Source organism: Buteo buteo, chromosome 3 (genome assembly GCF_964188355.1).
Source record: "Buteo buteo chromosome 3, bButBut1.hap1.1, whole genome shotgun sequence".
In the NCBI taxonomy this organism is placed as follows: domain Eukaryota; kingdom Metazoa; phylum Chordata; class Aves; order Accipitriformes; family Accipitridae; genus Buteo; species Buteo buteo.
This window is the reverse complement of record NC_134173.1, coordinates 59,293,476-59,437,654: the sequence shown is the minus strand read 5'-3', so window position 1 is coordinate 59,437,654 and position 144,179 is coordinate 59,293,476. Positions and strand designations below refer to the sequence as shown.

The 144,179-nt window shown below is 41.6% G+C and overlaps 2 protein-coding genes across 4 annotated transcripts; one reads left to right on the top strand and one right to left on the bottom strand.

The window, feature by feature from the left end:
• Positions 1 to 74,827: 74,827 nt before the first annotated feature.
• Positions 74,828 to 119,535, top strand: SYBU (syntabulin). 2 transcript variants are annotated; one of them, XM_075024383.1, is made up of 7 exons: positions 74,828 to 74,949; positions 75,132 to 75,318; positions 90,460 to 90,657; positions 112,273 to 112,375; positions 114,793 to 114,996; positions 115,947 to 116,096; positions 117,320 to 119,535. In XM_075024383.1, exons 1-7 carry the CDS (start codon positions 74,923 to 74,925, stop codon positions 118,431 to 118,433), a joined length of 1,983 nt encoding a protein of 660 aa, XP_074880484.1. In that variant the 5' UTR covers positions 74,828 to 74,922; the 3' UTR covers positions 118,434 to 119,535. The 2 variants fall into 2 exon arrangements, with proteins under 2 accessions (XP_074880484.1, XP_074880485.1); XM_075024384.1 differs by lacking the exons at positions 74,828 to 74,949; positions 75,132 to 75,318; positions 90,460 to 90,657 and adding an exon at positions 110,193 to 110,464 and having other exon boundaries at positions 117,320 to 119,532.
• Positions 119,536 to 124,240: 4,705 nt separating this feature from the next.
• Positions 124,241 to 143,795, bottom strand: EBAG9 (estrogen receptor binding site associated antigen 9). Of its 2 annotated transcripts, XM_075023831.1 has the most exons (8): positions 143,610 to 143,795; positions 137,129 to 137,304; positions 136,108 to 136,205; positions 132,681 to 132,759; positions 132,316 to 132,474; positions 130,143 to 130,250; positions 129,151 to 129,242; positions 124,241 to 124,776 (listed from the first exon to the last, which is right to left on the bottom strand). In XM_075023831.1, the coding sequence occupies exons 3-8, from the start codon at positions 136,188 to 136,190 to the stop codon at positions 124,656 to 124,658; spliced, it is 642 nt and encodes a 213-aa protein (XP_074879932.1). In that variant the 5' UTR covers positions 136,191 to 136,205; positions 137,129 to 137,304; positions 143,610 to 143,795; the 3' UTR covers positions 124,241 to 124,655. The 2 variants fall into 2 exon arrangements, with proteins under 2 accessions (XP_074879932.1, XP_074879931.1); XM_075023830.1 differs by lacking the exon at positions 137,129 to 137,304.
• Between the last annotated feature and the right edge of the window lie 384 nt (positions 143,796 to 144,179).

The window sequence follows — 144,179 nt, the reverse complement described above, 5'->3', positions numbered from 1 at the left end:
TGGCTAAAGTCACACGAGTGAGACTAAGGAAACAAAACAAGCCTAGAAAACAGAGATGCAAAAGAACACCTAAGTCCTCCACTCCATTCACAGAAAATATGCTTCTTTCCCCAGTTCTTTGGTCAGTCTAACCAATAAGATTCAAGGGATAGGAAAGAATTAGTAAGACACAAAAACTAGTTTTGATCTTTTAATTTCCTCTTCAGTGTAGTTAATTATAAGTTTAAGCTAAAATCCCAAAACACTTGCACACTTAGTGAACTTTGCATGTGAAAAGTAGCAGAGTTGGTTGGGAATTTTCCAATAAAGTCACTTCAATATGCAAAAAATGACAGGTCTTCAAAGCACTTCTCAGAAATAATTTCTACAGACTTTTATGACAGACCCTGCCAGCTCACCTGGAGGGGTCCATGGCTTCTCGAATACACAACACTGAGGAGACTCTGCAATACCTGCTGCATCATGAGGTGGATCCCAGGTCCCTGTTGCAAAGACTGCCTGATGGAAAGCACGACACACATGAGCACACACTTGGAGCTGGGCCTCCAGGGCTTGTAAACTCCCTGCTGCATCACAGAGTACTTAACAGTTTGTCCCTCCTCCAGGAAAACTGAAGAACTGACTTACTCTCCCACTATTGTCTGCCTTAAAAGTCAAACTGTTTTGCCTTTTTTTTTTTTTTTCCCCTAAAACTAGAAAGAATTCCTGCTACAGGAATTTTCTAAATTACAATCACTTTCTCTGAATGGCAACAAAATCTTTCAGCAGACTTTACAGAATGGAAATTGCCAGGATAGCCACCTCTAAGATGTAGTATCGCTATTCATGGCAGGACTAATAAGGGCTGTAACAGGATTTAACAGTAGAATAGTTTTCCTTAGGTCTAGATCCTCCCTTGTAAGGAAGGAGAGTGGGCAGTGTTTGATGTCGCTCCACATGAATGCTCCTTCGTTGTCCTGTCCTTGGCCAAGGTGACCACAGGTATCTCATTATCCCATCAGTTATCCTGTGAGCTCTTGCCATCTCCCTCCTCCTACCATGATATTCCATCTCCTGGTGTCAGTGTCTTTTGGTGTGTTTGCCTTGCCCAGAAAGCCCCTTTTCCTCTCCCAGTAGGCAGAGGTCCTCCATTTTCCACAGCCACACCAGAACATCAATTTCCTTACAGGCTTTAAGCCTGGGAATTTGGCCTTATTGTTGCTTTTGGTGCCCTTAACCTCCCCTACTGCCACTTGTGGCATGAAAAATAAAAACAGGCATCAAAAGGTGAGATAACAGAGTCCCCATCAGGCTGGGAGGAAGAGGAGCTCCTCCCCTCGGCATGCAAAGACCCCCTCCATGGCAACGTCCCTTCTCGTTTAGGCATCTGGGCTCAGGCAGCTGCCTAAAGAGCATGTAAAGCCCAGCAAAAGGGATGGACACCTCTGGGTTGTATTAGGGAGCATGTATACCACCCTTTTTAAAGAGATAGATAAACAACCCTTTGATTAAATTTACACTGCTAAGAGGCTAGATGATACTTTTATATTGCAGTATATATTTGCCTGAGAGCTGAGAAGTGAAATTAAACTATCTATCATATAAAACAGGAAAGAGCCATTTATAGTTTCTTGAAATACACAAAGTAGTATAAGCTCTAAAAGTTCTTTTTGAGAGTAACTCTTAATACCATTTCAAAAAAAGCACTCAAATCAGAATGTCATTTCTTTGATACATATAGATTGATTACCCAAAAACAAATGAACACAGAGAACACTAAATAATATATTGTGGCATAAATAATTGAAATAGGGCAGGAATTCATGTGGCTTTCTAAAATACATTTGGTTCAGCTGACTCAATAAAATATGATTTTATAAAGACTGTCTTGGAAGTACTCTAGGAAGAAAAAGAGAATTAGTTTGAGCAGCAGAGCACAACAGACTTGCACGTGGGAGTACAATAGACGATGTCCTTGGCACCAGCCCTTGTCTTACTGTATCATTGCCTCCCCTTCTGTTTTCTACTACTCCCATTTCTAGTTTCTTCCATTTTCACCCTTTTCCTTTACTGGTTACCTGTTACCTGGTGGTTTTCATATCATCAGCAGATCTCTTACCTTCCTAAGCTTATTCTGTTACAGAGGGAAATCTAGAATTTAATTTTCCCCAGGAGTCACATTTATCTTTTCTTTCTAGACATACATCTTTCTTCTTTCACAGATGGCAAAAGCTGTTTGAACTGAGCTCATGACTGACAGTGTCTCTGGATAAGGAGTTTTAACTACACACTAATTCAGATGAGGACAAACTTTTGTAATAATTGATAAATGCAAATGTTTAAGCAAGATAACTATTTTATCTTGCAGTTAGTGGGAGTGTAAATAGTGTTTAGAGAAACATTAGAAGTTAAGAATTAACTTGTTGGTTGTTATTTTATCCAGATTGTCTTGATCTACAGGGTCTGGAAATGGGTTGCTTAGAAATATACTACTTCAGTTTTCCTAAGAGCTTTTGGATAAAAGATTACGGTTTTGAGTAGTATATCAACAACTTTGTGCCTGCACCAACCAAAACTAGTAAGTAAGCATCTAAGTACACAGCAAACTATTCTGAATGAAAGTTTTTCCCAGTGAAAAGTGATGTTATTTTGGAAAAGATAGTCTGTGCCATAATCTTCTGTTGAAGAAGCTTCTTTTGCCCCACGAAAATTTGGATTTAAATAGAAGATGGCAAAGAGCACACAGGTCACTGGATGCATTCCTCATAGTTACCAGTTGCCACACCACCACACACGTTTTCTCTCACTTCCCTTATTGTAATTCCAGCAGTCCTCTTTGGTCCCACGCATATATTTCACTAGTGTCTTGTCACTAGTAGTTTCTAAACTGCTGCTTTTATTAGTGCAAGAAGCACTTCTAGGTGCTCATACTCAATCCTCTACATTGCTAAATTGTTAAAAAGATCCTTGGCACAGGTTTAGTGCAGCCAGACTAGCACTCTCCCATAAAGTTCCCTCATGTGTCTAGAGATTAAGGACAATCGTCAGGTTTTTTAGCATTTTGCAGCATTTTAGAGTGAAAATATGTTCAACAGTAAGAATACCAGCCACTTTATACCAGCTGACATCAGTGCCAGAGAGCATCCGTGGTACTTTTAATGTACTGGTACTAAGAAATCCTCATGCTAAACTGAAATTTCAGTTGGTGCCAGTGGCTGACTAGCACTGAACTACTTAGGGTCCCACTGTAGACAAGGAAGACTGATAGGCATCTGTAAAGGCTAACCACCCCATCTTTCCTACACACTCACCTTAGGAAACTATGAACTTAACTTTAGAAGTGCCTAATCTCTTTCAATTGACAACTGGGTAGATGACTAATTGCATATATCTAATGAACAAATCCTGCCCTTCAGTGGTACACAGAATATCTACTCTATGTGCCTTGTAAAACTGACTTGCAGACTTGATTTTCAAAATCCCAGACTTCCAGAGACATTTAAAGTTTGCCTTTTAATTTGTGTTTGAATTCATGCCTGATCTATGTATTAAAGAAGGCAAATGCTTAGTGACAAAACTGAATCACCTAGCTACTTTGGCATATGTCTAGCTTTAGGCACAGAAATACTTCCTTAGATTTCTTCATGAAGGTTAACTCATCAAAATGCCTGTGAAAATGACTAAACTTAAACTTGCAGAAGTTTAAAATAAGACACAAGCCAAAGGAGTTATTCAAATATTTAAAGTGAAATGCCAGAAGCTGGACTCACAGACATCTGATTTAACTCCTGCCTAGGTAATAAACTCTCCACAGCATGTCTGAAAATGTTCTTTCTGTCAGACAATAGGTGTGCAAAAGAGAGCGATCGCAGGTTTGGGTACCTGGGTGATGGTAGATGGGCTATTGCATGCTCAAGTGAATGGTCACATGCAAAGCAAGCCTTGGATAACACAGAAATATGATGGGTTTAAAACCGTAAATTTAGTAGTTCATGAATCATTTTGAGGGGCCCAGTGAAATCTTTAGAGTTCTTCTGTTCATACTTCCAGGTGTTTTTCCTGGAATAGCAGCAGCTAAATTTAATTGAAGTAGAGCTGTTCAGGTACTCACCTCTCTTCTGAAGCAGGTGCAAAAGGGAAAAAAACCACACCATGGTGGATTTTTTTATATCAAGTTATTTGAAATACTAATACTAATCTCTAGAAAAGGGATAGCACAGTTAGAGATAGGAAATGGTAAAATGTATAGGTATTGCGTTATTACAAAAGCTGCTATTGTAGTACCCTAAAGTAGTACAAGCTAGATACAGAAAAACAGGTTTAGGTACCTTAATGGCTCCATCACGTGGAGCTCATACTCATTCCAGGTATCACATGTGCTGTTTTGTTAGTCTGCTTTATTTAGTCTCGCAATAAATCGTTGCATCCCATATGGCTGGAATAATCTAAAGTCTTACATGTTAATATTGTCTGTCCACCTGCAATTATTGGTGTAACACTACAAATTTGAAACAGTTCTAACTGCTAAGAATAAGTCATCAACATTTTTTATTTCTAGACATTAAATCTTGCCTCCCCATTCTCCAGGAATGCAATGAAGTGATTCATGCCAATAAAACGAGTAGGGGACACCCTGAGAGCCTAAAATCAGTTAATCTGTGTTTTAAAAATATATTGGACTGAGAGCAAGGAAGAAGATATTCTGCTTTTTGCTAAGCAAGTGCTTGCACTTTATTTGGCATTGTGAGAGGGCTGCAAAAAAGTAAAAAAGATTCAGGGTGTAAAAATTTATTTCTAATTTTCAAATCAAGTTTGATAGGACTCGGTTAATGCGGTTTCAAAGTTTCCAAGAAAAAAAAAGTTACACATGTACCTAAAACATTAAAAATGCTCAGAGAATCACATCTATACTGGTTTATCCAGTGCTGCCATCCACTGAATTGCAAGAAATTCAAATTTGTTAATTTTCACTATTTATGAGAATTTCTTCCCTCAAAAAGTTAAAAACCTTAAATTCTTAAACCGTCTTACCAATTTTATTTTCAGAAAATAAAAATTGCTATATCAAAGAGAACATTTGGTGGCATGAATGTTTGATTAGAAGCCTTTGAATGTTACCCTCGAAGATGGAGACTCTCAACAACAGTCATAAAATATACATCAAGAGACTTGAAAGATATAAAATGTATTCTCAGTACTTGGGACCAAATGAAAAAATCATGGCTTTACATTCCATCCAGCCACCAGTAAGTGGCACAGGGAGGTAGCCATGTATGGGTGAAGACAAAGGGAATGGGAAAGGATGGGGGAAAGTATAAGGAGAGGAAGAGCAGAGAAGGGGATGCAGATGAGAAATGGTAGAATCTTCCTTAGGGAAGACTTCCTGAAATCCTAATTTTTTTCTCTCTATCCTTATAGAAAAAAGACCGAGCTCACTACTTCTCCTGAACCAGCATTACTGTCCTTTTTGTAAAAACTGTTGTAGTTAAATATTATTTATCTAGAGTAGTCTTTGCTAGTCAGAAGCAACTGTTTTACAATGCCCTAAGAAAGCATGTGTGGGAACACAGTGCGCATTTCCACAGTCCTCAAGTCAGAGTGCTCCCATGAGCAGTGTTCTTTTTAGCTGGGAAATTCACTTGTGTAAATGGATAGTGCTTTAGGTATGCCAAAAGTAAATGGAAAGACCTTTAAATTTTCAGAGACTCCATTCTGTATTGCTCATAAATTATCATACTTATTCCTGTGAATCAAAATGAACTCTTCAGGAATGCTAATGATGAAATTTTTAAATGGTAGTCAGCAACCTAGCTTCCTTGAAGTCCCAGCATGAAGGACACAGGAAAATTATTAAAGCCAGTTGACCAAATATTCCAAGTTGTCCCTGTAACATTTGCTTTCTGAACTGGGTTGATGCTCTTTTCTATGGAGTTTTATTTATAATTCAATTGTTATTGGCTTATCTCTTTGTTCATTTATTTTCATTACTTCTTGTGCATTTGAAATACAAAAAGTACTCTTACAGAAAACAGTGCAAAGAGTGATGCTACTTGCTTGCCTGTAAATGCACACCTATTAGTCCTGTAAATGTTAAGGATCATGTCTAAGAATACAAACAAAATTTGTCCTTTCAAACCCATGTGTGTGAGCTCTCAGAATCTTTAGGCACAATGGATGGGACTTATCTGCTTTCAGCTGCTTGAGGGTTACAAATAGTCTGAGTTAATTGTTCACATTCTTTAAATAACCAAAGAAAAGAGAGAAAATCTTAGGTCAGGATGAACAACCCTCTGTAGCCTGAGAAGTGCCTCTCAAAAAATTACATAGAAGACCTAGGTGATTAAAATTGATACCTAGCTTTATTAATTTCAGTAGGCATTTTTAAAACAACCACTTGTTAAAAATTAGTCTTGCAGAACCCTTGTCACAGTTTAAACACCTGAGTTCAGAATAAATACCTAAAACCTCATTAATTATAGTTTTCCGTAGATAGTGGAACTATAAACAGTACTCAGTTTAGGATTTTCTGTGCATGTATGTGTTTTCTTTTCATTCTTGATCACCAAATAAAGACTGAACTAATAAACTCTGAAATAAATTACAGTTTTGCTACTGATTGGAAGGCTCAGGCTCATGGTGCATTATCTGCATACTTGAGAAGAGTTGAAATACTAAATAATACTTCTTAAAATATTTGTCTTGGTTTAAAAAAAAATCATCAGTGCACTACCTGAAGATGCTCAAGTCAGCTCATTTTGTTTCATGAAAACAGGTTCTTCTTTATTTTTATGTTCTAGATTTGATCTGAAACAGAAATAACTAGTTACCTTGAAAACAGAGGAACAACATTTTCATATTCCAGATTCCCACCTTAATCCCATCCTGCAATGTAAATAAAAAGCATCAAATTCTGAAAATAGATAATCAGCTCCCAAATGCAGTATCTGCTCTTCAGGCATCTTTGGTAGAGGAATTATTCAGCTTGATCTCACAGAACACCCTTGGAAAAATGTAAGGGTGATGGGACAAGCCACTAACTACTTGATCAGTATCAGTTATTTTTAGACAGCATGTGACAGTTATCAAGGCTTTTAGAGGGCATTCATGTTTCTTACTGTAGAATTGCAGCAGTGGAACAAGCACCAACCTATCCCTAGTGACATTAACACACAAAAATGTTTTAATAAAAGCAGCTTAGAGCTGTGATTTTGTTGCAGACCAATGCTCTGTGTCATATGAACTTGTAATTTTGGATTGAGTGCTAGGAAACCTGTAGATGAGTTTCCTGTATCATCAAATCTCAGTTTATAGGGGCACTTTAAGAAAAGTTACTCCCTTCCCTTGCTCCTGAGCTGGTTTAGTAACTAGAAATTAAAAAATACAAAAAGAAAATCAGACAGGACAGTTCCTATGTGCTTCCCACCTTAACTCCATTCTCTATAATGAAATTAGCTCAAGATTTTTTAAGATATCAAATCAAGACAAACATCAGATATTTCTAGTCACCTACAGTCTGTGGTTGCTTAACTAGGTGACCTCCAAACCTACCAAGAAATTAGCTTTCCAGTCTTCCAGTAATTATTTGGGTATTTGATCTCATTCATGAAGACATGACTTCATTCATAGATTGTCAGTCACCTGCAGGGGATACAAAAAGAACAGAAAATCTCAGTCTTGCCATGAAATGTTGAATGACTCTGCATACTTACAAAACAATGTCAGTATAACTTTACCATAGAGTTAGCTGAGAATATTTCTGTTGATTTATGAACTAGTTCACTGAAAAAAAAAGTACTTTCTACATTATATACGCTTTGACACCAACAAGGAACCCTCTGTTTTCAACACCTCTGCTGAGTCTTGATATTCTCTGTACAGGCACTACTGCTTTGCAGACAGACCTTATCAGACATATTTTCAGGCAGGGAATGCCAGTCAAGACCAGTTCAGCACTTGCTGAGTGCAGTGACCCTGGTTATCTACCACAGTTTGCAGCCCTGCAGAGCAATTTGCCTCCTTACTGATTAGGAAGTGGATTTGGCCATAGGAGGCAGCTGATAATAAAATGCATCCCATCAACAGTGTCTACATAACAGGGGCATCTCATGGAGCAAAGCACAATATGACACTTCCTGTGTGCACCACCTGGCCAGATGTTACTTCACAAATCTTTCTAACCCAAAGAAAATTGATGACTGTGATGGGAGTGAGGGATGCCATCTCCCCCATGTCTAGCACAGCTTTCTTCCTCAGACTCCTTGGCATCCTCACGTTCACTGTCCACCTTATCAAATTAGGGGTGAGTTCACACTCCTACCAATAACCATTAGTTTCTTCCCAGTCTGAATGTCCCCTTCCAGCAGGCATTCCAATCTGCGAGTATAATCAGCAGTTTCCTCATGATCCTAGATATTATGTGAAGCAGGCTGCTGTTCACTGGAGGATTTCCTAGCAATGTGAACAGTTCAGCCTGTGCTAAGTTCACCTCCACCTCTGCCATCTGCCGTGGTCTGTGGTCCGTGAGGAGCAGGAGAGTGAGTTGTGCCATAAGTCTGGGTGCAGCTGTGCCATCACAGTGCAATCACAGCAGATGTGGATCCAGGCTGCTGATGCTGTGCTTGCTCAGGTGGGAGATGAAAAGGACACATCACTCCCTCTGTGCTGAAATGCAGAAGGCAGCCTGCCTTTCTCTGATATTAAATATTTAATGTGTCTGGTTCCTGAGTGGTGGCAGGTTTGGGAAACATTGTCCACCCCTGCACATCACTTTGGCCTTCAGAGAACTGCCCCAAACACCCCAAAGTCCAAACCAGCTGGTGTTCCTCAGTCCCTAGACCAGAAAAGGACTGGGTGGACATATGCAGTCTGCTATACATGGCAGCATGATTTAGGCATTACTGAGGCATCCTACTAGTCTTAAAATGCACATTTGAACCATGATTGTGTAACTATGAGTAGATTGGCTCATATTTGTCCTGTCAATTGATTTGGCATTGCACAGATCTGGGGTTAATGGTGGTCAAATGATGTCAAACTAGAAGACTTGCAATAAAGCATCACTGAAAGGAACAATATGTGTTCACAGCTGACCTTCAGATGAACTTCCTCTTCTGCCATTATTCCCTTGGTTCTGCCACAGCAATCACTTGACAGAAATGTTACCAGGGAAAAAAAGTCTTGCAATCAATACCAGAGAAAACAAATAATATTATAATTATCCATGGATTGCTCTGAACACATGCAAAGTTGAATGAAAAATCCTAAAAGAGGCAGGCTTTTTTTCCCTGGTTGATGAAAAATTAAGTTTTAGAAAGAATTCAGTTTGCAGTTGGTAATTTTCACTTTCTTACACACTGTTTTTTTCATGTATAATTTTGAGTGACTGACAATAACTCATTCATGCCTACGAATCATATCCTGTGTTCTTTTCTATAACTGCAATAGGCAACAGTCTGCTATTTGTCGTGTTAATCTCAGAGGGAAGTCATTTACTGTATGGGCTAGTTGGTTAATTAGGCTGGAAACATTACTCATCTAACCTTAGCAAATGTGAAGTAGATTTTGGATGTGAAAAATATAACAATAATATTTTACTGTTGTATAGTTCTGTGCATCCATAGTTCTCAAAAAAGGAATAATGTTCATTCAATAATATTCCATTTTCTTAATAGTGTGCCTTGGAGCTCACACTTTCTGTGAAAGAGCACTGGGATTCCTTATTCAGGTAGGGCCTTTGTTCTATGCTGACAGAAAACAAAATCTCCTGCCTTGCAAGGAGAAGGACTCACTGTAATACTACCAAGCCTTACATGAACCATCCAGCACAGACTTCAGACAATGTCCCTTAACCTGAAGCATTAATTGCAGGACTCCTGTCATTCTGTCATTAAATCACATTCTAGGGTAAAACATAAATTAAGGGAATATTTTTTCATCATACAGGAACTAGGATGGTATCCAAGTTGGAAATGTGGAGGAATTTTATACTGCAAATTCATACTCACACATTGGGTTTTTATTTTTTTGTGTGTTGCTGTTGTTTATTTGAAATCATTCTTTTATAAACTAATTTACACTTTTAGCCTAATTTCCTTTATAGCTTAGGTCTAATAAGACCTTTGCTTCAGACATGTACAGAAGAAACCCCAAAAATATTGCTATTGTTGGATTGTATCTCTGTCAGCTTGCTTGGTTGGCTGGGCTTTTCTCAGTAGTTATCTCCTTTCTTTGTATATGGTCTGTGTGGATATTTGGACTTCCCAGACATTAAATCTGTATTTTTATGGGTCCACTAAAAAGACCAGGGCACAAGTTCTTGCATAAGCACAGAGTTCATCCATAATAACAGCACCATCCCTGGCATGTTTTTTCTATCCCCTTAGAACTCACCCAGACAACACCTGGGGTGGCTTAGGAGTTTGTAGAAGCCAGAAACCATTCACAGAAGACACCAAGGACCAGCTAGCCTGTTCTGGAGGGAGAAGGAATTTGGCTATATGGACATAAACTATGTGATCCTACTTGCTATGAGAAGCAGAGAATGACATTGTCCCTCTGGTTTCATTAGTATACACATTGCATAAGTGTCAGAGTCCTTCCTCATTGCCTGACTGGATTTAAGCTTGTACCACTTCCTCTAAACTCTATTTTTTTCTCTGAAGTCTGTTAGTTAACTTATGCTTATTAGTTAATGCATGCTTCTTTTTCATTTTGCTACTGTCTCTTGTGTCAAAGAGGAGCTTTTGTTAAAATCTCTGATTAGATGTATACACGTAGATGACACATCCAGGCTCATCCAGGCTGTACATTAAACAGTATGAATATTGTCATCCAAGTCATTAATCATTGAACTAACAAAGGAACTTCTATAAGAAAAGGTAAATGCCATCAGTTGCCATAACAATTTGTCTTCACTCAAAATGTCTATAGGTGCATCTTAGTATGCTTGCAGTATTACTTTTAATGAATAAGAATAGTGCCTCAATTTTTGCTCTACTTTCAGGTTAATTAAGCCTAACCTTGATCTCTCCAGCTACTTATTATTTTCCCCAGCATCCATGTGGGCAAGTAGTTTACAGCTGTCACTGCAACCTTTTCTAATAGAATCACAGATAGAATCAGAGAATCATTTAGGCTGGAAAAGAACTTTAAGATCATTGAGTCCAACCGTTAACCTAGCACTGCCAAGTCCACCACTAAACCATGTCCCTAAGCACCACATCTACATGTCTTTCAAATACCTCCAGGGATGGTGACTACACCACTTCCCTGGGCAGCCTGTTCCAATGCTTGACAACCCTTTTGGTGAAAAAAATTTTCATGATATCCAATCTAAACCTACCCTGGCACAACTTGAGGCAGTTTCCTCTTGTCCTCTTGCTCGTTACCTGGGAGAAGAGACTGACACCCACCTCACTACAACCACCGTTCGGATAGGTGTAGGGAGCGATAAGGTCTCCCCTCAGCCTCCTTTCCTCCAGACTAAACAACCCCAGTTCCCTCAGTCACTCCTCATCAGACGTCTGCTCTAGACCCTTCACCAGCTCCGCTGCCCTTCTTTGGACATGGTCCAGCACCTCAATGACTTCCTTGTAGCGAGGGGCCCAAAACTGAACACAGTATTTGAGGTGCGGCCTCACCAGTGCTGAGTGCAGGGGGATGATCAATTCCCTGCTCCTGCTGGCCACACTATTTCTGATACAAGCCAGGATGCCGTTGGCCTTCTTGGCCACCTGGGCACACTAGCAGCTCATATTCAGCCGGCTGTCAACCAACAGCCCCAGGTCCTTTTCCACCACTCAGCTCTCCAGCCACTCTTCCCCAAGCCTGTAGCATTGCATGGGGTTGTTGTGATCCAAGTGCAGGACCTGGCACTTGGCCTTGTTGAACCTCATACAATTGACCTCAGCCCATCGATCCAGCCTGTCCAGAACCCTCTGTAGAGCCTTCCTACCCTCAAGCAGATCAACCCTCCCTCCCAACTTGGTGTCATCTGCAAACTTATTGAGGGTGCACTTGATCTCCTCGTCCAGATCATTGATGAAGATATTAAACAGAACTGGCCCCAGTACTGAGCTCTGAGGAACACTTGTGACCAGCTGCCAAACGGGTATAACTCCATTCACCACCACTCTCTGGGCTCGGCCATCCAGCCAGTTTTTTACCCAGTGAAGAGTACACCTGTCCAAGCCATGAGCCGCCAGTTTCTCCCACAGAAATGCTGTGGGAAATGCTGTCAAAGGCTTTACTAAAGTCCAGGTAGACAACATCCACAGCCTTTCCCTCATTCAATAAGCAGGTCACCTTGTTATAGAAGGAGATGAGGTTAGTCAAGCAGGACCTGCCTTTCATGAACCCATGCTGACTGGGCCTGATTACCTGGTTGTCCTGTACATGTTCTGTGATGGCACTCAAGATGATCTGCTCCAAAACCTTCCTTGGCACCAAGGTCAGACTGACAGGCCTGTAGTTCCCCGGATCCTCCTTCCGGCCCTTCTGGTATTTGGACATCACATTTGCTAACGTCCAGTCAACTGGGACCTCCCCCGTTAGCCAGGACTGCTGGTAAATGATGGAAAGTGGCTTGGTGAGCACTTGCGACAGCTTCCTCAGTACTCGTGGGTAGATCCCATCCAGCCCCATAGACTTGTGCGTGTCTAAGTGGTGTAGCAGGTCACTAACCATTTCCCCTTAGATTATGGGGGCTTTGTTCTGCTCCCTATCCCTGTCTTCCAGCTCAGGGGGCTGGGTACCCAGAGAACGACTGGTCTTACTGTTAAAGACTGAGGCAAAGAAGGCATTAAGTACCTCAGCCTTTTCCTCAGCCTTTGTCACTGTGTTTCCCTTCCGCATCCAATAAAGGATGGAGATTCTCCTCAGCCCTCCTTTTGTTGCTAATTTATAGGAACATTTTTTATTGTCTTTTAGAGCAGTAGCCAGATTAAGTTCTAGTTGGGTTTTTACCATTCTAATTTTCTCCCCGCATAACCTCATGACATCCTTGTAGCCCTCCTGAGTTGCCTGCCCCTTCTTCCAAAGGTCATAAGCTCTCCTTTTTTCCCTGAGTTCCAGCCAAAGCCCTCTGTTCAGCCAGGCCGGTCTTCCCCACCGGCTCGTCTTTTGGCACAAGGGGATGCCTGCTCCTGCACCTTTGGGATTTCCTTCCTGAAGAATGTCCAGCCTTCCTGGACTCCTCTGCCCTTCAGGACTGCCTCCCAAGGGACTCTGTCAGCCAGTCTCCTAAACGGGCCAAAGTCTGCCCTCTGGAAGTCCAAGGTAGCAGTTCTGCTGACCCTCCTCCTTACTTCTCCGAGAATTGAAATCTCTAGCTTTTCATGATCGCCATGCCCAAGACAGCCTCCAACCATCACATCACCTGCAAGTCCTTCTCTGTTCACAAACAACAGGTCCAGCGGAGCCCCTCCCCTGGTTGGCTCACTCACCAGCTGTGTCAGGAAGTTATCTTCCACACACTCCAGGAACCTCCTAGACTGTTTCCTCTCCGCTTTATTGTATTTCCAGCAGACGTCTGGTAAGTTGAAGTCCCACACGAGAACAAGGGTTAGTGATTGTGAGTCTTCTCCCAGCTACTTATAGAATATTTTGCCTGTCTCTTCATCCTGGTTGGGTGGTATATAACAGACTCCCACCATGATATTTGCCTTGTTGGCTTTCCCTCTGATTCTTACCCATAAACACTCAACCCTATCATCACCATCATTAAGCTCTAGACAACCAAAACATTCCCTAACATACAGGGCTACCCCACCACCTCTCTTTCCTTGCCTATCCCTTCTGAAGAGTTTATAGCCATACATTGCAGCATTCCAGTTGCGCGGGTCATCCCACCATGTTTCCATGACTGCAACTGCATCATAGTTTTCCAGCTGCACAATGGCTTCCAACTCTGCCTGTTTATTGCCCATGCTGCATGCAATGGTGTCAATGCACTTCAGTTGAGCTATTGTTCCCACCAGCTTTTTGTGGGGAGAAGCCCTAATTCCTATTAAATACAGTGCAGTCACTTAATATTTTATGTGTATTTTCAGAATATTTTGATGAGGAGAAGTATACTTTTCACTCTTGATTAGACAAAGATTTCTTTTAAAATTAATGATTTTTTTTTTTTTTAATTACACTGGCTAAATTCAATCCTGATATTCTTGTCTTTTATGGGAAAGTTTAAATAATTGCTATTTGCAGTGGGATGAAGACTGGTATTTCATTATATCTGAGTTAGTGAAAGGACAGTCCTACTGATAACTTTGCTTGCCATATGTCACTATCTAATGGGTTTGCCACTGTTATTCCAAATTGTTAAAGGAGTCTTTCATTTTTGGTACAGCTCCTGCAAGGAGAATCCTAATCTGATAACTTGTTTATAGCCTTCTCCGTGATTAATCTGAGCAGTTCAGTAAAGCCAGCACAGCTACATATAACACATCAAAATCACTCTAATGATTTTTTTTCTTGCTGGACAGTGAGGTAGAAAATGGCTATTAATGCTGTACATTGTATCATGGCAATTTTAAGTTGTTCAGCTCTAACTCTACATGTGTGCTTAGAAGTTTAAGTGAACTGCTTAATCAGGCTTTCTTTGCTTTTCTAGTTTATCAGCTTTACACGTTCAGTTCTGACCATCATCCACCTGCTCTTTAAAGTAAGCATTCATTTGCTTGGCTATTTCTGCACCCTACCAAGTACAAAGCAGCAACTCGAATACTCTCTCTGGAAACTGAGCCTTTTCTTCTATTGCATGAAAGCTTTTCTTCTTTTACATTTCCCCTGGAAATGAACTGTTTAAACTCTTTTAGTCCCTTCTATACCACAGTTATATCAATTTTTTTTCATGCATAGGAACACACGTATTTTCCATATTTCAGGTGGAAGCTTTTTGTGGGGACCTGGACTCATGAGTATCTGTGTCTGTATGGTGAATAAAAATATTTTTGCTCTTTTTTTATTATTATTATTATTTCTTCTTCCATGTAGTCAGCTTCTAAATTTCTTTTAAGCTGATGCGAACATCAGCTTAAAAAATTTAGGAAAGGTCTGTGAAAGGCCCCAGCACATGTCCCAGTCAGGAATCCAGCATCTTGAGTAAGGTAAATCTCAAGTTAGGTATGATCTCTACATCATGTTTGGGGAACAAACATCTCAGTGTACAATTTTCAGTAGTCAGCACAATCAGTCAGCAAAATCAGCCAGTACGATAGCTGAGGATTAATCTTATTCCCAACACCTCTTCAAAGTTTGAGCATGTGTATAGCAGACTATGACTCATGGCCCACATGCCTCTCTAGAATAGGGGACGTACATTTTGGGCGCAAATAATGGCTTGACAGTAGTGCAGCTGCAACCTACACTTCAAATAACAACTACATCTCAGAGTTCTTCACTGGAAAATGAGAGAAAATAATTCAGTTTATAACCTGACTACAAACCATCCTCTTAAGCCACTCAGCAATGGTTAAATTTATTTTCCATTTGTGTTGGTAAAAAGATTGTACCTGGTAACAGCTCTTTTTTCACCATAGAGCCTATGGGAAAGAAATCCAGTTCTCCTTTTTATAGTTACTGAAGACTTTAGAGAGTGCATTAAAAAACACCCTACCAGTCTCTGAACAAAAAGACGCCAGAACAGCTCAGACACATTTAAAATAAGCATTGCTGTTTCATGTAACTATTCAGAAATCAGATTCAGAAATTGAAGAAAATAAAAGATCCATATTAAAGTACCCTTGCTATAGGAAAGCAGAATAGGACAATATCCTGCAGGAGCTCCTACCTTACAACACAGTATTTATTTTCCCTCTAGATGAAAGATAATAAAATAGTATTAACAAAATACACCAAGTGTGAATTGCTAAAATCTAGTGGGTTTGAATGACTCTTCATAACCAACTTTTTTATTGATTTCAGTGTATTTCCTTTTAAAACTTTCTTGTAAGAAAGGATTCACAATCAGAAAAACATCAGCTTTCACTATCTTGTTTTTATTTCAGTGAAGGTATAAGAATGCCTTATAAACTCAATCTATGTAAAAATCAAGTACTTTGCACTGCTTTGTATAGACAGCTTTTATAATTGTTTTTACAAGCTAGACTAAATGTAAGTATATTGCCCATTAATTTGTTTCTTTTAGGTCACCTGAACAGGATTTTGGAGTGGAAAGTTCAAAGTCATTGTATGACGGTGAGTACAATACAGATAGTGTCGGATTTTTAATTTATGCTCTGAGCTCTGTGTAGTCCAGGCAGAGGTCCAGATATCTGGTAAAACAGGGCACTTCCACACTGAAAGTTGGCCTTGGATGGCCAAAATTCTAATTTTAAACACAGCTGTCTTGTTAAAATCCTAGATACTGTATTTGCCAAATGTATGTCACTGTGCAGAAATGTGGACAAGAGTCATTGGGTCAAAAGAACTGCAACAGACTGGCTGTTGCTCACTTGTTGGAGAACACACTTGTGATGGGAGAGTTCTCAATATTATTTCCATTACTTATGAGATATAAGGTCTGAATCTGCATAATGCATGTAAAGAGCCTAAAACTAGTCTTCAGAATTATCATCCTTTCCACATAATTCCTCTGGGCCCATAGATCTGGTATTTCTGCTTCTGTCTTGGCTCCCTCTGGAGAAGAAGGGGAAAAAGGGGTCTATCCCTAATAAGTTTCTGATCAGGAAATCAGGAGGAAATCATCTTCCATTTCCTAAATCTAAGCCTTAATCACCAGCCTACATTACAGTTTACAAGAGGGATATCTGTTTCTTGCTTTTAAAACTCCAGAAAGCTGCCTTCAACAGTGATGTCCAGCTGAACCTGAAGAAAGGACAGCATCTCTTCCACTAAATGAGGTACATATGCATCAGAGGAGAGTGGAACTTCAGGCAGACTTGGGCTGTACTGCATGTCATCTATAGGCTGGCATATTTTAGACAGCTGCCTAATCAACACAGCTTTTCTTTTAGACCCACTAACAGATCATTGTTTCTCCCCATTTGCTGTAAGCAGACTATGAGCACCTAACACAGGGACCCGCACTGTATGACAGAGGCACACAACTGCAACATCTGATATTTAGCTCCCAAAGGCCTCTGCAGTTCTAGCCCTGAAACAGTAGTGTGCACCTTGGACCAAGAGCTGTACATACATGCTCCTTTATCCTAAGAATTGCACCCAAGCAGCCGAGAGAGAAAGGAAATTAATAGAATAGAAGAGAACAGAACAGAATAGAAAATTTCAGTTAGAAGGGACATACAACAATTATCTAGTCCAACTGCCTGACCAATTCAGATCTGAAGCATGTTATTAAGGGTACTGTCCAAATGACTCTTAAACACTGACAGGCATCAACCACCTCTCTAGGAAGCCTGTTCCAGTGTTTGACCACCTTCTCGGTAAAGAAATGCTTCCTAATGTCCCATCTAAATCTACCCTGGCGCAGCTTTGAACCGCTGTCGCATGTCTTATCGCTGGATACCAGCACCTCCCTCTCCACTTCCCCTCCTCAGGAAGCTGTAGAGAGCAATGAGGTTGTGCCTCAGCCTCCTTTTCTCCAAACTCGACAAACCCAAAGTCCTTAGCTGCTCAGCATCAGACATTCCTTCCAGCCCCTTCACCAGCTCTGTTGTCCTCCTCTGGATGCATTCAAGGACCTTCACATCCTTCTTAAGTTTTGGGGCCCAGAAATGCACACTGTACTCAAGGTGAGGCTGCACCAATGCTGAATACAGTGGGATAATCACCTCTTTTGACTGGCTGGTTATGCTGTTTGACGCATCAAAATTGCCAAGTGCATGTCACTATTACTTAGCGCTGGCCATGAAGACACTTTCCTTCTCACAAAGGCTTTTTTATTGTTCCAAACTGCCAGTGTGTGAGAGACTTAAAGAGTTAGTGTCTCAAACATTGTGGTGGGGCAAGTTCTGCATAACAATGAACCCTGCATAACAACTACCGCAGATGAAAAGAAGCCGATCAGCACAGATCAGCACAGGACATCAGCAAGAGGACCAGCACTGGGAGGCCAAGCCAGAGGATGTGTGGCTTGGCAGCTCACCATGCATGACCAAAGATCAAACAATGGTCATGTCTGCAGGGAAGGGGAAGTTACTTCCCAAATGATCCCCAAGCCCACCAACCCATTTCCCAAATGTTCTGAAAGCACAAACCATGCATGGCACTTAATTAGCCTAATGAGTTCAAGTGCCTGCCCAAAGGAGGGGCCAGGAGATGATAAAAGGATACAAACATGCATGAAGCCCCACGTGCATGTGCCCACCAGAACTGGACCCTTTGTTGATTGGACCAACACTGGACCCAGGACTGGTGAAGTCTTTTCTTTTCCTCTTCCTCTCTTTGTCTCACTCTCTCTTTCCCTCTCCTTTTTCATAACCCCTACACCTCATCCCTTTAAGAGATAAAACCATTGACCAAGTCTGGGACTAAGAGCGGATCCAGCCGCCCATGGCTCCCCTCTGAGAAGGAGTCTAGAAAGCAAGGGGGTCCGCTCTGAACCTCATGACTCAATGGAAGGGCTCTCCTTATTCCCCGAAATGATGTGTGTGGTTACCACGGGTACACAGGTCACTGAGGTAGTTCCATGCCAATTCCTCTTGTGAGAAACCCCGCCACCTACTGTTAACGCCTTCCAAGTTCAGTTTGCTTCTGCCATGAATAAAACGTTCAACTGATCGTTTGGTGTCGTTTCACCTTAATTTAGCCCGAGGGAATTCTGAACTCACCATGACCCCTCCCTGGTCTGTCCAGTACGGGTTGTGACACAGTGTCATTTGCAGTTGCCTGGCTGGGCCTTTTATCTTAAAGGAAAGACAAGAACTATTCACCCCGTACTGGTTTCAGCAAATCAGAATATGAAATGAGGCTGTTGATTTCAGCTTTCAATTAAATGGCTAATTAGACAAAAATTCTTTATCGACAGGGAATATCCCAAATTCATACAGGCAGTAGATGTAAGCACGCACTTACATGAATAATATTTCTCAAACTGACAACCATGAAAGAAAAGCTTAGGAGAAACACTCCATCCCTGGAGACATTGAGAAGGACATCATCTGACAAGGCAAACAAACTGAGCATATGTGATTTTAACACCTTCACCATTATAAACAAAGAAATGGTTTCATGCTGCATGCTTTTCTCTTGATTATAGCTCTTTCTTTCTGGGAGAATTAAATGCTAGGATTTTCAAAGCCATAAGCTACATATACATCTTTAACCTTTAGAGTATTTCCTGCTGTAATTGGCTGATCATGTCTTTGGCAGGAGGGAGAATAGTATTAAAACCATTTCAGGCAGTAAAAAATCTAGTCATTTGCAATAATTCTTCACATATTTATAGAAAAATAAATCAAAGACAATTATTTGCCAAAGGTGGCAAGATGAGTAATTGTGATACGAGGATAGAGCTGGACAATGTTTTTCTGATGAAAACCAAAAAGTCTGCTCAGGTAACCTTAAACTTTTTGTGAATTTACCATAATTTTTTTTCTACTAGAAAATTGGAAGAGAAAACTGTGATAATAAGACTGTACCACTTTTGTTTCCTACTGAAATTTAATTAAAACAAAGCCAAACTTATTATCTAAATAAGAAAAAAGGAGGCTCAAAAAGCAACAAAATATTTCATTTTTGGTTGAGCAAAATGTGTCCAATTCAGAGCTCTCTAGTTGTTTATTTTATCAAGGGGAAATAAAATCAAAATAGCTAATGTGAAAATATTTCCCCCCCACTTAGACTTGTATAATTATTCACCCATTTCTGCCTAGAAGTCCTCAAGAACATTCTTCCTGGGACAGTTGCTCTAACCAAAGACTTGAAGGTTTTAAGTGGCAGTGTTTAAAACACTTAAGCAGTTGCAGCTGAATATGTTTAGGGAAAAGACATGAAACCAGACTTTGATCACTGAGAGGGTAACAAGCCTCTTCTTAGAGCATTAACTTGATTATTCTGTTGTTTACTGCTCTGATCCACTTTGTAGCTGAATTAAATGGCACTAGTTGATTGGATTTGAGGAGACATGAGGAGATGCCCCCTTGAAGGTTAACAACACTGAGGGCTAGAACAAAGGTAGCTCATCTACTTCCACAGAGATTTTTTGCATGCTGTTTAGCTCCTTAGAAATAGCCTGCTCTCAGTAGCCTGTTTCTGAAGCCAGTCAAGTAACACACAATAATCTTTACTGTCTGATCAATGATATTAGATGCTTATGCTTCTTTTGGTTTTACTTACCAACTTAGAGTTTTTAAGGTTACTCTGCAGCAAGGTTCCTCATGTGATGGGTTACAGTCCAGATCTGGAAAAGGAGTATACAATGCTGTCGCGTCCCAAAGTTGGACCGACTCAGGTTCGTGGATTTCTTCTGTCAGAATTAAGGTGAAACGACACCAGGGGATTTCAAACAACAACCAACATTTAGTCAACCTAGCTAACTTTGTCCAAGTACACATGAACTTGTTAATATGAACCTTGCAACATGTCGTTAAGCTGCTGTTTGAGAAGAGGAGGGAAGTATAGAAAATGAAATGGAAAAAGGAACATGAAACTGTGTCAGAAGGAGAGCCCTCCCATTGAGTCACGAGGTTCAGAGCAGATCCCCTTGCTTTCTGGACTCCTCCTCAAAGAGGAGCTCAGGGGTGGCTAGATCCACTCATAGTCTCAGACTTGATCAATGGTTTATGTTTAAAAGGATGAGGTGTAGGGACTGTGGAAAAGAGGGAAGGAAAAGAGGGAGAGAGAGCATGAGGGAAAGAAAGAAAGAAAGAAAGAAAGAGAGAAGAGAAGGGTTTCACCAGTCCTGGGTCCACCGTTGGTCCAGCCAGCCTAGAGATTCAGTTCCGGAGGGCTGTAAGAGACTGAATTCTTATCCTGAACCATTTGCCTCAAAGATTGTCAGGTGTGGGGGACTGGACCATCATCTCAAGAAACTGAACTGCTTATCTTGAGCCCTTTGTCTCTAAGATGGCCTGTTTAAGCAGGACATTCCTCTGTCGAGGGCGCGCTCTGAGGACTCGTTCTCTCTTCTTTTACAGTGTGTTGGTTGATGATCTCAACATACGCAGTTCCCACACCTGGGGTTCACTGGAATCGGTCAGTGAGCTTTGGCGGGGGGGGTTCATTGTGGAGTTGCCTCTCTTTTCCTGCTGGCATGACCGCTTAAGATAGAAGCACAGACCCAACTTCCGTGGGGCCTTCTTCCTCCAGGAAGGCATAAATTGTGTTCCTTCTCCTGGTCACTTAAGATAAGGAATTGGGGCTTTGGAGAAGTGCATTCCCACCCTCCATGGGGCCCTCTCCTCTGGCCACATTGTCCTGTTCACAAGACTCCAGCATTTTTACAGAGGCCGTTTTCTCCAGCAAAGCTCTTTAGCGGATGTTTGAGACATTGAATTTGTCAGACCATCACAAATGCCTTTTCCTAAATTTCACCAAGATTCTCCTCAATTATAGATTCTCAATTCTAGTGGGACACCCTGTATTTATTAGTGTTTTCCCTATCCTTCAGGAAGCAGCTGCTGTTGCTGTTCAGTTTTCAGTTCAGAGGGGATGTGCAGCATCTGGCTGGCCAAGAAGAGGAGCTGGCATTCTGCTTCCTACTGAACAGACCTCAGCAAAATTACCCAGCAGATCGGGATAAAAATTAACCACTGATCTCCAAGCTAGGGTTTATGGAAAGATTCCCAGATAGTGTTGATGAGGCTGATAAGAGCATGGCACTCTCTGCAGAGCATCAAGGTTTATTATCTCCTAAGCAAATGTTAAACTCTACTTGCTTTCTTCAGAAGTTCACTTCAATCAGACATAAATTTATTCTTAACTTCTGAGGTGTCATGGTTTAACCCCAGCCAGCAACTAAGCACCATGCAGCCGCCCACTCACTCCCCCCACACCCAGTGGGATGGGGAAGAAAATTGGGAAAAGAAGTAAAACTTGTGAGTTGAGATAAGAACGGTTTAATAGAATATAAAAAGAAACTAATAGTGATAATGATAACACTAATAAAGTGACAGTAGTAATGACAAAGGGATTGGAATATACAAATGATACACAAATTTCTCACCACCCACCAACCAAAGCCCAGTTAGTCCCCAAGCGGCGATCCCCCCACGCCCACTCCCCCCAGTTTCTATACTAGATGTGACATCACATGGTATGGAATACCCCTTTGGCCAGTTTGGGCCAGCTTCCCTGCCTGTGTCCCCTCCCAACTTCTTGTGCCCCTCCAGCCTTCTTGCTGGCTGGGCATCAGAAGCTGAAAAATCCTTGACTTTAGACTAAACATTACTTAGCAACAACTGAAAACATCAGTGTGTTATCAACATTCTTCACATACCTAACTCAAAAACATAGCACTGTACCAGCTACTAGGAAGACAATTAACTCTATCCCAGCTGAAACCAGGACAAAAGGTCTCACTGTCAAAGCAACATAGGCAATAACGTCATTAGCTAATAACAGGAATCTCGTGAATAAAAATACTTAAAAGATTCAGCCTAAGACCTTGCAAACATTAATTGCACCATTCCTTAGAAAGAGTGAAAAGATCACAAGTAAAATGAGGTGAGCAGTACATGAGTTTTCTCCCACAAAACCTTTGAGTGACTTTCTCCACTTCCATATTCCAGCAGGCCTTTGTTTCAGACTACCCAGCACAGAGCGGAAATACTTTTTAAATGCCACTGTAAGCAATATCTGCAGTTAATGTGTAGAAACACAACAACACTACAAGAAACCCAGTGGTTTCCTCTCTTCCGCTGGTTCCAGGTCCAGAAGTCATTTAAGCTTAGCTTCCTGCTGCTTCCTTTTCATGTGTGCATCCCTCCAGACATTAGTCAAGTGGTTTTTGAGGATAAAGCCAATACAATGATCCTTCTGGAAATAAGAGACAATAATGTGCTACCTCTGTGTCTCATTACAAAATGAGAGGTAATTCAAAGAAAGCACTAATATTCATCAGACAGAATAATATGTCTCCACTTCAGTATGAAGTTGCCATTAGTGTGACTGTTACGTGTGCAAAGGACGTCATGCAAAGAACCACAGACCTCAACTACCATTCAAGGAAAATATATATGGATAGAAATATTCAGATATTTTTACCAGTTTTCAGTAGAAAAGTCCTGATAAACCCTTGCCTTGTGATGCTTATTGTTTGCCTCTTCCCTACAGTAACACAAATAGCAATAACCATATGGGAATGCATAGCCTTACTACAGGCATTTTTTCCCAGGTGTTTCATTGTTCAACATAAATCTCACTAAAATTTCTCATTATAATAACATTCTGATCCAGCTTTGTCTGTTTCCTGAATCCCGTATTTGTGGACCAGTCTCTCAATAGTTAAGCCTTAAGACACTTTCAGGACCTGAAATATTTTTAGTATGCAAATTAATTATATATTTACAATAGAAATGTTCTGGAGTTCTGATGCATGTAATTAGAGATAGCTCTTCAGTGGTAAGATGTAAAGTACTTTTATACAGGCTGTGGCTTCATCTCTGAGTTCCCGCAAGGCTGGTTACTAAAAAAATACTGTACATCTTATTAATGAGTCTCATATTGGGCTAAACTGAAAGGTGTACTAAGGATGGCATTAATATTTTGAACTTTATCCTTCTGAATCCTTCATCCTTGAAAAACACCTTCTAGCAGCAAACATGCCCCACTTAGAGAGACTAGATTTGACCTTGCAGTACTGCGCAAATGTACCAGAGGTACCTTCCCTTTCTTGCTCCCAGTACTTGCTGTCACCTCTGTATTTGTGTGTTACCACTTAAAGTGTTCATGCTGCACGAAGATTCACATCTGTGACAGCAGCTGAGAAAATGTTTTATTTTTGTTTCCCTGTGCTCCTAACTCCTTCAATTAATGCTATGAATTAAGCAGGCCCCTCAAACTACCTTTCTCATTAAAGTTGTTTTCCCCTCAGAGCACAGCTGCCTCATATCTTGCAGAGGACATTTTTCCCTGACTCAAGGGTCACACCAAACCTTTTACACTCTTTAAATAAACCTGTCTTTTCTTCTTTGCATGTAACCTAACAAATGGTATTCACAATATATTTTCTCCTAAAGAAATTGGGTCAAAATATGAAAGTCTATCTATCTTGTGTCATTATCTGCTTATTTGTAATTACTGAAATATGTAAAAGCTTTTTCTTAGATTAGCCCCTATTTTTTGTGTCAGGCATTGTGCAGCAATAGGCACTCTCTGCTCTGTACAAAGTCCAAATGGCCAAGAAAAAATGATGGTAGGAATCCTTCCTTTTGGTAAACTCTGCAGACATTTATGGAAGTACTTAAAGACTACATTTAATGGTACCCTCCTTGTCACACAACTGAACATATCCAACAGAATGCCAGTCTATGACATGACTGAATGCATTTCAACCTTATGACGTTATTAAGACATAATTCCATGTTGCAGTCCTCTTGCACATAGCTGGCCTAGCCCCTTCTCAGGACCAGCCTACAAGCACGTGAACAGAAGTGCACTTGGCATGTCAGAAATGCACACTTCATCCTGTGATCCAGCAGCTACACACATGTGCTCATCATGTGACCAGGTACACACCTGTCATGCAACAAAAATGCCACGTTTAAATGTGCTCTAGAGAGATGGTGGGTAATGGACCATAGACTTTATTGCTCTACACTTCAGGCTGAAGGTTCACCCTGGAATTTTAAGCCTTTTTCAATAGTATGATGGCTCTTTTGATCCAACTGGTTAGCCAACATCCAGGGTCTTTCTGGACTGTTCCTATTATTTATTTTTTCTTATGAACTGCAGTATCTAACTGTATGTTTGTCACCTAAATGAAGCTTCAGTCTTTCAAATGTTTTATCATGCAGTTAATGTTTAAGTGGTGAGCCTAGACAAAAAACAGCTACTATGTGTGTACTACTAAACATCCCTCACTACATAGGCTAATACTTGCTAGCTATAAGCTTTTTAACCCCAAACAACTATACCTATATCTGACCCTGGCCTTTCTATATCAGCAAAAAACAGCTTCTGCTAGATAGTGTGAGAAAAAAGTGCAGTGATACTTCCACTGTAAATTATTAACTTCAGTATCTAAGTGTAATTATTTAAGGAACATCAATTAAGGTGTTTTAGATTACACTAAATGTTGTGAAAATGCACCAAAAGTCAGGTGCTTTTCTAAAGGCACTGCTGTACAACTTCATTGTCCAGAAGCAACTAGTAGAATTGAACCTGCAAGAGAATGTGAAAGCAGCACAACAGATACTGTGCACTTACAGTGGCTAACTATAGTAAGTAACATGACAGCCTGTCTCATGTTTGGCTAAACAGACTCTCTGAGTGCTCTCTAAGGCTAAAGCTGGAGCTCTGTCCAGTACTTCAGTTTAATGCTGCAAAGGGCACTGGTAGGTCTGGCAAGTGACAAATAAAATCTTTGAGTTAATCACAGATGGAAAAATTGTTCCTCGAATATTTGTAGCTACTGAAGCCTGTCTTCCTACAGATTTTTTTTTTTAGTTTAAAAAGTGAAATTTATGCACATTTTCCCAAAACCTGTACTCTCAAAATTCTCCTCTTCCTCCTAACTCCCAGCTGATTCCAGCTATGCCCATGGTGACTGACTTCCCATGTGAACATGCCGAATGACTAAACTGCAAACCACAAAAGAAATGTCAGCTGAGTTCAGACTTAAGCCTTTATATCATCAGAGACACTAATTTTATCTCTATCTTTTCCCTACCATAATTTTTCATGAAAGTTTGGGGACTGGAATAACTCATTAAATATGACTGAAATTGAGCTTTAGATTCAAAACTTACTGCAAGATAGGAAGTAACAGACAGAGAAGTCCCGTGATCATCTTTCTTTGGGAAAATTACCTAGAATATTCTTTTTCCTGCATGCCCAAGAGGAATAAATTTTATTTTCTGTCCTTGGCAGGAAATCTGAAGTGCCGCAACTGATTGCTGTTGAAAAGCCATGAACTTGATTCTCAATCAGCTCTTCTGTGGGATCATTTCAGCTATAGTTCTGGTATTTAAAAAGTCAACAGGAGGATGGGTTTTGGCACTAAGTAAGGTGGACATGATGACCTGAAATGGCAATGCCTGGCCTTTTCAGGATTGATGCAATTGTACAACTTTTCCCAGAAGAAATCCCTCATTGCACATCATATTTGTTTAAATTTGAGTAGATTGTAACTACTATCAGCAGGAGTCTATAGAAATGTCATCAAAAATCCCGTTTACAGTACAGTGCATGGGATGGTTACAGCCATTCATGTTTCAATATTCAGTATCTGGTATGCAAGTTACATGGGGACTCAGAAATCAGAAATCAGGATCTCTGCCTCAGTACTGGGTCTCTCTCTCATAGACGGCCTGAAAGAAACAGACTAAGAATAGTGTGCTTTCATTCTTGAGATCAGTCTCTAGGCAACAGAGAGCTGAATTATGGCTACTGAATAGCATATGATTATAAAATGCTTAAATTTTTGGAATCACATAAATACCACATGTACCTGTATACATGCAGGTATATAATCTGTACCTACTATACATACATGTATGCATACATGTAAGTATGCATGCATGTGTAAAGTGTTTATGTATATAGATATGTACATAAAGGTACATATGTTAATGTGATTCTCACTTATAATAACATAGGTATCTTCTACATACATATAGGTACAATATGTATATTACATGCATAATATATGTATACTGGAAGAGAAGTTATTTCTTGTGGCTCCCATCATATGTGTGTATACACAGACAGATAGGCGTGTGTGTATGTATATGTATATACATATATATGTATGTGTATATATGCTTATGCACATATATGCATAGATGATTGTTAAGTCCACCATGCTTGAAATGCTTACGTTCAGGCCTCAAAGAAGAAAGGTCATGTAGTCCTGGTTTTGGCCAAGCCATTGCAGACTGATGTCTAATCTGGTTCAGTTTCTTGCAATGTCTGTATCAATTCATATTGCCTCTAAACCACCAGAGAGTGGGTTTTGAGTCATACTTCCCTTGCTGTATATGAGCATGGTTGTTGTGGTTTAACCCAGCAGGCAGCTAAACACCACACAGACGTTTGCTCACTCCCCCCTGGTGGGATGGGAGAGAGAATCAGAAAAAAAGGTAAAACTCGTGGGTCGAGATAAAGACAGTTTAATAGGACAGAAAAGGAAGGGAAAATTATAATAATTATAAAAGAATATACAAAACAAGTGATGCACAATGCAATTGCTCACCACCCGCTGACTGATGCCCAGCCAGTCCCTGAGCAGAGGGCTGCCATCCCCCAGCTAACTCCCCCCAGTTTATAAACTGGGCATGATGTCATACAGTATGGAATACCCCTTTGGCTTGTTTGGGTCAGCTGTCCTGGCTGTGTCCCCTCCCAGCTTCTTGTGCACCCCCAGCCTACTCTCTGGCAAGGCAGTATGAGAAGCTGAAAACTCCTTGAATTAGTGTAAGCACTGCTCAGCAACGACTAAAGCATCAGTGTGTTATCAACATTATTCTCATCCTAAATCCAAAACACAGTACTATACCAGCTACCAGGAAGAAGATTAACTCTATCCCAACCCAGACAAAACCAGGACAGTTGTAAATAACAGCAAAGGCAGCAATCCTGGCAGTAGGAGGTGATACCTGAAAGGCCTAGTGATTATCCTGGCTTGATGTCAGAGCAAATCCAGAGTGGCCTAGAGTTTGTTCTTTCTTTGGAGATGCAAGAGGATCAACTAGGAGATGCCATTAATTTCATTTAAGAACTCACCATCTCTAAGGGTTCTCCCCCGCTTAAAAAGGCGAACATTCATTTCTCCTCCATGAGTGTAATCACCCAACTCAACTAAAATAAATTTTCTTTCACAGGAGGGTAAGTGGGAGAATTGTTGGTTTACATGGACTGAGTCACTGCTCCTGTGGAGGAATCCCACATGAAATATTCAGGGAAATAGGAAACACAAAACAGAATAGTCAGAAAAGTGAGCTCTTCATGTGCATCTGAAGGTGCAGGAAAGCAATCCTTTTTGCTACTTCCTGGTACTTAGTGAGGCTATGTTTTATTTCCTAGCTGTCCAGAAACAGTTTCTTTCTCCATTTCCACAGAGGCATCTATCCCTCCATGTTCTTACTTTTTCACTACAGCACAGGGAGATAAGGCAGTAGAGCGTGTTTTGAGGACCAACCAACTACAGCTCTTTCAATCCAAATATTAAGACGGTTCCAAGGCAAGTTAATCGACAGGAGGGATTATCTTGCCAGCACTCTCCAACTCTTCATCTGAAGGTCATCATGTCAAAACAATCTTAAGATATTTTTAACTCATTTACAGGAAGGTGGACAGTTTTTCATTACTTCCACCAAAACTTCAATGTTCCTTGAGAATGTATCCAGCTTCATGAAAAATACTTCTGCATGGGCTCCTTAGATGTGTTCGGATTGCAACTGAGAGGCCAACCCAAGAGAACCAGTGCAATGAAGAGGCACAACAGGGAATAGGAAAGTGCTACAGAGCCCAGAGGTCTTATGAATGTTTAATTATTCATAAAAAGCAGATCAGCTCAATTAGGCAAGTTGAAGAGACACTTGGTCTCCAGGCTGAACCTTCGATCACTCAGCTGGGACATAAAAGACTGCTCTAACTTTCACTCTGCCTGGTTGGAAACTGGGGTCTCTTACACTGGTGGTTACTTACGAGTCCATTAACAGTTAGCTACCTGGAACCTTAATGGTGTTGTGTTCAGTTCACAGCTTGCAAAACAAGTGTCAAGCCTTCAGATGTGAAGGTATTCTGCAAGGTGGGATCCATTTTTCCAGCTGGCCTCCGTGTGCACACTCTGGTAATCCCTCAGACAGGCATCGCTTGACCACTTAGGGGTTACTAAAAAAATCAAAAATCAAAAGCTTAAAATGCTACCTGAAAACCAAGAGGCAGCCAATCCCAGTGATGAAGTAATAGGACTAAACCAGTAATAGGACTATCAGATTTTGTAATGGTTGCAACGGCAGGAGGCCTGGCTTCAGGGCTCAGGGCCAGCTCAGAGTCGGAGCAGCTGCGGGTGGCCCCCAACCCTCTGGGGAGGCCAAGCCATGGCCTACCCTGGCCTGTGGCAGCTGCTTTCCAGCTGAGGCCCTAATGCCTGAGCTACAGCCCCTCGGCACCACAGCCCTGCCCTGCCCAGCCATGCGCCCTGCTGAGCCGGGCCCACCTGCGGGCCCATGGCCTGGCCTGGCCTTGGCCTGGGCCCAGGGAGGTGCCTGAAGCCCTGGGGCTGGGGCTGCCCCCGTGCTCCCCAGCTGCCCGGCTCTGAAGAGCAGAAACGCCTTTCAGGGAAGGAGCGATGGGCTGCAGGGAGCTGAGGGCTTGCAAGCAGCCATGGCCCCCTGCATCCACACCCCTCACTTCTGCACGCTGCTGTTGCCTGGGGCTGGGGGGGCACAAAGTCCTGGGAGCTCTAACAAGGCCGCTTCAGATGGCGGGAAGAGGCTTAAAAGCTGCTCTATTTGATTTTCACTTCTAATTCAGTGGGCCTGTGTCATGGAGAGCTGCTGGACTGGTGCTGTTTAGCCTCTTGCTAAGGCATGGTGTATTATTTCATTCGTACACAGCTTTCACTGCACAATGACATTCAATCTACATGGAGCCCCTATGTCCTCTCAAATAAAACACTGAAAGAAGCACTTCTAAGTCATGCGGCCAGACCCATTGGCTGCAAAACTGACTTGCCAATTGCTTCCAAGATTTTTAGCGAGTGTCACAACCTCTTAGCAGAGCACTGGCCCTTGCACCTCGCAGTTCCCAGCGAGGGCCACGCAGAGCAGCGTGCATGGCAGGGACCTTGGTGGCCACGCTGCAGGGGACATGTTCTCAGGGTGCTCAGAGCAGCTCAGGTCTGAACAAAATAAAGCTCCGGCTTTGGTGGGGAGATTATCCACATCAAACAGGGCAGTGTCCTGGAGCAGGGGAAGATCTCTCAGGCTTTTGGCCACCTGAGAAGAAGAGATCATTATTTAGATTAAAATCTAAAGGGAAAGGGAACAGCCTATGATAAACCACATACTACCTCAGGAAAGGGATTGCTTCCTGGTGGATACATTTAGTTGAGGTAATAATAAACAAAAAGTATGAAAAAAAGAAAAGATCATTTACTATAATCATGCTCTTAGTTGAGAGTCTAAAATTCATACATAGGAAATGTACTTCTTTTGAAGATCAGCATTATAAAAGCCAGAATGCTACTTTGAATCTTCATGTCATTAGACTCTGAGCTGTTTTTATGCTATTCTTTTAGTGCCAGCTGTCTCCCAAGTGTAATCTTCTTCCCTCCGACAGCAATGAAAAAATTTCCGTGTTTGCCATGGAGATCACACTGTGGCCCACAAAGTAAATGAATCACTGTCCATAACTACTATTTGGCTCAAAAGTGAGGAAAATCTACTTTGTTAAATCCCCTCCCTGTAGTCTTGTCTTGTTCCCATCTGCCATCTTGTGGCCGTAAAAATTTAATTCAGCTCTAGTTAAAAACATCATTCGAGACTGAGATCCAGCGAAGCACTGAGTCATTGCCCACCCCGCGGTTATGAGCTTGTTCCCTCCCGATGTTGACTAGCACCTCATGTCATGTTAGGCACACACGGTAACAGGGCCTCCATCCTTTTCAGAATTTGGTGAAGTCTAAAAGAAAATGTTCCCATCAACAGGTTGGAAGATGTTCAGAGTGGGAAGGGGAGACTAGATTGGATTAGAAATATGTTATATGGACAATTCACCAAACAAGAAATTGAATCTTGCCCAGAATAGCTGAAGGCTTTTTTTGCCTGCTGTAATTATTTGTGGAGGGAAGGATGAAGCGATGTAAGGGGGATAACACCTAGTGAGGAGGAACCAGGAGCAGCCACAGGCAGACTTGGGAATACTGAACAAGGGTCAGCAGTGATAGGAAAGAAAGCTGTGGTGCAAGACATGAGCAGAGCCTGTCCAAGGCTTCACAGCAAGTAAGACAAAATTGGATTTGCTGTTTCAAATATGAGGAACAGGCCACAGCTGTCATGGAAATGAAAAGGCAGAAGGAAAGGGCTGGAGTGGCAACAGAGATCTCTGTCCCAGTCTCAGAGAAGAGTCTTTAAAGTCATGCCAGACATTAGTGTTGTGGCTGGAACTGTACAATAACATCCTCAGCCATGCAGAGAGGCTGCCTTTTCTCCAAACACACCACAGCTACCATGCCACAGGCTGGCTCCTGCTCAGCCACCACAAGTATTGGGCATCAGCAGAAGGCATGGATCTACAGACAGTTTACTGCCTCCAGCAGCATGCCATCCTTCACACCAGTCTGCTTTATCCCAGCTAGAGACATTTCAGATCCCTGGAGAGCCTTTGGCATAGGGATCCATGGGTCTGGCTTGCTTATTAGCATTGAGAGCTTCCACCATCCACACAGCCCAGTGTCACCAAAGGTTATTGAAGAAATCCCTTTCCTTAGCAGAGCAGGCAGAGACTGAGCACAGCTCGTGTTTGTAGGGACTGGATTCATGCAGACAGAGTGCTAAGACCAGAAAAGTACAAGTTGAATGCTGTTAAGATGAACAATCTAGTGAGAAAAGGCAGGGAAGAGGAAATCCCTTAAGGTCTTTGCAATGAATTTAATAGCTCCAACATTTACACTCATCCTACATGATAGCATTTCTGTCAGAACAAAATATTACTAATAGTATAAAATGAGGCACTTGGAAGTTAGGAAATGCCAGCACTGAAGCATTATGACATAGTCATTAATTACACGATTACACATTTACTTCTGAGTGATGTCCATGGATGGCATCATCATTCAGGCCCTTTATGATAACAGGAAGAAAAAGCTGTTGCTTAGATTGGTCTTCCCTTGTTTTTTCTGTAAGGCAAGGACTGCTCAATATTTTAGGAAAATCTCTGCAGACCAAGAAGCCAACAGAGGCTTTAGTTTATAAACATCTAAGCCTCAGGCAAGGCAATGAATGGGCATTAGGTATTACATTTTTAGCCTTCTTTCTGTGGACAAATGTATTTTTCTAAATTAAATCTCTTCATAAACTATGGTCCAATATTTTCTCACATTTTACAGCCTCCCAGGCTGATTGAATTTCAGGCTAAAAGGTAGTTGTCTAGGTTATTCTTGCCTCATGTTACAGAATGAGATAAAATGATGTGATGATTTAAGTAGTTGTGTGTCTGTCTTTGTCTCTGTCCCAGAGTGGTGCTGAGCTAATCAATTAAATGAAGCTTTCTGCAAGAAGTCCTTCGTCCCATGCTCTTCATAACTTATAATATCGTTGTGTGAATTCCCTGTTTGTTCAGTGTGGTGGTTTTGGCTGGGGTAGGGTTAATTTTCTTCATAGTAGCTAGTATGGGGCTATGTTTTGGGTTTGTGCTGAAAACAGTGTGGATAATGCTGAAATGTTTTAGTTACTGCTCAGCAGTGCCTACACAGAGCCAAGGCCTTTTCTCATCCTCACCCCACCCCACCAGCAAGTAGGCTGGGGGGGGCACAAGAAGTTGGGAAGGGACACAGCTGGGACAGCTGGCCCCAACTGACCCAAGGGATATCCCAGAGCATATGACATCATGTTCAGCAATATAAAGCTGGCGGAAGAAGAAGGAAGGGGGGATATTTGGAGTGATGGCGTTTGTCTTCCCAAGTAACTGTTACATGTGCTGGAGCCCTGCTTTCCTGGAGATGGCTGAACACCTGCCTGCCCATGGGAAGTGGTGAATGAATTCCTTGTTTTGCTTTGCTTGTGTGCACAGCTTTTGCTTTACCTATTAAACTGTCTTTATCTCAGTCCATGAGTTTTCTCACTTTTACTCTTCTGATTCTCTCCACCATACCACCTGGGGGGAGTGAATGAACTGTGTGTTGGTTAGTTGCTGGCTGGGGTTAAAACACAACACTCAGTCACAAATCACAGAGCATTTCAGGCTGGAAGGGACCTCAGGAAATCTCTAGTCTGCCCTCCTGCTCAAAGCAGGCTCAACTGTGAGAAAGACAACATTGCTCAGGCCCATATCCAGTCAAGTTTTGTATAATCCGCAGGACAGAGACTGCACAGCCTCTCTGGTCAACCTGTCCCACTGCATGACTGTCCTCATGGTGGAAAGGTTTTCTTTATACCCTTGAATCTGCCATTGCTTTGAACATACAAAGTGTTATCTAATATTAGGTTCAGACAATTTTAAAAATCAATCCCTGTTTGTCTAAAGCTGGGCACCAGAATTAAGTATTATCCTCAATCTGCTTTAGCCCGATGTCTGTAAAATAGGATTAATGTAACATATTCCTCTCATGGTACTAGGAAATTAAATTCATTATGTTTAAAGATTATTTTGTATCAATCGGATGAGGAATATATAGCTCTGTTTTTAAAGCAGGATTTGAAGACTGAGTAATAATAATGTTTTGGGCCAGACACTAAGAAAGAAATGCAGTCCAGTGGGGAAAAAAGTATTATCTGTCATGGTCATGAACAAAATGTTGTGAATTAAAACATTTGTAACTTTATATTTCCTAACATTTGAATGCTTTTCTTTCCATCTCCAATAAGGTCATTCCAGTAAAGTTTCTTTGTATACCAGACAATAATAAAATTACTCACACAATTTCTTTCTAAGACGACTGTAAAATAGTTGGGGTTTTGCTTCAGACATCACAGGTGTAGAAACCATGAGGAGGGCTTTGAAGTACATGGTGGCCTTGATTTGAGGTGGAAAAGGAAAATGTTCCATGTACAAGGAGTATTGAAGCTGCAGATGTTGCCCGTTAACATTTGCCATCGCCAAGAAATACAGACCTCTCAAGGATCCATGCCACCTCATTTCAAAATATGTCCTTTCTCCTCTGGTTTTGTTTCTTTTGCCTTTTGTTGTTGTTGTTTTACGCTAATATTTACCTATATTACAGATGTAAATATATAAACAGGTTCCTTAGAAGCCATTCCTGCAGCTCCTTTTGTTATGCATTCAGTGTTCACATTTGCATGAGCCACTATAAAGTATTACATTATCCTGCCTCTGGATGTCAGCATTTGCCTTCATTTGGAAGCATTTATAAATTGTCCTTAGAATCATTTGTCTCCAACAAACCGTGAAGCCAGACAGATTTTAGCAGATTCCAGCTCTCATTCTGAAATAGTCTAAACAGTTTGGTCTGGCTTATGAGCATTTTCAAGCAAACTGGAATAACCAACCTGAGTCAGAAAATTATATTCTCTGTGTAATTGAGAAGGGATTTTTTTTTTTTTCAGGATTTCACTTCTAAAATGTAGGAGGAAGGAGGTTCAATCCTGAATTCACTTTTTCCCCCAACATTCAGACTGCAAGCCATGAGCAAGAAACAAGAAATGAGAAGAAATAGCACAGGTTCAAGCATCTGCTATGCTAACCATTTGCTGGTACACTATCAGACGAGCAAAGCTATGCACAGCTTTTTCTTCCAATCTAAAGCTTACCTCTGAGGCAAGAGCTGTATGAGGCTGCATTATTCCAGCTTGCATTATGGCCAGGTGGTGGGGACAAAGCTATAGAAAAGCAATCTTGCTCTTCATGAATGTTGTCAGAGTGTAGGCTGTCATGTGGAGGGAAAGCAGGAGTGTAGTTCCTTGAACTCTGACAGGCTTGGTACCGTGACCATTTCCCTGGGGAGGCTGTTGCAGTGACCGACCACCCTCTCAGTGGAGAACCTTTTCCTAATGTCCAATTTGAACTTCCCCCAGTGCAGCTTCATTCCATTTTCTCTTTTTCTATCGCTGGTCACCAGAGAGATCAGCACCTCCCCCTCCACTGCTCCTCTTGAGGAAGCTGTAGAGACTGCAATGATGTCACCCCTCAGCCTTCTTTTCTGGAAGCTGAAGAGACCAAGTGACCTCAGCTGCTTCTCAGAAGTCTTGCCCTCGAGGCCTTTCACCACCTTGGTCACCCTCCTCTAGATGCACTCTAATAGTTTGATGTCTTGTCCAAAACTGCACACAGTACTTGAGGTGGGGCTGCACCAGTGCGGTGTAGAGTGGGACAACCACGTCCCTCAACTGGCTAGCTATGCTGTGCTTGAATCCAATAATATAATATATAATCCAATAAACTCCAATGTAAAAACCAGAAAGCCCTACATAAAATCACTGGAAGGAAATTATATAGTTAAGATTGAATGTCTTGAGAAAATAGAAGTAAGTGACAATTCATGCATGCAAAGAATGTTATGTCCCATGTGGATTTATATTCCTACCATCATACATTAATAAGTTCAGTTTGACAAACACGGTGTGTTGTCAGAATGCTGCTCCCTGAAGCATGACCTACAGTTTTATGCTGAAATTCATGGAATTTTCTTTTATTTTTATTCATTGCACCGGCATGTGAGCTAAGACAAGACATGTCTTAGAAGGAGGGAACATTCAACTGTCCCTGTCATCTTTTGTATTGAAAGACACTTTTTTTCTGATCAGATTTAATGCATGACAGTTACTGAATAACTCAGGCATAATTGTTTTGTTTAATTACACCTGCCAGAAGTAAGATTCTAATTTAAAAAAATAAATTCTGAAATTTATGAGAGGAAATCCCTGCCATGCTAAATGTAGTCTGCTTTAACCTAAAGATGGTGGAGCAATGTTGTCATAGCCCACTTCGCCCCCCTTTCAATCATTCATTAAACTGGTTTTGATTTACAGATGCTTTTACAACCCCCAAGTGTAATGAAAATGGTGTAAATGCTCTCATATTAAGATACAAGTGTGAAGATACTTTCCTGCTACGCAGCTGTCTCTGGCCTTTTGAACCAAATTAGGGACCACTTAAAGAAAGAGGATGTAAACAAGCCCATAGGACTGGATGGGATCCATTTCTGGATGCTGCAAGAGCTGCCATACGCTATTGTAAGGCCACTCTGAATCATCACTGTAAGGTCATGGAAATTAGGTGAAATCCCTAATGACTGAAAAAAAGGCAAATGTCGCACCCATCTTCAAAGGGCAAGAAAAAAACCTGGGTAGCCAGTTCACTTAATATCTGTCCACAGGAAAATGAAGAGACAAATCTTCCTGGAGGCCATTTCCAGGCACGTGAAGTACGAGAATTTGATTGGGAGCAGCCAGCACAGATATACCAAGGGTACATCATGCCTGACAAGCCTGATGGCTTTCCATGATGGGATGACTGGGTCATTGAACAGCTGGAGACTTGTACATGTGGCTTTAGCAAGGCATAAGTAGCCCATAATATCCTCACAGACAAACTGAAGAGACAGACTAGATGGTCAATGTTGCTTTGAACAGCTCTCAGAATCTGCCTGTATTCATGAATTTATTCTCTTTGTGCTTCAGCAGCAAAGAAGCATAAATGCTTATTTCCAACAAGCCAATCTACGTGAATCACTATTATTACTTGATCAGTTCTGACACTCCTTGGTGCAGCATAGTGCATGAAAATACAGTCTCTGCTGAAAAACAGCCCCCATGACAAGCTCAAGGAAAGCCAGACACCCTGAAAAATGGAAGGTGGTTTAGTGATTGTGACCTTTGCTTACTTCACTGTTAGTTACTTCTTCTGTCTTCCATTAAGACTTTATAGAAGGGGGCGGCTTTATAGATATATTTGTGGTCTGATAACTGCTACTCGTATCCTATTAACTTTGAATGTAAGAGCAGAAGTACTCAACACTGAATTTAGACAAACCCTATATCAAGGATGGCCACGACATTATAATTTAAAAGAAAGGCTCATGATTTTTTTAAAATACAATTTACTCTGAATACAAAAAATCTGGGGGGTATAATTCTGCAATGAATAAAATTGCAGATAAAATACAGAACTGATATGATGCTTAAGATTAGAAATAAAAGTGCTACTGAAATAAGCTTGTTGTTGACAAAACCAGCTCAGAAGAATCAGTAAGAAGACTCTCTGGGTCAAGTTGGGATCTCTTCAGATCAGCTCACACAGCAAAACCCACATTGGGAGCTATCAGCTCCATAGATCTCTGTGTTACACAGGACCCGAACAAAAGGGATTAATGTGGAGAAAGGAAAAGATGCTGTCCATGCCTAAGATTTTGTGATTCTTCAATAATGAATACAATAGAGGTTGTGTGAGGGTGGATACAGAGTTTCTCAGCACAGACCATGGGCATTTTGTAGGATAATGAAAAGATAAAAAGAAAAAGTTTGAAGTGCTCCTGTTTCCTGTCAATGGAGAAGGAATGATGAAATCCTATGGAAACCCTGAGAAAGCCAGCAGGCAATTCTATGGGTTTTGTTTTCACTGCAGTGTTAGAAATAGTTTTGATTACTGAGATGGACTACAGTTTCTGCACATAAATAACCTTTGTTCTAACATGCAATCACTGTCAGGTAGAATATCTGATCAGTGTTCAGCTTTCCTAATGGTCTTTTCTCTCTTTGTGTGATTTCTTTGAAGTTCAGTAGAATATTCCTAGCATGCTATCACCATCACTTCTCATAAAAAAAACAGGAATCCAGGCTAGTCATGACAAATTATATATAAGCTAAGCAACAGTTTCCTTCAAAGACACTACATCTTGGGGTAAGGTGTACCGTTCCACCTGGCTGGCAAAAAGATACATTTCTTCTGCTTTGTATTTTTCTAATTTACTCATAAAATAGGAAGGAAAATTTCTTTCCTGACTATACTCATGGGGTCCTACTAGGACTTCATGGTAGTATTTGGCATGAGAGGAAAATACGTACCACAACATTTCCCTTGATACTCAATGGACTGGGAAAGTATAAGGTTAAGTAAACATATTGCTTTGAAGAAAGGAGGATTTTTTTTCCATCACCTTGCCTCTTAACTTTACAGTAAATACCTGCCTTCTTTGTATACCTGCACCTTCATTAAATTCATACTGTTGTCACATGGTTGTTTTATAGTTTGTGCTTTATGGTCATTTATGACCTTTTATCTTCTCTTTTATCTTATGAAAAACGTCCAGTTAGGGAAGCACCAAAGCACGGGTTGATTGACTCATAGAAGTGCCAAACTTTTAAAATAGGCAAGTGATTGAGATCGTCTTTTTCTCTTCACTGTGTAAACAGCATAAGTGTACTTTAATGCTGGGACTGACAGCTGGAAACGTCCTACCACCAACGTCCAAGACACAACTCTAGTGTCTCTCAAGTTCTCCAGATAATATCAAATGAAATGAGCTCCCAGAACAGGAGATAATCTTCTAGAGATCTCACTCCATGGCAAGCACTTGAGCTGGGATCTGAGTCAAACTGGAACATGAGAGGTTTGCAGCACTAATATCATCAAGCAGTTATCAGATGCAGCTCAGTGGATATGAGACATTGTAATATATATCAGGCTGACAGCTCTGGGAACTGAAATCCTCAATCTACAACATAAATATAAGGTAAACCATGACCAAGCAAACTTCTCACAAGCATGGTTCAATTATCATCACAAGTGAGCAGCTTTGGTGACAAATGGCAGTTGTTTATACTGGTTCCACTGAGATTATCAGCAAGGGCATCCCTGCTTGATCCTCTTTCCCTCTGCCATAATACAAGTTCTTCTGGTACGTTATTAAGCATAGGTGATTAAGTTGTGTCATTTGCTTGTTCCTTTACCTTCAGTCATTGTCTTCAAGCTAGAAGGTTAAATGACTTTTTAGACTTTGAACTCAAGTCTTTTAGTACTTTGAAAACAAGAGACAAAGGCTTTGAACTTGATCTGATATTCTGTGGGAAGCCAGCACTCTGTTGAAACTGGTTTCATGTGTTTGTGGCAGCCATTGCCACTAATGCTGTGGTGGTATGTACTAACTGGAGCTTCACAAGCTCTGGGGACTTCAGATCCATGAAGGGTCATGAAGCTACATCACAGCTGTAGAGCCAGCAGAAAAATGTGAAAAACAAAAGTCAGCTTGAAATGGTTGAGACTTAATGTCAGTGAGGAATCCAGCAGTGATCTTCATTAAGGGACTAAATTAGGCAATCACAGGTACACTGCTTCTAAAAAAAAGGCTGCACCAAGACTGTCTAGAATTGTTCAGTTTCTACCTGTTCTTCATCTGCTGGCAGACTGTATACTAACACTTGTCATTTTTCTAACAATCCTGTTGCTATATGTGGTAAAGCATCTGGTAAATATGTGGTAAAGCATGTGGTAGCTCTGTATCACCTGCCATTACATATTATCTTAATCTATCTGAAAGTAGATGTTAAATTGGATTATAGAGAAACAGCTAATCCTTGTACTATTCTGTAAGTAAAACTAATCCTCAGAACTGAACTTTCAATCACTTGTCTCCTGGAAGTACTCAAACAAATTTACCAAATTACTCTGAATTTCTGCTAACTCTCTTAAACAAGGCTGTACTATCACATGATATAGAGTTGTTAAGGAGGAAGAGAATGGATGTCTTCCCTCTGTCCTTTGAAATAAAACCATCCTCTCTTTGCACCACTGATGCAGTTTGAATGCCATGTTCTGGTCTGAAGCCAGAGCATTAGCTTCCAGTGACAGGGTTTGTATTTGCCTTTGGTGAGCTTTTCTGTGAGCCTTTTCCAGAAGGAGGGACCTTGGGCAACAGCTGAATGTATGTATCATGAGTTTCTCACACAGGAATGAAATTTGTGGGGGACAGCTTCAGAATATGGACTTCTTTCCAATGGGTCATGAAAGGGCCTTCAGATGGTAAGAGCTAGACCAAAGGTATTCTAAAGAATGGAATAGCTCTGTAACCTATGAATACCTGGTGCTTTTTAAAAGCTCATTAAAAATGTTTCCCAATAAAAGGATGTAAAAGGAACTTGCCAGTGTGAAATGTGTTTGTTCAAACTGAATCATACCGTGGTGGATTGACATTGGCTGGTCACCAGGTGCCCAGCAAGCCACTCTATCACTCCCCCTCCTCAGCTGGATAGGGGAGAACATGTAATGAAAAGCTCATGGGTTGACATAAGGACAGGGAAGTCATTCACCAATTACATTCATGGGCAAAACAGGCATGACTTCAGGGAAATTAATTTAATTTATTGCCAGTTGATAACAGAGTAGGATAGTGAGAAATAACAACAAAATTAAAACCACCTTCCCCTCCATTGTCCCTTCTTGCCAGGTTTAGCTTCACTCCTGATTCTTCTACCTTCTCTGCCCAAGTAGCACAGGGAGATGGGGAATGGAGATTGGGGTCAGTTCATAGCTGATAACTTTGTCTCTGCTGGTCCTTCCTCCTCATGCTTTTCCACTAATCCAGCATGGGATGCCTCCCATGGGATACAGTCCTTCACAAAATCCTGCAGCATGGGATCTTCCCATGGGTACAGTCCTTCAGGAACAAACTGCTCCAGTGTGGGTCTTCAACAGGCCCTCTCCACGGGCTTCAGCTTCCCTCAGGGCATATCCGCTTGCTCTGGTGTGGAGCCCTCCACAGGCTGCAGTGGGACAACCTACCTCACCATGGTCTTCTCCATGGGCTGCAGGGAAATATCTGCTCCGGTGCCTGAAGCTTCTCCTCATCCTCCTTCTTCACTGACCTGGGGGTCTGCAGGTCTGTTTCTCTCACATTTTCTCACTCCCCTCTCACAGCTGCTGCACAGCATTTTTTACCCTTTCTTAAATATGTTATCACAGAGCTACTACCAACAAAATGTAAGGAACTCAGCTTTGGCCAGCGTTGGGTCCATTTTAGAGGACTGGAACTGGCTCTGTCTGACACAGGGGCAGCTTCTGGTGTCCTCTCACTGCAGCCACCACTGCAGCCCCTCTACTACCAAAACCTTGCCATGTAAACCAATACACATACCAATGTCAATAATATCTGGCTTAGGGATTTATTCTCAGATCTCTTACTCACTGAATGCTCAGGCAAAACTGCTGCATATCTGTCCTGGTTAGACTCCGGCACAATCCTTTAAATAGTAGTAGTTTTTCCTCTTACAAGCTAAAGAAAAATCAGTCCCATCATTATTATTATTTTTTACTGTTCCTTTAAGGTCATCATAAGATTTGTTTGCTTCAGTGAGCACTGTGATCTGTGTACATTTTGTATTTTATAAAAATAGCCTACCCTCTTTTCCCATTGCTGCATGGAGGCTACTTGAAGATGAGACTGGCATAATAAGGTCAGCGCTGCTGGGTAGTGTACCAAACTTGTCAGTAAATGTTAATATCAAAAACAGCATCTTGGAAACATTTTCTTTATTCTTCTCACTTGCTTAAGACATGCAGTTTCATGTCTCACCACTTGCTGTCTTCAGTAAAAAAAACACGAACAGATTAAAAAAGAAATGCAATTAAAACATTTAATTTAAAGCCAGGAAAAGATTGAGAATCTAGTCATCAGAAGGAACAAGTATAGGCAGCTCTATATTTAATTTCCTGCAAATACTAGCAATAATGTCTTTTGGGGTGAATTTCTGCAATGTTTATCACCATCATATCTAGGAACCATGGGTTAAATTCTTGACTATGTATAAATCCTCTTTTCAATGCCTCAGTGGAAGAATCACCATTACAGAAAAACGCTATGCAAATCAAGTTACATTTTACTGCCCTAGTGATTCCAATCCTTCTGCCCATTGACCATGCCAACATTCTCTATATGGACACAGTAGAAAATCCCAGAAAAAGAAGCAATAAAAATAATAAAACAATGAAAGCCTTACAGCACAGGGAGAGAGACAAGAGATTAATTTTCTGGGAAAAGAAATGAGAAAGGTGACAACAGAAGGGCAACATCTGAAAAACATGGAGAAGAACTAGTCACCCTTTCATATTTTCCTAATGTATAAGCAAAGGAAAAGGCAATTATGTTTCCAGCTGTGGGCCTTTGCATCATGTTCTGCCCTTGGTGTACACAAACTTGAATGTCAAGTATGTGTTATGTGAAATGTGGTGCCTGCACCCAAATTTACTGCACTAAACAAGAAACAGAATACGTGAAAGTCTTTGTGGTATATCAGCATGGATGTCAGTGAGCTCACATTGCCTGCATCCCAGAAGCTGTGGTGTGCGTGACAGTAAGTCTGTGCTAATAAGCATTGATAAGAGGTGCACCATAGTATATCTTTACACTAATATAGTAATCTGGGTACGATTTAGCTTGGAGGAAAGTGGAGAGATCTGGTATGTGGGTATAGCAGGCTCCAGCCTGCTGGCAAAGATCCACAAGCATGTACCCACCAGTAACCAGGTTCCAAACTACTGAAGGCTTTTTAGATATTGTTTAGAAAATACCTTTTCCCCTTTGATATTTTCAGGTAATTTAATTTGAACCCATTTTTGCTTTCCTCTTTGGTGAAGAAAAACAACAGATTTGTCAAAGTGATTCACAGAGGTGGTTGTGGGTAACATGCAGTCTAATTCACCTCCTTTCACTAAGCAACTGAAAGATGTACAGCTGAGCTCCCTGAGTGGGGAGGGAACAGAGGGAATCTAAAAGCATGTAATAGCACTTAACTCTTTATTCAATAAGCACAGGATTTATTCCACAATCTTTTCAGCAAATACATTTATGGTTTTTACATTTGTGATGGCTTAGTATTCTGACAGAAAATTTTCCATTGTTTATTCAGACTTGTCCAGCAGTAAAGGATTGCTCTGCAGTCTCTGTATTTTCAGAACATTTAGGGCAAAAAGAAGGTTCTATTTGGAGACTGCACTTAAAAAATCCTGAGGCAAGAGGTTGCATAGCAATGGGAAGAGTGCATGTTCAATACTGAATCATCATACTTGCCTTTCTGTTACTATGGAGATAGTAACTGCTGCTTCACAGCTTATTCTGCCATCTTCACAACTGCTGCTCCTGCAACAGGGGCTTTGGTAGGGTGCATATGATGTCTCTGCTCCTCATACCTTCTCTGTCCTTCACAAACACAACAAAAGAAACTGATTATTTTTCAGTTTGTGCTTACATCCTGGCTTGCTGAAGTACCATGTCACTGCTGTGTCTACCAGTGTCAGTGCATCCTGGGACTGTGTGAAGCTCAAGGGATTAAGACTGATCCTTTAAACACATATACCTCTAAAAGTACTACTGTGAATTATCTCTTTTCAGTCTAAGAGCCTACATACAGGATACCTTTTCCACCCATTTTTTGAGTACTTCATATATACATTGAGCTTAGTATTGGAATGTGAAAACCGTTATAATTAATGTACAAGCACAATGTACATTTATCAAGTATTTTGTATTCTAGAGCTATAGTGAGGGAGAAAGGGAGGGGAGTTAGCAGCTGATGACTCCAGGTACAAGAGGGAGGCATATGGCAAGGAGCCATCTCTCTCTTGTTGTGCCAAAAACATTTTAGCTAACACATTGAACAGAGAAGTAGGTCATATGATGATTTCTTTTTATGAACAGCACTTGACAGGCTGCACTAGTTCCAAAGTATGTCTGATTTTTTGAACGGCATTTCTTCTTTCAGGATTGGAGAAGCAGCTACAACATTTAATGTGCTTCCAATAATGTCAAATGCTACTTTAACTCCATCAAGTCAAGACCATTTCTTCGTAACCAGGGCTACCATATATTTAGTTTTTTACACTGAAAAAACACACACCCTTTTCCACTGAGCTATCTTGCCTGCATGGGCTTTGAAGAATTGCCTTCTTGTTTGAACTTTTGCCTGTATAATACTTTGTTGCAGCCAAAAGGGCTCAAACTAGTCTGCAAGTGCTGTATGACAGCAATGACCATGTGAGCTCAGATCTTTCATCAGGGGCCAACATCTAGCAAGTATGGAAATCATGAGATGTTCTCATGGATGTGCTCCACAGCCAGAGGTACATATGCAATAAAAGCAAAGCTTTTGAGAAAACATCAGTCTTTCTGCCCATTTACTAAGCAACAGAGCAGCACTGCAATCACCAGAGAAGCTTCAGAAAGATTATCTGCTCGATGTTATTTCATTACCTTTGTTGAATTTGGTGTACAGGCTCAATGCTTTGACCGTCATAAGATGTAAATAATGTTTTGCTTATACCTTTTCATTTTTGCAATTCATACCGCCTACCTTTGAGCATAAATTTTGTGAAGATTGCACACTCTCTGACTCATCTAAGTGAAACACTCAGGTTGCGCTGTAGATCAAAATTATCTAATGTTAACGCTGAGTGGACAAATACCTTGGTATATTATGCTGGTCTTCTGCTGTTTCAAAGCCCTCTCGACGTTACGTTTGGCGAGGTGCAAATCACTCTCAGCTCCTCTATTTGTCTAAGGGCGAGCCCGTTCCCCATTATCATCAATCACGCTCCTTCCCTAAGCACAATTCCCGTAAGACCGGAGTCTGGTTTGCATCCCATTAGGACTAATGGCCGCCGCATGCATACTTCATGCGCGCCTCAGAGACAAAGTGGATCTCAGGAAGGCCCCTGAGCTAGCGTTGCCCGACGGCGGGGCGAGCTGCCAGGCCGCCCTGACGGGCTGCGGCGGCGGCGAGGGGGCGGCCGCCGGCCGGGGCTGGCCTCGGCCCACGGGCGCTGTCCGCGGTGCTGGAGCGGGCGCCGGCGCGGGAGCGCCACCGCCAACCGCCACCGCCAACCGCCACTGCCAACCGCCACCTACCACCACCACCGCCAACCGCCACCGCCACCGCCAACCGCCACCGCCAACCGCCACCGCCACCGCCAACCGCCACCGCCAACCACCACCTGCCACCACCACCGCCAACCGCCACCGCCAACCGCCACCGCCAACCGCCACCTGCCACCACCACCGCCAACCGCCACTGCCAACCACCACCTACCACCACCACCGCCAACCGCCACTGCCAACCGCCACCTACCACCACCACCGCCAACCGCCACCGCCACCGCCAACCGCCACCGCCAACCGCCACCGCCAACCGCCACCTGCCACCACCACCGCCAACCGCCACCGCCACCGCCAACCGCCACCGCCAACCGCCACCGCCAACCGCCACCTACCACCACCACCGCCAACCGCCACCGCCAACCGCCACTGCCAACCGCCACCTACCACCACCACCGCCAACCGCCACCGCCACCGCCAACCGCCACCGCCAACCGCCACCGCCAACCGCCACCTGCCACCACCACCGCCAACCGCCACCGCCAACCGCCACCTGCCACCACCACCGCCAACTGCCACCGCCAACCGCCACCGCCAACCGCCACCGCCACTGCCAACCGCCACCGCCACTGCCAACCACCACCTACCACCGCCACCGCCACCGCCAACCGCCACCTTCACCACCGCACCTCCCCACAGGCGCTACGGCAGAAGGGAAATGCTTTTGGCACAGCAAAAGCTAGAAGTTGTGTTAACTCCCTGACTGCAAACAGATCGAAACCATGTGAGACAGTCTTACCTGCACTCGACAAAATAATAATCCTAATTACTCTGGGAGAATATTAATTCTTATACAAACATCTTTATACGATGTCACCTCCCATGGAAAAGGGGGGGGGGGGGACGGGACACAGACTAGATGAGTTTTCAAGGTCCCTTCCAAACCAAACCATTCTATGATTCTATGAACACTCTAAGCAGATTAAAACAGTTCTAATCCCTTTCCAAAACAGACACATTTGGATATTAATGTCACCAGAATAAACCAGCTTTCTCTGGCAGGAGGGGAGTCACTCTTCTGCCATGATTTTTGACAGTGACTGTTTCAGAATCTGCTGTAGGTTTAAAACAAATAATCATATTTAATTTATGGCTGGGTTCTTGTGACCAAGTGTAAGTTAGAAGTTAGCTGGTTTTAATAGTGCACTTTAAGAGATCCCACGTTCTTTCTTGAAAACAGGAGAACACCTAGGCTGAACTTAAGAAGAAACCTGGATTTTCAACTATATTCTTTTTCCTCTGGAATTAATAAAGTAGTTCAAAGAGATCAGAGGAAGACAAGATCAAACATCTGAGTCAAGGAGGCATGACAACAGGGTGATAGTGAGCGCTTCATATGGGGACCCTAGGAGTTTTGGGAAGGAGGCTTATTAGGAAGATAAATGGGACATAGGAAGCTGTTCTCTGGTTGGCAAATGGCCAGAGAAGAAGGACATGAATGAGAAGCACATAAACAAAGGTTATAAAGCAGTCACACTCATAAGCAGTGCAGAAAAGCACTCCTGAGACAAAGAAAACAGGGTGGAAATCCCAAAGAGAGATACCAAAGAAGGGTTACCTAGCTTGTAGGCCTGGGAAATCCCTGGGGGTCCTTTAGGAGTGTCTAATTAACTCCATTGCTATCCTACGATTTGATTAGCTGTTACTTTTCACTCTTTTTTTTTTTTCTTCCTTACTAGGTGTTTGTAAATATTTACTGAAGAGTGAAAAAAAGGTCAAAATTAATGGATTTGAATATCCAGGTAACCAACTTCCTTTCAACTTACAGTATTCAAAGCATGTGAGTAGCTTCATTAAAAAGATGGATTTTTTCATAATCTCAGCTGTGACACTTGCCACGGGACAGATGGCACTGTCCAAAACAGATTCCACTGATTTATGCCATGTAGAATTAAATTACTCAAATATTATCATGGACTTCATGGAAAGAAAGTGTTCTTAATTTTACACTATGTTTTTCTTGGCTTCATTCATCTCCTTACTCCTGTTTATGAATCTTTTTCATTTTAAACAATGTATGTCCTTCAAAGAAGGTGTATAGTACTCCAGAACAGTACTGACATGTCTGACTCAGCTGTCTTTGAGACAGGCTCACTGTAATTGATGTAAGCATGTTAAAAAAGGGATGGAATTGCTCAACATTCAAATTTTCTTTTCGTTGCTTGAATATGTTTTGTAGAATTTCTTAGAAGGGCAACAAACAGTACCATGGCCAAGGCTTTTATATCCTACAGCTTCATTTGTTCATGCCCTTAACTGTTGCTGGTTTTTTGTCCACACCTCTGAAAGGATGCTGCACAGCGGGTCTTATTTTATTAGCAGGATATTTGGCTAGAAGCTCTCTGTCAGATCAAATCATTGCTCAACAAAGTAACAGGAGCAGTGTGAAGTAGCAGGTTTTCCATTAGCATTCTGCCTAGAACAAAGGTGCAGTTCTGCAACTAAGGACTTAGTGCATGTCTCTGTTTTCTGTTTTGGAAGGGGCACAACAACCGCATGCTAAGTACATTTAAACAGCTTCATTCTTTGGATCCAGATCAAGAAGGAAGATATCTTTTACCAGTGTGCCCAAGACAGGATTCTCTAAGAAGAACACAGCTGTTGCTGTGTTATCTCATCTCTTCTTCTCAAAAGGCAAGTCTTTTCTTGTTTAAAGTGTGAAGGAGATTTATCATTCCTGTTGTACAGACATTGCTGGCCCAACCTCTGCTTTCTTTCCTGAATCAAATCAACAGGATTTGTTCCAGGATTCAGTACTAAAAAGATTAAGAAAATAATGTTTGTGGAAGGGAAATAATTTTGGAAATCCTTCATGTTCATAACTTCAAAATAATAGAGCAATCAAGAAATCAGCATGTTTCATCTCTGACAATAACACAGAAATCTTAATCTTTGACTTAATCTTAATCCTTAAAATATTATTTTAGATACCTTTTGGCCTTTTAGAAAGCATTTCATACTCATTGATTTTAATAGTCTTCATCAGTGTAGGCAGCATTTCCATGTAAGTGAAAAACAGCCCATATTTGCTGTACAATCCAGCATAACTAGACTGTGTCTGACAGAAAAACAATGGTTATTCATCTGATTGCAGCTCCCTCATGTATTTTTTAAGGATTATTATTTAGCCTTATATTATTTAGCCTCATAATTTCGCAGGAAGATGTAACGTTATTTGAAAGTTCTGACATACAAAAATTTATCTTTTTAAAGTTTGCTGAGTATTGAAGTGTATAAAGGGAACATTCCTCTACCAAGAGGGTAGTCAAACACTGGAACAGGCTTCCTAGAGAAGTGGTCATGCCTGTCAATGTTCAAGAGGCATTTGGACAATGCCCTTACTAACATGCTTTAACTTTTGGTCAGCCCTGAAGTGGTCAGGCAGCTGGACTAGATGACTGTTGTAGGTCTCTTCCAGCTATTCTGTTCTGTTCTGTTCTATTCTATTCTATCCTGTTCTATTCTGTTCTACATAATTATTTGATTTGATGTACAATATTTTTACCCTTTGCTTTTATAAAATCTCAAAAGTGTTGAAGTCAGAGTATCTTGAGAGGTCGAATGTGTAAATGAGTACAGTAAGTGTGCTTAACTCATAACATTCCCTAACTGGCAAGGCAGTGTGCTCTTCTTTGGAGATGTGGGCTCACAAGCAGTGGCAAATGATTTGTCTTTGGATTCTGAGGTCTTCTTGGTGCTTAATGTGTGGTTTAGAAAAGCAGCATGTGGCATACGCAGTTCTTTCTGACTTGATCTGTTGTGGGTATGTATTGAAGTTCATTGCTGTTACTTTCTTCCTTGATGTTAAGCCATAAATATGCTACAGGGAGGAAAGGAAGAGCAGTGAATTTTTATGGGAACAGCTCATGATTTTGAATAAAGTGTAAGCAACACCATTACAGACAGGTGCCCTAGTTTTTGCTGTCATAAGTTTTTGCAGTCAGAAATAGCTGGGTTTCCTCTTCTGTACTATCTTCATAGGAAAATGAAAGCTGAAATTCTCATTTATATTTTAAGTCCCCACATGCCAAGGATGTCCATGGCCATGTGCTTCACTGAGTCATACTCAAATTCAGCTTTACTCCACAGTTAGCCCTGCTGAAGTCAGCATAAATAGAGGAAGTACATGACCTTGAATGTCAGCTTTTACTCTTCTCTAGATATGCACAGTCTCATTTGACATTTACCGGAATTATCTGGCTCATATAAAAAGTTCATATGGAGTTTCTGTACAAGCAATTTTTTGGTTCTGTATGCTATGAAGAATGGATACCTTAATGTATCTAGCATCTGTGAAATCTATCTCAAATATTCTCTCAATTCTTTATTGTTTTCAGTTTTGTTGCAAAACCACACATAATACCTTTGCTGTTCAAAAGACCTAAGAAAAGGTTCTCTGTAGATTCTTTTACCTACATCCTTATTTGATGAAACTTGTGATTCTCATAATCAGTTAAGAAAAAATACTTTTTTCAATAATTTGGAATTAAGAAGGAAAAGGCACTGCATCTGATCTGCCATGCTTATTTGCCTTAATTTCCCCTAATAATTTAAAGTAGTTTCCTCTTTCCCAGTCAGTACTGCTCAGCGAAGGCTGTGATACTGCTCAGCTCTTCCATCAATTTCACACCTGGAGTTTGAGTGCATAGAATAAGTTACCACACATCATTTTTTCCACAGTAATTGTCCATGTGCCCTCTTAACCCTAAAAAGTGTGAAGTAATTTAAGATAGCTTACTCTTTATAGATTGAAAGGCAATTCCCCATTCATGTGAGAGAAGCAAACAATTCCAGAGCCAGGTTGCTGCAAAGCCACTGATTACGGTAGCTTGCTGATGTGTTGGTTCACCTTAGAACCATCTTCTGCATGGGAAGACTCATGATCAGCTGTCTAATCTGGCATACACTGAAGCACTGGTCATGTTTTAGCAAATTTTATAAAGCTCAGAATTTTGTACCATTTTTATACACTCAAGAACATGATAAAATCTCTACAGACATTAAGTAAAGTATCTGTGTATAAGCATAAATTATCCTCACTCTTCAGAAAGGTCAAATTTAATAGAGTTTCTAAAGTATCTCAATTTATTCAAGGAAAATACAAACAAAATACTCCATACAAAAAGGCAACTGCCATCTATGGACTGAAAGAAGTGAACAAATTTATCAGCTGAAATAGAGGCTGAACTTCCCTAGTCTGACACAAGGGTGATGTAATTCAAGTCATTTTAGCCTGCATTGAAAAATGGCTAAATTAGCTCAAATGACTTTGCATCTGTCATAAAAATAAGTATGTAATTCATCACTACAGCTCAATTAATGCAAGTTATCTTGCTATGTTATAGAAACCTTGCGCCTGAATCCTTTCATTTATTAGGATCATTTAAGGACCAGTTTTAGTATATGGATAATTTGCTTCATCACCTGTGAAGAAGGAATATGACAGTAATTTTGTACAGCTATCAGCTGTGCACACAGTTTTGTCAGTAAGAAGAAGCTATTCCCTGTTTCTCAGCCTATGCTGACTATGGGAAAGAACAAGATGTCAGCCTGTGAAATTGTAACTTTCCATTGCACCTGGCGCAGGCTTAGAATAAAAGCATGGTGACTTCATTGGAGTCAGTCCTTTGTGCTTTTACAAGTAAATATAGCAATGGGTTTGAGGTTTATGGAGTTTTTCAGAAATTCACTAGCTTCTTATCTGTCCACAAGCAAAGACATTAACCTGTAATAAAAACAAATTATAAGTGATGCAAAATAACTACAAAGTGTCTCATACTGTGAGATGTATTTTCATTTACTTTATTAAAGTTTTTATATTGCAAAAATAAATGAATTTTATTTGTCACATAAACTGTGTAAGGGAACAAAGGAGAAATTTACTATGAACTTAATTAAATTGCTATGTATAATGCCAAGGAAGATCACTGGCAACACAATACATCCTCTTGGACCAAAGGTGTTTAAAGAGATAATTTACCTGATGATAATGGGCTTTGAGATTACAAATGCTGGTTATTTGCTTTCAAGCTAGCTATTTCTCATGGAATTATCATACTAAATATATTGCTTTTATGAAAGAATTAATCATAATTGCTTTTCTCTAAGATGTGCTGAATACATATAGAGCTGAGCAATTAATAAATACCATGTTGTGTCATTTGTGTATGCCATGGATTCAGAAAATGGCAAAAGAAATTATTTTCCTTTCATTTGCATCTATGAAGATTTTGAGCATTCTCAATGAATGCAGCAAAATTGCATCAATAAACATTAACATAGAAGAGGAAAATTGACTCAGACTGCACTAACTACCCATCAGCAGACCCTAAATGCCTCTGTGAAAAATTGTTAGATAATGTGCCAAATTTCTTCAGTTCTGTGCTCATGGAAAGAATTTGACCCTTAGTCTTTAATCTTCTTCAAGAAAATAAATAGTTTGAAAAAAACTATGGAAATGAATATCTGTTTGTATAGACAGGCATATTTTTTCCAGCTCTAATTAATATCTTGCCACTGATTGAATAGTTATAGAAAACGGGTTTGGGAGACATCCACCTGAGAATTACCAAAGCCCTCAAGTGTTGTCCTTTCCTTGGCTGTGGGACAACCCTTCAGCTGAGGTAAAGGGGGTACCACCACATCCTGACTAAGGTACTCAGTCATCTGAGCCATCAGCTATATGTGAGGGGACAGGAGGAAGTCATGTTTCAGTAAGTCTGTCCTCAGAGCCAGTGATCTAGAACTGTGGGTTGCAGAAAAGTCCTAGACATTGATTAGCTGCACACTATGAAATCTCAGATGGTTGTGCATATGCCAGTCAAGAGAAGTGAAGGGTCCATGGATGCTTTCTCACTGAAAATTTCAGAAAATTTAGGAGGGAGAGCAGGTAGTTGATTGTCTGAGGAACTAGAGTTTTGGCCATCTCTCCCAAATATGCAATCAATTGCCTAAGGTGCTCTCCATAATGGTGTAAGGAATGCAGTTGTGCAAAAGAATTTAAATGTGAAATATAGACGAAGAAGCAGGAGACATCATATTTTTACATCCATGTGTCATTTTCCGTATTTCCACTGTCCCTTCCCCCATTCATACACACAAGTCAAAAGGCCAGCCAGTATCTCACACTAGATACTGAAGAAGCATTCATTCAGACACATGGATGTGAAATACTACTTCTATTATCAGATTCTCTCTTCCTAAACTAAATAATTTCAAACATTTTGGATTGGGATCTCTACTGGATTTTTTTATAGATACATGATTAGCAATTGCAAATGATGTCCACATCTAACCCACAATTGAATTGTTAGCAGAGCTCCACTCCTAGTACGTATTCACCAAAAACTGCATGCTGTGTTTTCCTCGGAAAGCAGTAAACTCCTCTGTATGTATTTCAAAGGTTGTATGGCTTATGTTGCATTCATCTTTGCCTAGAAGCAGAGCAGCTGAACAGTAAACTAATTTTAAATCCTTTAAAATTATCTATAAAGTTAGAAGCATTTAGCATGCTGATAAGACATTAAAATCAAGTGAGTTTTTACTACAGTTCTGTAGGATACTAAGATATGGAAGATCATTTATCATTAAATCTCAATAAGAATAGAACTGACAATATTATTCATGAGATTGACTTTGAGCCTAAATAATAATAGTTAATTCAAGTTGTGAGCTACTGTGGTGTTATGGTGACTGGGTCACTCAAATAATGTTACTTCAGTGAACTGATTTCAAAATTGGTAGCCTGGAAGCTTCTATAATGGCATTAAATTCTGTAAAATTGAGAGTAGCACTGCATTTTTTCCTGACCTACATTTCCGCAGTATTTCTGAAAGGCATTAGCGCAGCTGGTTTGATGCAGATGTGGGATTTAGAAGCAAGGTGTAACAGATCTCATTATTATTTCAAAAAACTTAAAATAGAACCTGATATCTAGTGCTTTATATTAATTCAATGATATCACTACAATTTGTATTTGTGTCGGACAGGATGAAAGTGATTACCCTCTATCTCAATCCTGAAGGCTTTGGGGCAAAGGAATGTTAACTACTGCAGGAATTTTCGCAGCACTCTACATTATCAAGTTAATTGCCACTGACTATACTTTTTTCTTCATGGAGATATAATTATTACATTTATTGTGATCAGCAAAAATTTCTAGCACAATTCATAGGAAACTTCAGAGTCTATTAAAAGAATGAACAGTGCTTTTGCCCACCCAGAATCATTAGCTCAGATAGGTCAGGATCTCCGATGAAGCCCATGAAAGCAGGTGTGTTGGGCAGCTCTGGTCAGAGCAAGGTTCTTCCTCTTCTCTGAGCTTTTTCATTTAAGAGCCTCTGCCACGATTCTTCTGCAGCAGTGGTTGCTACCAGCTTGGTCCCTTGAGACTGCTCTGTAATTAATGCATTGGACAGTTGCATTTGTCTCCCTAACATCTGACTAAGTGAATCTTTAAGGGACTTTCTTTTCCCCTGCACAATTATAAAAGATGCGATTTCTCTAAAACCCTAAAAATAGCTGGCAAAGTAAAAGAAAATTGATAAATTAGTTACCAGGAATTTTTATTCCTATTCACATAGTAACAGCTTCTCTAAGAGTTGAAATAGATGTGCATTAGGAAAAATCTCTTTTTCCCATTGTTCATACAGCACAAGGGGTATGATTTTATGTCAAGTTAATGTGTCTGGAGACATTGGTGTGTGACTATAATTACTCTGAGTGGAGGACTGATTTAATGATTCTGAAAAAAGTTCATTTTCTTACACCAGCTTGAATTATCTTTGTATTTGTATATGCATAGAAAGAGAGCTTTACATATATATATATGAGTAATAATACATGTGCTTATAGGACTTTCTGTTGATACTAAGGACTGACAAGTTACACAAACCACTTAAGAATATAGGGATACAGATATTTTTACTTCAGTTTCAGCATTTCTTTTTCAGCAATTGTGACCAAAGTTACTGCATCTGTTTCAAGACAAAATGACTACAGTACTGCCAAATAAAATGATAAAACTGCAATTACAATTTACATGCTGCTCATTTAAAAAACTGTTTCTCAGAAACATCATTTTTAGGTCATCTGATCTGCCCCTCTTCTCCCATGGCACCTAAAGCCTTTGTGCAAAGTAAATTCTATATATCAGGAGCCATGAAAAGAACTGAAAGAGTTCTAGTTATAGAAGAGTCAACTAAATTAATTTTCAGTGTTGGACAATTTGGAGACTTCAGTAGCTAGGACCTATGAGAAGCTAGAGGAGAAGCTAGAGGTCCAACTGCAGGACCCCCCCACCCACTGCAAAGATCACTGAGAGACTTCTCCTCTTGGTTGCTGACATGGAGCTCATTACCCTGGTTGTCATTGCCCTCTTCCTGAAGTTGAGCAGGGCTAGACTGTCTCTGGGCATTTTCCTTTTCCAAGCATCAGGGGTACTTCCCCAGAAACATCTCCATGGCATTGGAGTGTGATTCTTCCTGGTGCAGCCATTCCCATCCCTGTAACCTAATTAAATTCACTGTACCATGGGACAAATATAAGCATCCTCATATGGAGTCAGCTGGGAAAGGTGTGACCTGCAATACCTGGCTGTAATCACTGAGGTGTCATTTCACTAACTAAAAAACTTTCTTGTTTTTTTTAATGTGTTATTCTTCAGACCAATATCCTAAGGATTTTAAATACCCTCAGATCAAAGATAGCAAATTTCTGATAAACTAATGCCTTACATCAGCCTTGTTCTTGCTGTTATGAGAAAATGGCTGTCAAAAGCCTTGAAAATTACTCACTTCTTCATATTCATTTAAACATATATTTTATTTCTTTTAGATATGATCTTTTTATATGTATTTATTTACATATATATTATATAAGATTCATTTAATCTTATACATTATACACACGTTTAAGTATAAATCTCCTTACAAAATACCTTCAAGTCATGAAAAATATTTAACTTTCATTTCTCTGATACATTTTTACAATCCAGAATTTGTCAACATTTTCTTAAAATGGCCTGATCTTAAGAGCCTTGCCTTTCATTTCATGACACCTTAGCAATCATATGCACCAAATGAAAGACTAATACAATTATTGTGTTTTAGGAGTATATGTGCAACTGAAGTCAGCGGTTACCTGATTAGAAAGCGTTCTTTCTCTCTCCGTTGTGAATACTTTGTAGAAATTATTCATGTTAGGCATGAGACCAACTTTGGCAGTACATGGGTTTTGTTTTACTATTCCTCTCCTTCCAGAATTACAGCTAAAAGCCCAGCACTGTGTTCCCTGGGAAATATCGTGGTTAGTGACTGGAAGCTACAGCTCGGCAGCTGGGAAAGGCACAGGGAGTTGGGCTTGTTTGTACCCACTGGATTGCTTTCTCCTCTGCAGCGCCAGCACGGTAGCTTCACAGCGCACTGCAGGTGGCTATTCTGGGTCTGTTTCTGAGCATCTGAAAATGCAATCATATGATTTCATTTCCCACACAGCCTTAACAAGTGGCCATGAATAATATTTTATGACAAATTTAACCCCTCTCCGATCCTGTAGGTAGGCTCAGGGTTGCTGACAGAGGAAAATAATTTTGTTTCTTTCGTCCATTTCATTCCCACTTTGCCCTTCCTTTCAAAATGTAGGTGTAATCTGTCATCTTCACCTTCTCCAAAACAGCTGTCACTTTTCAAGGCTGTAATGCCACTCTTGAGCCAGCCAGGAGAGGGTGCTGGAGAACACAGCCTGCCAAACAGCTGCCTGGGTACTTTCGTTCCTCAAAATGCAAACCAAAGTCCATTCAAGTTATTCTACTTTCCTGTTATCCCATCTCTTTACTTCATTCCCTTGCTAATTCAGACTTCTTGCTGCCCACTGTATCCCTTTCAACTGACATACTACAAGTGCAGGCAAATAATATACCCAGATCTCTTCAGGTGTGGAATTTTATTGAGAAGGATTCATCTGTTATTTGGAAAAGATCCCCTAATCTTAAATATGAATTTAGATATCTGTGGCACCCATGTACCTGTTTAAAGGTTCCATAAAAAATCATAGAACCGTAGAAGGATAGAATGGTTTGGGTTGGAAGGGACCTCAAAGATCATCTAGTTCCAACCCTCCTGCCATGGGCAGGGACACCTTCCACTAGACCAGGTTGCTCAAAGCTCCATCCAACCTGGCCTTGAACACTTCCAGGGAGGGGGCAGCCACAACTTCTCTGGGCAGCCTGATCCAGTGCCTCACCACCCTCACAGTGAAGAACTTCTTCCTTACATCTAATCTAAATCTACCCTCTTTTAGTTTAAAATTGTTGCCCTTTGTCCTGTCACTACAGACCCTGGTAAAAAACATTTCTCCAACTTCCTTATAAACCTTCTTTATTGAAATGCTGCGGTAAGGTCTTCCTGGAGCCGTCTCTTCTCCAGGCTGAGCAACCCCAACTCTCTCAGGCTTTCTTCATAGGAGAGGTGTTGCAGCCCTCTGACCATTTTCATGGCCCTGCTCTGGACCCACTCCAACAGGCCCATGACTTTCTTGTGCTAGGGACCCCAGAACGGGACTCAGTACTACAGGTGGGGTCTCACCAGAGCAGAGTGAAGGCGGAGAATCACCTCCCTCGACCTACCAGACATGCTTCTTTTGATGCAGCTCCGGATACAGTTGGCTTTCCGGGCTGCAAGCTCACGTTGCCATCTCATGTCCATTTTTTCATCCACCGGTATCCCCAAGTCCTTCTCTGCAGGACTGCTCTCAATCACCAGCCTGTATTGATACTGGCCATTGCAGCAGCCCAGGTGCAGGACCTCACACTTAGCCTTCTTGAACTTCATAGGTCCACTTCTCAAGCCTGTCCAGGTCCCTCTGAATGGCATCCCTTCCCTCAAGCCTATCAACTGCACCACTCAGCTTGGTGTCACCTGCAAACTTGCTGAGGGTCCACTCAATCTCCACTGTCTATGTCATTAATAAAGATATTGAACAGTACCAGTCTCAGTGTAGACCCCTGAGGGACAGCACTTGTCACTGATCTCCATTTGGACATTGAGCCATTGACTGCAAGTCTTTGGATCCAGCCATCCAGCAAATTCCTTATCCATCAGATAGTCCATCCAAGTTCCAAAGAACAAATTTAGTAATTTTCTTAGCCTGCAGCCTGGAGTTAGGAAACAGAAGTCTTCTGGAATGGGAAGTATTTAGTGCACCATCTCACCTTTTAAATTAGAATGTTTCTGATATTTTTACTGGTAATGCTGGTACAATACAGCTACTTTTACAAATGCTGCTATGATCCCCTGACTTTCAAAAGTGACAAACAGCAGTAATAATTAAAGAATAAAAAGAGGAAAGATGGCATTATATTCAGGCAGACAAAACATGCAGGCTAGTAAGTATTTATGGCAACAAACATAGCGTATAACTCTAACAGTCACCTGTGTTCTCCAGCCTTAATAGCAGAAGCACCTTTGTGTGACCCATCAAAACAAATGAGGGAGTTTTTTGCCATATTGTTAAAATGAGCTGCATAATTATTTTCTTCTGGCACGATTAATTTACTCTATTACATTTGGAAAACTTTTTTCCTAAGTTCACCTGATTTATTTTTTTTATTGCTTTCAAAATTAGCCTTAATTATTTTTAAATGCATGTGAGTTTTCAAATGGAGGAACTCAGCTCACCTGGTCTGTGTCAAGTTGTTAGAGCAAACTTAACTGGAGGCAATGTGTATAATTCATCAGTTCAATCATCTGAGGACAGAACAAGAGACAGCAAGGCCGCCCTTTCGTTATTCAGCTCTGGGAATGGAATAGAAGCTACAACCTTCCTAGGGTGCCTTTTCCACCCATAATGACTGACTCCATAGGACAAACAGACGTCCTTCCCCCAGGATGCCCTGACGGAGCAGCTGGGGAACATGCCAGCAACATCCAGGGGCTGTGCCAACACACATCCCATCTTTTCTGTGCTAGAGGTATGGGGGGAAGCAGTAGGTAAGGGAAAGAAGGGGTTAAGGATGGGAGAGTGACCTCTTCCACCCTAGACGGACTTGTGCAATTGAGGAGTGAGCAGCTGGTCACAGGAAAAAAGCAGTGACCAGAGAGGAAAAATCCAACAAAATGTAGTGATGTGACCCCATAGCTAATTAAGCTGTGGACCGCCGTTCTGCAGAATGCGCTGGACTTTGAGAGCGTAGAGATGGCTGCAGAAAACAACTGGGCAAATTCATGGATTAAAATCCAGCTAGATCTATAAAATACAACGGCTTCACCTCTGCTGCAGAAAGCCCTTGACCTACAAATTGCCACAGGCTGAGAAAATATTTTGCAAACATAACACTGCATGCATAATCCTGCCCTTCTATGCTTTCTCCTGCACGCAGTGCTGGCCAGTGGCAGGCGGGACACTGTCACACAGTCCTTTAGCCTGGGCTCCTATGGCCTCTCTTAGGTTTTCACTAGCTTACGTGTTTGCATTATAATAAATATGAATTTGAAAACCAAGGGGAAAAATTTGATTTACCCCCAAAATTTCCAAGTTATGTTTGACAGTACAGCATCGGTTTTATGCCTGTTTAATTCTGACGGCCACCTTTCAGTGTGATATTTTAGCTTATAACCTTTTCCCTTATATTTAAAAATGTATTCAACTTTAGCATTATTTACTGCATTTCTCATCTAGGATGAGTACCTGCCAGAAGACATTCCTTCTGAAGACAGTATATTTTCTGGTTTTGATATGGAGGAAGGATTTCTATTAATTCCATAGAAAATTCTGTTTAGCTGGAGTAAAATTAGCAGACATAATTTATAATACTATGCAGGGAGACCATAGTTATGAATGACTTTGTCTTTCCAAATACTGCTATGTATTTACTGCCTAACACCAAACCCAATTTTCTTTTAAGAGGTAAAATCAAGAATATAATTAAATAGCTTCATTAAATTGATTTTGATGAATTTATTATTTAAAAAAGCACACATACACACTTTATTCCTAGATAAATACATTTATTATATATACATACAAATATATACAGGTTTATGGTATTTGTTCGCATCTTCCAGATGCCCACTTTCTGAAAAAAAAAATAATTAGACATTATGTTTTAAAATGTAGTGACATGAATATACATATTAAGCTGTCAAATGTTTTAGTGAAAATAAACACTCCGGCCAACACTTCCATGGAAATTTGCTCTAAAAGGACTATCAGATAACAGATTTTAATTGCAAGACAAACTTATTACTCTCATATAAGTGAAGAAAAAAGTGATGCAACTAGCAAGGGACATTTGGAATACTTCAATAACAAGAGAAAAATGCGAACTGTTAGTCTGCCACTCAGTGGGTATGAACAAATGATGCTGCCAAGTTTCATTTCATGAAAAAGATAACTTGCCAATCAAGTGGTTACCACGGGTGACAACTGTGAAAGATCTCAGCTTTGAAAAGGGATGCAAGAAGTTAAGAAGACTGAAGATGCTGCATCCCAAGGAGTCGACGAACATGCCAGGAACCAGTCCCTGGCACAAAGGCTGACTGGCACAGACACAGCCCTGTTACTAAACTCCCAGGCAGCGACGATCCCTGCTGCAGTCTGAAGGGCAACTGGGCTGAAGAGCCTAGAGAAGTAGATTTTATTCTGGTAAAATCCACCGATGTTCAACTGGGAGCCAGCCACAGCGCTGGCCTCATCTCAGTTTCCTCCCAATCCTAACCAAAATGATCATTTTTGCACAATCTGTAAGCATCCGGAAGAACAGGAGATGACTAACAGCCAATGTGGATTAGTTAAGAATAAATTATGTCAAGCCAATATAAATTCCTTTGTGACAGGGTGACAGGCCTGTGGGTAAGAGAGAAACAGCTGAAGTCATATATTTTGATTTTAGTCCTTCTTCTGACACTGTACTGACAGTGCATTCTCAAAGCAAAGTAGGGACACATGATAGAGATGAAAATATCATTGACTGGGTGTGAAACCAGTTACAAAATTGTATCAGGAGGACAGTTATCAATGGTTCAATGTAAAAATGACAGCATATATTTCAGTAGGGTCCTCGGGGATCTGCCCTGGGTCTGGCAAGCAGTACCATTAATAGCCTGCATGATGAAATAAGGAGTATATGATTAATGTGCAGACAATTCCAAGCTGAATGGGACTGTCAGTGTTTTGAAGAATGCTTAGAATTCAAAATCATCCTAACAAATTATATCATCTTAGCATAATAGGATGATTTTCTAAAAAGGATAAATGAAAATTAATGAAGGAATAATGAGCTGCACAGAATGAGGAAGAACTTGTTAGGTAGCAGTTCTGCAGTAAAGGATCAGGACTGCTGTGAAACACAAGCTAACTCCACTGTCATATGAACAGAAAAAAACACATAATGCTTTCTATAGACGCTAAGCATGAAGTACTTTCTCAGCTCACAGGGGCTTAACGGGGATAGCCTGTCCAGGTTTGGATGCCACTTAGAGCTGCTATAGGTGTGATGGGTCCTACAAAGCAAGACCTTCAAACAGAAGTTTGCACAAAATACAACTGTTAGGCATACATAAGAGATAAGCAGAGGGCAATATTCAAGTGCACAAAAAGTTGCTACAAAGACAAAAAGGGCACTCTCTTCTTCATGGCTGTGGTGGACAGGATAAGAAGTAATGAGTTTAACACTTCAGCACAGAATGTTCACACCAAACACCTAGTAAAGATAATGAAGAGTGGACGACTAATTTAGTTGGGGAGATTATGGAAACCATCACTGGAGACTTTTAAGAGCAAATTAGACATGTATCCACCAGAAACAACATAGGTATGTTGAAACTCTTACTACTAGAATAATTTCAATTACCATTTACAGAGAACACTTTATTATTTGATATATTTGACAAAGGAGAAAACCAAAACACACACACTGATGTTAGGAAGGAACCTGATTTGTTACGTGCAGGGACAGAAAGTCAGAGCATCTCCAGATAAGCGCATGCTTGTGCCTTTACTCAGCCCCTGGGATTGCACATTATCTTGGTTTAACCCCAGCCAGCAACTAAGCACCACACAGCCGCTCACTCACCTCCATCACAGCGGGATGGGGGAGAGAATCGGAAGGATAAAAGTGAGAAAATTCATGGGTTGAGATAAAGACAGTTTAACAGGTAAAGCAAAAGCTGCACACGCAAGCAAAGCAAAACAAGGAATTCATTCACCACTTCCCATGGGCAGGCAGGTGTTCAGCCATCTCCAGGAAAGCAGGGCTCCAGCACGCGTAATGGTGACTTGGGAAGACAAACGCCATCACTCTGAATGTCCCCCCTTCCTTCTTCTTCCTGCAGCTTTATATGCTGAACATGACATCCTATGGTCTGGAATATCCCTTGGGTCAGTTGGGGTCAGCTGTCCCAGCTGTGTCCCCTCCCAACTCCTTGTGCCCCCCCAGCCTACTTGCTGGTGGGGTGGGGTGAGGATGAGAAAAGGCCTTGGCTCTGTGCAAGCACTGCTCAGCAGTAACCAAAACATCGCTGTGTTATCAACACTGTTTTCAGCACAAATCCAAAACATAGCCATACCAGCTACTATGAAGAAAATTAACTCCATCCCAGCCAACACCAGCACATACATGCACACCATTGCCTGCAGAATCACAGCTTCTCTCACACTTCTCCAACATCCCTATTAGAAGCAACATGATAAGATGCCATCTGTACCACTTAGAACATTTCAAATGCATTTATAATTATTACAATGATATTTGCCAAGATCCAGAACCTGCAGGATGATGGTAAAAAAATCCTGTTATTAGAAACATTAAATCAACTCCCATGCAAACTTCCTGATTACAGAATAAGGTACTGTTTAATTTCTTCATTCCATAGAACAAACTGAACTCAGATTTATTTAATATCGCCATTATTTTAAATATCAAATGAGGTCAGACTCTTTAACCTAAAAGCATTTCTGAATGGGAAAAATTCCAAGTAAGATTTCATATTGTTCATATTTTTTTCTAGTCCTATTGGGAACTGAATAGTGGCTTCTGAGAAGGAGCTCGAGAAAGCTTACAAGGGCTTCAATAAAAGCAGAAATAAGTGATCATTAAGAAAAGTTAGAGAAGGCATCATATCATCTAAGAACTGTGAAAAAGCCAGGGAGTATGAACAGCATTTTTGACACACTGCAGTATGAATCCAGTAAGAGATGTAATTACTTCTTCTATGTCTACAGAACATGATATTCTAATTGGAGAAGTAAAAAATAACACCACCTCTGCTGATGCTATTAGTTGCCTGTCATTGAAAGTGGACCTTGTCAGTGGATGTTTCCGCCCTACACAGCACCAAAAAAATACTTGCTTTTAAAATCCCTGTTCTTATCTTAGATTAAAACAAACTTCAGATTTCTGAACTAATGTTTCTTACACATTGAAGTAGACAGATGATGAAATTTTACCAAACTGCATGATATTGTTCACATGATAGAAAAAATGCAAATACCTCACAAAACCAAATGAGAAGCCTGTCATGGCATGAATTTGGACAAGCACGTGTAACCAGAATAAGAAATGAGGAGTTACTAGTATCGTTAGTCAAGCTATAGAACTAGCAACGGTTATTTTCGTGCACCAGTTTCTGTATTTTCGGTTCTTACTGTTGGTTCATATTTTAATACTCCTAAATCTAAAGTATGCTGCAGCACGAAACATGCTTCTCAATGACTTCTTATAATTTGTTGTGCCCTTTAACTATAAACCTGTACAATTTATGGGAGATAGCACCAGCTTTACCCTGGAAAGCAGGAAAGAAATCTCTGCCCTCTTCAAGAACTGTATGTCATCATTAACAATTTCAATACACTGCCTTTTAAGTCACAGGGAGCTGCCAGATAAAAGCACTGTTAATAATGTATATTTCAGTGAAGTCATTAAAATGCTTAGGTCATTTTATGGTTCATGCCAAAGCACCCATAAAAAGCTAGTGTGATTTTAAAAGTTAGCTGAGGTCATGGAATAAACTGTAGTTTAGACTAATTTTCAAAAGCAACTGAAGAAAAAAAAAAACAGAGCAAGGAAAGCTATTTTCAGTTCTCTCTTACAGCTTGATAATAGGATCAGTGAGAAAATAATAAAATATTATTGATAAGGCAGGACTATAAACTTGAAGTTTGCATTGCAGTTTTTGCTAACAATGTCAATACTTGATTCACTTTCTAAGCTGGAATTTCACCTTATGTTATTCAGATATATACTCATGATTTATTCTGTGGCACAACAGTGAGAAATTGTACAATACTTGGGAGAAGATGAATAAGGGAACCCTGAAAATGTACTGAATGATTTCCTAGGTGATGCAAAAAGTAACCAAATTCAGTAACTTTTGGTGGGATTAGACTGTGTGGGATTAGTGATGTGGATATTTTTGACTCATGATAGACTGTGAAAAACAAGTTTAGTGAGGTACAATGGAAAAATGCATTCTAATACATGATATTTGGGGCTACAAATAAACCAATATACAAACTTCTGAAAAATACCTTGAGATATTTGTATTCCTGTTGAAGTATTGCTAAAACTAAGTATTTGTGAAGATTCCCAGTTGGCAAAAACAAAGAGTTCCTTAAAGAAAAAGTTGAACTCGGCTCTGAAATCAAAACTGTTAGCAGTGTGTTCTGACAAACTATAAAGATAAAATCCCCTTTCGTTATCACACTCTGTATTCTCCAGTCATGTCCAGTTTCATCTGCTGCAGTGGAGAAGGGAGTTTCTCCGGAGGTTGAGGTCAGGTTACAGACACAGAGTGTTTGAAAAAGCACTGGAGTATCTGATGAGAAATTGCATCAAGGGCCCTGAGCCAGGAGTATGTGATCTCAGACCAGCTGACAGCCTATTTTTTCTTAGACAAGCATACAAAACTTAGTATCTTTTGGCAAGAGTACACCAGAAGTGGTTTTTTTTGACACATGCATCCCTCACCTGACGTTTCAAGTATGCATAACCTCACCACTTCAGCGGTGTCCACAGAAATCCATGTATAGAGTTACAAATGTTATAATGTACTAGGCATAAACTAAACATTAATCCCATTTTTGCTGCTTTGTTGCAAATAGCAGATGCATTACACCATAGCTTTTCTAAATGAAAAGTAGAAAAAGATTCTGTATGCATACAGGATCAGAGGAGCCAACCAGTGTTTAAGCTGTAATGAAAATTAAATTCTGAAATAACAACAGGGTTTCTAAATATTCCTAAATAGTATTAGGAAGCAGATCTGATATTCAGATCCATTTTTCCTTGTTAAAAAAACAAGTCCTCAAAACTTCTGTCTGTATTGGATATTTCTAGAAACAGATTATGGTTTAATGACTTTGTTTAGCTAGATGACTGCTAGCCTTTCTCATGGATGTACCGTTTAAAAACAATGCTGACAGGAATATGCAAGTCCATCCTTTCTATTTGGTGTTACTTTTACGGTGAAACTAACATAATTGTTTGGCACAGCTTGTGGTATTTGCTTACAGTAGGTTTCAGCAGGCTATATTTCATTTTGTCACAAGTTCTCTCTTGAGTCTAGGCTAGAAGTATGTTTCTTTTAACTCTACTGATACCATAAAAAATAACAGTGGGAGTTATGTGAGTATTATTTATGCAGATTTTCTTTTTAAGTTATCTTCCAGCAGTGATATAATTTTAATACTGGATTGGGGCCAGATCCTGCAGACTTGCCAGTGCATAACTGCTGCTGAACTGAATGGCAGTCCTTGCATCAGGCTCAGGCATTTGTGGCATCACGTGCTGATGTGGGTTAAATTTGCATTCCATGAAGACTCGAGACCAAAGCTTCAAAGCGGTTGAGTAGGGGCTTTTGACTGCTATAAACTCAATTCAAGCCCACAGTAAATGGTAATGATAGTCTCTCATACTGACTTATATCTATATTAAATATATGCAGGAAAATGACAAAACCATAAGAGGTATATGGAATAATAAAGGGAATCTACTATTTACCATATGTCAATTCATTCAACATTTACTATATGTCAATGCACTTTTACAAAGGAAAAATGAACAAATTTGAAACTAAGAGGTTAAATCTGCATTCGTTACCCCCCCAAATCAGTTAGAAGGCCCACTGATCATTTGACATCTAGATTAATATAGCAAAGTACAAGGAAATCAAGAAAACAAATGTGTAAGGTACTTGTTAATAACAGATGTTTTTCCTAGTGAGGATTTTGAATCTTCTGAAATTTGTATCACCAGTGGGTGCACAACCATTGTATTCATTTAAGTTACTCTTAGTATCTAGAAGAATTCCCTAGTAGATGATTTTCAAAGCGTAGGCTTTACTTCAGGTAGGAACTGCAGGGCAGGACATAACCTTTCAGCTATTTTGGTAATTATAGTTATCTGAGGACCACGGGATTGAATCATATTTCAGAAATATTTGGGCCCGATCCTTTAATCTTTCCTGAAGCTCGCCCCACACCTGCTTTGCGCTGCAGCAGGGGATGCTGAAATCCAGCTGTGCCAGGCGGCACCGTCCCCAGGGCACCTCCTGCGGGCGACGGGACATGAGATCAGTTCTGACAGGCTTCCTCCCTGTCCCCTACACTTACACAGATCCCTGCCCTGCCTGTGTGTTACAGCCTTACAATGCAGCTTACTTTTTTGTCAGTGAAAGCAAAAGGGGGCCAGGCTCCGGCTCCCACTACCTATTCTAATATGGGATGTTGAGGGGGAGATGCGAGGGGACTCTGCCCTGCTGTATCCCTGCTCCTCCCACACTCAAATTCTAGGAGGCATTTGGTGCAATTAGCAGTTAAACTGAGGCAAGGGACTGGGTGTCAGACATGTGCAGCTGGGGACTGCTGGCTGGGCGCCTCCAGCAAGTTCGGAACAACAACACGGCGTGAGCCAACACATATCTCAGCAGGAGTTGTGCCATCATACCAGGCTACAGTCGAAGCGCCTCGTCCAGAGAGAAGGGCAACGTCTGCAAAACGCAGCTGGGTCTGAACAGAAAGGTAACGGAGGCTGATGTAGTCTTTCACTGTTACCCATAATGTAAATTCGTGGCTCAAACTGGACCTGTGTCTTTCGGCTAACTAATCAGACCATAAATCAACTGCACATTTGGCATGGTCGACAATTTAGGATCAGTAGAAAATATTTTCCTGTTCATCTTGTCTGCTTTTAGAGAAAAATGAAGTAAAGTTACAAACTTACAGTGAAAATAAAATTATCAAATCAGATGCAAAATGAAGATTAAAAATCTCATTTTCTCTTCTTGACATTTCTAAACAACATTAAGGTTCTCCAGCAGCCCTACAAACACACATCTTTTCCTGGAAGTGGAGCACTCTTATTTCTCCCCTTTGCATATTCAGTGTTCTCAGAAACTTCACAGGCTTTTGTATCAAAGCACCGTCACTGTTATTTACCGACAGTTGTGGAAAATAGGATACCGCCATTGTCTGAAAGTAGATGCCTAGATAAAATATAAGTGGCATTTGCCTTTTAATTGCCCCAGATAGCACAATTATCTTATTAAAAGGGAATGAGAGGATGGTAACAACATAACTCATTCACATGGGGGATGTTATCAAGCAGAAGTATACCTGTCAGGAACCACACACACAAACTACAAACACACCTCTCCAAAATCCTTATGCCAGTGATTTAAAAGCCATCAAGGACTACACAATCTGTTTGATTACTTGAAGAATTTATAGCCCGACTGGTATCCTGACAATCTTTCTGATGTTGAAAGCATTAAGCTTTATCATTTACTCCTACTAATATTATCATCTATTGCTTATATGGAGTAGCATTTCAAGGCCCTGTTCAAGACAACATTGCAATAGATACTGAAAAAATAGACCAAAAGGCCTTGTCCTTGTTCATACTTCAAGCTCTAAACCTTCCCGGAGAGAGCCTATGTGGAGGCCACTGCTGGATAAGTGTCTAGCCAAGAACATTAATAAAAGCAGAATGGAAAAAGGGCAGGAGGATGACAGTAACTATGATATGATCCTTGGCTTATATATATTGATACTGTGAAGTTGATAGAAGCAAGACCAGGCTCAGAAGGATAAGACCAAAAAAGAAACATATCAACAGTTGAATAAATAATAACCATGTTTATGGTCCCTCTTCAGTGCTATTCACATTTTCATGAACTAATTTATACATGAATACACATATATAAATTTCTATTTGTTCAACACAGGACCTCAGTACTGAACAAACCCATGCATATCCCCAATTTTATTATTAAAGCAACTCCAGAAGGATTAATACAATACTTAATAAGGTAATTAGGATAAAAGACTTTGTAAGATTCTTACTTTTTCAAGTCTACTTCTAGGGGGGAAGTATTGTTCATATTTTTGTCATTTAAAAGGACATGAAGTAAAAAGCCTCTGCTTTGACCATTCTTCAATACTGTTACTTGTGAAATATGGTTTAAATGCAATTCAGTTACCCTGAGCTCAAATTCTAATGCCCTGCTAATACAGTTTCTGCTCTTCCCTTAAGTTGTACAGCTACTGATGTTGGCAATTGTATACCATTCATGCTGGTTTTCTTATTTCAGTGGCAGTTCAGATGGATTCATGCTTCATATAGTGAGCATGGGAAATCGTATTATTTTGGCCAGCAGTGCCTTGGATCACATCTGCACTTTCCCCATTACCTTGTGTCTGCCCCCGCAGGCACTTTGCACTGATCACCACCCCTTGTATCACATCTCACTTGGCTACAGCACTTTCAGGCTCATACAACAGAGCCTGTGGGGATGTTCTATACCTCATCTCCTTCTCCACCATGATGGTCTCTCATTTTGCCTTTTGCTCCTGTGTGAGTGTTCCCATAAATTGATGAAATTTGTCCTAGTTCCAATCGTTACATTTTGCCAGAAGCATGTGGTAATTGGCAAGGCATTACTTTGATTCAAAGGGGAGAGCTCATAAGAACCGTGTTAGATTGCAGGTCAGTGAGAACTTATCCTCTTAACGTTATTAGATGTCATCAACCAATTTCAAGCTCACCTAAAGACCTCTGGAAGAGTGTGCTTCAATTCCTGGGAAACTTTCTGATATACAGGTGTCACTGCATCCTTTGTCTTTGCCAGACTGAAGAGCATTTGAAATCAGACTCCTGTCTACCCGCAGGTTAAGAACAGAATAAAAGTAGCGCAGAAATAAAACTTTTAGTCCTCTAGAACAGAGAGACCCAACTAGGTGTGCAAGATAAATGAGCAGACACTTCTCAGACACCCATTTTGGGGTCATAAAACTCCTTTCACCAGTGCTGTATTCATCAAGAGACACTTGTCCCCAGATAGAACTAAAAATGTCAACTATGCTTCTCCAAGTGGCACTTCAGTCCAGATTCACAATCAAATGCTTTTTCTATCCACTCTGTGCTGCAAGTGCTATATACTACATAAACATACATAAGGTACAGAGGAAAATAAGGCAAGATACGTATTTTCTTGATAACCCCAGGAGATGCAGCATTCAGAAATACTTAACTGCTGAATACCACTGCTACTTACTTTCTCACTCATTCTGACTTTGTATGAAAAAAGTCCCTGTCAGATCCACCATACTGGTATCTTCCAGTTCAAATGATGATTGGCTGGTAGCCACTGAGCCAAGATAAAAGTGAACACTTGCTCCAAAGCAAAAAAGCTTTCAGAACTAGGGAGGAGTCATTATGTATGTGTCCATCTCAGAACAATCTGTCTTCCTTGAGTATTCATGTTTCAGCAGTACCACACCAAACCCTAAAACAATTGGAGTTATTGATTACACCAGGGCTCATCTAGCAGAAATAGCTGCATGCCATCATGTTTTTCATGACCTCACCACAGCCTCATCCCAAGCTACTGGAAATCTGCATAGAGTTTACATTATATAAAAAAAAAAAGCCATATGGTACAGTAAGCTACAGTTATTCAGCTCAGGCGGTTAAATTTCAGGAGTCATAACAAGGCTGCTCCTAAGCTTTGACACTGGATCAAGCGATAATCTTCTCAAAGGTTATCAAAATATGTGTCCTGCTATATACAACTATTTTATGAATTAGATAAATTGGACCTATATAGCAATACAAGATTTCATTCTACTAGAGCTCAGGCACAGCTGTAGTCTAAAACACACAGGATCTTTCTGTGCCACTTAGACCGCTCATTACAAAACAATAGCCTTTGATGGGAGTGCCTGTTATGGTAAGGAAGTTTAGTAATTGTTTCTAGGTAGATTTTTTAATGTGTTTACACTGCATTTTAAAAGCAGATCCAAACTGCACTTTAACCCAAATTTCCCATATTTCCCAAACTGTTTGGATGCAGAGCTGAGTCACAAGTTTTGGCAGAGCTCTGGGAACCCTGGGGAGGGAAGCTTAAATGCAGGCAGCCACTGGCCACAGGTCCTTCCTCACATCATCTCCCGTGCGGGTGCAGGCTCGGATGTGCCTCCTTGCCGTGACTCTGCCTCTATGTATCTCCTAATTCACACAGTAACTTCAGATGCCCGAAGTCAGACAAGACAACCCAAGTCCTTTCTACGTATATAGGCTGCTACACAAACATCCGAGGGTCTGCAGTGCTTTAGGTTGCTTTTTGGCTTGCATTTCACTCAGTAGTACTGACAGAGATCTGTCTAATACAAACAGATCACACAATTCTTATCAGAAATCAGATTAAATAAAAGTCTTGCAGAAAATAACATCTCCCTTGAACTCTTCCCCACTAGAACTGAACGCACTGTTCCAGCAGACATCTTACACCGTGTACACAAGCAAGATCACTCCACTATTTCAGCTAAATATTCCACTTCTTCGGCATTAGTTCTCTTAACCACAGATGTGGTCTAAGAATTCACATTGAGACATTCACTACTACGGGTCCAAAGTATTTTTCTCATCATTGCTTTCCAAAACAGTTTCCCATCCTGTTGGCAGAGCTTTATTATTTGTCCCAGATGTTTTTCTTTGAATTTGGCCGTATTTTTTTAAATGTTACTACTCACTCTAATGAGTCTTTTTTACAAGATATACTTCGTATAAAGACATCCTGATAGCTATTACTTATATTTTTAAACTCTGATCTGTGTCGACAGAGTCCCAAATTAATTATTCTCTTATTTTGCCCAAGAATTACATGAAGCAGTGCTTCCCTTTTGCTGTTTTCTATATATTATAATGATATTCATAGTCTTCTCACCTTTCTCTCATTTTCCAGTATTTCTTAAAGATGATGAGAGAATTTTTCAGGTAATTCTCGGAAGACCTCTAATGTAAACTATTGCTATTAAAATGGTTAGCTCCAGCTGGTGTTCTTTTTAGCATTTGTGAAATGTCTGAGTGAGATCTGCTGATATGTTATATAAGCCATCTGACCAGAAAAACAGGATCAACAAAGCAAACTACAGGGTGTTATTCTGCTTAGGGAATTGGAATTCATTTGAACTTTCCTGATAGGAGAGGTGTTCCATCCCTCTGATCATTTTTGTGGCCCTCCTCTGGACCCGCTCCAACAGGTCCATGTCTTTCCTGTGCTGAGGACCCCGGAGCTGGACACAGTACTGCAGGTGGGGTCTCACCAGAGCGGAGCAGAGGGGCACAATCACCTCCCTCGACCTGCTGGCCACACTTCTCTTGATGCAGCCCAAAGTACAGTTGGCTTTCTGGGCTGCAAATGCATGTTGTTGGCTCAGGTAGACTTTTTTATCCACCAGTAGTCCCAAGTCTTTCTCCGCAGGGCTGCTCTCAACCCATTCATCCCCCAGTCTGTATTGATACTGGGGATTGTCCTGATCCAGGTGCAGGACTTTGCACTTGGATTTTAATTCTATTGCACATCTGGTTTCTAAAGCAGAAACAAATGTCCTTTTTCCACCACCCATCAAAAATAAGAAACGTACAAGTAGCCTTCATAAGTATTAAATCCATATATATGTTTTTCAATGAATATTTATTTTTCTCTTTATTTTTGCATTTATCTGATTGTGCTTTATACTGATTTTTCATCTATAATCTTTATGCAAAAGCATTTTGAGTCTGACATTTTAAATGTAGATTTATTTGTAATCTTCTAATTCTCCAAGTTCTAATTTCTCCACCATTTCTATCTGTCCTATCCCTACTAATATACTGATACTCGTGATTGCAAATGAACAACCTTGTATACTTGACAATGCTTTTCACTCTCCTTGCTAACCTACGTATTAATCACTTGGTTAGAAAGGAGATGTTTAAAGATCTCCAAGTCAATTGTTTTTAATATTCACAGTCTCTAGTGTTTCCTTCCTTATCCCCAGCTTCATGTTCTTTCACAATCTTCCCAACATTTGCCCATTTCCAAACTCTGAAAACCTAATTTCAACATCATACTCACATTTTGGGTGAGAAAAAAATGTCAGAGCATCATAGGCCTCAGCTGGCAAAGTACAGATGCTCTTTAGGTCACGGACAGAAGCATTATCAGCTGTCTGCCTGTGTTAAGGAAATTGTGTAGTACTGAGATTGCAGCACCGAGCTCTGCCCTCTGCCCCATTCAGCATCTCCTTTGACCTCAGAGGGAGATGTGATTCAAAACCAAAACCTGATCTATGGCCCTGATGCAGTATAAGGTATTGTCTGCATTTTGTTGACAACCTATGAAAGCCCAGTGCCAAACCTAAAAGAAAAATGCAGCTACCTGAGACTGAATTTAGACAGATTTAGGCACCAAAACTGTCCTGTTCAGAATAACTGCAAGAAAGCCACCTGACCCTAATCAACATAAGGCCACAGAATGCCTCTTTGGTTTTCATCCCAAATGTCCACAAGTGCTTTCAGTGTTATAAAAACTTGAAACTGTCCTGGTCTGAGGAATGAGCCAGCCTGGTTTTAGACCAGCATCCTCCAGGCAATAAACTGAGTCCAGAAGTGTGCCGCTTCCCCACAAAGTCAAATTTTGCAAGTATACACAACACTACCAAATGATGTCAGCACAAAAATAGCAAAGGTGCACAAGGTGACTGTTTAGTGAGAATTCACGTAAAGGCAGGAATCATTGTTCAGCCTTTTGATTATTACACCCCAAAAAAAGAAAATATAAAAAGTACAGGTTCCACTCCTTTTGCCACCTGGGGAGACTACAGCCTCTGACTTCCTAGGAGTCCTGCTTTCTTCCACCCTCTGAGGGACTGGTCAAAACTAAAGTGAGTTAAAAGTGGAAGCCTTCTTGCTGAAGCTGAACTACTGCACAGAAAAGAAGGAAAATTCATGGGATCAGAAAGGCAGCATACAAGGCTGTACCACGGAGAAGGACTCAATTGAGACTTGGTTTCTGCTGGCAGCATGAATAAACCTCTTGTGCCGAAGGGTGCAAAGGCACCCTGGGATGTACTGTTAAGCTCTAAGTGATTCTCTCCTGGGTACGGTATGTTTTTTTGCTTGTTCTTCTGAAGTGCCCGATTCTGAACTGAGGTATTTGGGTACTTAATTAGGATGCTGAGACCTTTACTGGACTGTTCTACTGCTGTTATTTTGACAGCTCATGAGCAAAAATACTACACTGCAAGAATGCGAACTGGAGAACAGCATTTGCAGACGTCTAGAAACAATGTACCATCAGAGAGAACAAATAAACTTACAAAAACAAATTTCACAGAAAGCTTTGCAAAAACATCAGGCGAAGCTTTTCTCTTAGCACTTCAGATGTGGAAGTAGCAATGCACGGAGTTCCTTGTGTCTGTGCTAACGGACACAGCTAACTGCTGGCTAGCAAAACTGCTGAATTAGAACTGTGTTCCCCCTCCCGCTGAGAAGGTTCAGAGGCAGCAGCAGAACAGGAGCAGAGGCGACAGCAAAACGTACTCTATGATCTGCTGTAATTCACCCCGTCCTCTCTCCCTTGCAACTTTCTCTGCAAGAGCACTCCATCTCAGTAGCATAGCCTGGAATAACAACTGCTTCGTGTACCTTGCTCCCCTTTCAGGAAAGCATAAGGTCTAACCCAAGGGCCTGGCTCAGCGCCCAGCTTTCCCTGGCAGCTCCTGGAGTCCAAGCGCTTCTGCTGAATCTGCAGCCCGCTGCGGCTTCCTGGAGAGCTGTTATTTTTCAGGAGGGAGTAGAGCAAGAAAAAGCCTAAGAAGATACTGTGTTCTGTAGGTTTTCTGAGGCCCTTATGAATGTGTAACATTTTTTCCTTTCCACAGCAAATACAGGTTTGGGCAGAGTTACATATCGGTTATGAAAACTAGTTTTATAGGCAATACCGCAATACTGCTGGTTTGTAAAAGACATCAAGAGGAGAGTAAGAGTGATATCACATGATCATGTCACATATGTGCTCCTCCCGGTGCTGATGATTAACTAGTGCACAGTAAAAATATTTTAATAAGCTGGAAAATGACTTTATTCCTCAATATTTATTAGATATACATTGACTGTAAGGGGAAAAAAATGCTTGAAAGTTAATGATTGTTTTATGATTTATGATAAGGCTATAAATCTCTATGCAAAGAGGAGAGGAGATCAAAGAGAATCACATCCCATTATGAATCCTGAGGCAGCCTGAAGACTTCACTTTTCATATCTTGTTCCTTAGCAAGGCAAAAATTTGAGCTTGAAATAGAAAAAGATAAAGCAGGCCCTGACAATTGAATCATCATCACCAACTCTCGAGCTGAGTTACTATGGCAATGACAGTGCTGCTGCACAGCTTCTTCTTACTCTTGCTACCAATACACCAGCTTTGTAAATGTACATTGAAATTTTCCACCGCACATGTGCCACATGAGGCTCGCAGGAGAAGCCCGTGGTCTCAGGTGCCCTGGTCTCTACTGAAGGGAAGAGCAAATTTGTGTGATTAAGATATGTGATTTGCAATTTTCCCTTTTCCATGGAAACAGTCTTGGAGCAGCAGGGAAAGGTCCAGAATTCTTCCTGCTCTTTTGTGCCTCAGGAAGGTATATTCCAGTGCTTAGGAGATATCTTATAAGCACACAGAATTTTTAATACAGGAATGTTAAGCTTTTTTTTCAGCTGTAACTACCTCACTTCTCTGAATTATAGATGTATTGACACTGCCAGGGGACGATGGTATCATCTTTTTGGCAGAGCATAGCTTGGAGCTCTACATAAGTAATGGATCTAATCCTGATGCCAGGTTAATAAATTAGTAATTATAACTCTTTGTATATGCAACAATCAGTGTGTCAGTACTCACCAGTGTCCTCTTTCCTCTTCGAGGACTAGATGAATGCATCACCTTTCCTATTACTGATGGTATGTTCTCTGCGCTGCACATGAAAGTCACATTTGCTCTTAATTATTTTTGAGACAGTATTTAATATTTATGCTCTAATAGCAAACAGAAGTTCCCGAGGGGAATTGGGGCCCTTTGTAGAAAGCATACATGCGAAGGAAATCTTTGCCCAAAAATACTGTTGCTGAAAGGACAGTTTCTGCAAGCTCATTAAGTCCTATAAGCAGACATTTATGTGGAACCTCAAATGAGCTTCATATCGAGAATTTCGTCATCCCTTTTGTCGAAGAGAAGTCCTTCTCACCCCCTGCGTGGATATGCATATAGGCCAGATCGCGGTCCTGCTAATAAGCGCACGTCTTTTAAACAGACCCACTCTGGGGAGCAGACGAACAAGGCCAACGCTAAGTGCATTAATGAACAGGAGGGCCAACAACAATTATGGCAATGAAAGGTAAGAAAGGCAGCACAGCACTTAAATATGCCGTGCAACGTACTGTCTGAGAATCAAGTGAGTTTCTACGTCTCTACGCGTTCCACAAAAAGCCGTCGGTGAATGACGAGGAGCAGAGAGCGTCTGACGCATTTTGCTATTTCTGCAGCTCTCGCCCCATCATATTTGCACCGCCAGCCTCTGCCCTCTGTCAGCTTCGCTGCCCCAGCGTGAAATCTGTCCAGCCCCGCTCGCCGCCTGCCCGTCTTTTTCAGGACCTCCACCCTCCTCGCCGCCTTTTGCGACCCGGGCCATGCAGCGCGGGCAGGGGCTCTGCCTCCCCCGGGGGGGCAGCCCGGCGACAGAGACGCCCGGGCATTGCGGAGGAGGAGGAGGAGGAGGAGGGGAAGAAGATGCCCTCCCGGCCCCGCACCTGCTCGGCGCCCGTAGGGGCGGGCGGCGCGGCCGGCGGCGGCACCACGTGTCGGGGCGGGGAACGGCGGGGCCGGGCCCGGGCTCCGCCACCCACCCCCCCCCCACACACACACACACAGCGCCGCAGCGAAAAACCCGGGTTTAGCGCATCCTTCTCGCCCATGCCAGGTGCCCGTTCCCGGCTGGGAGGTGATTGAGGAGCCATGGGGCCTCTGCGGGAGAGCGGCAAGGTGAGGAGACGGGGAGGGGATGGGCAGAGACGGGCGAACCCCGGTGCCCCCCCCCCCCCCGCCCCTGCGGAGCAGGGGCGGGGGGGGGGGGGCACCGGGGTTCGCCCGTCTCTGCCGGGATGGTGGAAGGGGGAGGGAGCAGCCGAGGGGGGCCTGACGCCGGGGTGTCCCTTCCCGAGCAGGAGCAGAAGCCGCAGCTGGAGAAGGAGGTGTCCCGCAGCCGCATCCCCCGCCTGGTCCTCCGGCCGCAGCAGAAGGTCTCCCCCGCTTCCGAATCGCCCTTTTCCGAAGAAGAGAGCCGGGAATTCAACCCGCCCAGCTCCTCCGGGGGCTCCGGCAGGACCGTCAGCAGCAACAGCTTCTGCTCAGGTACCGCAGGCGCGGACCCCTCCCCAAAAAAGTCCTCGCCCCGGGGGTCACGGTGGAGCCCACCGCCCCGACCCCCGGAGGCTTCGCTGTCACCCCCAGACGCAGCATCCGCGTATCGAGCTCACACCAAGCCCTGACGAGCATCGCGCTTTGCGGATGGAGAAGGGCGACCATTGATTTTTCCAGGGAGATCCAGTATCTGTTCTTTTAATACGCGTCTGTAAGCGACACCAGATGTTTCCATTTCGAGTTCTGCTCTCCGCTGCTAAAAAGTTGGCGGTTTTACTGCAGCAGAATAGTTGCTTTAAAGAGAAGGATTTGCCTTAAAAACTGCAGGGTTTGCCTTAAAAACTGCGTGGGTTTGAGGCATTCTGGAAAGCCCACAAGCCGAAGAGTCCTTAAAACAGGGGGCGTTGCTGTTAAGGGTATCAGACGTGGGTCAAATACTGCAATGCCTTTTGGTTTAGTGACGATGATCTCCCCGCATGAATCGGAACAAAATGCGTAGGTGAAGTTTTCCCTGTCATATTAAATTTTGTTTGTTTGAGAATTCAGCATGTCGCCAGGTGTGAGTTGGGCATGATGTCTTCTCTCTCTATAGAGAAGGCAGAGGCTGGGGGATGCACTAGAGGTAAATTACCACTCTCCAACTGTAGACCACAAAAGTGTCATTTGCTCTTCAAAATGAGTATAGCCCTTTACATCAGGGACAACTTGAAACCAGATTTTTCATGCTAAATATTTGTCCTGGGTAGAGTGTAGCACAATTTAAGTGCCTCAGCCGGCAGTGAATGACTCAGATACCTACTAGCGGTGAGTAATCTTTTAATTCAGTGAAACTCTTCACCATGTATGACATTATGCACGTGGATAACAGCACTGAGGGCCACATCATGAATACCTTGGGCTCAATATGTGTGCGGTAATTTTAAAGATATTTTGGTGACTAAAAATTTTGTTTTAATAGTACTTTGGAGAGCACAAAATTCTCTGTCTAACTAAAAATCTGAATTATAACAAGTATTTTTGTAATAGTTAATATCAGAGCAAGTTCCTTTTTGTTTATTTATGAAGTATTTCAGTTACCAAAGGTTTTCCTTAGAACAGCCAGGAACACTTGTATTTATCTTTGTCTTCACTACAGTGGATCAGATTATTATTATTTTTTTTAATTCCTTTAGTGAAAAGCAGTGTATTGAACAGTGTGTACAAGAACAGTCAGTTTTCCTAGATGAGAAACACAATATCCATGTTTGAGTCTACCATTTCCTTCTTAGCTTGGATAGATTTTGCAATTCAGGCTGAGTGGAATGATCTATTTGGTTATTGTTTAGTGAACAATGCAGAGCATTAAACAAACAACACAGTTTTGTAAGAATGCAGAAGTCTTTTTCCCATGCCTTTTGAATCCCTCCAACTTACCTGCTTGAGTTTGCCTGTTACAAAGAAGTAAAATCTTTTGAAGCTTTGTAGAAATACATTATTTTTATGATCTCTCCCAAATGGCTGCTTTTTATCCTGATTTTTTTTTTGCCCTTTGTGTTGACAAGCCTTTCATCCTGGTTACCGACATTCTTTTTTATATCTTTCGGGTTTGTATCGTGTTCTTCAGATCTACTCAACACAGAGCTGCCAAAGTAATACCCTTGCTGTCCCACTGCACTATATAAGCTGTCTTGAGTCCCAGCAGAGCTTTGTATTTACTCTGGGTGTGTCTGATCTCACGGCTTGACAGTTTTAAGGCGCCTTTCACAGAGGTATTTAAGGGTGTGATGCTGGTCTCTTAACCTGCCTTATAAGCACAGCTGGTCATATTTTTATTTCCTTTATTCATCTTTTATTCTTCCATGAATCCTATGTTGATTTAGTTTGATTTTTTTCCCCATGCTGCGAGCTTTGTGCTTCTCAAGCTGCCTGCAGCACCCGTACAGGTATGCACTACTCAGTTTGACTGCTGCGAGTCTTCAAACCTTACGCAGCCGAGGATCAGCCAGGGCACTGTCCTCCATCCCAGTATGTGGTTTTGTTGTTGATAGATTTGATGGATTTTTCACTGTGATGCAGGTATGACAATGGTCACTGACTTAATTTCCTTATTCTCTAACGTCTTTTCCGTCTTCCACTTACGATCCTTCTTTATCATAGTATTTCTAATATAGACTGAAATTCCCCAGTGGCAGCAGGTGGCTGCTGGTTCCAGTTTCTGGGGAGGGGAAGGCGAATCGCTGTGTGGAAAGGTGAATGGAGGGACCGCAGTCTCCAACCTGCCTCTCCTGGTGCTTCACTAGGCACTTACCATCCTAACCAAGAAGTAGCATGTGCAGAAAGTGTATTTAAAATTAGCAAGTAATGAATTTGGAATAGGTGAGCAGATGAATAATGTGAACAATAGTGTGATGACAGTATGGAAAACCTCATGAGCTTTGGATAAATTTCTTTTTTGTAACTTCTTTGGAGCATTAAACCCAAAAGGTTCTTGATAAGCAGCAGATAGTGTGAACTGGCCCCTGGAATAATCCCTTTCCTCTTTACCCTTCTCTTGACAAGTCGCTCTCTACCTTTATTCCTTTATTATTGACACCAAGTGGTTATGATCAGTAGATTTCTTTTTCCCCCAGTAGAAATGATACTTTTCTTCCTCATCCTTTTAAATACGTATTTCCTGCTTGATTCCGTAGGGCTTCTGAGGTTGTCCATTTTCCCTGGGTGCTTACATTGGTCCCAACTCATAAATGAAGGCATGGAGCTCTCCTTTCTCTCTAAATGAGAGCAGCAGGGTCTTCCAGGTATCGTTAATGTTGGATTAGATAGGGGGAACCTTTGGGAGCTGTGGCACTGCTGCGAGCACGGTGGCAACAGCAAAAAATACCTCTGGGCAACAGACAAGGGACACTTTGTTTTAATGCTTAGTTTCTTTTGAAGAGGTTGTTAGTTCTGGCTGAGATAAATTTTAAATTTGTGTGATCGGCTCCCTCTTTGTCTTGTGTGACTGGATCAGAGACTCAGTTGACTGTGTTGGTCAATTATCTGCAATTGACTTCATGTCAGTTCTGCTTCCTAAGTCTGTGTGAAACACGGGGGGACTGTTAATCTTCTCTATGATATTCCTGACAAAATGTGTTTCTGATATTCTTTGTTCCTGCCAAGTGATCATGGATGCTTTCTGGATGCTGTGTAGGCAAGCTGAGCCTTTGTATCAGTATTCACTGTGCGCAATCCTTCCTTAAAATCTTAGTGCATCTGGGGTTCTGTTTGTCATTCGATACGGGAGCACTTCTCTTCCTTCAGCCACTGCCCTCCTTCGGCTTGGATGTCAGTCACAGAACTCCTATGATGTCAAACGATGAAAAAACACCCTCCCAGCAGTTTCATCTGGCTCAGCTGCTACTGAGCATTTGCCTGTGCCATGCCTGTTTTCCTCATAAGTTGCACTTGGTTTTGAGGTGGCTGCGTGTGCTTACCTTGTCAGTTGGGCGGAGGGCACGATTTTAAACATCGCGAACAAATCATCCGCTCGCGGGGCCATGACTGAGCAGCTGCTGCGGGAAAGAGTGAGGCTGCCTGTGGTGGTTCCAGTTGCAGTGCTTGCCTCGTAAGAAATAAGATCCTTGGGGTGGGGCGTTATCCTTGGGTTTTGTGTACACGTCCTTTTGATACCAAGCCAGTTGCGTGTTGGATTGAAGACAGCCTGGATGTGCTAGACTCAGTAACAGTCTGTTTAGCTTTTCATTTTAAAAGGAAGTTAGTTTGGGATACACTTTTTTTCTATTTTCTGCCTCTGAATAGCTCAGCTTTTAGATTTCGTCTTATGAAGAAGAGTTGTTACATGCTACCTTTATAATGATGCCCAAGCTTTCCTTCAGCCTTTCTTCAGAAGCCAGCCGCCTGAATTTCTGCAGGTAATGCAGCGGTGGTTTGTTAACTGAGATGCAGCTTTTCAGGAAGCACTTGTGCATTTAATAATCGTTTCAGCAAAAGACTTTATGAGCAAGAGGAGCTGTTTTATGCCGATAGCAAACAGTTCCTCTTTCTTGGGCTTACCTGCAAATCACCTCTTTAACTAGTCTGTGTAGTACCATGGGCCATTGAGAACCAGTAGCGTCTCTGTACATGAATGATTGTGACTCACTCCAACAAAGTTATCAAAAATAGGAGTTGAAGCTTCTTTTTTGCCTTTCCTTTCAAATGTCAAGGTCTGGGTTCAATGCTTATTTCATAATTGGTTCTTTTCTGGTGTAAAGATCTTGTTCTTTACATGCCTGGCACAATAAATACGCTCCGCTACCCTGACTACACTGTAAGCCCCGGGGTGTAGGCACTGCAACAGGAATCTCAGTGTTACCATTCCCTGCTCGCTTGCTCCTGTGCACGATCCCCTTGAACCCAGAGGTTATTTGCCAGTTGGCCCAACTGTTGATGGATGCTGGGGCTGAGTTCACAGTGTGTATGTCAAAAAAAGCATGTGGGCTTTAGGCAGGTTTATTAAAGTCCATGTGAATGCACGACCCATATTGCTAGCCACAGACAAGAAGAAAAGGATTGTACGGGTGTTACTGGGCAAAAAGCTGTACCTTCTCACACTCCGGTAAATAATTGCTTTGCTAAAACGTTGAAGTACGTTGTATTATAAACCAGCTAGCCTTGGAGGCTACACTATTAGAGTGTGTGTACTTAAATATATATTTCTGAGTAGAAAAAGATAGAGGAAAACAAATTTGCAGTATTTTAACAAACCAACGGATTGAGGCCAGAGAGGTAGTACAAATGACTGAAAAGAATAGCTACCTCTATTGATGGTGTGTGTATATGTCTGTATATATGTATGTATTATTATGGAAACAGTGAGCTCTCCCATTCTTCTTGTTTCTTATTACAGGAAGAGATATTTTGTTTGAATAGTTCCTTACTAGTTTATTTGTTGCTTTTTTAGTATGAGTTACTGAATCAAAGAGAGATGCTTGAAAGTGCTCAAGTATGTGATACTGAAAGTTAGCGTCTCTTTCCTGCAGTCCTTTATGCTACGCTTTTCCACAGTCCTTTTGCCATTGTTTCAAACTTCTGAAGTGGAGGTCTTCTCCAGCGCATTTGTTTGCAGCACTCTGTAAGGCAGTTGAGTAATGACTGTGATACTAATTCACAAAAACGTTGAAATAAAATCTGCTTTCAAAAATGCACGTATGGCCTTTGCATAAAGGCGATACTGGGGACATGCTTCCTTTTCTCACTGCTGCTTCCCTAGAGAATCTCCCGCTGGGCCAGCTTATGTCCAATAATTTATTATTGCTTCATACTGTTAAGCACCAGTTCTGTTTCTGCAGTGCAGAGATCTGTTCCAAACATGGAAATGAGGAAAGTGCCTAGGTACTAAAGAGCAAAGCTTGCCTTTTCCTCAGTTTTTGGCCTTTGCCTGATTCCCTTTCAGCTTCCCTCTTACTAAGTAACAATCCTTTTGTTCCTGTGCCACACAGCAACATCTGGAAGCCAAAATATTTGACCTTTTGAATGTTTGTTGTCACCTTTTTATGTATCTGTCAGCACTGTGAACCTTTAAAGCCTGACCTAGAGCCTCCTGAGGTCAGTAGAAGAGTTCCCGTTCTCTCTGGCACATTTTGGATGGTGTCCTGAGAACAGTCAGTACCTCACCCTTTCTACCACTCTGTTTGTTGCAGCTTGCTGTGTGCTACGGACTGAATTCTAAGCTATCCTGTGTATTTTCTTCACCACCAATGCGTAATCCAATACTTCTGTTTTCAAGTGCTTTTCATGCAATATTCTATCGAGTTGAATGTTGCCATGCATATTGAAGAACATCACAACTTGTAGCAGAAATGAACCTTTAATCGGAAGTCTTTGATTTCTTTTGTATTAAAAGAGAATCTTGATATTTTAAAAGAAATTCTATATGACATGTTTTAACCCTACATTTATAGGGTTAATATACATCCTTGAAATTTTGGAACAGTGTTTTGACGTATATGTATCACCAAATACAGTGAGTGAGTTCTGTGGTGATGCTAAGTGCCAGTCTGGGTTTGGTGGCAATTAAAAAAAAAATGCATAAAACAACAATGGGTAGAATATATGTGTTTTCAAAGCATCATTAGAAGGTAAACAGTGCAAGCTTATGTAGTGATGTTGAATCTGTGAGGGTCACAGTCATATGCTGTCAGCCGTGGAGGCAGAGCTATATGAGAACAAAGGAGTATAACATGTTGTACCATTTGAGGAACAGGTACAAATTTCTGTGTGGTCTATTGAAAATTTTTATTTCCAAAAATGATACCTTCAAATTTGGGTAGAGTATTTATAATTTCTTCCTTTGCTGCATAATGGAATTAAACACATAAAAACACACACACAGAGCAACCCATCTATATAAACACATGTATTTCACATAATGTTAATATTAAATGTTTCTTAAACTGGATGTAGTCAAGGCTCTCCCACCAGAGGTAGCAGCAGTGGTTCCACTTCCAGCTATTGGCCTCAGGAAAGGTTAGTGAGATCTACTAAAGTGCTCAAAAAAACCTGCCAAACAGCCAAGACTCTTCTTTGTCTCTTTGTCAGACTCTTTCCTCTCCTCACCTTTAGTTAAAACTTTCCTTTAAAATTTTCAGATATATTTTCTGTCCTTTATCATCTTAAACCCCTTGTCCAAATGTTATCTATGATGTGCTATCAGAGCGCCAAGAGCTGTGCTATTTCTGACCACAGTGCTCTCCTAGTAACAGTACTATTTTTATTGGTATTTTTACTAGCAAGCCTTTATGCTTTTGTTCTGTAATACTAATACCATTAGTGGTGCTATAAATGTAATGACAAAGCCAGTAAGCCACAATTATATAGTCCTTTTTTCAGATGGTTTCCCAGATCTCACGTCAGTCCTGCTTGTTAGTGAAATGTTCAAATAGAAGGAAGATTAGTAGATTTACTACCAAAGTCAATTAAAACTTGCTGTTTCAGTGTAACTTAGCTATTGTATGATCAGATGTCAAGAGCGGATACCTTTAAGGACATGTTTATGGGAAATACCACATTGTAAAAGATGCCCAAGCTGTAGGAGCGGGTCAGTCCATCTTCCTTCACCTTCCTGTCCCCTCTTCTACACAATCTGAGCCTGTCACCATTTATGCCATGCTGTGAGTGAGCAGAGAGGACCTCTTGCCAAAGTCAGTGAGCAACTTCCATACTAAATTTTCAGTAGTGGCCATTAGTGGTCAGCCTTTGGGTGTGATGGAAGCAAGGTCAAAGGGGCTGGCAAGGAACAGGTGTAAAAGTTGCCTGTATATTAATGATAGGAACCTCAGCAACAATCAAAAGGAGTTGAAGATGTTTAGTCTTGATTTTACTTATTTCACTATTGGGTTAGATTTTATGACTAGAACATTAAAATCAATAGTTGTAGCTTGAAAGATGGACTGGGAAAAATGGGGTGGTTCCGAGCTGTGGAATATCTAAAAAAATGTAAAGGAAAAGTATAATACTAAGCATGTAGGTTGTATGGGACCTCTGGAAATCATTTCATCCAGCCTCCTTTTTGAGGCAGGACTGCTTCCAGCACTATGTCACATCAGCCATGGCTTTGTCTATCCGAGTCTAGAAAACATTCAAGGACAAGAGTTTGCACAGCGTCTCTAGGTGACCTCAGGGAGTGGTGGAGCTGCTAGCCTGTCTTCGTTCACAGGCAAAATGGAGCATAGCTAATTCAAGTTCTGTCTGCAGAGACACAGAGATTAAACGTGGAATTAATTTGCTTAGCAGGATTTCATATAAGTAGGCCTTGTCAAATAAACCTCCTCTCTTTTCCTGACAGGGCTATAGTTTCAGTTGCTCTTCTGCTCTGCTTCAGTGTGCTTGACTTCTGGTAAGACACTTGCCTCACAAGCACATGATATTCTGATTAATTTTATTAAATACCAACCCCAACAGATCTTAAAAATAGCTGTAAAATGAGTTTAGGATTGAACAGAAGGACCAAAACTAGTAGCATTTTCAGGACTCTTAGTGAAGTTATTAAACTTTTTTCAACAGTCTGTGATTTTGCAAGTTTGCAGGTGACAAATTGTTTGTAACAAATGACTAATCTTCTAGAGTATATAAAACCACCTTATGGAATGGCTGCAGTAAAAAGGAAATGTTTTAGTACAAATAGGAGCTGAGGAGAATATTCACACTTCTTACCTTAAGCTGTGCTCCGTAAATCATTGCTGGGCAGGTGAGGGTGCCTCCAGAGGACCGTTCAGTGTCGTGATGAGAGCCTATTGAGCCTGGTGGCATACATGCAAATATGCTCTACCTCTGTCTTTCTATGTGTACTACTCATTTTATACTATTATGTTTCATCCTGCTGCTTTTACTGTGATCCTTTGTGTTGCCTAGCTGTTCCAGAATGATATTGTGAATCTCCTGTTAGCAATGTTTTCTGACTGGGCCATAAGCCCTTACACCTCACTGCTTCAGCTGCCCAAGTGTCGTGGTTTAACCCCAGCCAGCAACTAAACACCACGCAGCCGCTCACTCACTCCCCCCCCATCCAGCGGGATGGGGGAGAAAATCGGGAAAGGAAGTAACACTCCTGGGTTGAGATAAGAACGGTTTAATAGAACAGAAAAGAAGAAACTAATAATGATAATGATAACACTAATAAAATGACAACAGTAGTAATAAAAGGATTGAAATGTACAAATGATGCGCAGGGCAATTGCTCACTACCCGCCGACCGACACCCAGCCAGTCCCCGAGCGGCGAAATCCCTGCCCCCCTCTTCCCAGTTCCTAAACTGGGTGGGACATCACATGGTATGGAATACACCGTTGGCCAGTTTGGGTCAGGTGCCCTGGCTGGGCATGAGAAGCTGAAAAATCCTTGACTATAGTCTAAGCACTACTGAGCAACAACTGAAAACATCAGTGTTATCAACATTCTTCACATACTGAACTCAAAACATAGCACTGTACCAGCTACTAGGAAGACAGTTAATTCTATCCCAGCTGAAACCAGGACACCAAGTCAGAACAGCGGTTGTGCTAGTCAATGGAGAGAGGTGAGATCTTCCAGACAGTGACTCAGAGTAATGGGATGACTTGGCCTGAATTAGGCTGTCATTTTGACTTACCCGCCAGAGGAGCCTTTTTTTCTCCATTTAATACAGAAAGAGCCTTACAGGTGGAAGCTAGGTGATATATTCCCTTTAGTGTGTGTCAGCAACTTTCATTAATGCATAAAACACCCCTGTGCTACAAGACCAGTCAGGAAAAGGAGACCAAAGCAACATGTAGGGCATCAAAAAATGTGGAGTAGACAAGCAGATTGGGAGATTATCCTGAAAAATTCTGATATACCCTTGGTGGTACCCTCACCGTCAACAGCCAGCTCGCAGTGCACCATACTGGCAGAGCCGTGGCTACCCAGACTAACAGATCCTGGGATGAATGCAAAGAGAACCATCAAGTAAAAGTCAGAAATCTGTTTTTGCCTTGGTACACTGACATTTTAAAAGTTTGTTAGAGGCCCATGTTTAATTCCGGAATCCACTTTTCGTAGTGGAAATGCAGAGTATGTACATCCTGAACACTGGTCAAAGGAACCTTAAGAGAAGATGAAAATAGGACAGTGGAATAGGGATCAGGTAGGGGGTGAACAGTTCAGAGTCATAAAAGTATGCATAAAAGCATAACTAGATCTGGCAGCTAGGAGTGAAAGTAGAAATAAGTCAGTGGTTTCTCAGTGAGAGCATCATTAATTATTTGGATGCATTATATAAGGAGGTTGTGTATTGAGTATTTCTTGAAGCCTTTAGGAAAAAGCAGTATTTTTCTACAGAAGGTTCTAAGGCATGTTCCAGTGAAACTTCTAAAGTCTCTGTGCCCAGAAAATCAGAGAAAATCATTATGTCACAGCATATGGCCTTAAAGTCTACGAGAACAATATTTTTGTCAGTTCGTTAACACTGTTGTTTATACTTTGACTTTACTATTTGAAAGTTAGTCAGTGCATGCAAATGTCAGAGTGCTCTGAGCAACTTCCCTGATTGTTTGTTTGAGGAGACACTATCCCATGCTTGGCTTTGAAACTTGGCAAGCATGTCTGATCTGGGAGAGGTGTTGGACTTAGAGTTTCAGTGATGAAATCCAGCTGATGTTCAAAGGGAAAGTCTACTCCCAGAATGCTCTTCGAAGGCCACTGTGAAAAAAGACACCATGTACATTACTAAGAAAGCAATGACAGTCGTGTGTTATAAATTCATGTGTTTTTCCCTCTTGTGCAAGTAAATAATACAGGCAAGAGCAGAAGTATGGACTCGCACAGCAGTTTTTGCCAGCTTTCCCTCTTCTACCTTCCCGATGCTCACATGCCTGAGAAGGTAAATCAGGTCTGTCTGTATTCTTGAGAAGTCTGGACCTGAAATCCTTAGTGGGGCAAAACTCTTGCCGACTTACAGGGCTGAATCCTTAACTGACTGTTGTGGTTTCAGCCCAGCTGGCAACAAAGCACCATGAAGCTGCTTGCTCACCTCCCCCCATGGCCCCAGTGGGATGAGGAGAAGAAAATATAAAGAAATGCTCATGGGTCGAGATAGGGACAGGGAGGGATCACTCACCACTTATGGTCATGTGCAAAAGACAGGCTCAACTTGGGGGAAAAACAAAATCAATTTAATTTACTACAAATCAAATCAAAACAAGGATAATGAGAAGTAGAACCAAATCTTAGAACACCTTCCCCCCACCCCTCCCTCCTTCCAGCCTCAACCCCACTCCCGGTTCTCTCTGCCTCCTCCCTCCAGCAGTGCAGGGGGATGGGGAATGGGGGTTGGGGTCAGCTCCCCACACCTTGTCCCTGCCGCTCCTTCCTCCTCAGGGGGAGGAGGACTCCTCACTCTTCTGCTCCAACGTGGGGTCCCTCCTATGGGGGACAGTCCTTCACCAACTTCTCTGTCATGGGTCCTTCCCACGGGCTGCAGTCCTTCAGTCACAGCCTGCTCCAGCGCGAGCTTTCCCATGGAGTCCCGGCCATCTTGGGGGGCATCCCCCTGCTCCGGCGTGGGCTCCTCTCTCCTGGGCTGCAGGTGGGCCTCTGCTCCCCCGCTCCCCTCCCTGGGCTGGGGGGGGACAGCCTGCCGTCTCACCACGGGCTGCGGGGGCATCCCCTCCCCCCCGCTCCTCCTCCTCCTCTCCTTCCTCACTGACCTCGGTGTCTGCAGAGGGGTTCCCCTCACATTCCAATCCCCCACTCACTGCAGGTTCCCCTTTTAAATCTGTTCTCCCAGAGGCGCTGCCACCGTCACTGATGGGCTCGGCCTGGGCCAGAGTTGGGCCCAACTTGGAGCCGGGGAAACTTCCAGCAGCTTCTCACAGGAGCCGTCCCTGCAGCCCCTCTCCCACTACCAAAACCCCACCACACAAACCCAAAACACTGACCTTGCAGGCAACTACATTCACACCACGTCTTCAGCAGAAGGTAAATCCCATCGTGGGCTCCTCTGCTCTTGTTAGCCCCTTGCCAATTTTGGCGAAAGATCCCTTCTCTTGGCCCATTCTGGGCAGGTGGAGGTCTTCACCTCCTTCTGTCAGAGCTGTCGGCGGGGTTTCGGAGGAGCCTCCAGGCCTGCGGGAGAGTGAAGCCGCGCCGCCGCGGCTGCACCCTTCCTCTTGGGGAGGAGGAGCAGGGGTGCTCGCTGCGGCGGTGAGCGGGGTGGGTGGCCCGGCCATCTGGAGGGGGCACCGGCTTGATGCGCCGTCAGGGGCCGCGGGGAGGCCTGCTGCTCTTCTGTGGGAGTTCACCTACAGTAGTAAATACAATTAAATAGCCTGTTGAGGCCTCGGTAGCAGGGAAGAACGAAGGTAAGGGCAGGCAATTTGGCTTGCGTTGAGGGGTTGGGTGGCTCCTCAGTGTTCAGCAGGACTTTTCCTTGTGCCAGAACGGTGAGGTGCAGGTCGGCTGGGAGGTGGATCCCCCAGCATACAGCGGAGCTTTGCTTGCCTGTGGTGGTGAGCGCTGGCATTTCATATGCAGCCGTTCCCTTCTGCGATAGTAAACATCTTGATACTTCAAAAGGCACCGCAAAAAGCTGACACAGAAAAATGTTTTTCTGCAGCTTGCCCTAGATTTGGAAACTATATGATTTTGTTCACATTTCTGACTAATACTAGGTGGAAGGAGTAGAAGTTACACATTATATAAAAAACAACAAGCCATCAGAGGAAAGGGAGTACAATAAAATCATTCATTTACTTCAGCTGGAGTGGGAATGCTCACCTGGTTATTGGTGTGTCTAAAGGTCACAAGGGGTATAAGTAGAGAAGACCTATTGTTCTTTGTGCCAGGCTCATTTGTTCCGTTAATAAATGCCCTGTTGCAACAAAAGCTGAAGTCCTTAAGGGTAAAACGAGGATATGTAGAAAGGATATAATCTGATCATACAGTGTCACCAGTGTGATATCAGAGGCAATGATGGGGGGAGTGGTAATTAAAATATCTCTTTTTATATGCTATTTTTATATGCTTTCTTTAGCTGCTCTATTTTCTTATCACAGTTAGTTTTACATAGTTGTTTTTTAATTCCCTAATTTTCAACACTGTAGTTTAGTTCTTTCATTGTTTAAAGGTTTTATCAGCTTCTGAGGTTCTTCCAGGTAGCATCCATATAGATTTCTTCACTGAGAGGGTGGTTGGTCACTGGAACAGCCTCCCCAGGGAAGTGGTCACGGCACCAACCCTGTCAGAGTTCAAGGAGCATCTGGACGATGCTCTTAGTCATATGGTTAATTTTAGGTAGTCCTGTGAGGAGCAGGGAGTTGGACTCGATGATCCTTATGGGTCCCTTCCAACTTGAGATACTCTATGATGCTATGATAGCTTTGGGAGTTACTTATATGTAAAGTCTCCCATACGAAACACATCTGTGACGTCTGCAGAACCTGTCCAGCAATTGCAGTGATTTTATTGGTGGGGAGATGAAGGAAATAGTTTCTTGTCTTTTTTTTTTTTTTTAAACACAAAGTTTTTAAAATAATGGTACACAGAAAAACATCTAAGAAAGGTCGTAAGAAAAAATAAACTGCATGAACCTGCACTTTTTTCTGAATGTGTTTGATTATAAAATTTTTGTGTGCTTCTAAAGAGAAGATGCTTTGGACATAGCTAAAGGAGTTGCTTAAATGCAATTCAAAAGCTCACTCAGCAGTGGTGATCCACTGCTCTGAAGGTAGCATTCATTCAGCCTGCAGAAGAGACTCTGAACCCTTGGGAGAAGGAAATAGGCACTGATCTGGGAGGAAATTGCCACCTTCTCTGTGTTGAGTTATATTGTGATGTTGATGGGATTGGAAGGTATAAAAAGTAAACTAAAACCATGTGGGCAACAATCCTGCTTTAGTCAGCGTGAAAGTGGAGATGGGCTGGAAACCTTATTAGTGGTCTTCTCCTTCCCAGTATTTTTCTAGGAACTAATTCTGAGTTGCAGAAAGCAGCAGCAAGGTGGCAGAAGGAGATACTTGTAGGCTTAATTGAACTGATTTGAAGCAATGAAATATGATTAAGCTGGATTAGGTGCTTTGCATCGTTACTGCCCTTTGTGCCTTGGGAGGTAGTTGTGGCAGTAGGCTGGGCTGCCCCCGTGGCTTGGCATCATGTCTGGCACTTTGCAGAGGCCAGGCCAGCAACACCTCAGGCTGCTGGCTGCTGTTAAATGCTAATGCATATAGCATGCACTGGATCGTCAGCACCTACAGTTACCTTGCTCAGCATTGGAGGCAGGACACGGAGAAATGAGAAGCAGAACATTGGAACAAATAGGTGAGGCTAGGGTAACTGGCCAGGCATGAAGTAAAACTGGTTCACATGAAAGGATGAGGTTGTTTTACTGTGCTGGGGGAGCAATAGTTAACAATAGCAGAAGCTGCTCTTTCCTGAGGAGGGGAGGCAAGCAGGGAGGAAGATAGATAGTTACAGGGTGCCCCTTTTGCCTCATAAGTGCACAGTCATATACTGACTTTTTAAACAATCTGCCCATGCAAAGCTCATTGCAAGATCAGGCTTGACCTAAATTATGAACAGGGTGGAAGTGGTAAGTGCAATATGGTCATGCAAATTATTTGGCTCTGTTGCAGGTACTTCTTTGAGTTTCATGTTAGGTAGAGATAATGCACCAGGAGCAGAGTGCAATTGCATCATTAAGATTGCAGCTTTCATTTTGTCCTGGGAAAGAATAAACAATTACATTTCTCCAGGAGAGTAAATATTCAAGGCTTCCCAGTGTCAGAGTAGCCTGTTTGTTTTTGTTGTGTATCTCTAAAACCACCATGGCTTTTAGGGGAGCTGTGATTACTCAAGATTACAGGAGATGTGATTAGATGAAGGGGGTGTTTGACATGTGGATTTCACCTGGACTCAGACTTCTTACTTTGCATTTAATTGTTAAGAGCTGGAGTGTTTGTATTCCTGGAGGTCAGGAACGTGGGTCTGTTCCCAAGGTGGCTGCTGATGCCATGATGCGCTAGTGTGCCCTCAGAGGAATTTGGCTTTAGACAAAAGCAGTCTGTGTATAACACACCCTCTTCAGAACTAGGTACCTCACAGCCACTTGTCAAGAATGGAAGAGCTCTGTGATCATGATTGCTTTAAAAGGAAAAACAATTTTGAGAAACGTTTACTAATTCCAGTTAAATGAAAATTCTGCCTTTGTGCATATGGGCAGTAGGTCATTCTCTTGTTTGGATAGGAACGTATCTTGAAGGAGAGCGTATGGCCCATGCTTGCTTTTCATCCAGTGTGCACTACACGAGCCATTCTTGTGTCTTACGTGCATTTCTTCATGCCATAATATTCCCTAACCTAGGTAAGTCAAAACAATTTATCTTAGATCTGAGTTTTCATTATGTAGCCCCTGATTCTGCATTTTGTCATACTTAGTGGCAAGCACTTGCCATTTTAGTCTGCCATAAGGTATTCAAGACTTTTTCACAAAATGGGAGAAACTAATAGCTTCCCATCAGGCTTCAGAGCCAAGGTTGTGCGTATGAGGTAACTGACTGTGAACAGCTGTAGTCCAAACACCTTTTTTTTCTTTTTTTTTTTAATTCTGCTAATGTTCATCTAATTATTAGTTAGAAATGCTGATGTTTTCCCTTTTCTCTTCAGATGACACTGGCTGTCCTAGTAGCCAGTCAGTATCTCCAGTTAAGACTCCTTCTGATGCTGGGAACAGTCCAATCAGTTTTTGCACTGGTAGTGATGGAGACTTCTCCAGGAAGAAATTCGGTCCAGGGACAATGAGCGAAGGGAACCCACAGCTGGCTCGATATAAGAAGGAGTCAAAGACAAGCCTTGTAAAGCCTGGTGAGTATAGTATAATTCCTTTCATTTCTTTAATTACACTTTCTAATTGACTAGTGCATCTACAGGTGTCTACATACATTGTGTTGTGCTGCCTGTGATACCACTAATACTGGTAGTAAGTAAAAAAAATAGTTGGGTTCTTTCTATGGTGCCACCTGCAAGACTTGAAAACACTATCGGTGTAATGGGCAGCCTATGTGTGGGAGTTAGGCAGATGTAGATCCATACTACATGGACTGTATCAAAAGCATGTCTCCCATTGCCTGAGGCTAATGGGCCACTTCAGACCACCAGCTAAATCAGCACCTGCTTATCACACATCCAAGGCTGAATATTCTGCTGTGTCATTGACTGCCGTAATTTTAATGAGTAGATTAAAAATTTTTTTGTGATTCATGTACAGGCAGCTCTTGATTACAAACAGTCAGGATATTTTTGCTGTTATTTAATCATGGAGACAGAGAAGGTTTTGACCCTGTACAGAGCCAGCTGCAGAACTGGCATGGTTTATGAGCTCAAGTACCTCCTGGCTGTACTGTTTCCAGAGTCATTTTACCTCTGGAAGCAATTTAGATACTTTCATGAGGAGCCAGCTCAGATTTACCAGCACCATGTTTAATCCAGAAACAGTAGAGAATCTGTTGCAAAAACTCTTCACTGGCTTGGTCATTGAAAGGGCTGATTAAATCTGACAATCTGACTTACCACTATCCCTGCAAATTCTTCCACTCATTTCATAGCACTGTGTTACTTGAGTGTTCCCAGACTCCCATTGCTCTGCATAATGGATGATAGGTAATACTTTTTCAAGGTTTGTTTTCTGTTCCATTAAAAGCAAGGAATCTAATGCAGGCAGAATGCAGTGAATATGGTGTATGACAGTCAAATCTGCAGCCATGGTTACCACAACCATTTTGTGTTTGAACGTGGATGTAGCTTAACAAAATGTGGATAAAGAATTTTGGAAGTTTTTTTCTACTGAAGAGTCCTATACACATGGAAAAGAGTTACACAGTTATTTCAGTAAATTACTTAATTGTTTTTGATTATTACACTCAAATTGACCTATAATATCAAGTTATTAGCCTTTTGCAGTAATAGTCAGAAGTCATCTTCATTTTAGTTGATGGTATTATTTCAAGTCTTTGAACAGACTTAGTTTAGGTATGTAGGTGTTCTTGTAGGTGGGCCATTCTGTAGCTGTTGGTACCACTGCATTGATTGATACCTAAGGTTGGAAAACTTGTCTCTAGAGTTCAAGCATATTGCTCCTGAGATCCATCAAAACTCTCAGAGTAGGAACCATGTCTGATTTATAGAGTACTTCTAAATTCCTCTTGCCAAATACTTCACACGTTTTTAGTGGAAAGTTGTCAAAAAACACATCATAGTCAGTGTGAGAGCTGACACAGGCGAGGGACATTCCTGAAATGGAGAGCATGCCAGGGGACAGTTGGGGTTCATTTTCCTCACTGTTGGCTACAGGGGTTACTGGAATTGTCTCCCATTGCTATCTTTTGGCTTCAGGTGGATCCAGTCCCTTCCCCGTGACCTACTTGCACATGAATTTCTGGTGGCTCAGTCAGGAAGATCTAGCCCTTGTGCAAAGAGTAGGCATCGTCATGTAGTGTCATGGTTTAACCCCAGCCAGCAACTAAGCACCATGCAGCCCCTCACTCACTTCCCCCCCACCCAGTGGGATGGGGGAGAGAATCGGGGAAAAAAAGTAAGACAGAAAAGAAGCAAATAATAATGATAATAACAATAATAAAATGACAATACTAATAAAAGGATTGGAATATACAAAAGAAATGATGCACAATGCAATTGCTCACCACTCGCTGACCCATGCCCAGTTAGTTCCCGAGCAGCGATTCGCCCCCAGGCCAGCTCTCCCAGTTTATATACTGGGCATGACATCACATGGTATGGAATACCCTTTTGGCCAGTTTGGGTCAGCTGCCCTGGCTGTGTCCCCTCCCAACTTCTTGTGCCCCTCCAGCCTTCTCGCTGGCTGGGCATGAGAAGCTGAAAAATCCCTGACTTAGTCTAAACACTACTCAGCAACAACTGAAAACATCAGTGTGTTATCAACATTCTTCTCATACTAAATCCAAAACATAACACTATACCAGCTACTAGAAAGAAAATTAACTCTATGCCAGCTGAAACCAGGACATGTAGCAAAACACACAGGGAGTAATGGGGGAGCAGTGGTAGGGAAGTGGGACCTGGGAGGAGGATAACAGCAACGTGTCCTTGTCACAGGTAACCTAGTTCTGCATACAGCTGGATATCTCAAACTACAGCACAAAAAGAGTTGTGCATAATATCTTCCTCTCTACCAAAAGCCCTTACTGATTTATGGAGATAATCTCTACTTTTTATTTATCTGAAACATCTTGTGATAATGACTACATAGCAGGAGCCAGACATGAGAGACAAAAATCCAGCCTACCACTGTTGTTTACAGACTCTGTCCTGTGCTACATTTTTGTAGGTAAGTACATCAGTCAGTGTGCACCTTCAAAATGCCTGTCATTTTGCCGAAAATTTATCTGTTTCCAGGATTGTTTTCTTGGAACATGCTGAATCTCAGCAGTAACACTCACACAAATATTTAGATAATTCAGGAAATTTCAGAGTGGGATCACACTGAGAATGAACCCTGGGACTTTTTTTTTAGGCTGTTCCCAAGCTCCAATGCTTTTCTCCTACTCTAGCAACATCACTTCATCTTTCTTTTCTATACTTCGAAATATGAAATAGCTTTTTTTTCCTCTAACAGCCTAACGCATTATGTAGATCTAAGTCATCTTCAGCTCTTGAAGTATTAACAAACTAGATTCAGATATCATTCATAATTTACATTGTTTGCATAGCAAGCCATACTTAATCCTGGAATGCATTATCACTGCATCTTGCTAAACCTCTGAAAGATTTATAATCATGAAGATGTTATTCATTTGGAATAGTTGGTAATAGTTTTTATTCTGCATTAAATCCGAATCACAACAGTGTCATAGGTGAATTTGGCTTAAAATCAGTGACTGCATTCCCAGGAAAGGATGGAGAGGACAGGCACATTAAGGATGATCTAAAACATCCACTCCAGGAGGAACTTATGAGCCTTTTAATTTCAGGATTTTAGAAGCTGTTCCCTCTTTTGGATATGATTCATTTATGCAATATTAAAAGAATAAAAAATGCGTTGCAGAAAATGCCCTCGCAAAAAGGCACAAAAAGCTTAATTAACACTAGTCCTAGTTTTGTATCAAGATGCTATGCTGAATCCCACCCTTTTGGTAATTGAATAAACAGGAGCATAAGCACTTGTACGTATTTGCATTCTTTGTGTACTCCACCTGCAAAGATCCATCCTGAATTCCTGCAGCTGATGTCCACATCTTGTTAAGAATAGTGGGAGCTGTTTTGCTTTCTTTGGCAGTCTCTCATCTTGTTTCTTGACTTCCATACAAATGCTTAGTGCAAGGATTCAAAATCTGGATCTGCAAGCTGCAAAGTACTGATAAACTTACAAAGACATGGATAAAGAAAGGAATCTTGGGCAAGAGTTGTGTCAGTAACTTTTAAAAGGCTTGCATGTTTAAAATAACAAAAAGCTGCACTTTCATTTAAATGTCTGTAAGGATCATAATTCGAAGGGCACCTGATCAGCTGGCTGTGTTCAGCATTTCTGGCAAAAGTTTTGGTCTTTACTTTCTTGCTTTAGGTGTCATGGGCACACTTCAGGCAGTTTACTGCATGAGCAGAGGTTGCTGTTGGAGCTGTCTCTTAGGGCCCATGGAACTGCTGAAGTTTTACATGAAATTATTAAGAAATTATTAGAGAATGCAGGTGTTAGCTGCAAATTATGTCTAGCTGTTAAAAATGTCTAGTTGTAAAATGTAATGCTCTTCCTGCTGATTTTTTTGTATTGCCTGGTGTGTGAGGATTAGGTGTGTGAGATGTCCAGGAACTTATTCTTGGGGGCACCCTGTGCCAGCAAAGAATAGTGGCTAGTTAATCCATTAGTGTAAAATTAGCAGATTAATTTATCCATATTGCTACTCTACTTCCATATGTGTCCGTATTCTAAAAGCAGTCACTTTGGTTATTTTAAAAACAAAACATAAAGCTCTGATTTAGGTTATATTACTGACATCTGGCTGTATGATTTTACAGATCTTTTGTCAGCTCTCTCCTTCTCTTCAGTGTGACAGTATGGGAATAATAGTGTCTGACTCTGATATGTATGTGTGCTTCACTTGGAAGGCAGATTAGCTGGTGTATGAGTTCTGCAAGAGGACTGTCTTAGAGGTAATTCTGGAAATATACTTCACTCTCAAGGACTTCACTTTTCTGATTGCAGAAGGATGCAGTGATAGGACTTTGTTTTATCTTGGGAAGGTTGTTAAAATATTAGAAAGACATGTTTTACTGGTGCATTTAACCAAGAACATTGTATCTTGTATTTGCATGGCTTTTGTTCATTCTCTGTACCAAATTTCTGCAAGCAGTGGGAAAAATAATAGAACTGTTGTCCCCGTTGTTCAGGAACAACGGTACAGAATACAAAAACCAAGTTACAGAATGTGCTAACTTGAATAGATCTGTGGCATGCAAAGAGTTTCATTGTTCTTTATAACTACTAGTTGGTACTTATACCTCTTACGTTGAAATACTTTTTAAAATGCTGCTGGTGTACTATGTATTCTAAGCTGAAGTCACATTGTTTGGTTGTTTAAAAAAAAAAAAAAAAACAAAAACCCCAACAGAAAACCTGTATTTAGAAATCATAGAAATCATAGAATCATTTAGGTTGGAAAAGACCTTCAAGATCATCGAGTCCAACCATTAACCATGCCCACTAAACCATGTCCTGATTTGGAGGTAGCAATCTGCCTTGACAGATCCCTAAAATAAATTGGTGTCCTTCATTTTAAAAGCAGGATCACGTAAAGGTGAAAGTGATGAGAAGACCGGTGACCTCAGTGTAATGTGTCTCTCTTTCTGCTGTGACTTATTTAGCAGTACTTCGTAGCCTACATTCCAAGACTGCACCTTTTCTGGGGGAGGAATAATTAAGAACAAGGGTATGTCAAAGAACATTTAACCCGGTTACAAATGCAGGATTTAATCAGAGTACACCGTGCTCCCACCCTGCAATTAATCATAACCTTACTTGTGCAGTGAAGATGGGAAGATTCGTGCTTCCATTCCTGAGAATATTCAGATAGTTAAATATGTGGCTGGTGTCACATGCATAAGAATACTGAAATTAGGAAATGAGCTACACCTGATCAGTGTACTTTAAATAATTGGTCATAGAACAAAAAAATGTTCTAAAGATGGACCAAGTGAAGTAAGTTGATAACAAATGATGGAGCATCTTGCCTCCTTGTAAGTTCTCCATATATTTGTTTCTTTTGTACCTCCTTAAAGTATTTGAATTAATAATAAGCAATCTCTTGATGTGCCCGTGTTTATTGACAAGCATAAAGCATAAATTCTCTGAGGGGTGCAGAGGAGCTTGCAAGTGAAAAGAAGAAGAGCAAAAGCCCAGATTCCCTGAGTAACTTAAACCTGATGAGATTGGCTTTAACTTGAGCATTAGAATTTTAAGCAGTTCGCTATTTGGCAAAAAGCAGATACACAGTGGTCAATTATGTGTGCTTCTGGAAGGCTTTCCATCTGCTTTTTAAAACACCACCTTGGCAATAAAAAGAGAGGAAGCACTTGAACGTGTGTCGTCTTTCTCAGATGTAAACACGTGGTTCGAATGCTTCACTTCTGCCCGACACCCAAAAGCAGCCAACATAACCATCCTGATGTTCAAATCCAACAGTATGCAACATCTATTCCTGTACAGTTTTAATCTTGCTCTTCTCCCTTTCTTATATGTGCACTTCATAATTTTGTTTGGGACAATACAGTTTCTGAGATCTTTTCTAACACAGAGTCTAACAAATACAGTTGTGGCAGCTTTCAACCCTATTCCTTTTTCTCATTTACTTTTGTTTTTCTTCTTTCTCTTTGCCTTTCATTTTGGGCCCATACGAAATAGCTACTGCTGATTTTTTTAAATAAAAGTGTTTCCAGGTAATAATTCTGTATGCACTGAGCGCTCCTGCATATTTTACTGATGGGATCCGCTTTAATTTCACGTCTGTTGCTATGGAGCTGTGCAGATTTGCTTACTTGACCTGCCAGCACAGGGAGTTATTAAGAACTCGGTCGCCATGGGTACGGGAGGACAGGGCGTGCTTCGCGGCGACATGAACATCCACATCTCGCCCTCCAGGAGCGAGGATGCCATGTCCGGCTCAAGCCCGTGCTATCCTCAAAGCTTGCGTCCTAGAGGTGAGCACGGAGGGACGTCACCCTGCGAAGGTTTGGTGTGTTGTAGCAGTCGCTGCGGTGAGGTCTGGAAGATGACGGGCACTGTGAGATCTGGTGGGTGATGCTGGGCTGGAGGCTGCTGTTGGGGGTTCCATCATTTGTATACCCCAGCCCACCCCTGCATGCTTCAGAATGTTTGGGTCCCCATGATGGGTTGACCCTGGCTGGACGCCAGGTGCCCACCAAAGCTGTTCTATCACTCCCCCTCCTCAGCTGGACAGGGGAGAGAAAATATAACAAAGAGTTTGTGGGTCGAGATAAGGACAGGACAGATCATTCACCACTTACTGTCACGGGCAAAACAGACTCAGCTTGGGGAAAATTAACTCACTTTATTACAAATCAACCAGATTAAGGTAATGAGAAATAAACCCAAATCTCAGAACACCTTCCCTCCACCCCTCCCTTCTTCCCAGGCACAACTTCACTCCCGGATTTCTCTACCAAACCCCCCCAGCGGCACAGGGGGACGGGGTTGGGGTTTACGATCATCACACGTTATTTTCTGCCACTTCATCTTCCTCAGGGGGAGGACTCATCACGCTCTTCCCCTGCTCCAGCGGGGAAGGGGGGGGACAGCCTGCCTCACCAGGGTCTTCACCACGGGCTGCAGGGGAATCTTCGCTCCGGCGCCTGGAGCATCTCCTCCCCCTCTTTCTTCACTGACCTTGGTGTCCGTAGGGTTGTTTCTCTTACATGTTCTCACTCCTCGCTCTGGCAGCTGTTTCTCTCTGTCCCAACTTTTTTTCCCTTCTTAAAAATGTAATCCCAGAGGCGTTACCACTATCGCTGATTGGCTTGGCCTTGGCCGGCGGCGGGTCCATCTTAGAGCCAGCTGGTGTGGGCTCTCTCTTGAACACAGGGGAAGCTTCCAGCAGCTTCTTACAGAAGCCACCCCTGTAACCACCCCCGCTACCAAAACCTTGCCACACAAAACCAATACAGTCCCTAATGGCAGTTTTGGAATGGTGCCTCCCAGTGGGGTCAACTGGCCCAACGTGGCCAGAAGGTCCTGGTGGAGCTCCCCTGTATGGCATAAACCCCTTGGTATTTGAGACCCAGAAGAGGTGAAATTTGAATCCACAGGCCTCCTTAGACAACCTTGAGGAGCTGTGGGCTGCGGACAGGGACTGGTCGTCTTTCGCCAGTCCAGTGACTGGTCCCATTGCTCACAGGAGGTGGAACAGCTTTAAGAGGTGAATCTGTCATTTTCTTTCTTCGGGAGGTTACAGGAGCTGTTTTGGAGGTGAGGGAGATGTAAATTCATGGTCTTGAGCCAAGTTGGATAGAGCAGAGATGGCCTGTACTTTATCTGACCTCAGTTCCATATCTCTAATGTATTGGAATCGTCTCTGCCTGCACAAGCACACTAAGGTCCTATTTTGTTTTAAAGGAGATATAACAAACAAAATCGGTGAATCTAATGTGCGGTCTTTCTGACCAAATACATAAGCATTTACTTTAGGATAAGATCAATAGAACCTTGAACACACTGGTTATACTAAGTCTCTGTTGATTAAAAAGGGGACCAAGGTTGGCTCGGACATGAGTGTCTGCATTAGAGACATCTACATTTAGTCAGATGAATCCCACTCCCGTGTCCTGTGTTCCTCGTCAGGTCTCCGAAAACTCTGCTGCTAGCCCTTATGGAAGCCAAGTACAGTCTCCATCTCATTTATTTCTCTTTCTTTTTTTTTTTTTTTAACAGAAAGTCAGTCTTAGTAATTCAGTTTCAGAAGAAAGTTTGTGTCTAAAGATCACACATGGATCTTCAAGTAGGTCTAATTAGATGCCCTTTCCTCTTCTGTTCATCCCTGATAAACTTAGGCACTCTCCGTTTGTCCTGTTTCTGAGGACCACTGCCCAAGGCGCCTAGCATTGCACAGGTTGATTCTCTATCTCATTTCGCACCATGAATTTGCAGGAATGAAGTATTTTTAGGACATAAGCTAACTAAATTGCACTAAAGTGAAAAAAAGTGCTCTGTAACTTCTGAGACATAATATTGGAATATAATTGGAATATAAGTATTTTCAGCAAAAGATGCTTAGAAAGTTAGGTAAAAATTACGAGCATAGTGCTGTTTTTTTTAGTTTGGATTTATATGTATTTTAAATAAATTTGCTTGAATTGGTGTGGAAAACATGTTCAAATAGCCAAGTATTTCTTTCAAATGAGAATAAGCAAAGTAGCAGCTACAAAGAGTGTTTCGGCTTTGAAGTGATTCGTATTATTGAACCCAAACCTACAAGTTCCTGTTAAAGTGGCCTAGAAAAACAGTCTTTTAATTCTGTGTCACAAATTTTATAATCCACTCCCTTCTAAAAAATTATTTTAGATGTTGCTTAGTAGAGACATAGGCAATTAGTGGTTGGGCTGTGGCCTCTCAAGACATATATGTCTTTTTGTTCAGAAGATGCTCAGGCTGCAGCAAGTGCCTGCATGTGACAGCAAAAAATGGAGAATCCAAAAAAAAGCCAGCAAGTTGCAAAGGAGGAACTGGCAAGTAAAAGGGGAAAGCCTGAGTCCCACCTGTCCTAGATAATGACCTGCCCAGCTGTGGGCTGGTGGCACAGGCCACCTGCAATTCAGGGTCTTGGGCACAAATCTTCTGCTGTTAGGTACTTATCTCCTTCCCTACAATGCAAAATAAATAAACAAAAGGAGATCCCTGTTACTTGGTTCAGTAAAGGGAAAAGAAACTTTTATTTATATCGGTCTGTGCCTCTTTTGGAGGATGGACATGAGCACAGAGGAGAAGAGTGCCCTAATACAGGGCTGCTGGGCAGGCTGAGGGGATGCAGGGAGTCTGCTCCCAGGGAAGGTGTTCCACTTCGTTTAATTTAGGATCTGTTTTATTGGGGGTTTGAAGCCAAGTTCCCAGCAGGCACACCATAACTCCTTTCTCTCTCTCTCTCTCTGGCCCATTAATTGTCCTGATAGCACTCCAGATGTACAGAAAGTGGGACAGCCACCATTAAAGGGAGGTTCTCGCCTGAGGATGCCTGCAGCCTCAAGTTTAGCATTGCACTTGGTCCGTCAGAGAGTCACGGCTCTAACAGCAAATCAGAGGGAGTAGGAGATGTGGATATGGGACTTTTGCAGGGAGCGCCTGGGCTGCTGGACAGGGTGAGACCTGTGCTAGCTCACTCATCTTTTAGGTCCAAATGCCTTTTGATAGAGATGCAGGTCCCCTGGGGATTGTGGGGACGTGTTCCTGCATCTGGAAAAGATGGCTGAGTGCCTGGCATAAGAAGGGCACTGGGGTTTAGAGGTCAGAGTTGAGGAAGGTACAGAAGATGACAGTAGCAGTGATCTTTAGTCAAAAAAATTTTCTTTTTGTATATTCAAGCAGGGTTTTTTTCCTCTTCTCTGCTAATCCAGAGTGGAATATGAGCCAAAAAAAGAGAAACTGATTCTATACACACTTCACACTCTTAAGTATTTGTTTTAAAATGCGTGTGAGATCAAGCTAGAACATGCTTTGCAATTTGTGTATTTACTGCAGCGAATTTTTTGCTCCTTCTGGCTGTTTTCTCTGGTTTTCAGGCCGCTTCACCTCCACAGAAGGAAATACTGTGCATACAAAAGAGGCCATTATGAATCATCCCTTAGGAGATTTTTTTTTTGTGCTCTGCTTTCAAATTACAATCTGTATTATTTATGCCAATGTTTAAAATAGCTTTCTGATTCCCCAGTTAAAGTATCCTGAACCTACTCCAGCTACATTTTACTATGCACTACTCCCACCAACCATCAGCTTTTATTTCAAGTCATTCTTCATGAAATAACATGCATCACAGCCAGAATCCTGTGTTGCTGTTACATGGTTTTCTTTACAGTTTTCCAGCTGTATCCCTCCTCCCCATGATAAACAGTGTTGCCAGTATTCATTTTTATCTTACAATACACAAATTGCATTCCCTTAATCTCCCTTCATAAACAGTGCCCTGTAATCCTGTTATCATTATTGTTGACCTTTTTTGGAATTCGTCCAGGTTATTAATGCCTTTTTAATGAGAATCCTGGGATTTAAACTGTTTTCTGAGCAATGTTTACTCAAGAATTGATAGATTATTTCCTTTTCTATTTTCCTTTACAACCCCTATTTCTTTTTTTGACATCTTACTATGTTCCAAGTGGAGCTACGCAAATAACTGATTTGGGGGTTTGCTGCCAAATCAAAACTTTAAAGAAAACCTTTGTTTCAGACTGAACAAAGACAATATTCAGTCTGAAATATTTAGAATTTGGGGGGAGATTTTTTGATGTTTTCACCCCCTTTTTAAAAGAAGAAAGAAATTTGTCAGTTTTCAGAATTAAAGCATCATTTCAAACAGAAAGTAGAAAATTCTGGTTTTCCATTTTCTGGCCGTGTTTGAATTCAAATCATAAATAGTTTCAGTGTTCTCTGAACTTTGTTTTTTGGTGTCCAAATTACTACCTAAAAGTTTTTGTGTCATTCAGAGTTATTACTTCAAATACATTTTGAGCAGTATTGAGTGGATATGCCTATATATACCTTTTGTTTATATATCTGTATTTATACGTAGGCAGGGAAAGCTAAGGGAATGTCTTTATTTTAGTCATGCAAATCTCATTTACTTGATTTCACTGTAGCATAAAGGCATCGGATAAGTTGGTGGTTACTGGGCTCAGAAGTGGAAGTTCAGCCATGAACAACTAAGCCAGTCTTTGCAGATAACGGTGGCATTTGGAACCCTTGGCCTGTTTAACCAGTGGTATTTTACTTGCTTTTATGTACCTAGATATCTAAATCCTGGTGAAGCTGTGTTTTAGATGCCTTCACTCTGTTTTGGTTCTCACTTGAAGTTATGATTCTGAGCTCAGGAAGAGTCTAGGGGAAAGGAGAAATGCACGTCCAGTCCCTGTTCCAATAAAGAAACCACAGTTAAAAATAATGAAATAAAACCCAGCATCCAGAAGAGCAACTAGACAGAGGTTACCCAACTTAACCCAAAACTTGAGATTGTAGAGCTTAATTTCTCGGGTGTGTTGGATGCAGGGGTTGGGTAGAGTCTCCTGATGAAGGATGGAGATGTGGGAAATTCAGGCCTGTTTGGATTTCACCCATGTAGCAGGGGGTAATGAAGACTGGCATCCCAAATTGGGGTGGATTGATGGAGGAGCTGGAGGGGGGCATGATAAGCTGAGAGGATGGGAACCCTGTCTCTTCATCCAGTTTTTAGTGCTGGATGCAGTGCATGTTTCTGGTGGTGTGATGGGGAGATGCTGTGCAGCCTCCTCCCACTTCAAAGCTAAATCTGGCCCTGCAAATCCCAGGTGGATCCTTTCTTTCCCCAGTAAAGCAGACAGCTGAAGAGAGCTTTTGTTGGGCTGCTTTTGTGCGGACCCTGATGTATTGAGTGTAATGTGAAACAGCCACCCTGGTCTTTAGACAGGAGCCAGGCACCAAACTGTTCAGCGCTTTTGAAGCTGACCTTCTTCTAGGCATGCCCAGAAACAAGAGTTTCATGCAGCTGAGAAGCTTTGCTGATTGAGACTGACAGGAAGTATTTCCCGAGTGAGGTGGCAGATAGGGAGAGCACCACTTCCAAAATTCCCCTCTGAGAGCTGGGGACCTGGCATCCTTTCATAAATACAGCCTCCAGCCACTGCAAGGTGGACATTGCTTCCCCAAGGGGCTTGAAATATATCGCCTTTAATGTGACGTAACAAAATAGTAAACCTACTTTATAATAGTGTATCTTATATATACTGTCACAAAAAATTAATTTAAAGGAAATGAAAATTCTGCCGGGTTTGTTTCATATTTTATTGGTATTACAAGCTTTATCTTGCTTCCACGCTGAGGCACTTCATTACAGGTCTCTGTTCCTCCCTTCTGAAATTCTCTAAGTAATAGGAAGCTGTTTGCTTTTGAAATCTGGACAGGCTATGACTGTTTGCTAGAGTTGGCAGAATACAGTGTGACCGCAAACCCGCAAGGATTAATAAGCTGAAAAAGCACAGGCTTCTTGTCTGTCATTTGTGCTTCTTAATGGTAAGAGTGCTATTGGGGAAAAAAAGCAGCAAATGACAGCAGTCATAACTTGAAATGCATTGGCCTCAGACCTACCTTGGTTTTATTACTGTAAAAAAATATAGTTCAGGCAACGAATCAATATACGGGGTAGGGTTTTACTGTTCTTTTCAACAGATGACACTTGAACTCTACTAATTTTTTATAATCTTTACAATGTGTGCATTACAGTAAATATTTGATTAGCTTATGACAAATTTTGCTTTTCATCCTGGACTGCAGGATTGTTTAGTTAGTTACCTCCCAGATACGTTTCTCGTTCCAGTGTTTTCCTCTTCCCTGTTGAAAATATGTCAAACTGATTTAAAATGTTTTATGCACATCGTAATGAAAACCATATGTCTTATATTAAGGGTGACTGTGCAAAAGCTTTCAGCTGAATCAGGTTTAGCATGCATTTGCATATATGCTGTGAACGCGTGCCTGCACAGTTCGTTGCTGTGCACCAGCCAGCCTCTTTCCTCTTTGCACATGGGAACCAGATTTAGGAGATGTGTTGAAGGGGCCTCTGAAAGCCCTTTGTTAAACTTCTGCCACCAACGTGACGGGGGGGCTGGGATGTTTTCCCAGTCTGTGATAGAGTTCGCTCCCTTTCTGCGTCCTACTAAGTCATCCCTGCCAAAGATGACATTTTCCAGCTCCTAAAAATACTTCTGACTAGTCTATGCCTTTCCCTTCAAACAGGCCAAATAGCACTGCCAGGTACATAAAAAATCCTGAGGTGACACTACATGCTTATAAAAGATTTTTGTCCATAGGTGGATTTACACATACACTTTATAAAACTGTCAAATGCAAGTTGAGTATCATGTTATACAACTATCTGTATTTTTTGAACCTCCAGTCTCAACATTTCTATTGAGGTTGTTGTAGCAAAGCAGAATCCTTCCATCTCTGATCCAAAGAGCCTTTTTGTTTGAACAGGAAGATAAGTTCCCCAGACTGTTCCCTTCTGCTCCGTGAACATATGTTCCCCCTGACAAAGGTCATTTCAGGCTGAGAAGAGAAAATTTATGAGAGCCATTTTTAAGGTATTGTTAGAACAGCTCCAACTGCATATAGAAGCACAAAAAATAATTAGGTCAGGGTGACTTCTGTATGAAGAATCTTGTTAAGATACATAAAGCAGAAAAAAAACCCTAGACTCTTTGTCTGTTCCAGCATCCGCTTGTGGATGCTCTACAGATCCATGAATTAAAAACAGTTAAGAAAAACACAAACCCAGATCATAGTGATATGCAGAATATACATGATGGCTCTCAGCCAATATCAGTAATTAGTTTGTAGTTACTGTGTTTTTAGAGAAGAGCTTGATTGATTGTCGTTTCACAGCATACACAAGTCACATTCTGTATTCATTTTGAGACCTGCAGTGCTTATAATTTGCATTAATGTAGTTCAGATTACTACTGAAACTATAGTATTTAGATGAGATCAGAAAACTGCTTAATGAGATAAATTTTAATTATTTGATAACAACCCTTCTTCCAAAGTAGGAAGAGTAAGCAAGCAAGATGAGCAAAAATCAAGATAAATAATTAGTTTAGATCACACAACCAGCAGTCTGAATTGAGGGAATAATTTGTAAAATCAAGTTTAGATCCAAACGCAGGGAAGCAGGATCTACATTGCAGTTCTTCCCCAAAGTCTTCTGTCTGTATTGAGCTGGAAGTCTCCTCACCCAGCAGGTTTAAACAATTTGTGGAGAGTCACACTGAACGTTTTGCTGCACATCCCCTCTGACTGCATCTTTGCCAGTTGCCCAAGTTACCAGCTGTTACTGCACCAGGCAGTCAGCTGAAAGGTGATCGTATGGGGCAACACAGCAGAAGAAGTCTTTGAGAAAGGGAAGAAAATAATCCAAATCCTTCTGAAAGCCGGTTTTGCCATAAAAGAAAGTAAGGTCAAGGGACCTGCACAGGAGATCCAGTTTTTAGGAATAAAATGGCAAGATGGACGTTGTCAGATCCCAATGGATGTGATTAACAAAATAGCAGCTATGTCTCCACCGACTAATAAAAAGGAAACACAGGCCTTCTTAGGTGTCATGGGGTTTTGGAGAATGCATATTCCAAATTACAGTCTGATTGTAAGCCCTCTCTATCAAGTGACCTGGAAGAAGAATGATTTTAAATGGGGCCCTGAACAACAACAAGCCTTTGAACAAATTAAACAGGAGATTGTTCATGCAGTAGCCCTTGGTCCAGTCCAGACAGGACAAGATGTTAAAAATGTGCTGCAATTAAGCAAGCCAAGCTGTTAAAGCCCCTGTGGTATGGAGGGCGATGGCTGAAATATAAATACGGGGAAGCCTGGCAGATTGACTATATCACACTCCTACAAACTCGCCAAGGCAAGCGCTATGAATTGCTCACCACCCGCCGACCAACACCCAGCCAGTCCCCAAGCGGAGATTCCCCACCTCCACTTCCCAGTTCCTATACTGGATGTGACGTCCCATGGTATGGAATACCCCTTTGGCCAGTTTGGGCCAGCTTCCCTGCCTGTGTCCCCTCCCAACTTCTTGTGCCCCTCCAGCTTTCTCGCTGGCTGGGCATGAGAAGCTGAAAAATCCTTGACTTTAGTCTAAACACTACTGAGCAACAACTGAAAACATCAGTGTGTTATCCACATTCTTCTCATACTGAACCCAAAACATAGCACCGTACCAGCTACTAGGAAGACAGTTAACTATCCCAGCTGAAACCAGAACAGTATCCACCCCTTATTCTATACCATTGACATCATGCTCAGTTCCCATACCTTTAGTTACATTAGTTAGATCCTGATCAATCATCATCACCTTTCCATCCCTTTGAGACATATGAACAATGATATATATATATATAATATATATGTATACACACACAGAGATATCATTCCTTTAGTTTATGGGTTATGTTCCTAAAATATTTGTTGAGTTCATTTAGTTTCCGACTCTGGGCTCCATCTGTCATACCAGTCTGTCTGGGCAGGAGGGATGGTGCAAAGTCCTCTCAGTCGGTAGAGCAGAATTGGGCTTCAGTACAGTGTGACGAGCAGATGACATTTGATGCAGCAGGAGGATGGTGTGCACCGTTGGATTGTTGCATGCTGGAGTCAGTTCTGGTTCCATCTTTACTGATCTGTCTGATGAGCAAGCACTGGCAAGCAGTTGGGTGGGTGTCCACCCAAGAGTAGGGAGCGGTGGCTTCATTGACCAGTGCAGTGGATAGGGGAGGTGATGGCTGCTGGTACCCTCAGGATTGATGATGCCAGGCATTGCTGTGCCCAGCTTCTCACCATCGTTCTGGGAGCACAACTCACAAAACTGAGCTTGACGACTAAACTGCACATAAAATCAGAGGGGATGGTTGTGTACTAAAATCCAAGATTCACAGCAGAGAGCATGCCAGGCAGGAACACACCTCCACCAGTCCACAGGAGATGCCAGAGAGGAGTGCTGTCTCCCAGACTTAGCCACCTACTTGTAGTCCCGAGTGTGTGCCTCAGATTCACTCTGAACCCCCATCCTGGAGCTAGACCATCTCTGTGAGTGCAGACAACCAGCATGTTTCATTCCTTTGAAATACAGCCAGTGCTAGTGCTAATACCTTGGTTTGTGTCGCAGCTGAGCAGTTTGAGCTCGGGGAAAAGATCTGAGTTCAGTGCCCTCCTTAGACTAGAGGAGTTAAAATCCACACTTCTCATAAGAGTTCCTGAACCACTGCGACCTACTGGGCATCCTCAGCTTCCTCCACTGACTCTGGACCTCATGGCAGTGGAGAGTGTGAGACATGGGCAGAGGTAGAGCATGTGCGAGCAGCTTCTGTCACCCAAAGAACAGAGCAGTCCACACGGAGGAGAGTTCTGTGTCCTGCTCCTTGCTCCCAGGATTATATCTGCTTTTATCCAGTTACTGTTTGATGTGAAATACAATAGTAAGTCCAAGAGTCTCACCTACAGTAATAGTAAGTCAAATAAGTAATAAGTCAAAGGCCAGAGACTGGAACCAAAACCCTCTGTCAGCTATGGGCTTGACACTGTGAATTGAGTACGTTTCCCACTAGGAGACTTTGCCTTCGAAATGGGTCATTTTTAAGGGTGTTACCTGAAGAAAAGCCTGAAATGTTAATGCAAGACTTCAACATTTCTTTGCAGGTTCTTTTTCTTATGTTTGTCAGTGCATGTGAGCAGTGTGGTTTTCTTTCCTAGATTGCTTGTGGTGTACAAAAACAATCTTGCAGGAGCAACCCCATATTAAATGGAAAAGAAGCAGCCTTAGTGTTTCCTGGAAATATACTGCTTATGCTGTTAAAGATTGGAACTAGAGATTTAGCTGTAAGTTAAAGATTTCAAGATAAATGAAATCAAATCTCTTAAAAATACAGGTCCTTTCAATCGTGGGCATTGCAAATAAATTCTCTCTACTTTTCCAGCTGCTTCTAATGACTTTGCTGGAATTTTTTATGCAGTCAGGCCATATCTCTTCCCCTGGGGTCTCTAAATAAAGCTACCTACAGAGACAGTGTGCCACTTATCCCTCTAGTTGCTGCACCAGAGTGGTGAACATATATGCATATTTTGGTCTCTTTGCTGTATAACAGGATGCTTTTGAAGGCAAGGAAGCTCAGCAAATTTAAGGGCTTTACATTCTGAGGACAAGCTGTCTCTGTCAGCACTGTTTTATTTACAGCTCTCTTTCACTGCGTGACTATATGCAAAACCTAGCATCAAGACTGATATATATATATAAAGAGGTCATGTTCATGGAGTCAGAAGATAGGTAAGCTCTGTGGTTTATATACTTTGGCAGCTATGAAACAGTGGTGCAGTTGCAAATAGGAAGGACTTGCACAAAAAGACTAAATTTTAATAAGCTCATGTGTATCCTGAGTTTCAGGAATCCAGTTCTGCTGCTCAGCTGTCAAATGTTCCTGTCACAGATATTACTTGAACTTTTTCCTCTTTACCATATTTTAATCTTACTATTTAGATAGCAAATGGACAATAAAATGCACACAAGAAAGTTTGAGCTTTATTCTTATAGAAGGAGAAAGATTTAACTGCTGAAGTGCAAGCAAAATTTTAATATGAAGGCCAGAAGACCATACAACAAGGTATCCAACCATCTGTAATGGCTAGAAATAGCAGACTGGGATGCCATACTCCAGGTGTGCATGTGGGGTTATTGTGTGACTCTGTGTAAGAAATGTATATACTGTCTCTTTATGCATACATACATACCTGACGTGGTATTTCTGTGCTTGCATACTGTCCCGGTAGGCCAACTATACGTAATCTGTTGTACCTGTAAAAACTGTGAATGCAATATGTGATATGCTGGCTGTACTGTGTCATTATTCTTGCACTATGCTGAGGCAGTGAAGAGAGCAGAGTTCGAGGTGGGGCTTTTCTATACCCAAATTGTGGGCACAACGGCTGCACTGCATGAGTGGGATAAACACGCACCGGTGCCAGCTGGAGGCGTACCTGCCCTTGCACAGGCAGCTCTTTCTCCCACTCCTCAATCCTGCCCCGAAGTTTGTACTTGCATCACATGATGCAGGATGGGAAAATTTGCCTTTGAGTCATTAGCGGGAGGTTGCCTAGTCGATAGCAGTGCTGCAGCAGAACGGCGTTAGCCCCCTGAGCCGTGGTCCCCAACCACACATCTGACAGACAGTCACCACCTTCTCTGGCTTTGCCTCTGCTGGGCTGTGCCTGCCGGCGCTGCCTGCGCTCCTCATTGCTCACAGTACGGCACGCAGTCGTGGGGTTGCAGGCTCCCTTCTCCTCCCCTCCGTGTCAGCTGGAGCTAGGTGACTGTCACGGTGCTGTCAGGGCAGCACGAAGGCTAAAAGGCAGCACAAAGCATGTTGCTGTCTGCAGCACACTCTTAGCTTGGTGCTCTTGCCCATTGAGCAGTAAAGAGCAGGGATGGTGCTAGATGCTGCACTATTTCACTCCAGCTTCTCAGATACCCGTTCCAGGCAAGGAGCAATCCTGGAAAATGTTACAGGACTTTGTTGGCCGTCCTTGTGTTTTTCTTCCCATTGCACAGAGCAGTACACAGCTCCACTCCCATGGAGTGGGTGTGCTGCTGCTTGGAGGCGGAGGGAGGCTGGAGCAATGGGCTTCCCAGCATCCCATGCCATACGTGCGGCACGAGCATTTCCATCACAGCATATTTGCGAGTTGGCTCGCCTGCCGGCAGGCTGTTAGTGCTGTGACACTGAGTGGCTGCAGCATGGAAGGATATGTATGAATGAATTTCAAATGAGATACTGCTGAAGTCGGCAGCTCAACATGCAGCATCTTTTACCAGAAAGGGTGGGTGAGACAGTCCTCTTAACAGGGAAGTCTCAGATCAGGGCAAAAGAAGTGTTATAGCCACTTAGGACAAAAGAATATGTGTTGTGGTTTAACTCCAGCCAGCAACTAAGCACATATGTTTTTGAGAAATGTCAACCTCTTTCATGGTTAACGCTGAATCGGCGGGCTGTTCTGGGGCTTACATGTGTGAGTTTTTGCAGTCACATTGTCACAGCAACAAACATAGTCAACAGGCGTCCTTAGGGAGTTGTCAGCCTGGGGAATGGCATTCGGAGAGATGAGAGGCTCCTGCCCACATTGCTGCTCGGCAAGGAGTTTCATCTCTTTGTTAAGACATTTGTAAGATAGAAGTCACACTTACCCAGGAGAATATGTTGCAATCAATATTATATGGATAAATGCCATGTTGTTTTGCTTAGAGATGTCTACCAAATGGAAGAAAATATTTTTTAAAGTCTCCTAGTAACATCGCTGTTGAGCTCTGCTAAATGCAAAGCTGGCTTGAACATCACTAACACACTTGGAACCATTACTAGCAGTGACCCCTTTAATTTATAAAATGTTCTCAAAGATCCTATAAATAGCGCATGCCTAATTTTAAACATAAGTAGTCTCCTGTGCTCAGTGGTAAGCTTGCGTGTAGCTGTTATCAGAATTGGGGCCAGAAAGGTTAATTCATGCTTTGCAGACATAGTTCTTGGTCTCAGATGCAGTTCAGTCTTTCAGAAAGCTCAGCCGTCGAGGTGGTTGCGTCTTCAGGTTCTGCCGACTCTTACCGGCAGTGCCTAGCTTGGCAGCCCTTCCCAGCGCTGCGCTCCAAGCCAGGCGGGTCAGGGAGAGGCGATTATTAAGCTTTGCTTCCTTGAAATGCTTTCGATAGCAAGATCTGATTATGATGTGGTCTACTTAATGAGAGATGAGCCTCAGCTAGGGCTCCTGCTCTCTGTGCCTCAGCCAGGACTCGGCTTTGGGAAGCTGCTGGTGTCTTGCAAGGGCAGGAATGTTTTGGGGGCCCGAACACTGGAGGTATGACATCCGTGCAACGCGTTTACCTATTTGGGTCTTGTTTGGAAAAGTAGATTTGGGAGTAGTGTGGTACTGAGACAGTATTTGGAGTCTACTTTAGTCTTATAGATGGGAATGTTTTGTTTATCAGAACTCTCTTGCAGCTTTGGACATCATGTCCCATGGTCATTTTGCTTCCCAAGGAGAGGGTCACTGACATCTACATCTGTACACATGGTATAAATACTCTGTGAAACAATGTGACTTTGCTGCTCTCCCTCCCTCCCCTTGCAAACTTGCACGCAGTTCTGATCTGATTACAGCTCTGGTGACTTGGGTCTGATTATCAGGGGTGTTGTACTGGGTATGGAGTTGGTTAGAGGTGATAAAGCTGGGTCCCTGGGATAACCCTTTTGAAGAGCTAAGCTTTGCATTTGAGCGCTTTGAAATTGGGCTGAGGAACAGGCTGGGCTGGGCTGAACCAGAGGCACAGAGAAAGAGGGGCTGGTCTCAGACCTGGTGTGGTTGTGAAAGTATTGGGTTAAATCCGAACACGCCTGATCCTAAGACCGGTTGCTAAGAGTTGCTGGATGGTAAGGATGGTTGCTGGATGTCTCATCCTCTTTAAGGCTGTGAAGACAGGCTCTGACAAGGCCTTTTCCCAGTCCCAGGTATTCAGGGGTGCAAGATGTGCCCATCCCCATCAGCTCTGCGAGGATTTAAGAGGGAATATGCACTTGGAGGTTTATCTGCCCTGGCGGGGATGATGGTAGCTGCAGCTGCATCTCCCCCTCGTGGAAAAGATAGCAAAAATGGGATTTGTGGTAAGTCTGCAGCCACTGGCCAGGGGTGTCTGTGTGTGGGACGGCACCCAGAAGTTCTCTGGTGAGAGAAGCTCCCCCGATCGGCTGCTTAAAGGATGTTGGAAAGTTATTTCCACCCCTCAGATAAAGTCATCAGCCATTATTGTGGCTCTGCAGCATAGGACCTGGATATGGCTTGGGACATTTGCCATTTGAGCGACAGACTGAAAAAAATCCTAACTTTAGGGTGGTTTTCTTGCCATGATAAGACTTTCTTAGTACACCTACCTAGTACTGGCCCTAGCAAAATGAGAGCAGTTTTCCTTTTATATGCCAGAGCTTGGGAAATAAAAGCTGTTATCCATAGAAAGTCAGTAATCAGATAGATGGCTTAGCACCCAAGAAGCACTTGAGAGCCACACGTAATTATTGGATTATTTTAAGGCTATTAGAACAGCCTTACTATACTTCAGCGCCACATGAAAACCTGCATATGTGTGTACATAGATATATGCATATACCCTGTTAGCCTGTACACATTTATACATATATACATATATGTGTACATCATCTCAGAAACCGAAATAGAAGCAGCTGTCCTCCCAGCAAGTAGTATTTTTGTATGATTTAAAGCAAGAGAAATCTCCAGTTACAGTTGTGGGCTCCTAATCACTGTGCTTCTGAAGGAGCCTCCTGAGCAGCCTCATTCATCTGTTGATGGTTGTGAGAAAGCAAACAGGTTGTCACAACAAATGTTCCTAGCCGAGTCCTAAAATGGCTTCTGTAGCCTAAGGGTTTTGTGTCCAAATGTTTTTTCTGCTCTTGTTGAAGTGCCAGTTCTGAAGAAATGTTGAAAATCTGGAAAAAATCCAGCGCTTGTCCTCAGGGATGTTTGAAAATTTATGCAACTTCTGACATTCACACAGGACGGACAAAGGAAGGATGCTTGTGATTCATTGTTATTTTGAAAACAGTCTTTGAGTTATAATTTCCATCATGTTTTCACTCTTCCCTTTTCCTTTCCAGGGAGTGAAGCTGATTTTAGCTCTTCAAGCAGCACAGGCAGTATTTCAGCGCCTGAAGTCCATATGTCTGCTGCTGGAAGCAAAAGATCTTCTTTTTCTCGCAAGTAAGCAAAGCAATTTTTCCTGAATATTGCAAGTGTTGCTAGTGCAAAGATAGACTGCTGTGTAAGGTCTTGGAGTTAATACATACAATACCAGTATTGTGAGTTTTAAAACATTTTGGGTAACACTGTGCTCTCAGGCAGCACTTACACTGATGAGAACTGTGATATGAGAAAGAAAAAAAAAATGCTGTATTTGGAGCACAGAAATTGTCAGTAAGCCAGATCAGCCGACTCGTATTTTTTTGTTTTTTATTCATAACAAGTATGGGAGATGCAATCAGGTAAGACAGAAAAGGCATTGGCTGGACTGGAGGAGGAAACAACTGGGTGTGTGTTAGTTAACAGCAGTACTTCTAGACAGTTAACCGTACCCTTTTGGTCTTATCACTTCGTTTTCTCTCTGTATTAAATTATCAGCTTGGCATATACCTTTCCAGATCCTGACCTTATTTTTTGTAGGAAGAAGTACACAGTATTGCCTTTGATGCTTTTTTCTTAAACACCCTTGCCTAGCCTTTATATAACTAAAACTATATGCAAATAAAAAAAAAAATCATCATAGTCATCTATCTAAATGAACCTTTCATGAAAGATTTCTGTACGACTTCTCCCTATCGTGTGTGAAGTGAAGATCAAGACAGCTTGCGAATTCGGGGGTGTTGGGATGGAGCAGCGCGCGTTGTGCTCTGCCCACACAATCCCTGATGGTTACATTTTTTGGAGTAGGAGGAAGGAATTCAAATTGACAGGACTGGTTGTGGAAGAGCTGGCAGGCAGACTGGGACCAGCAGCGGGATACCTGTATGCTGAAGTCACACAGACATCTCCAAGGTCGCAGTGTGCCCCAGAGTACGGAGATCAGCAGAATGATGCTTAATGAGTGGTTTCCTATCTGTGTCGTGAGACTGTTAGAAAAATAAACATTACTTAAGCACTCTCTAGATTAAATCTAGCAAGTAAAGGTACTGGCTGTGGGGAAAGAACAGTACTGAGTATAATATGAAGCCCTAAAATCACCTTACTTTCAGTAAGATTATGTATCATTTAATACAATATTGTGCATTTAAACATAACTTTAAATTAGAGCATACTGACCTATTTTACTGGACAGAAGTCCTCTGTAATAAGGCTTCTTCAAATGCATTGCTGTGTTATGCACAGCCTGTGCAAGTTCTGCCTTACACTAGAGTTGATAATGTATTGTACAAAGCGGAAGGAGATGTCTCCTTTGCAATATGTTCTTTTTTAACTGTTTGACTTAACTCACTATGAAACATTTCAATGTTGTCACAAACCATAGTCCTGCACTTCATTGTAAAATGATTATAAAATCACCCAAACCGCAGCAGTGTGATGAAGGTTTGCAGCAGCCACTCAACCATCTGTTCCTTATAAACTGTTCCATTTTCAGAGAAGGGAGGAAACCAAGTCAGACAATTTTAAGAAGAGATTTTGCTTCATAATTCTGTGGTATTTAAATTTTTATGTTCAAGCTTTCTCTTCTGCTGGCTGGATTTGCCTTTTTCCGTATTTTTTTCAAACTTGCCCTTTCATTACAGTTTAGAAGAACAACTTCCATGCGAGGATGAAGGTAGCAGCATAGTAGTAGTGCAGGAAGGCAAAAGAACTGAGTGAGTGAGGAACGCACCTTGAGAAGCTGTCCTCAGAGCGCCCCAGCCCTTTGGCTGCTGTCGGGCAGTGCAGATATGAATTGCTTTCAAGCACACACGGTTGACAGTTTGTTTAATAAGGAGTGGGAAGAGAAAGGTAGATATGTATGAGGGAAACTGGAAAGAAGAAAGAAAAGGCTGTGCTTTCCTTTGTCTATTTTAATGGTATTTCAGCCTGCTCTCAGTGGGGTTCAAACTATATCTAAGCGAATGAATAGCTGACAATGACAGCTGCAGCACCCACTATGCCAAAGGCAGAAAAGAACAGTGGCTCAAACAAAATCTGTTTTCACTGCACGCTGTGATCCCTCAGGCTGCTTGCTGAGGAGCATGAAAGCAGTATTACAGCAAACCTCCAGGGCTGGGCATCTCTCCGCAGGCCTGGCCGGGGAAAGCCGAAACGTGGTTCTTTTGGCACCAGTCCAGGCTGCAGTCTTCTCGTTACTTAAAGGAGTCAGAGGTTCAGGGAATGTGGATGATCTGATGGAGTCACTGGGAACCGTGCTGTCCACAGAGAAGGGCCAAAATGGCCGAGGTTTCCCCTAGATCACGCAATTCAGACCGAGAGCCCCAGGCAGTGAAAGAATGTGCAGTGGCTGATGACTTCAGGACTTTCTTACTTCCTGGCCACTCACAGTTATCTGTCTGGTTTAGTGTTTAGACAACTCTGTGTGTAAAATAAGATGCATAATGGGTTGCGTGATGAGGATAATCCAATATGCTTTAACCGTTTTTGTTCCCCTCCAGTCGTGGCCCTTATGGTCGGAATAATGGATCCTTATCCTACAAGTCCGGAGCCAGCCCACCTGCTTCCCGTGAAAAGGACCTGTTGTCAACACTGTGCAAAAACCAGCTGAGTCCTGCTAACATCCATCAGAGTTACAGGGCTTCTTCAGCCAGCAGCAGCAACTCAGGCTCATACAAAGGAAGCGACAGCAGCCCAGTGATGAGGCAAGTCTTTATTTCAGCATTCTGGTGTTCAGTGCACTGACTTACCTCCTCTGCACTGTAACGTAGGATCAGCTGTCTGGGTTGCCGAGCGGGTCACCTTGCTCCTCAGCATTGGTGTGACTTTTCATGTTGGTGGCTTGACAGTCAACAGAGTGCTCCATCCTGTGTAAAAGCTTTCTTGTTGGTTTTCACTCCAAGGCAGGCTCCTTCATGTGGTTTCATGCCATCAATTCTCATGTGGATTTACTGGTTCTTTTGTATAAGGGTCTTTTTGCTTTGGAGAGAGTTGGGTGGGGTAGTATACAAAACGTTATACACTTGAGCGAAAATTCACCCTACCCAGCCTTAGGCACCTCCCTGTGCAGTTTCCTGTACAGAAAAGAAAAGAGATACCTGCCAGAGCATGCGACGCATATTGCAGAGAAGAAATTGCCACCATGCTGCTGCTGTTTCCCTCTCTCTCTCGCTCAGGCAATTCCGCAGCCAAGCGTGTCACATACAGACCTAAAGCTAGATAGGATGAATCTAGGTTTCAGGCTGCTCAGCTTCATAACTCACATATGGAGCTGAACTCGGTCCGTACACGACCTCACCTGGCCGTGTCTACAGCTGTGTGCTCTCGCTAGTGGCCCAGCTGCCTGCTCTGGGGCACGCCACCCATTTCGATTGAGGGGATGGCTAGGTATTTGAAAGTTAAATGTCTCATTTGATGTAATGGCACCGAAACTAAGTACAGTAAGTAGTAAATTTTGCACTATAGCCACAAATCAGCTGTTTCCTCAAGTACTTTGATTTGCCAGAGGGAGTCACTTGTGCAGACACTGAGGAGCCCCATGTGAGTCAAGTGTAGACTCAGCTTTGTATCAGTCAATGGGATGTTTTTCTTTTTGCTAGGACTGAAGAACTGTAGGAGTGATGTTATGTGATTTTTTTTTTTTCTTTCTTTTCAGGCGATCAGGGAGATACAATTCTTGTGGTGATAATCACAGCATTAAGCCACAAAATCCAGAGCAGTATTTGACTCCTCTGCAGCAGAAAGAAGTTACAGTACGGCATTTGAAAACAAAGCTGAAGGAATCTGAGACCAAACTTAAGGAAAGGTATATTTCACTACAGAAATCAGTTAGAAAGATTTATTCAGGAGCATTTAGTGGTGGGAATCCTGAATATTTTTAGTCATTTCTTGACCATATAAATTGTTCATTAAGAAATTTGAAATATGATCAGCCTGATTAGGTTGTTTTCAGGTATTTCAGGTTTCATAGCATACTCCGTGAATACGTACCATGCAGTTTAGTTATGAATATGGCTGTGTCTTTTCCCTTTTTTGAACTTTCCCAATAGAATATTTTTAAAGGCTAATTTTTTAGCAGTCTGATTTAGCACTGAGACCTTGTATACATAAAACAGTTTCTATCTGCCAGCATGTATTACCTTAGTCTCCTGTTCTACCTCACCCAGTGAAATATGACTGCAAATGTCCCCCTTCTCCCCTAATGAAAGAAAAGCTCTTACACAAACCAGTGTGCCCACTTGTGTTTTTGTCGCTTAGATATTGAATTTTTCACAATAGCCCTTTGTATGGATGCTGAGCAAAGAAGCGACAATGTGCGTTACACAGCGACAGATGTCATCTCTTTTACTGAGACCACGCTCTGAGAGCTGGTTCTCCAGCACGCTCAACCCAAGCGGGCACAAAGGGGTGTCTGAACGGAGCCCCAGCGCAGAGTCCCGGGGACCCCGGGCTCCAGCTTGGAATAGCCCGACCGCTGCATCTGCGAGGGCTGGATCTCACGTAGGGCCCCCTCTCCCCACTTGCTTGCAAGTCAAGGCAGCAGCCTCTGCCTCCACGCTGGGCAAAGCAAGCCGGGTGCCTGCAGCCCCGAGCCGACCTGCTCTCTGAGGCCAGTGTTGGCTCTGGCTGTTCCCGACGAGCTGCTGGCAGGCACGGGGGATGCGTCCAGGCAGCTGTTTCTCTTTTCCTCCAGGGCGAGGCAGTAGGTGAGACGTTAAGTGCTGTACTGGTTGGACCTAACCTAGAGGTCACCACTTGCGCCTTAAACGTCTGGGCTCATGGCATAGCCCACAAGGCTGCTGGCTGCACGGCGAGGTCGGTGACTCCAGTTAGCCATCAGCCCGCGTGTCTTGGCAGCCGGCTCACACCCTGCCAGCTCTCTCAGAGGCGGCAGCAAATGGTGCATGGAGCAATTTGCTTCCGTCTCAGGACATCTGGCAGCAGAGCCATCCTGTGTGGTAGAGCCTCACGTTGACTCTTTAACTGACCAGTCAGCAGAAGTGTTACAACATTTTTATTTTGCTACAGGGAGACAGAAATAGAAGAGCTCAAAGCTCAGCTGGGACGGATGAGGGAAGACTGGATTGAAGAAGAGTGTAACCGTGTGGAGGCAGAGCTGGCCTTAAAGGAAGCAAGAAGCGAAATTAAACAACTCAAGCAGGTTATTGAAACCATGAAAAACAGCTTGGCTGAGAAGGACAAAAAAATTCAGAAATACTTTGTAGACATAAACATTCAAAACAAAAAACTGGAATCTTTGCTGCAGAGCATGGAGCTGGCTCAGAACAGCTCTGTGAGGGATGAGCAGAGCCTGGAGTACACAAGTGACTCAGAGGGGAAGCCGTTAACGTTGTGTGCCACAATGCCAGACAGCCTCATCACAGAGGACCGAGTTTTGGAGGAGGTGGCAGATAGTGGGCTGCTTCTTAATGAGGACACAGCTAACGGGACTGATTCATCGGAAGAGAGTTTGACCACCACAACCTCTGAGTTGAGTGATCTAGCTCCCTCCAGTTCTGCTGTGAATAAAGAGATGCTTGAAAATATTCTGGATGAAAAACTAACTTCTTCCCAAGAGGAGGAGGAAAGCAGCAACATGTTGGTGGAACAGGCTGTCCAGACTGATGTGGTGCCATATAGCCTAGATGTGGAGCAGCTCATTCAAAACATCTTCAGAGCTCAAGATGCCTGTCCTCTAAGCCCACCTTCTTCACTGAAGGAATTGGGTGAATTTTCTCTCGGAAGCTTCAGTGATTCTGGTATCATGGTGGACTTAACTCCAAGTGATCCAAACTCTGCCATCCTTTTGTCTCCTATGGAGTCTCCATGCAGGAAGGTGGAGCACAGAGTTAATGAAAACCGTTTCATGAAAGAACTTGATTTTACAGAACCTCATGATGATGAAGCCTTTGGGTACATCAATACTTTCTCTCAGACAGGAATAAAGAGGAGATACTGGAGCAGCAGCCTCCTCAGAGATGTTCTGGCTGTAGCAGCCCCTGTTGTACCAACTATCATGTGGGTTTTCAGTACTCAGAGAGGAGGAACAGATCCCGTTTACAACATCGGAGCATTGCTTCGTGGTTGCTGCCTGGTGGCCCTGCACTCTTTACGCCGTACACCCTTCAATATCAAAACCTAAAGTCCGCTCTGTCCCTGGGCACCAACGGGCTGAAGCAGAGAGAAAAAAGGATGAGATAGATCATTAAGAGTTATTGTATATTCTGGCAGAGTCCATCATTTTGCTTTTGGCTATTTGATTTGCACTATAAATAGGTTCGAAAACATGTTCCTTGTTTCAAAATAAAAAAGCTGAACCCTGTAGTTCCACAAGATGTTTTTAACTGGTGTTTTTAACAGTACCACTGCCTGCAGAAATAGTCCTCCTGCTCCCAGGCACTGTCCCCCTCCCCTGTGCTGGAGTCTTTCTGGTGCCAGTGCATCTGCACAGTGAAAACGACCAGGGAAATCAAGAATTACAGTTAGTGCTCTTTCGTGTTCCAGGTTAGCATTAAGCTCAGTCACTTTCCCTGGCTGGTTCACTGGTCAAGTGCTTTGCAGTGGCTCAAGGGTAGCACGAGATGCACGTGGGAACAAATGGCCAGAGAAAGGTGGAGTATTTTTTTAGGCAGCAGTAACCTAAAACATTTGTGAAACTATAGTGTTAAGTAAGTGACATGGAGACTCGTTCCCACTAAGGGTATCACACACGTGCTCCAGAAAGCATGCTAGCGCTTTCCATTTGTTGTCCAAAGTGTCAATTCAATTTAGACATAAAACTCATATACCCCAGGCAGCTTCCAGCACATCGTTCGTGCCTGTCTCGTGTAGTGCTCTTCTCAATCGTACAATTGCTCGAGCATTTCACTGGTCTTGTGCGTATACGGGGACTGTAACCAAAAATGTACCTTGTTGGGAGTCTTGAAACTTGTTACAATGATAAGTATAGACGTGGCTACACTTTGAATCTTAATGTTGTTTTAAAGTCTTACTGTATTGGAACCTGATAGTCTTTCGAACCCTTTGAAATACTATGTATAAATTTATTGTGTTTTAACTTATTGTTTATTTAATTGCTTTATTGTAAATTACCTTTATAATCACAAGTTCAGTAAAGCATGTTAGAAACGGCACACATGTGCGAGTGTTTTATTGTAGTAATGCTATAAAAAATACCCCATCTCAGCTGAGCGGTCAGGCACAGGCCAAGCGGGAGGAGGCACCGTGTTACAGCATAAGGAACCAGCAGGACCCAGAGAACAGAGTTAGACTGAGAAAACCCAAGTACAGCTCCAAGCACAAGCACTCAGCCAGAGAAGAAGGCTCCAGTCGGTCTGCGGACGCGCACGCCACCCGCTCTGCCGCTCCCACAACAGATGGAAGTGACCTAATCTTTAAACCAATGCAGTCTTCTGGAAACTTGTAACTTCTCACTTCTGCACTCCGAGAAGAATATCAGTCTTCCTGGCATTTAACAGAGGTGTGGAAGGCCTTGTTTAACCTGGCCAAGGGTCACGCAATCTCGGTGTGCACACTGAGATACAACTGTGACCATGAATTCTCCATGTCCACAACCTGAGATCTGAGCATAGATCAGAAGAGGGCAACATTACCCAACAGATGAAACAGTGGGGTTTGTCTAGCTCCACCCCAAGCGCTCGCCACCACCTCTGGCCATTTAAACCTCACTGGCCTCCCGTTTTCTCCTTCAGCAAAGCAAGTGTAGTATTTTCCTATGCAACCCAGAGCAGAAGAGGTCTCGTGAAGCCTGACAGTGCCATGCATTGCTCTGCAGCTGTTGGGAAGAAGGGAGTTATTAGTAAGCCACAAGGGAGGAGGAATAATTGGCTAGCATGTGGGGAACATTTGCAACACTCAAGAGGGTGGTACATACTGATGCTTCCAGAAGCAACTTGAAGACTTTTCATGTCCCATGGACGCCTGGGTTTTGAATTATTTGCATTTGCAACAAAGATTCAAGAGGGTTCATTAAGTGTTGTATTAAGGAAGAGAAATCTAATAGACAATGTGCTGTAACGTAGTCCCCAAGAGTTCACAAAGATGGCCACGAGAGCATCTTGCTTTCTTTGCCGGTAACTTCCTCTTCCATGCTCTCCTGCCTTCTTGGGTTCCTGCAGGCCAGCTGGCTTGCCTTATGACACTACCGCAACACGTATTACTCAAAGGTCGCTTTTAAAAGCCTTTTAATTAACGGACGCTAGGGCCAAAATTAATAGTTGGGACTAATGTAGATTTTAGACAACCATGGAATTTCATCATTCCCAGATATCTCTTGGGACTGGAACACATTATAGAAAATGTCTTACTCCTACTTTAAAGTATGTCTGTTCAAAGACCAAGAGAGCAACGTTTATACCCAATGTTACCAACTTTATTAAAATTTGGGATTTCTCTTTTACAGCCCCTATTGTTTAAGTGATCTTCACTTTGAGTGGTGGTGAAATGGAACATAATTTAGAGGAAAAAGTGATCTTCAGTTCTAGGAGAGACAGTCACCTGTGACTGTCACCTGCGCAACAAAGCAGCACAAACATACACTTCATTTAAAATTTTAATAGGCTGAACTCATTTCCATCTATGTTTTGGGCAGGTTCCATTTAGCAGCAGTGTTTTTAAACGTGCTGTTTAAGACATAAGTTGCTAACACCAGAATAATGTCAAAATTGCTTCCTGCCCTTAAAACTCTTTCAGTCCGCTCAACTCTCATAAGGCATTTAACTATGCTCAGTGAGAGGTGACAGTTCCCATCACATTCCTGATAAAAGTCCTTGCTCTGATCTCTACCCAAAATTCAGCTCGCTTCCAAGCCTCCACCTTCCCTCCTCCATACTGCAAAGACATAGACAGCTCAAGGTGCCCTCTGTAAGAAAAGGCCTGAAGTACCATGATGAATGCTCCAGTCCCAGACTTCAGGGGACCGGCCTTTGTTCCCTGATCCACAGAGGATGTGTCAGTTGTTGCCACAAATATGCCATCCTCATTTTTTTCCCTCTAATATTTCGCTTTAGTGTTAGTTATGTCTCACCTGGATCCTGCTGGTGCTGTACGGAGTAGCTAGGGGAGGACCATCAGCCTCCAAACAGTTCAATAAAAACTCCTGTCCTTTTTTTCCTGAGTTTAGAAAATGCTCATACCCACACCCATACCACACTGGAACGTCTTGTCTCAAACCGTGCAGGTGGGGAGGACAAGCAGGTCCTATGCTAAGGGTAAAATAGCAGATGTCTGCCTGAATTCCAGTTTATAGCATAGCAACCAAGTCAGCTCCTTCCCGAGCTGAAGCAATGCCTGTTGATAATCCCATCATGCATTTTTCTTTCTAACCCAGGAACAAAGAAGCCTTTCTTTAATATTCAGCTTAAGAGATACCTGACAGGCCCCTAAGCTGCTGAAAATGTTGAGGCTCAGGCAGTGCCCACCTCCCCCCAAGATTCACCTGCACCCTTACTTATGTCCACCCTCTCACAATGCTGTCCTTAACTTCTAATTACTTCTTCTCCTTCTTTCCCCCCCCCCAAATCAACTCTCTCTCTTAAATCCCAGCCTCCAGAAACATACTAAAATGAAAGCACTGTTTTGTTTTATATATGTCCTACATGAGAACAAGTGAGCATTTTGTTCCAAAACCCTTCAGACAAATGAACACAGGACATTGCAAACATGAACAGCTATAGCACAGTCAAGGAAAGGATGATTTTTCCATCATCCTGACATGTCACTCCTCCCTAGTCAAGAATGACAGTGAAGGCAATCAAGTCTAGCTTTCAGTAAAGAAAAAGAAACAAACAAACAAACAAAAGACATGGCCAAGTATGAGAGGGAAAAGGGGGAGCCTATGGCAGCAGGAGGGAAAGAAAACAAGTGTACACAGTGGGTGTACGAGATCCCTCAAGGAACTCCAACCAATGGAAAACATAATAATGGAGCAGCAGCTACACAAAAGGTTTCACAGAAGTGTTTTCACGTTTGTTGAGGATAAAAATCAAGATATAGGAGGGAGGAAAGAAGATACAACACAGGAAAAAGAGGAAGCAAATATCAGTGCTTGGGTTCTTAACATGCAAGGTACTACCTAAAAGAGCACTGAATCCTTACTGGCATTATGTCAGCACATGGTGGAGGAGATGGGAGCAATCTCTGGAGCAGCTGTGCTCAAGTACAGGCAGGCAGATGGAGGGAAGAACAGCAAAGCAGTCTGTAGCAGGAGAGGGAAAAGCAATGCAGGAGGGCTGACGTGCAAGAAGGTGGCAGCACCTAATAGTTAAAATGGCTGCAGGCTCAAAAATCAAATGCGCTTCCATGATATATTCAGGGGCTTTGTTTCTAACCTCTTATTAGCTAGCCCATGCTTTGTTATTTTTAATAAATAGTCTTTATCTGCATCTATTTTACATTGTCTCAGAAATAGCAACAGTAAGCACTAAACTAATTTTTTTTAAAGGATGAGATGTAGCTTTCAACCAGGTTTTACCTAAAGTAGGCAATAGATATTAGGCTTCCCTGCCCTGTGCCGGTAATAGTGAAAGAATTATGACTTGTACCATCTCGCTTCATCAGTGTGGTTAAAAGGACAGACGTGGATTGTTATTAAAGCTTACTCACAGACCTTCTTATCTCCCATCCAGATACTTCAGAGGCATGTACTAGGAACAGATTTGCTTGCCATACTGCTGTTTTGTATGGCCACAGTCTGTGCAGACTTTCTAGTCCAGCCAGAACACTTCTGCAGAAAACCTGCACAAAACTACATATTGTTGCCTTCTAAAATGTATTTTAAAATTTAACATTTCTCAAGGACTTCTTTCATATCTGAAAATTGCTGTCAATTCAGTTGACTTGTTCAAGATTTTAAGCAACATGACAAGCATACTAAACGTTTTTAAAAACTCTTCTCTGTGACTAAGGCCATTAAAGGTAATTCTTGCTCAATTACTTATCTTTTAAGCAAAACTTGTGTCAGAACCTACTACAACTTCGTTAAAAATTCTATTTTTCTAGGCAGGCATGATCTAGTCAGATAGCACCCCTCCCCTCCCTCTTCTTTTACAACTTCACTGTTCCCTATATGCACAGCGAACAAGTCTCAGGCACAGAATGTGCTGTGTTCACTCATCTGTCACAAGGTAAGAAATCCATACAACCCATGAATTCAGGGATAATAGCATCCACACAGCAGAAGATGGAGAAGACATCCACTGAAGCTCTAAGCTGGACATAAGAATGACACAGACTCCCCTCCTGCCGTACACTTTTCCTTCTAACAGACATTAAACTTTTCTTCTTCATTAAAGCACTGTTGTCTTCTACGGCCTAATTACCATGCACACTTTACCAGGGGAATTCCAGTGTAAATACGTACAGTAAGTGTACAAAAAAAACGGAATTTGAGAAATGCTGTTAACTGAACTGAGAATTTTCACACTAGCTTTATTAACAGGAAGACACTTTTTTTTCCCCCCTCAATTATACTACCTATGCAACAAGAATAAGGTATGAGGATTTTTCTTTCCTAACTGTAAGAAGTAAAAGAATTTCTGCTAGAAATACAAAATTACCAATACAAGTAAGTGATTAAATTGCTCCCCTACATTCACAACATCAGCCTTCATAAGAAAGGAGCAGCGTGCACCGCTGTTGTGCAGTGATGCCACTGCTAGTAGCCACTGCAACATTGCATGTAAATGGGCATGGTAGCACAGGAAGCTGCAAGTGACACAGTGACAAGAAATCCACTTTAGTGTTCAGCTGTAACATGTGCTCTACCATAGCATACTCTACCAGGAGTACATTTAGAGCTGCAGGTCATCCATAACAAGTCATTTTCTTCTCCACAGGTCAATACGATCTCTCATGGAAAACTCTTGAGTATTTATAAATACTTTTATAAAAAGGCAAAGGCAGACATTCTTTACCAGGCGGGAAGCAAAGGGTTCTTTAAAACTGTTTAATTACATATTTCAGGTAAGCACAGACAATACAGTAGATTTCCCACCACTGAATATTTACATTCTTTTCTTTAGGCTTGAGCTGTTCGTGACGACTGTCTTTCAATCAACAACCTTGCTCAATCACTTTTGCTGCAAAGAAGGGTGCTGGAATAGAACTATTGCAGGAAATATCATTCCTTCAAGGCATGATTTTCTGTGGGGTTTTTCTCCTTTAAGAACTACCTACTAGTAGTTCAAGATAATTTGGGAGAATCCTGGCTTCCAAGATGACCTGAAGAATGCATTGAAACCAAGCAGTGTGTTGAAGTCCTAGAAATACTTAAATCAATACCAATATGTATGTTGTAGAGCTGAAATTCTTTTTCACTGGCACTGCTGTTGATGCCTGGTTTCTGTTAGGACAGTTTTACACCAATTTTGTTTTGTTCCTTTTTCATTAGCCTTTGGGCCTCTTTCTCCATTTTCTTTCGTTGTTGTTCTGCTGCTCTTTTTTCCCTTTCTGCTATCTTCTGTTGTCTGTAATTAAAGAAAACATGAATTTCTAAATAACAGGAATCCAATTTTCAGCACAGTCATACCTTAAGTTCCTGTCAATAAATGCATTATTGTAACTAATAAAACCAGAGCTTCAGTCAACTGTAGTTAGGCTTAGAACAGTTATTCTTTTATTGTGCTGAAGTCCTTATTTCTGATCAATCTTGTCTTAGGCAATAATATTTGTTCAATTATTTTACAATCTAAAAGCCACTCAATTCTCAAAGATGCAGAGTAAGTGAATCAGTGAGAGTGTACAACAGTTATAAGGCCTAGAGCTATTTAGGAAAAAAAAAAAAAAAAAAAGAAAAAAAAATCTATCTAATGCTTTGAGTAGCAAGATTATCCATCTTTCCAAATTCAGACCAAAACAGTTCAACTTGTCTAGAACACTGACTTGTGTCCTCCCTTTCGCTCAGCAGAGGCATCAGTAGTTACTCTCTTTGTAATGCAAGTACTACAAACGTTTTCCTCATGATCAGATGAGGTAACTTCTAATAAACCCTTTCACATATTCAGGATCTGTGTTGTACTCTATTGTTCAGTACAAATATAACCAATAGCCTTTAAGGAAATAAAAAAAAGTAATTCAAAAGTCTTGAGTTGTGTATCCTTGTAGCATTATTTCTTATCATTGCTATAAACCCCCAGACATCACTATCTGCTAGCTCAAAGAATGTGTCTACTGTAGTTTCCGATTTCAACAAATACATAGCTGACTAGAGCAAAGGAAAAAAAACCAAGACAAAAATCCACTCATTTTTTTCCCGTACTTCAGCTAGAACACATCACTGAGTGCCGGAGGGACAACAACTGGATCCATACTCCACATTGCAGCTCTCTCCTGTACTGTCCAAGTAGTAATAGAATGGCGTAAGGAGGTCACTCCTGCTTTGGATTCAGCTTATTAGATATGAAAAAAATTGCTAAGTTGCTTGCAAGAGGACTTAAAAAATAAAAATGAAGCTTCATTAACTTGAAAAGGTGAAATTTAACACAGATTTAGTAAGAATAAAGAATTGCTTATTAAAACAGAATAAAGAATTCTAACTGACAAGGCAGTAAGGAGTTAGCTTTCAATGTATCTAAATTACCTGGGCACATCCACTTAACTGTGTAAAACATACAGAACTAAAAACTGCCATCACCTGAAGCAACCTTCTCTGGTAGTTTCCAACTATGGACAAAGTGGGCACACAAAACTTAGAAATATTTGAGGTACAAAGTCTACATATTATCTTTGTATTGGACAGGAGAGGGACTGCACTTATTTGCCTTGACTGATTATTAATGGCTAGAAGTTTTCCTATACTCTGTTAAGCTGCTCTGCTGTCTGTCATGGAAGAATAAAATTAGTCATTCACATCAGGATCTACCTTCCTAAGTTAATTGAAGCCCAAAGGTTTTTTTGAGATCATGCCCTGCTATTCTACATTCCACCAGAAAGCCAGACAGTTGACAGTGTTGTCAGTCTAGCATATGCAGAGTAATAATATTTGCCACTTTACAGTAGCAGATTTTCTTACATTTCCCACACCTCAGAACAGATACAGAAGGGAAGAAACTATATGTACACCAGCCAGCATGTAGAGACAGTAGAGTTCCAAAAAGCCACATGATGTGTTAAGCAATGCTGCTATACATTTGCAATTCTCAAGTGAGGAAAGTCATAGCAGATCATGTTTCTCGGCCCCCCCCCCCCCCCCGCCCACCCCTAAAGTGCAGGACACAGAACTCCTCTGCATGGAAAAATGGTTTCCATGCCCTCTACTGGTTGAGTAATTTTATCAGACTTCAGTTATGCCCAAATGAGAAGAGACCTTCACATCACCTCAGACAGAGGCACTGAAGTCACCAAAAAACACAAACAAGCAGCTTACCACAAAGTGATTACCTTTCCACTGCTTTTTTACTCGGTCATTATTCAAAACATTGATCCCTATTCCAAACTTCCTTCATGTTTGCAACATAAAGTTACTACCTTTCAGGCTCAGAAAGGTTTCATCTCTCAGTAAAGGAAGAGCCTATGATGAACTGCAGCCATATCTGACTCACTTTTTCTGGGTTCCAAAGCAAGGAGTTCAGTACTTTGGATGGAATGATGTAAGTTGTTTAAACCAGGAAAGTATTCATTCCTAATGTCAACCTTGCTTTGTGTTCCTAACACAAGTTATGTCCAAAAAAACCTAAACTTCCCTCATTGGTTAGCAAAACACGAACTATAATCAGAACACTGTTAGCAGACATTCTTATTCCAGTATGGGTTTAGTTACTGCATACCTTCTGAATAACTGTAATAAGAATGATTTCATAACATTTGGTCTTTTACTTCAACACAACTAAAAATGCATCAGCATTTATCTTAACTGTTCCCACTGGGGAAAAAAAAATTTCACTAGTATTAGAAAGTCTAAAGATGCAGAAAAGTATCGGCAATTTGCAGAAGAAACCAAGTTCTAACTAACTTCAATTAACTGAAAATCCAGTTTATCATCCACTATGCTGATTCATCACTGACTAGAAATTTTCCTCACATCCCAGCCCAGAACTTACTGGGGAGTGGAAAAAAAACCACCCACCCCCCCCCCCCCCCCCCCCCCCCAAAAAAAAACACCAAAAAACCCCAAGCCAGACTACAGAAACTTTTCAGGCACTAGTAGCCTACTCCTCAGCACTGCTTTTCAGCATGCTTTGATTCCAGGAAGCATCTGGCTTACTATACATGCTTATTTCAACTGTTATGTATACACATTAAGTCACCAGATAGGCTACAGGATACAGCCTTCTCTGCTATTTAGCAGGCCACAGCCCATTTTTGCATGATTGATCAGCACTCCATCACTACACAAATATTATTCCCATCTAAGATACTTCTGAATACTAACTGAGGACCAACAGGTACCCAGACACAGCTAACTAAGGGAGATCCTTACTTTTGCTGCACACTCATTTAATTCTCAATAAGCACTGCTGGAATACAGTCAGCATTAACACTCTGGAGGGTGAGGGGGACTATGTCCCCCATTTAGCTGTCTGAAAACTTCAGGTCATTTTGTAGACCAAGATGCAGTCTTCTAGCATTAAGAAGAAACTCCAGATCACTTCCTTACTAGTCTGTTGAAAACAGAGCCAGGCCTGTCAAGTACTACACTTAAGTTTTATGTTAAATGTCAGATGTTAATTACACCACAGATGTGCTGCAAGAGAAACTGTAAACCCAAAAGGTATTTCCTATCAATCTTGCTGAAAATCATCCAGCACTTTCCTCAATTACAGAGAAATATTGTAATTTGGTAAGTCATGAATAAAACAAAGGTTACAGAATTAGAATTGGTTGAATTTATTATCTATCATTAATGCATCAAAAGTGTGCTGGTGACTTCCCTCTTCTTATTCTACTGGTTGAAAAAAGTGTATTTTCCCAAATACTACAATAAAAATAGTTGAATAGAATCCTCTTTTTAAAAAATACCTTTTTTTCCTTTAAAGATTCACCATTCTAAAATGATTTTTTAATATATCATGTCCTTACTTCATATTATCACCACTGTACCACTGAAGCCATGTATTTGTGATTTTGTAGGTGGAATGAGAGCAGTTTAGGAAGCTGGAGCCATCTAAGGCAGGTTATCTGATGATGTAGGAAGCAATTAATGTTTGATAAAACCATGAAGTGAAACCGGTTAACAGAAGTCACTGCCAATTCAAATCATTGCATGTGATTAACTTAAACTCAGTCTGCATCTCTTTACCCTTCATACTCCTTCTGCGTATTCTTAAAAGGAAGAAAAAAGAACACAGATGGAACAGCACGAAGCTAGCATGACTACTTCATCAAGACACTAATTTTACATTCAAGCCTTACCAGCTAGTTTAGTTAAGTTAGCTAGAAAAGCATAGCTCCTACAGCAATTCCAAGAACATACTTACTACTTCACCTTCTATCCTGAACTATTGTTTACTTTACAGCACATGGTTATGATCCTTTTCATAAGGACATCCAGCGGTATTTTACTTAAGCTGAAACATGTTATTTGTACATAATAAATTGTTGGGCTTGGGGGATGTTATTTTTTGGGGGGGTTGGGGAGGTGGGAAGTGTGTGTGTATGGTACTGTGCTGTTCCAATGTTCCAGTGGTTGTCAGATTACTCCTGCTATCTCATCTACTAAATTGATTAGATCCAAAATGTATTCTGCCAAGTACCAGTTACACAGAGATTAGATGCATAAAAATAATTTGTCTTAAGAATTAACAATTCTTAGCACTTATCAGAAAGGTGTTACAACAAACAAACCTGTATTTGATTCTTTTACATGTAAAAAGTTTACATGGTGTTACATTATTTTCAGTTACCTAAGAACTTCTTCTGCTTGCCAGGCAGCATCTTCCTCTTCTTCCCAGGCATTAGTATTTTCTTGCCAAGTATCCAAGTCTCCCAGTTCAGGCTGAAACAAAAGAAGAGAAGCTCTAAGCACATGGAAAAATTAGATAAAATGCTTATTTTTAACCTTGATGCTTCAGACTTCCAGAAATATTTGAGATATGACAGTACTTCTCAGCTTATTGTCTATGAGTTTTCCTCTGCTCTAATACTGACTTTTTCCAGTTAATTGTTGGAGGGTTTTTTTGATTCTATTTGCGGGTAACAAAGGAAGGAAGGAAGTACTGGAGTACATTTTTAGGAAGAAGATAAGTTGAGCAGATGAAATGAGCAGATACTGTAAAAGATTTCTGGAAGTTGCATGGACAAACCAACATGTACATCCACATGTTTGGGTTTCCAATATCACCTGAGTGCTGCTTTTACTCACTAGAAGGCCTTTCCTGAATTAATTTAATTATGGACAGCCTAAGGAAGTGGTACGACCATTCTGTACTGCTTTCTGCCTAGACCTTTTTGTGCACTATGTTAATAAAAGCAGAAGCACTGTTAACGAAGGCAAAGGGGAAGCGAGGGAGACCACCTCCCTCTGAACAGCCAGCCTGTTAGGTAACTAGACTATTTTTTCAAAGGGTAAAGAGCAAAAATTAGGAGAGCAAAGGTAACCCAGAGGCTTTAAAAAAAAAGTATAGTCCATTGCTTCAGAAGATTTGCAAGTATAAAAGTGTTTGGAAGCTTCTTACCTTTTTATCACTGATCTGTTAAGTTTCTCAGTAAAACAAATTAGTTAAAATTAGATTAACTACTTAATTGCTCTGAACTAAATACTCAATTTTAAAACAATTTACGTTATTCCACAGCTATTCCTCTTGCTCCCACAACACAGACCTTAGGCAGACTATTCCTTCTCCTACAGAACAGTCATTTAACTGTCAAATAAGATCAACACTTAGAGCATACTCACAGACTGGTGAATAAAAGGAATATCTTGTGTAGCTGCTAATCTGCTAGAGAATCCTGTGTTTCCCTCTGGAATCCCAAAATTTAGAGGCTCTCGTTTTTTAATAACTATCTGAAAATATTCAAAAAAAGGAACAAAAAGTGGTAAGTCAAAGCACTGCACAGATTCCTTGGTGATCATATAACTCTGTGCCTGTGAAGGTACAGCTACAGAACACCGCACAGGTTCTGGAAGCTGTACAGCCAAATGAACTGGTAAGTGAGAGAAACTAAATGCAAAAGACACAAGAACTCCCTCTTCCCCCCACTAGCTTTTTCTTAAGTCACATGGAAACCTACGACTGTATCAAGACAGAGAAAGGGCACAAAGAATTACTGATCAAATACCCACATCTCCCAGTACTTACATAAGCTACCAATTACATGACATATTCCTTGGAGAAATCCTGCTTCCATGATAAGTCACTGTAAGATAGTACTCTGGAGGACAGTGCTGTCTGCACAGATACACTGCTTTGGAACATAACCTCTTTTAGCTACTTCAATAGTATCTGTGCAGACAATTTAAGTTTCAACAGTTGCAATCTAATTCACTATCACATCAACTGGTAAAGCTCTGTACTGATCTGGCTGAAAAACATGCACTAATGCTTCTCCTAAAAGGCTTATTAGCAAATTTAACATGGTTGCTAAGATCATGTATCCCTTACTTGTTTTGACCTCAAGATACAAACTTACTTACTTCATTTACCCTACTTTTAAGTCTCTGCTGCTTCCAAAAGAGGCAGATTCACAGTTCTACTGCCTGTACAAATGCTAGTACCAATGCAAGAAAGCAAACAGGACTAGACCATCCTATTTAGCAATGACAGGCTCTGTTATTTGACTGAAGTTCCATTTCCAGACATTGTAGATATGAGAGGTAACATGAGTAGATTCCACCTCAGATCTTGGGGTTTATATTGAGTCCCAATTCAGTAGAAATAAAAACACAAATTCATATTTAAGGGTGGTAACAAGGCCAAACCAGCAGAAATGTTCTTTATGGTGCCTGCAGTCACCCCTAGAGATACATTTAAACTAAACCCATTATACAGTATTCAAATAGCATGGACTCTTCTTGAGTTTTGTCCCAAGCCTGAAGTTCATTCCATTAGGCAAAAAATGTCATTAGATGCAAAGGAGAAATCTACCTTTCCTCAGTCCTCCTTTGCCCCAGATTTTGGGAGATCAAAATCCTTAGAATAATTTAGTTCACAGAATACTGCAGATCCTGAATGTATAGAAAGCTGACCCCAGTAACATCTCCAGTTCACAGGACCACAGGAAGATTCAGGTTGGAAGGGGCCTTGGGAGGTCTGTAATCCAGCCTCTTCCTCAAACCACTGTCAGCTCTGAGGCTGATGAAGGTACTCAGGGCTTATCCACTTGGGTCTTAAAAACTTCCAGAGATGAAGACTGCACAACCTCTCTGGTAACCTGTTCCAGTACTTGACTGCCTTTGTTGTGAAAAAGGTTTTCCAATTAACTCAAAGCCCTGTAAATACCCAGCTGGAAGATTTCCACATAGAAACAAACTTGCAATTACCAGAAGTTTAATCAGCATTTATTTACGGTGTTGATGCTCTTGTGGATACGCTCTTCTGCCTTGTTTCCATAATAAAATGGATATTTGAAGAGCGAGCCATTTTGAAACATCAGCTCCCTAATTCCAGCCTCCCCAATATAACTTGGTGAAACAAGTAACCATTGTTTTCTGAAACAGCAGTGCTGCTACCTCAAACTTCAGTAGAGCAGGACATGGAATGTCTCCATTCAAATAACGGAATAGTATGAGCACAGATATCTTAGTGCAGTGGTTCCATTTTCAGAATTAAAGTGACTTGAGGGTTCTCACATTATACTTTCCAGAACCTTCAGACTATGAAATTACTAGTAAAGTTTCCAGTAACATTAAGACTAAAGATGTAAACATGAACTAGCATCACATTTGTTGAGACTTCAAAGATTCAGTATTTTTAATAGGACATATTAGACTACACGTCAGCACCTATTCTCATTTCAACAGAACAGCTTAATTTTACCAGCAGCACCTTCTATAAGTTGGCAGTTTACTTATAGCCTATTTTAAAGCAAGGAAAACTCTCCCTAAGTATAGTTGAAAGTGCAATGCTTACTTTTTGAGTTTTTCTTATAGTTGGTGTCATATCTTTGAAATAATCAGGTTCCATTTGTTCCAAAGGATTTTGCTGAGCAGCCACATTACCATTGCCACCTTCAATCTTCACACTGGTGGGTGCATCTTCATCCCATGAAGACCAGTCTTCTACTTCAGGCTAAATAGAAATACATGGTACAAGTTAATATTATCTGCAAGTAAAAACTTGACTTTTTATACCTTGCTAAGATATATACCTAATATTATATAGCATACATAATAATATTATATCTTTCTAAGATATATACCAATCTTATTGTAGGACTGATGTAATCACTCTATTAAGTGATTATCTATTAAGTCACCTACCACTTAAGCAATTACCTGTTTAGGAACAGATGAATAATCCACTGTGGTTGGCAAAGTTATTTGGTCTCCACTTAACTTTCGCCCTCTTCCAGACCTGAAAGAAAAATGTAGGATTCCTCCAAGCTCTGAAAACATGAGCACTAAGTTTAAAAAAAACAAAAAGGAAGTCTGAGAACAGCACTACTGAAAACAGTCATGGCTAAAACATTAAGTGCTTAAACTACCTTAGTATTAACTACTGCCAGTGAAAGTCTACTAAACAAAGGAATTTCATCATGAATTTAAAGCAGTGTTCACAAGAATTTCAAAGTACAATTTACTTTTCAAACTGCAGTGGAGAAATAGAGGAGAAGCAAGTTTAGGAAATATGAAAATGGACAAATGAACTCAGTTATTTGCATACAGTAGGTTATAATTTTTAGATTGTCAGTGTTTAAGAAGGAAACACTATCAATCTACGTTTGTTCAAAGATAACCACTTCTACTGTAAACTGAGAAATCTTTCTACTTGTCTTAGATGTTAAGCTGTTTCTAACAAATCACCTTCTGAGCTGCTTCATTTGAAAGCCCGTCTAAAGCATTTTTTCCTTCAGAATCTAAACAGAAGTAGTACATGACTATACAAGTCAACAGCTTCTGTTCAATACATGTTTCTACTTACTTAACGAATACTGTTTCAAAGCATTTCAACAACTATATCGAATAATTTCAATTGAAAACAAACACTAATGCATTGCAAATAAACTACCTAGATATTTACTTAATGACAGCGTTCAAAGATCACAATAATAATTAAAATATTCTTAGCCTTACAACACAAGAGAATGAAATTCAGGCTCACACTCATGTTCTCCCCAAGGAGCGTAAGCTCCTATAGCAAGGCAGTCATGTAATTGACCTTATGCAGCTTGGAAAAGTTAAGTTTCATTTGTTAGTACTGATGAGAATAAAACTGGGAAACTAAAATTTGGAGTTCGTATCCATTAGTTTTACTATTATAGAACATTTTACCATCAACTCATAATAGCCAAATTGTTTGTAATACCACCTCCGCTGCATGCTGGTGAGTGATTAGATACATTTTTCCTGCTTTAAGCCAAATAGATTCTTCCTCAGGAAAGATCAGATGCTATCATCAGATTTTCAAGCTTTATATAATTAACTCTAGCCCCTTTAGAAACTGTTCCTTTAAGCTGAAAAGCAACACAGTTTAGGGGTAAAGGAAGGTGAAAACACTGTTCCCTCAAACACAGCCTGGTTCTGGCTGACTAGATTTAGTTGATGTCTCTGCAGTAAACCCAAGCTTGGAAACACCCTCTTTCAGACCTGTACAACATACACATCTTTAATACTATTCTAAGCCATCACTTCTGCAATTGTATATATTTCCCTATTTATATGGTCTAGAAGACTCCAAAAAGTGGCTTATAACAAACATTCATCTAGCCAAAATGATTACGCTGATAAGGGTGCAGGTGGGAGGAAACAGCTAGTGTCATACAACATGGGAAAGAATATGCTACACAGGACAGCACTGAGGAAGGCTACGTGTCTCCACTTCCTTTTTTATAAAGGCAACAAGATGCTTATACAAAGAGTTGCTTCACAACCATCATTAGACAGATATTGATCACTGCTCTGAATGCCAAATGCCTCAAGAATTCTTGGTTTTGTTTCTCCTTACTAATTAGCAGCATCCAGATTTCTCAGCTGGAGGTAGCTAGAGATTTTAAGCAGAATGAAGTTTCATCTCTTTTTATACTTACACCTTTTATTTCCTGGAAGCAGTGGATTCAGGCAAGCTGTTAGTTAAAACTTTTTTTGATAAACAAAGAGAGGACTAGCACCATATGTAGGCTTTATGCCAACTAGAAAGATGCATGATCTCTACAGACACTTGTTTAAATGAAAAACTAATGTAAACTATATAATCTAAGTAAGTACTAGCTCGGATCCATTGAATTAAAATGCACATTTAATTAAATCACATTTGCTGGTTATCAGGCATACTCATATGCAGGGGTGCATTATAGGAAAACAAAATTTATCAAGCTATGCTTTGCAGCTGACATTAAAAAAGAAAAACATCTGTAGTTAATGGACTGAGCTAATTTGATCCACTGACTTGCTTATGTGAAAGATTTTACATTTTCATTCTTTCAAATAATTGTTATTCACAAAAGAAAAGTTCTCCTACTTTTTACTCCCAGGCAGTTCCTCAGCTGTTCATTTCAAGGATTTAGTTCATTCAAAAGTTGAAGAACAGAGGAAAATACTGTCATTACACCTACTAAACAATTATCTGCATATAAAAGCTATCTTAAGACTTAGAGAGATGAAGTGTCCACATAATATAGAAGCCATCATCGACTCAGTGTTTTGACTTCTTTTAGAACTTGAACAGCAAGTACTCTTAATTTAATTTGGAATTCAAACCGCAGAACTAAGGTTGACATCTATACTGTTGTATGCAGCATTAGAACGTATCTTTTTAAAGCTTCACTAGATCTGTAGTGATTTTACCAACGAGCTGAGAGCTTCCTGTTATGCTTGGAATAAGGTGAACAGGAAATAAACAGTTATTTTGTGTCTACGGCATATTCTCTATATACTTTAAATTGACTACTACTTTGCCAGTGATCATACACATCTGCAAGAGTGGCAAGAAGCAACAGTAGTTCACATGACAGCACAGTGCCACAAAGATCTACCTCAGGTACTCTGCTACTGTACTACTGAACTCTACTATTATACAACTGTAACTCTTCAGGGTTTTTGGAATGCTTCTAGGTACTACATTGCTGTGTTCATGGGTCTACAACTCAAAAGAACACTACATATGACCTACAAGAGTAAGCAAAAAAAAAAAGTCATATTCATTTAAAAAAAAAAAAAAAGCAGTTCCCTTGAACTTCAATCACTGTCCTCCAAACTTCTGAAAGAATCTTCAATAGGCAGAAGAATCTGAACTCTCAGGCAACTGTTTCTTGACAAAGCAGGATGAGAATCACTTACATTTATAATGAAAGCCTACTGACTGATGACTGGGTGGATGCTGCCATTAACTGAATCTCTTAAAAAACAAAACATCACTTGCCAAGTACTGCTAGAAAATGCAGAGAACAATTTTTCTTAGTCTGACACAGAATAGTTTTAAAAGGCAATTTTAAAACCCTGTCAGAGCTGTTTAGAAAACACTCCTCATTAGAGCTATCATACCACAAAATACACTCACAACTGCAGTACATAGACTTTTGAATGCCAAAGGAATATGCAGATTAAAGAATAAATTTGATTTAGTTTTTATCTGTCTTGATTGTTTTGCAATTAGTAAAATCAGAACTGGGAAAAGTGGTGGATGGGTGCTGAGAGTAGGAAAGAAGTGCAAGAACCTGTAATTAAAAAAGAAAAGGTAACCAAATTTAAAAAAAGACATGTTTACCTGCATATTAACTTTTTTATGAAAGAAAGCACTGCTGCCAGGCAAGTACAGATTTTAAAGAGTCGAAACTGTGTTATGGCCATGGTGAGAAACCCTTCCTGCAAAAGAAAAAAAGTTAGATGTAGAGGATTATACATATTTATATAGCTCTTAAGTCAATTTCCTTGCTGATAAGCAAGGAGCATTCAGCGAAACTATATTAATGCAAGAAAAGAGAGGAGGAGCCTGGAGCAAAGATGCTACCTGCCTACTATCAGGACATTTCACTGATGTAAATAAGACAAGTACCCAATGTTTATGGCCTTTAAAGAAACCGCACAGAATCATAGGTAAAGTCACAGTTAAAGATACTTTTAAAGGGGAAGTGCAGGCAACCAGTTGCAGTGACTGTACAGCTGATCTGTTTTAGACACCAACAATGGCGCTGAACACTAGCAATGCAAGGAGAACAGAATAATCATCAGTAAGAAGCTCACATTTGCTTGAGCAAGTCTTACACATTCAAATTATAAATTTAGTCATCAAGTCAAAACCCAAAATTGGTCATTTAAATTTAGTTTCCATTTTGATGGAAATGTATGATAAGAAAGAACATTGGTTATTTTGGAACCAGTGTCACTGAAAAATCATCAGCAAAGAAAGACTCTGTTCATCCTGTGTACACTATAGCACCAGTTAACCCCCGGATCTATCAAAACTCCTATGCCAGACTGGGTCATGCTAGCAAACCCAGCCAAGAAAAAATTCATCTTTGGCTGAAGCCACTTACGTTGGCAGCTATTTTTCAGTATCAGTTTGATAACCTAGAGAATTTATACTCGGTATATCATATTATTCCAACAGATCACCTCAAATAGGTACAGACCGAATCAGAATAATCTGCTGTAATTCAAGGATCCCTTTTCTCTCTTCTACAGGTGAACATTTCAGAGTAAAGAATAAGAGGTTAGGCTTCAGAAATAGCTTTTCATTATATACATCTACACCTCTAACAACATTTTCTGTTGCAAGTTTAACATACCTTCTGGTGAGAAGAGAAGGCAGCCCTGTGACATTTTCCTCAGGCCATGAGTATTCCATGGAAGGACAGCTTGATTTCAAATATGCTATGGCATTTAAATCACTTTTTACATTCCAGGCTTTAAATTAGGAAGAGTCAGGAAGGTGGATCATTAGGTAGGCTGCTCCAATACTGCCCTGAGGATTTTATTAAAAAGTACATAATGGGATTTGTGAGCTTCATGGAGCTTAGATTTATTTTTTAGCGGTGCTCATTTGCTAGATAATAAAACTAGTATTAAACACTGTAATATAGTACTGGAAATATTGCTTCACATACAGTCCAGATCAGGAATTTCTACTACTGAAAAGTCATACAGGGTCCTATTAAATAAACAGGCCCTTCTACTGTAAAATGGAAGGCTTAAGTCAATAAATACACACCAAATTACAGACCGCACTACCAAGCTGTAGCTCAGGAGAAAGGCCTCACAGGACACATTTCACCTCTACTTCAACACCAGCATTGTCTTAATCTTATTTCATGGGATACTTAAAAATGTAGAGAACCTTGTGGTTCTCTGTGTGGGTAATACCCACATCAGTAAGTATTAAATGGGCTCTTCATCTAACAGGAATAGGAAAAAGTCAACTTCCCACAAAGAAGCAAGAACAGCAGACACAGTCCAACACATTTATCTTTTAGTTTTAAAGACAGGACTATAATTCCATATTGTGCTTAAGCACTTCCTTACCTTCTGGAATAAGCAGTTTTGACAATATCTAGGTGACAAAAGAATGCATCAGCCAAGAATTTGAAGGATTCAGAAATAGTGAAAGTTAGTGGAAAAAATGGTGGATAGTAATGAGATGGACAGTTCTCTATTCTAAAGGTAGAAATTATTGCAAACTAACGCTGAATTGGTGAAAGAAATTGTTACTTTTAGAAGAGACAACTAGAAGCCATCTACCCTGGATTTGAGGTATGAAGAGCAGGTGACCTGCTGAAATGAGAATAAAGGCTATGTCTTTTTTGAAAGGAGGCTTGTTTAGCAGCTCACTCCACTCTATCAGAATTCACTCTTCTATCAGCTTGGCAGGCAGGAGGCAAGGAGTAGAAAAGTACTCAATGTTAGAAAGAGTAAAGCTGTTTTCCCCTGTTTAGCCTACCTAACTGCCACAGTGGACACTCCAGACAGATCCTAAATTAAAAAACAAACTATTGATTGAAAAGGTTGCTTTAGTAAGCAACCATTACTCAAAAATCCCTGCAGACTCTATATTATTTGTGCCTAAGTTCAAAGGACTAGGTTGTTTACTACCTCAGTGCAAAACTAAAACCTAAACAATACTCAAGTGTGTCAGTTATATATATATACATACATGTACATACGCGTATATGGTTGTGTACATATACATATAAACCCCCAGTTTTTCAACTCATCTCCATTTTTTTATGTATCAGATTGTATACTGCATTGACTTGTCAATATAAAGTTAAACAACTGAAAAAGCAGAATCCACAAGAAGTCTGGCTTGCAAGTTTGTGAAGTCCACTGCTGACAAGAGTTAGCCACCAGCAGTTAATCCATTTTTCCCAGGTCATTCCTATACATGAGTGACTACACATCCAATATCACACCAGTACGCCCATTTGGCAGGGTTCAATAGCTATCGTCATTCCCCATAACAATCCGATAACTCATCCCTCTCCACTTTCTATGTGTCAAGCAGAGATTTCAGATTTATGATGAGACACACAATCACATAACGTCTTTGTGTTAGAGCTGCATTTCAGTTCAACTGTGGCAGCACTAGGCCCTTCGAGACAGTAAGTATTGTTTTGCCCGCCTCTTCTCTGAGCTTTGATTGTAGTCATCCCAATAAAGTTAAGCTCTATACGCTACAAATTGTAGATGCACAACCAGTTTTGGCAACAACGTGCTATCAGCTAGCCATAGTAGTATTAGCAATCATCCACCTTTTAAAAGTACTTTCATCAGTGTATCTAGTTTTTATACTGCTAATTAAGATACAAAGCAGTATCTATGCATTAATTTTAGCAATATGCTAAAAGCCACTTAAAACAGAATCTTGAACCAATTATTGGCTCAAGATTAGGACAAGTCAAGCATTCTCCCCAGTGTCTGGAACAGCACTTGAAGCATCTGCATTGTTGCTCTAAGGACAGCACTACCCAAAAAGAAAAGTTAAAGGTTAGCTAAAGCTTTTGAGTTTTGTTTGGTGCCTTTGGAGGGTTTTTTTGTGTTTGTTTGGGTGGGGTTTTTTTTAAAGTTAATTAATTAATTTTCTCAAAGGTAAATAATTTTATATTTTGAAGCAGTTGTATGAATACAAATGTACATGGAACCTTAATATTTCCTGAGTTCACTGCAAACTTAATTCACCTGATACCATTACACTGAACTTGTTAAGTGAAACAAAGTGTTCATTCTTTTCTTCTCCATCCTTCTCAAACACTGGAAAGAAGCACAGCCATGTATCTTCCTTATCTCATAAATGGGAACAAATACTGAACTGTGTAATGCTAAATGGCAGGGCCACAACCTTCCTTCTTCCTTCTCTTAAGCTTTTCCTTGACAATCAATCACAAAAGGAACTACAATTATTTCAGGAGCCGACTATGATACAGGACGGCACAGAGACACAATACAAACTGGCAGTGCTCCAGCAAGAATCCTAGACCATTTCTTAACAGACAGAGGCAAAGGTGAAATACTGGACTAGAATTCAGATAATCTGATAAGAGTTGTCCATCAGCCTGATACACCCTTGTGCATATCACACCTCATGCCTCAGCTTCCCATTTGTAAAATGGGATGGAGCTTTCCTTTTCCCATTATTGAGACTGCTTCTTCTAATGCATTACACATTTATCAAACTTACTGTCAACTGAACTTTTAAGTGCCATTACAAGAGATATAAATAAGCAAATAAATCAGGACATGAATCCCAATTAATTTAATTCTAGCAGTCAATGCAACAATTTTGTAACAGACACCAAATTTAGCTGGAGTTTGACTTGTTTAGCTCATACTGCCTTCTATTGGTAAAAAAGCCACAGCAGTTGCTCACATGGAAGATGAGCACAGAAAGGATTAAAGCACGGCAGCAGCAAGATGTTAAACACATTACAGCCAAGTCAGAAGAATGAGGCAACTTACCCCCAAAAACATTTTATGGATCCATAAGGGAAATGTAGTGAAGGGAGAGAAAGTTCAGAAGTTTATCAAACTTAAATATTTTTACATTGCTTTCAGCTTGCAGCAGTGGCCTCATTAGAACTCCTGGCACCTCTGACTACACTGACACTAGCCAGCAAATTGTCCGCGGCAGGCATAGCCCACCTGAGTTAGTCAACTATGGTGCAATAAGCAAGACTCTCACTGGCCATCACTGTACAAAGGGCACATCATCTGTAGAAGCACTTCCTCTTTCATACCTAATTGCACACACAAACTCCACTTAAACAGTATTTCAAAAGATAGAGCTGACCCTAAAATGAAGTCACTTTGTGGCACTAAAATTGCTTTAGAGACTTGTTTTCTCCTAGCGAACACATCTCCTACTGTCAGTGCAAAAAGATGTCAAAACAATCATAGAGCACCTATCCTGCTCTCCTCTGTTCCTCTACAATGCTGACTGATTTGTAGTGTGTAGTTTTCTTTAGATATCACCATCTTCAAAATGGAATTTCTGCCTTGAATTACCAGTGCTTTGTGAATTGATTACATTTTCTTTCACATGAGCTCATCTCTAACTCTGGAATGAACGAACTCTGGAAACAGTAACTTTAACTCATATTAAACACAGCTAGCTAAATGGCCAAAGGATGGCATCTGAATCAAGACTAAGAATAACTTGTCCGAAACTGAAAGGTTTCCAGCCAACTACATATTTACATAAGTAGCCACAAAAAAAGCCTCACCTTCCTAAAGCAAAATGAGAAGTCAATGTCCTAGTACAAAAGACTAACAAGGCCTTGAGCACTTGCATGTGTCAGCACCAAAACTCCACAAAAGCATCACTGAACCAGTATGTTTTCACTAGAACAGCTGTTAAAAACCTAGCAAGTACCACATGATTAGCTCAAAGTTTCAGTGGCAAGGACAGGATTCCTTAAAATTTCACTCTGTATGAAATTTTACAAAAGTAGAGTGGCCATATCAATCTGAAGATGTCTAAGTAGGTTTATAGGGAGAAGGAATCTTATGAAGATTAATAGACAGAGCTAAAAAACCTGTTTATTTTCAAGCACGCAAACCCTCTTCCAAATCATGTACATTATAAGATATACAAAGACATTCTGTATTTTAAAAAAGGCAACATAATGATTCAGAAATGACATTCAGTCAGGTACTGAAAGACACAAACATCATCTCTGCACTACAAGAGAGCAACCATGACTCTATAGCCTAATGAGGAGGTTCCACTCCCCTCTTCCTGGCTGACTTCTGTGTTTGTTTTTTGTTTGTTTGGGGTTTTTTTAATCGCTTTATATAGAAACATAATATTGGCAACACTGAGGGAGAAGGAAAAAACTTACCAGGTCAATGTCTTTACCACCGAGTTTGATAAATGGATAGATTAAATGGCAGCATGACTGAACCCTGAAGCCACAATACTATGGCATTAGAGTGGCATTAGGAGGCATGTCCTCTATCTCACTATAGGTAGGTAGTTGGTGCATGTCCATAATAGGTACTGTAGTTTCAACACTAGTGCTCCAACTTTCAGTGCAAGCACCCTAACTAGGCAGTTGTGAGGTAGCTGTGAGAGAAGACTACTCTGCCTATGGTTTATGGGAGCGAGCTAAGTCATCCAAGATGCTCAAATCCAGGAAGATATTTCAAGACTATCAGGAGCTGTAGAAGATATCAGAATTCAAGAAGGAATGTTTGTGTCTCTGACTAAAGGCAGTAAAAATTGGTACATGCTGGCGATTCCCAAGTTATTCCTAGACACCAAACACTTATATGACATACGGAGTTTCAACTTTTTTTTAAACATGCTACTCCTAGAGCCATAAAACTTTTATAGTAATACCACCTCATCTCACCCCTTCCTCTCCAGGAAATTGAATATAGTTCCAATCTTGTTAATGTGAACTCTTGAAGCTTGCTGTTCTGGATTAGAATAAGTTCTATTTTTCAAGGCAACAATAGTTAAAATAGAAAGCTTATATCCACTAACCAATCACAGTCATTCTTTGACAACTCCTTATCCATATATATGCTACTGCCTTCTGAAAACCAGCATACAAAGAACATAAAGATTGAAGTCACGCAATCCTATGATACTACACTGCAACTTTGTTCACATTTGCAGGAAGTCTTTGACATAATGCACTAATTCACATAACTCACTTTGCAACACTGGAGAAGTTCTCAGACACAAAATCAGAGTTCAAGAGACCCCAGTTCTGTTCCAATCCTTATTAGTCATCCTGGACTTAGGTTATCTGTAGCTACATGGAAAGCCAGAGGCGACAAATTAACACACTCTCATTGTTACTACCACAAAATCATCTTGCAACATCTACTATCTTGACAAGCACCAGCTATTTACAATCAAGATACACTACAAGACATGCTGTGCAAGATGGCTTACAGATATCTGTACAGGGCACGTCCATATTTCCAGAGTGTTCTGAAGGACTATAAAGCAGCAAGCTATATTATTTTTCATTAGATGTGCAACTGAGGCACTTACATTGTGAATTCATGACCGTGAAACAGTGCCCCACCATTCTACAGAACAGCCCAGGCTCAAGTGTTATCAGAGACAGCACCAAAGCCAGATGGTATAGCACTTAAGTTTTCTGCGACCTGTTAGAGATGGTTAAGTCTTTAAAAGCATACAAAGCAACTTTCACGTTAACTTTCACGCAACTTCAGTCAGCATGACCAAAGCAACTTTCACGTTAACTTTTACGCAACTTGTCAGTCAGCATGACCAAAGAAAGAGTGTGTAACCCCAAGCAGCGCGGTCCCAGAAAGTCCTTAGAAAGACCAATAAAGGCTTAAACCCCACCAGCTCTGACAGGACGTGCCCCCCCGCCCCCGCTCCTCCTCCTCCTCCACAGAGCGCCAAACGTCCCAGTCCCCAAACGCTGCCTATCTACTCGCCAGTCGCTTCATGTTCTTCCCAGCCCATGAGATCTTCCCGCCACCCCCCCGCTCCCGAAGGGGCCCGGACCAGCCGGGCAGAGGCAGTCGGCGGCCGCGGGCCTCTCGCTCCCGGGTCCGGCCGGGCAGGGCTGCCGCTGGGCGACGGCCACACCGCTCCGGGGCCGGGGCGTCCCCGGCACAGAGGAGAAAGGGGCGGGGGCGTTACCGAGGGAGAACCGCGAGGGAGGGCCTGCCCCGCGGCGGGAAGGCGCCGAGGCCGGGCCCCCTGCCCAGCCGCGCCGCGCCGCGGCGAGGCGAGGCGAGGCGGAAGCGGGCACCCGGCGGTGAAGAGAAGCGGCCCTCCCCGCTCACCTGCCCCGAGGGGGAAGGCTCTCCAGGGGGCGCGGGGCGCCAGGGGCCGAGGCGGCCGCTCCCGCAGCCTCCGCCCTCGCCGGCCGCCCCTCATTCAAAGCCGGGCGCGCGCCGCCGCTGCTGCCGCGCCGCCGCCGCCGCCGCCTCCCGCGCCGCCATCTCGGCCTCCTGTCACCCGGGAGACGGGCCCGCCCCTTCCGGCCGCGCCTCTTCCCCTCGCCCCGCCAACCGCCGCTCGCGCCTCTGCCCGCGGCTCCCGCCCTGGGCAGTTGGGTCAACGGCCGCCGCGCCAACGGGCTGGGCCGGGGCGACGCCACTCGATGCGCCGCGACGCGGCCTGGCCTCGCCTCGCCTCGCCTCGCCGCGGGGACGGCGCTTGGCAGGCAGCAGAGGCGCCGGGCTGCCCCGCGGCCCGCCCCCGCCAACAGCCTTCGCTCTCTCCCGCCTTCCTTCCCTCCCGCGGCTGCCTGGTCCCGGGGAAGTTTGAGCCCGGACTTTGTCCCTCCGGGGAACTGTGTTAAAAAGGCACCGTTCTTTCGTGTTATCGGGTTGCTGCGTATGTGGCTGTAA

Bases quoted from the DNA above. Each gene is read 5' to 3' on its own strand.
- SYBU (XM_075024383.1), top strand. From the start codon at position 74,923: ATGGGGCCTCTGCGGGAGAGCGGCAAG. The intron at 75,319-90,459 runs GTACCGCAGGCG...TTTTCTCTTCAG, and splicing joins CAGCAACAGCTTCTGCTCAG to ATGACACTGGCTGTCCTAGT. The intron at 90,658-112,272 runs GTGAGTATAGTA...TTTCCTTTCCAG, and splicing joins GACAAGCCTTGTAAAGCCTG to GGAGTGAAGCTGATTTTAGC.
- EBAG9 (XM_075023831.1), bottom strand. From the start codon at position 136,190: ATGGCCATAACACAGTTTCGACTCTTTAAAATCTGTACTTGCCTGGCA. The intron at 132,475-132,680 runs GTAATTGCTTAA...ATTTCTATTTAG, and splicing joins ATTCATCTGTTCCTAAACAG to CCTGAAGTAGAAGACTGGTC. The intron at 124,777-129,150 runs GTAACTGAAAAT...CTTTAATTACAG, and splicing joins CAAGCAGAAGAAGTTCTTAG to ACAACAGAAGATAGCAGAAA.